The sequence below is a fragment of the Equus caballus genome, chromosome 20 (assembly GCF_041296265.1).
Source record: "Equus caballus isolate H_3958 breed thoroughbred chromosome 20, TB-T2T, whole genome shotgun sequence".
Classification (NCBI taxonomy): Eukaryota; Metazoa; Chordata; class Mammalia; order Perissodactyla; family Equidae; genus Equus; species Equus caballus.
In genome coordinates, this window is record NC_091703.1 from 43838164 (window position 1) to 43957257 (window position 119094).

General features: G+C 44.4%; 6 protein-coding genes and 1 long non-coding RNA gene across 63 annotated transcripts; 4 read left to right on the forward strand and 3 right to left on the reverse strand.

Annotated features, from left to right (window-relative positions):
* Window positions 1-1713: 1713 nt before the first annotated feature.
* On the reverse strand, window positions 1714-13645 carry UNC5CL (unc-5 family C-terminal like). Of its 7 annotated transcripts, none has more exons than XM_070244527.1 (11): window positions 13506-13645; window positions 13237-13314; window positions 13033-13090; window positions 8967-9411; window positions 8163-8463; window positions 7241-7503; window positions 6465-6566; window positions 6133-6200; window positions 5181-5281; window positions 4913-5026; window positions 1714-4252 (listed from the first exon to the last, which is right to left on the reverse strand). In XM_070244527.1, the coding sequence occupies exons 4-11, from the start codon at window positions 9349-9351 to the stop codon at window positions 4201-4203; spliced, it is 1386 nt and encodes a 461-aa protein (XP_070100628.1). In that variant the 5' UTR covers window positions 9352-9411; window positions 13033-13090; window positions 13237-13314; window positions 13506-13645; the 3' UTR covers window positions 1714-4200. The 7 variants fall into 7 exon arrangements, with proteins under 7 accessions (XP_070100628.1, XP_023480660.1, XP_023480665.1 ...); XM_023624892.2 differs by having other exon boundaries at window positions 1714-3500; window positions 13503-13645; XM_023624897.2 differs by lacking the exon at window positions 13506-13645 and having other exon boundaries at window positions 1714-3500; window positions 13038-13090; window positions 13237-13290.
* A 1456-nt stretch (window positions 13646-15101) lies between these two features.
* On the forward strand, window positions 15102-18779 carry TSPO2 (translocator protein 2). 4 transcript variants are annotated; one of them, XM_070244552.1, is made up of 5 exons: window positions 15102-15164; window positions 16395-16587; window positions 16950-17091; window positions 17333-17559; window positions 18490-18779. In XM_070244552.1, exons 2-4 carry the CDS (start codon window positions 16415-16417, stop codon window positions 17531-17533), a joined length of 516 nt encoding a protein of 171 aa, XP_070100653.1. In that variant the 5' UTR covers window positions 15102-15164; window positions 16395-16414; the 3' UTR covers window positions 17534-17559; window positions 18490-18779. The 4 variants fall into 4 exon arrangements, with proteins under 4 accessions (XP_070100653.1, XP_070100652.1, XP_070100651.1 ...); XM_070244551.1 differs by lacking the exon at window positions 18490-18779 and having other exon boundaries at window positions 17333-17771; XM_070244550.1 differs by lacking the exon at window positions 15102-15164 and having other exon boundaries at window positions 16317-16587; window positions 18490-18619.
* Window positions 15614-22347, reverse strand: LOC138919516 (uncharacterized). Its single transcript, XR_011429729.1, has 2 exons — window positions 22100-22347; window positions 15614-16051 (listed from the first exon to the last, which is right to left on the reverse strand). It is a non-coding gene; the product is annotated as an uncharacterized lncRNA (long non-coding RNA).
* A 3919-nt stretch (window positions 22348-26266) lies between these two features.
* APOBEC2 (apolipoprotein B mRNA editing enzyme catalytic subunit 2) lies at window positions 26267-37760 on the forward strand. Its single transcript, XM_001500838.5, has 3 exons — window positions 26267-27077; window positions 34335-34898; window positions 37307-37760. The coding sequence occupies exons 1-2, from the start codon at window positions 26947-26949 to the stop codon at window positions 34876-34878; spliced, it is 675 nt and encodes a 224-aa protein (XP_001500888.1). The 5' UTR covers window positions 26267-26946; the 3' UTR covers window positions 34879-34898; window positions 37307-37760.
* A 2165-nt stretch (window positions 37761-39925) lies between these two features.
* OARD1 (O-acyl-ADP-ribose deacylase 1) lies at window positions 39926-47506 on the reverse strand. Of its 3 annotated transcripts, none has more exons than XM_070244553.1 (6): window positions 46825-47506; window positions 44595-44674; window positions 44092-44236; window positions 43090-43148; window positions 41954-42066; window positions 39926-40576 (listed from the first exon to the last, which is right to left on the reverse strand). In XM_070244553.1, exons 2-6 carry the CDS (start codon window positions 44631-44633, stop codon window positions 40474-40476), a joined length of 459 nt encoding a protein of 152 aa, XP_070100654.1. In that variant the 5' UTR covers window positions 44634-44674; window positions 46825-47506; the 3' UTR covers window positions 39926-40473. The 3 variants fall into 3 exon arrangements, with proteins under 3 accessions (XP_070100654.1, XP_001500911.1, XP_005603937.1); XM_001500861.6 differs by lacking the exon at window positions 46825-47506 and adding an exon at window positions 45276-45579; XM_005603880.4 differs by lacking the exon at window positions 46825-47506 and adding an exon at window positions 45176-45416.
* On the forward strand, window positions 45879-79710 carry NFYA (nuclear transcription factor Y subunit alpha). 31 transcript variants are annotated; one of them, XM_014734403.3, is made up of 10 exons: window positions 45879-46030; window positions 53091-53238; window positions 54808-54888; window positions 57722-57868; window positions 69712-69843; window positions 70064-70169; window positions 71516-71682; window positions 72788-72961; window positions 73761-73862; window positions 77094-79710. In XM_014734403.3, exons 2-10 carry the CDS (start codon window positions 53164-53166, stop codon window positions 77145-77147), a joined length of 1038 nt encoding a protein of 345 aa, XP_014589889.1. In that variant the 5' UTR covers window positions 45879-46030; window positions 53091-53163; the 3' UTR covers window positions 77148-79710. The 31 variants fall into 31 exon arrangements, with proteins under 31 accessions (XP_014589889.1, XP_005603942.1, XP_001500938.1 ...); XM_005603885.4 differs by having other exon boundaries at window positions 45882-46030; window positions 54808-54891; XM_001500888.5 differs by having other exon boundaries at window positions 45891-46030; window positions 54805-54891.
* A 967-nt stretch (window positions 79711-80677) lies between these two features.
* On the forward strand, window positions 80678-117804 carry LOC100066125 (adenylate cyclase type 10). Of its 16 annotated transcripts, none has more exons than XM_005603881.4 (32): window positions 80678-80881; window positions 82388-82492; window positions 85340-85378; window positions 86120-86263; window positions 88047-88252; window positions 88522-88612; window positions 88702-88790; window positions 89398-89589; window positions 90288-90409; window positions 94712-94788; window positions 94892-95081; window positions 95534-95589; window positions 96333-96486; window positions 96649-96838; window positions 97921-98007; window positions 99198-99469; window positions 100003-100139; window positions 100817-100945; window positions 103169-103438; window positions 104267-104596; window positions 106772-106835; window positions 108041-108260; window positions 108625-108750; window positions 111329-111501; window positions 112159-112315; window positions 114295-114499; window positions 114588-114684; window positions 115149-115267; window positions 115530-115647; window positions 116091-116289; window positions 116817-117030; window positions 117562-117804. In XM_005603881.4, the coding sequence occupies exons 1-32, from the start codon at window positions 80725-80727 to the stop codon at window positions 117627-117629; spliced, it is 4797 nt and encodes a 1598-aa protein (XP_005603938.1). In that variant the 5' UTR covers window positions 80678-80724; the 3' UTR covers window positions 117630-117804. The 16 variants fall into 16 exon arrangements, 7 of the variants coding, with proteins under 7 accessions (XP_005603938.1, XP_005603940.1, XP_005603939.1 ...); XR_011429735.1 differs by having other exon boundaries at window positions 80681-80881; window positions 114295-114494; XR_011429737.1 differs by having other exon boundaries at window positions 80681-80881; window positions 100018-100139; window positions 114295-114494.
* The last annotated feature ends 1290 nt before the right edge of the window (window positions 117805-119094 follow it).

A 119094-nucleotide genomic window follows, 5' to 3' on the forward strand; every position in this document is an offset into this window, starting at 1 on the left:
TTTTCCAACAATTTAGCATTTTTTTTTAAAGATTTTATTTTTTTCCTTTTTCTCCCCAAAGCCCCCAGGTACATAGTTGTATATTCTTCGTTGTGGGTCCTTCTAGTTGTGGCACGTGGGACGCTGCCTCAGCGTGGTTTGATGAGCAGTGCCATGTCCGCGCCCAGGATTCGAACCAACGAAACGCTGGGCCGCCTGCAGCGGAGCGCACGAACTTAACCACTCGGCCACGGGGCCAGCCCCAATTTAGCATATTTTTGATACAAATCGAGACATGTTGTAATTACAAAATACACACCAGACTCCAAATACTTCATGAAAAAAAGAATGTGAAATATGCCACTAATAACTTTTATAATTGATTACATGTGGAAATGATAATACTCTGGATGTATTAGGTTTAAAAAAATATATTCTTGAAGTTGACTTCACCTGTTTCTTTTTACGTTTTTCGCTGTGACTACTAGAAAATGTAAATTAAACATGTGGCTTTCATTGTAGTTCTGTTGGGCAGCATGAATGTGGACATGGGCATGAATGTCACTCAGCAGGCAGAGGGGGTGCTGAGGACACAGGTTACCTCTCACCCTACAGACCTAGCCCCGAACTTTGCTGCTCATTTTCCGCCCACCTCCAAAGCCGACAGGAGGACGTTCAGGCATTGGCCTCTACAACATGCATGAGAGCAGAAGTCACAAATCTGGTGTTTTTAGGGATCAGGCAGGTAACCCACCAGGGAGAGGGCTGGAGGTAAGGCCACAAGCAGTGACCAATTGCTCTATTTAGCGGCAATACATAGAGAAAAATCCCCAAGTGGACGCCCCCTGGGGCACCAGTGTGCCATTTCCGCACAAGCCCATGGAATCAAAAGAAGGTCCTTGGAGAGCCTCAAACATGGCGACTTCATTCCACGGGTGACGAGACTGAAGCCAGAGAGGTTGAGAGCTGGGCTAAGTAGCACCAGAGCCAGGGCTGAGCGCTGAGTCTCCTAGCACCCCTGGGAACACGCCATCTGTAAGCTTCAGGGGCTGGCAAGTACAAGCCAACTGGGTTTGCTTCGAGAAAGGACGGAGCCACCCTACAGGGATCAGGCAGCCTGCCACCACCCCGAGATGTCCCAGCTGCCCTTTGCCGGCACTGAAGAACCAAGGTAGAGGCTGGAAAGGATTCTATCCAGAAACAGAGACCCCCATGGCTTCTATTCACAACTCCAGAAGACTTGAAACTCTTATGATGATTTGTTCCAGGGTAGGGAGGAACACAAAATAAAGATGCATTTGGCTGGAGTGGAGAGCAAGGAAGAGACCGTGGGAGAAAAAGGGAAAACTGTACTAGACTCCAGGAGAGAAAGAGGTTCTGAGTCAAGGGAAGGGAGAGACGGCCACAGCACCAACCTGGAGTGGCGGCAGCCCCTGGTGGGGTGGGAGGACTAATGAGAAGGGTGGGAGAGGATGGATGAGGCTGGGATGGAAGAGGGAGGAGGTGGAGGGCTCCCACCCCCACCTGCGCCGAAGGCTTGCTCCTAACAGAAAGGGGAGTGAAGCAGCTCTCTGATTTACCACGCTGGGCTCGAACAGTTCTCATACTGGAAGCACAATCTACAAAACACTTCCCCTCCAACCCCCCCCATAGGTAAAACTTTCCCAAAAAAACCATTTGTATCCACATCTAAATTTCTCAATCTGAGCAAAATACAGTTACTAACAAAGAAAGGCAATTTTCATAGTTTATTATACAATATTGTTCATCATAGAAAAAGCTTTAATATTTTTAATTAAATACAGAATCAAATTGTTAGGGTTGCCAGAGAGATTGTTTGCCTGCCCTTGAAAAAATTAACAGCACCTGTTTGCAAACAAAAGTGCGGCTGGAAGTGAGTCAAATCCTTTGTTCTCTTTTCAGGACCCATACTGTTGATCTCTTTTCTATACAATGTCTAACACACAGTAGGTGCTGAACAAATATTTGTTGACCGAATGGGGTGTTCTTTAATCCCTAGCCTTTATTTCCTGACCCTAAACTGGATCTTGATCCATAGGGAAAAATCCCCACCCACTCATTCTTAGGGTGGCCCAGGCTCTTTCAGTAGCCTTTGATACATAACATTGGCTTAGAGACACTTTCCTGAGGGTTTCAGAGAAAGAAAGAAACACACAAAGGCAGACACAGTAAGTAGATAGAGACAAAAAGATGCCAGGACACAGAGAAACAGAGAGACACACGGATTTAGCGATGGTGTGACTGCAGGAGATAGGGACAGCAAAACAAAGTGAGAAAGACTTAAAACTCACACAGTCTGAGATAAAGAGTGGAAAAACTTGGGCAAGAATGATAATCTTGAAGTTTCTTTTCAGCTTTGATGTTTTATGACAGAGATTATGGCTGAGAGAGAGGAAGACAAAGCGAGGACGGGAGGATAAGGAGACAAAGGCAGGCAGAGGAGACAGGTGCACAGCCAGGTCTGACTGCCCATCTTTAGATCTGGCCTTGAACCTTTGTCCTACTTGCACCTCACACCCACCGGGCGTGGCTCCTTCACACCTCAGCACTCCATGCCACTCCTGATCCCTCCTGTGGGTCCAGTCACCACGTCCCCCACCCCACCTGAAGACCTCCAAACCACCCTTTGCATGTCCCAATCCTTTTTCCAACATCCTCCATGAAGCTTTCTCTCTGCTCCAGCCCATGCTCAGCTCCATCCCTTCTCAACTCCTAAAGCACGGACAGTTCATACCACACCGACACCCCTAAGCACAGGTATGTGCTGTTTCCGAGTTCACTCTCAGCCCACATGAGGGCATCTTGACTCGAACAAGAGAACTGTGGGCTTGTCAAGGCTCCAAACCCTCTCTCATATATTCCAGGATTCCCCACTATACCCAGTCCAACACCAGGTATCACTAAGTGCTCAGTGAATACTTGTGAACTGACCAGTCCCCAAGGAGTGCCAACAGGGCAACCTAACAGTCCACTGGTCTATCAAGTAGCTTCTGTAGGCTGGTCATGCTGGACCATCTCCTGGGCTCCTGCGCCCCCTGCCGGCCAGGAGGGGATCTGCATGCAGGACAAAGTAGGTCGCAAGGGTGGTCCTGACCCGGGGAGGCTGGAAATCCGGCCTCAGGTGGCCCAAGGCACCATCCGAAGGTTCTGGTGAGGTCGGCGGGCACAGCCAGGAATGGCTGCTGTGTTCTTCCTGGAGGTCGGGACACACCCACCGCCTCCCCGCGCCCAGAGTGCTGCAGACAGCGCCCCACCCTGTCCCGCCCCAGTGGGGCGCTCAGAGCCTCTCATCCAGCTCCAAGCCCGGGTTCTCCCAGGCACCCCCACGGACCTGGGCTGGGCTGCTGCTCTGCGTCCCACTCAGGTATCTCTGAACGGCAGAGGCGCAGTCCAGCCGCTCCATGACGGTCATGATGCAGTGCAGCTCCTGCAGGCTGCCGTTCTGCTCCTCAAACAGCTCCAGGACGGCTGCGGCAGGGCTGGGCTGGCAGGACATGAACCTGGCCGGGGGAGAGGAGAGGAGAGAGGCGGGAGACCACTCCAGCGAGATCCACCCACCCACCCCAGCTCGGGGCCTCATCCTGCTCTTGCCTGCCTTCCAGGGGTCACAGGGTCGGGGGAGGGCCTGGGACTTTGAAACCCGAGATTGCCCTGACTCAAAGGCTACTCCTCTCAGGCCTCAGTTTCCTTCTCTTACACCCAGGGCTCAGATGAGAGGACCTCTAAGGTTGCTTCCAGCTCTGATGTTCTGTCATTGCCTTCTCTACCTACCCTACTCCAACCATACTCTCCCCTCCTCCTCCCTCTCCCAGGCCACAACATCCCGCCTACCACTAAGGAAACAGCTGTTCTAAACCTGGGCTTTAACCAGACCCTCTCCTGCTCAAAAACCTTCCAGAGTCTCTACTGCCTGCTAACCAAGTCCACTCTCCTGACTCCAGCTCATCCACCACTTGGCCTTGCCCTGTTTTTCTCTGACCTTTTCCCCCTGCTCCCATCCAGAACCTTCCTTCCGCATACCTATCCCTTTCCCATCTTGCCCACACCACACCCACAACTGCCTCTGCTACTCTCCCAAACAGAAAGGCTGACCCCACTTTCCCACCACCTCCTCCCCGAGGCCCTATGTAATTCCCACATCCCAGGTGGAAGAGACCATTCTGTACCCCCAGCTCACGTCATAGCTCCCACAAGTCTTTATTATTCTTGCTTCAGCTCTTTTGTGTCTCTGTTTCCAACTTGCTGCGCAACACTGGATGTATACAATAAGGAACAAGGAACGCCTGCCTTTATTTTGTTCTTTGTATCCCTGACTACAGTGCAAGCTCCTGGGTGCTGGGACCATGTCTCATTCATCTCATACCCCAGTTCTTAGCATAGTTTTCCAGGACACGCTAGGTACTTGATAAATGTTTAATAACCGAGCGATTTTAAAATCTACCCTGTTATCAGCTGGGTCCAGCCCTAGTCCCATTTCCTGGGTGGAGTCTTCCCTAACCATTGCGCTTACTGTCTGGTTCTAGGGTTTAGCTCGGAATTGTTGCTAACGTTTATTGAATTAACACGTGCCAGGAACTCAGCTACACGCTTTACACACATCATCTTACAGTCTGCCACTCTACCCCTCAGGGCACACCACGTCAAGCACGCCATATGTACCCAATGACTCGCATGTTAACTGATTCACTTGTAAATATTTATCGAGCACCTACTATGAGCCAGGCATCAGTCTAGGTACCGGGAAAACAGTGATAAACAGAAGGAGCTGCCCTTTTATGGGAAATAGGGTGGGGAGTAGCCATTCTCTGACTTTTAAGTTGCTCCCCTGTCTGTGGTCCAGTCTCCAAGGTGTCCTGAGAACCCCCCACCCCGGTGCCCCGTCCTCTCCTATCCGCAGACCTCGCCCCCTTACCGGATTTTCATGCCGCAGAGGCCCAGGTGGGAGGCCAGTCGACGCCAGTCATTGCCCGTGATGCTGTTTGGCTCCAACAACATCCGCAGCTGCTCAAAGAGCTCTGGGGGCAGCCTGAGGCAGGGAGAAAATGGTGTTGTCAGAGGGGCAGGTCAAAGAGACCCAGTCTGGTTCCACACACACCCCAAATGCTGTACATGCCCTGTAGGCACTGGGGCACGAACCCCAAACATCCCCCAGGGAACAGCTCAAGCAACCCCTACCTCACCTATTGCATGGGGGTGGCTGGGAGATGGGGGGTGGTGCTGCCCAGGATTCCTCCTCTGATGCCTGGAATCTGAGGATTTCCGTGTACTTGGTCTCCAAGCCCTGAGCCAACAGAGGGTCAGGGAACACACTTAGGGATCAGAAGACATCCCCCGAGCAAGAAGCTGGGGAACCTACCTCCACTCCTTCAGTCCCCCAGAGCCACTTTGCCAGCAGACACCTCCACCCCTCCCATCGCCCCTACTCTCTGTTCTCCTGACCCCAGAATCTTCAGCCTTAAGTTTGCCTGGTGAGCTCTTTGGGACCTGGGACATGATACCAAACAGGTTGCATCCTAAGACACCAGGAGAAGTCCTGGGGTGAGGGGGCGTCCTGGGGCAGGGGGGGGCCATCTAAAAACAGACGCTAAACTCAGCATACGCGTCCCTTCCCTCCATTTCTCCTTTCCTCGGTTTCTCTTCCCCAAGCGACACCCTGAGGGGCATCTGCCTCCTCTCCTCTAAGGTGCCACCATGTTTCCTCAGAGATACTCAACCCCAATTCTTCACATCTTCCCTTGGGAGCGTGGGCTATCTAACTCCCATCCCACCTACTCAAGACCCCCTTCCTGGGCACTCTCCACACTAAAGATACACAACATCATCGCTCAGATGTGGACAGTCAGCCTAGAAAGAAAGCATTGCTCTTTGATGCCCAAGTCCCTCTGGGCTGGGAGAGGGGGTTAATAGGGTTTGGTTCTTTTACTCTTCTTCTGGATTCATCCATGGATAGGCAGGAGAGAGTCAGGGATGGAAGGTAACTTGGAGGCCAGGTGGTCTAAGCCCCTGGAAGAATTTCACCTTCACCTGCTTGATTGTGATTAGGGTCATACTTACTGGACACCAGACCCTTTGCCCAATTTGCCCAAGACTCCCCCAGGCCCCGCCTTCTTCTGCCCCTCCTCTCCAACTCACGTCCTGGAAGGTGTGCATGGTGACGATGATCTCATTGGTTAGTGCTGAGCAGTACTTGCTCTTATCGGCTACAAGGAGAAGAGAACATGGCAAGTGAGAGAGGGAAAAGCCTGGCATAAGAGAGTGGGAGAAGTGAAACGACTCTACAACAAGGCTTTGGAAAGCTGAAGAAGCTGGGCAGGGCACTCCTCCTTTCTCTCTACAAAGATCTGTTGTGGCTCCTCGCCGTTAAGAGGAGGTCTGCATGCATGGCAGAATGAGGAGCTGCAGAGCCCCAGGGTGACGAGGAGAGGAGGAGAGGGCAGGCGGTGGACTCGGGGCTCCTGGACTACCTGTTTTTCTCCGGAAGCAGAAGGAACGGAAGGGGCACTTTCCATGCCAGATGTGGAGATGCGGAACCAGCTGGCAACTGCTGTCATCCACATTTTCCCAACCTGGGAGGGGGCAGAAAGCCAAGGGCCTCAGAGAGTAGGACCTTCTATGAGTGTTTAAAGAGGCCTCCTCTGTGGCAGGTGCCGAGCAGGGTGCTATGGGTGAGGTCGAGGAGAGAGCCAAGGCAGGAGTGTGTCTCATGTGGATGGGGTCCCCAGAACCTGGACAGGGGACCTCACGAGCGGTCTTCCTTCTGCCACCACATACAGACCTCTCCTCCCCCCTCCACCACTCCCAGAAGCAGCCATGCTCATGTGCCCAGTCCAAAACCACACGATGGGAATCTAGGCCCCATTGGCAATTCCAGCAGCCCAGGCCACAAAGGAAAGCGGGCAGAGAAGACTAGGAGGACCCCTCAACACCAGCTCCATCCAGGAGGGACGATAAAACCCCGGCCCCTCCCTCCCTGCTCCTGGGGGTGCACTGCCACTCCTCCCCCCTGCCCCCTCGTATCACCCTGTCCTGCCGGGGAGGGGCCAGGGCAGAATGGGCCACAGGAGGAGGAAGTGGGCAGAGCCTGGGGGCTCCCGGAGGCAGCAGCAGAAGCCAGAGGGTCCCCTTGAAGCTGCTGCCTGCCCAGGAGTCTCAGAAGGAAACTTGAGATTCCCAGATTTCCACCCCCGGGACGGCCCAGACCCCTACTCCGGCGGGGCTCCCCACTGCCCAGCCCCCTCACCCTTGGAGATGTAGCTGAGCTTCAGGTACTGGTCCCCTCGGGCCCCCGTGAAGTCGAAGAGCTGGCAGGGCCCGCGCAGGCACCCGCCGTGGGGCTGCTCGTTGGTGATGGCCCAGCGCAGGGCGCAGGGCGTGTTGTTGAGAAAGTAGACGCGCACCTGCAGGTGCGACTGGCCCGGCTCCAGCGGCGAGCAGAACACGGCCAGCTGCAGCCATTTGCGGGCTTCCCGGCCCATACGCGCCTCCGCCACGCAGGTGAAGAGGCTGCGGAGGGAGACGGTGGCACGAGCTAGCACGGGAGGGCTGGGACCCAGCTCATCTGCCACCCGGCTCCTGCCACCGCAGGGACCGCTGGGGGGGCCTCCAAGGAGCCGAGGAGAGCAGTGCAGGGCGTGTATAGGGAGGAACTGAGGGGGAGGGGTGGAATGGTAGGTGGACAAAAAGTGAGTCATGTCACAGTGACCATCGCCAAGTAGGGAGAAGAGCTAGCAAGTGTCCTCAGGCATGAGAGAGCGCGAAGGTGAGCTCAGGGCCATCATGCTTGGGAGGGGTCCCACACACTGCTCTGGTCAGTGGGTGGCCAGGAGACTGAGAGGCAGAAGGGCCTAAGATCCTACAAAGACAGAGCTAAGGACAGACATGAGATGGGATGCCGTCTCGGAGAACTGGAGGGGACAACCTGCTCTAGATAGTTTGGAGACAGTCCTGAACAGAGATCACGGCAGGATACACTGTCCTGGACAAGGTTGGAGTGAGACAAGCTGCCACAGACACTAGGACACAAGGACCAGGAAAGGACACAGAAGGATAAGGGATTTGCAGGCCACCTGGGACTGATAAAGGGGCAGTTCCATACAGAGAGATGAGGATGAGGCAGACAGAGAGAAGAGGCGGGAAGGACAGGCAGACGGGCTCGTGCCTACCTGAAGTGGGAGATGTGGATGCGACACTCATCCTGGGAGGTGTATGCCCCCGGCTGCCCCAGGGGCCTCCAGTCCTTGGCATCGAGCAGGGCTGTGTCACTGCTGTAGGCGCGGGCATGGCTGCGCTGCTGGGCACAGTGTTTGAAGGTGAGGATGCAGGGCTTCAGAAATGAGGCCCCATGAGGGCCACATGCCACCACAGGGCTCACCAGCCCCTGGGCTCTAGACAATGACGGGGCATCCGACAGGTCCCACACCAGGATCAGTGACACCTGCTCCTGGCGGCCCACAGCCACAGCACCTGGGGAGAAGGAGCACCAAGATGGGCCTGGCGGGCCGGCACAGCCCTGCCGCAAGAGAGGCCAGGCCAGAGTGGGAGGGGTGGTGGGGCAGGAGCCAAGGAGAGAGGGGGCCTAGCAGGGCACACGGTGGGCAGAGTGGAAGGAGAGCAAGACCACTGTGAGCTGATTTGTGGTGTCACCCCCCTTCCCTCCAGGGCTTCTGCTGGCCCATGCAGGGCCTGTGTGGATTTGCAAAAAGTGCTCTTCCTCCAGAAACTTTCCTTTCCTTTATTGTCATAACATACTGTTCATTAGAACAAGGCACTTTACTTCCACCTGCCAGGAAGTTGTCATAAAAATAAGCAATATATCCATCTTCGGAGTCAATAAAGTCATCCTAAAAATATAAACAATTTTCAAAAGAATGAAGATGTCTATGCATGATGCTCCCTGAAATGTGGTGCCCTTGTACAATGCACAACCTGAACAATTGTATGTGGAGAAGGGAGCCGGGCGCTGTTACCTGGTGGGATGAACAGGGAGATGCCCATGTCCTGGAGAATCAGGCAGTCTCCGTGGTAATCCACCTCTTTAGCCGAAAACACCAACAGCTTGTGCATCACCTGACGGATGACGGTCTGGCCTTCTGTGGGCCTCTGCAGTTCCTGGTAGAAGGCATCTTTCTCTGAGGATGTGGCTGGTGGGCACTGCCCTGGGGACTCATATTCTGGTAGGGGATCAGCATGGGACACTGGCCCCTCTTGGCTATCCGGCTTCCAGCAGGTCTGCAGCAGCCAGCGAGGACAGTGCCATCGAAGGCACTGGACCAGGAGGAGGACACTCGCCACCGGGACCCCCACCAGCAGTAGGAATTGGGCAGGTTGGAAGGAACTCTCATGGGAGCACATCTGCCTGGTCAGTGGATGATGCCAGCTCCTCCGTGCCGCGTGCCAGCCAAGGCCGAGGGCCTGGGGGAAAAGAGGGTCAGTGCCAAGCGAAGCCTTTCAATGTCATGCAGGCCAAGTCTTGGCTTCCAAGCGGCTGCAATGACGGAGTGAATTGTCTTCATTCCAGCGCACCCCACGCTCCCCAGTCAGATCAATTCCTCTAACAGAACCTCCCCCACCCCTCACTCAAGAACCTGCCATGGTTCCCCATGAACTAGCACATCAAATTAAACTCCCTTGAGGCAGAAAGAGCTTGGGTTTGGAGTTAGACGATGTGAGTTCAAATGCTACCTTGGTCACTGTGGTTGAGTGAGCTTGTCATATTGCTTAATATGCCTCAGTTTCCTCATCTGTCAAAATACCTACATGTGCTGATATAGAAAATTCTTTAAGTGGAAAAGCAAGTCACAGAGAGCTAGACATCTTCTGATCCCATTAATGTAAATAACAAAACTATATACAAGTATAGATATATATATATGAGTGTATATATGTAAATATAGAGAAAGTCTGGAGCAGTGCTATGCGATAGAAATACAATGTGAGCCACATATGTAATTTTAAATTTCCTAGTGGCCACATTAAAAAAGTAAAAAGAAACAGGAGAAATCAATTTTAATAATATAATTTATTTAACTTATATTCACAATATCATTTTGACAGATAATTGACATACTATTAATGAGATATTCTACATTTTTTTCCACACTAAGTCTTTGAAATCCGTGTATATTTTACACTCACGGCACCTTGCTATTGGGACTTGCTCTATTTCGAGTGCTCAGGAGCCACAAGCGCTAGTGATCCCTGTCTTGGACAGTGCAGGTCTGGAAAGATATACCCCAAATTATTCCCATTGGTCATTACTCAAAGGAGAAATTGAGAGGAGGGAAGGGATGAATAAGGACTTTCCATTTTCTTAAACCCTTTTTGCTGCATTCTTTGGATTTTTCTCACTGAGTACGTATTTCACGTTAATTTTGCAATCCTTTTTAGAAGCGATTAAAAGCAAAAAAAAAAAAAATTACCTCAGAGTGACTGTGAGGACGGCATGAGATCATGTGAAAAGCATTTGTAGATGATGAAACACTGTCCAAATATGTTTGTTTATTTATGCCCCTCCTTTTGCCAAAAAGGTCAGAAGGTAGCCCACTGAGATATGTGAAATACAACAGTAACAAAAGTTAAAAGTGGAAGTGAGTGAGAAAGAAAAACAAAGGTGGGGGCCTCCAGGGAGGCTGGAGTGAGCAGGGCGAAAGCACACGCTGGCTGCCTGCTCACCTGTTCACGGCCGGAGCCTCAGCTCAGGGCTGGGCCTCCCAGCGGCCTCCCTGAGCAGGTGCCAGCTCTTCCTGAGGCCCTCCAGAATCCACTGCCTCCCCTCCTGCTTTCTCTCTTCCTCCCTTAATTGCCAACACCCCACACTCTCCTCACCCCTCATTAATTCTAGCCTCTGGCTTTTGCTCCTGCTGTCCTCTGGTTCACCCTTCACCTGCTCTCCCCACCTGCCTCATCTCACCACCTGGACCCCCTCCCGCTCCATAGCACCTCCCGCTGGCTCACCAGCGCCTGACCGTCTCGCCCGTTGGAAATCTCTGACGCCCTTCCCACCATCCTGAGTAACTCTTAACCATGTGCTATCCTCCATGGTTTTCCCACTCAGATGAACACTTCCTGAGCACCAGCTGCGTACCAGGTACTGTGGGAAGTTCAGTCCTGCCAAAGATGACGTCTTATTCAGCTCTCAAGGAGCTTCTGGGGGAATGGGATGCATTCACTCCACAGCTGAGTTCTGGGAGGCACAACATCCTCCTTTAAGGTCCTTTGGGCTCCCCATGGTTGATTCATTAGGGTCTGCACTAGAAAAGCTTCTGGCATCCATTTCTCTTACCCCCTTCTCTCAAACCACCCAGCTGGAGCTGAGGCCTCGCCCAGCTCTTCCCTGCCCCCTTCCTTTTCCCGGGGCCCACGAAACCTAAGCCCCGCTCCTAGCTCCTCCCAGACAGAGCAGGAACTCCTCTGTATCTTCAGGATTGAGGGCTGGGGCAGGATGTGTTTCCTCCGCATCCTCATTGAAAACGTAGACAGGAGGGGAAAGTGTGGCATTGTTCCTTTGCCCTAAAATCCAGCCACAGCCCGTGCAGCAGCTGCTTCAGCCAGGCCTCTTGCGGGGCACGCGAGTGAGGCAGGGGAACTGGCGATGCCCCACATCTGGTGGAGTCGGGGTTGGAGCAGCAAGCTTCCCTTTGCGTCCCATCCATTCCTTTAGGTTCTTCCACATTAAAGATAATTGGAATTATAACTGTAATAATAATAACTAACATTTATGGAGCTTCTCTGTGCCACTGACTCAAAGCATGCTATGTGGCCTGTCTCCCTTGAGCCTCACAACAGCCTTATGAGCGGGGTGTTATTTTTATCTACATTTCACAGATGAGGAAGGCAAGTTTTCTGCCCACACTGAGGACAGATGGGAGATTATTAAACTACTTCCCTTCTGAAGGCAGAAGGGAAGGATGAGCAGGGGTGATAAGGACTTCCAGAAACACTCCCTCTCTCTCCCTGCCCCTTCTTTTTCCCTAAGTCTCTTCCTTTCCACCCCAGATGAAATGAAGTTGGAAGAGAAAGAAATAAAAATAAAGTAAAAATAAATAGAAGGAACTAAAGGCATGTCGTTAGTTCCACGGTGAGTGACGCCCCCACCTTCTGCCCACCATGGCACCAGCAGTAGGGGATGGACCAGCTACTGTGAGAGGGGACCTACTCTGTTTCTACAGCAACAACCTTCCCAGGGCCTCCAAAACCCGGGGTCCAAATCCCCTCCACCCCATTAGGCGGTGCAGCAGAGTCCCCTTGCCCAGCCCCCCAACCTGGAGCAGTTGGTATGTCTGCTCCCCAAAGTCCCCTGGGCCTCTTACGAGGATCCCTTTCATTACCTGGCCTGGAGCAGGTTAACTCCTCCCCCTGCTCAGCCCCCCGTTTTCCCAGGCTGACAGCTCTCCAGGCTGTCACTCCATCCCCCCCTGGCCCCAGGAGCAGGGAGGGTCCCGAAGCCACAGCACAGCAACCACCTCAATGTGAACTGGAGCTTCCCAACCCCAAGCCTGGCTCCTTATTACCCATGCCTCCAGTCTGTCTTGCCCTAGACCCCAGGTCATCCTGGGAGCACTTCCCCAAGATGAGGGTCCTCTGGAATGCTGCCATTACCTGTCCCTAGGAAGTTGCCTCCGCCAACAGACAGATCCAGGCTCTTGCTGCAAGGCTCTGCTCATATCCTTAGAGGAAACTCTCAACCTTTCTCCCATGTCACTGGTTCTCACCATGTCTACTGAACCCCTGATACATCTCCAGTTATTAAGAGACATAAAAGTACCAGACTGGATAAATTCAATCCCAAGTCATGGGCAGCATTCATCAGCATAGTATACATTTCCACAGTGCAGAGACTCGTCTCCCTGGTCCTCACACCCACTGGACAACGGCCCTCCCCCAAGCCCCTTTTTCCCCTCCTCCTCCAGCAGAGGGTCTCCACACTCTGGCAAGCCCTGCTGAGCTGACCTGCCTCCTCCTTGAGCCCCAGGTGACCCCTGCAATAATTGCAATAATGCCCACCCTACCCCAGCTGCCCCAGGGGGTGCTCACCTTACCGTGGAGGTGTTCCTAGAGGCTGCTGGCTTGTCCAGGAACAGTAGTTCCTTCCCTGAGGAACGGAGAGGTCAGCCAGACCTCGTCGCCAGGCCAGCAGACAAGAGGAGGTGGGCGGAGCATCCGGACAGGAGTGGCCTGGTGCTTCCCGGCAGAGTCCTGCCTCCCAACCGCCCTAAAGAGGGGTGAGGGAGTCTGTACCTGTCTGTTGACAAAGTCCAGCCAAGGTGGGGGAGTAGCTGAAGATTCCAGAAGTCAAATGGACTTGCCAGTCTAGGTCTGGAAGGGAGGGGTCAGAGAGGGAGACAACCTGAATGCAGGTGCAGCCCCAGGGTACAGGTGAAGCCCCTCCCTACAATGCCCTCTGCTGGTGAGTGGCCGCCCCCAGCCAGAGGCTATTGAAATGGCAGAAGGGAAGAGGAGGGAGCCCTAAGGAGAGCTTCTCAAACTATAATGTGCACACGAACCACCTGATGGATCTTGTTAAAACGTGGGTTCTAGTCCCGTCGGTCTGGGGAGGGGCCTGACATTCTGCATCTCGAAGAAGCTCCCAGGTGATGCCAATGTGGCCGGTCCAGGGAGCTTAGAGGATCTCTCGCTCCACCCCTTCCTGCACAGAGATGACAGAGGAGGCGCTGAGAGGGTTAAAGACTCTCAAGTTGAGGCAACATGGGGCATGGCGTGTACACACATCTGCTCCCTACTCAGTGCTCTTTCCACTGCCCACACTCAGAGGTGGCAGGGACACTGCCACCTGGGGGAGAGCTGAACTTCAGGCCCTTTGCCAGCCCGAGTTCTTCCTTAGAAACTCTGCCTAGGAAAGATGCTGCCACCAGAAGAAAAGCTTCCTGTGAAGAGGGATTTTTTTCCCCAGCTGTTTGCTGCTGTATCCGCAGCTCCTTGCACAGCGTGATCCATAGTCGGTGTTCAGTACAGACTTGTTGAATGAATGAGCAGACCAGTTGAGAGAAAAGAGGATGCATTTTGGGTCCAGACTGCCAACACCAAACCCTGGTGACCCACCCCTTGGCTATGGAATCTTAGGCGAGTTCCTCACCCCTCTGTGCCTCCCTGCCCTTGTCTGTCAAAGGCAGATAATAATATCTACCTGTGAGGGGTAATCACTGTCATTATTGAGCTAATAAATGTAAGGCGCTCACCACAACATGGGTGCTCCTAAGTGGTAACTATTATCACGTGATCTGGCCTCCTGCAGCTGAGGAACCACAGTGAACTCGCTCAGCGCCCCACGGCCCCAGTTACCATGGCCCATAGAAAATTAGTAACTGCCACTGCTTTCATCCCAGTTAATGATTCTCTAGCCTTTTGTCCCTGACTGCAACCCCCTCCCAGAACTCTGCTGCCTCCCCCGGGGTGGAAGCGAGAGGATGGGATAAACACCTGCCAGGGGCAGCCAGGTTGCCACAGTGGAGAGATGTGCAAAGGAATGGCAGAGAGCAGCCAACCTGAGAAGACCTCGTGCCCAGAGGATGAGCAAGGAAGAGGTGCTCAGAACTTGGAGAGGGAACGTGGGGGGAGGTGTCCGTCTTTGCTGGAGAAAGCTCTGAGTCACACAAGAGGCTGCCCTCTCCTCTGAGTCATAAAGTTCTAGGGGTTTGTGAAAGCTTCGTCAAGCTCAAGTTCCAAGCCAGGAAGGGCCATGCCAACTAGCAGGCTATGAGCAGGGGCTGTGTGCACGTATCATGAACTCATTTCCAAAGCTGGTCCTTGCCTCACTTGGGGACAATCCCAGCTGCAGGAAAGTTCTGGGGAAATCTGAAGCTCCCCAACACCCCTGTGGATACAAATCTGGTTCACGGGTTGCAGAGACTACAGGCATCAGTAGCCGTGCAGCCTGGGGCTAAGCTGTCTCAGGAGACCCAGGTCTCACAGTGCCAAAACGTCAGCTGTTCCATCAGGGGCCCAAGGTCTAGCAGACCAGGGGACCCCTGCTGAGAGGGACCCCTCAGAGCCATGCAAGTAACAACCTGGACTCCCCAGCCAATGTCACCACCCTTGTCATTGGAGAAAGGCTGGGAGCTCCACCCTTCCCACTGTCCCCCACCCTCCTCTGCCTTCCACACTTTGTATATCATCGGGGACCCAGTCCGGGAGGTGTGCTGCCTGAGGTAAGGGGACACAGGCCTGGGAATAAGGGGGCAGTGGGAGTTGTGGAGTACAGGAGAAAAGAGGATGGGGTGAGGAGGGGGACCTCCCACACTGGACAGAAAAGTAGAAAACACAGAGAGGGAGACAGGAAGGCAGAAGATGGACAAATGGATAGGAAGGAGCAGAAGAACATGAATGGAAAGATGCACAGGCAGGCAGGCTGGTCAGCCCTGTGCCTGGAACCTCCAGGACATGGTCAGGGGCCCTGGACAGGAAAGGATGGAGTGGGCAGTCACTCCAGGACACTGAGAATAACCACATTTTTTTTTTTTTTACTTCCAATCCTGTCACTCATGGGGAGGAGGCTGAAATATCACGTGCAAATGAGAAGAGTGACATTGGGTGGGGATCTCAGTTAGAGGAGGGTCTGTGCATCATCCCACAAATGAATGACACACAAAGCAACACGTAAATGAGCATGGCAACTTTTTAATCAAAAACCAGGCAGTTGTTTCCTTGAGAAGTGAGGCCACAAGAAATCTAGGTGCTTGTGTTTGAGGCCCTGACCCTCTGGAAGTGGAGAGATGGAGGGGGAAGCTCCCCCAGCCCCTGTGATAAACAGGAGCTAAGTCTTCAGAGAAAGGAACCCACAGTGTCACTCGGCTGGGTTTGAAGTGGGACAGGAGCTGGGGCTGGGAGGGCCCATGGAGTCTGCCAGTCTGGTGTAGTGAGATAAGCCCGGGGCAGATGGGTTGGCCCATCCTTGACTAGAGAAGACCCCCAGGGATCTCTGGCTCCTGCCTTCAGAACATGGTCCTTCTAGGTTGGTTGTGTCAGCTTGGTTGAGTTCAGTCTAAGACACTGTCCCCGCCGAGGGCCTCCTCTGGGTCTGGCCAAGTGCCGCCTACTGTGGGAAACAGAGAAGACCGGTCACATCTGGACCCGAACTCCAGGAGTCAGATACTTGTTGGGGGAGGGGAGCCCTTCGCTCCAAAGTAGTTATCAATAGCGGACAGTCTCCTCCAAGTGCCAAATGAGTGGTGTGGAGGAAATAAGTGCACAGAAGCCAGAAAAAGGGGCAAGGTGGTGTGGGCTCAGAGGAGCAGGAAGGAGCTGGCCCAAGGAGGGGGATGGCCTCTGTGACTAGACCTCTGAGGGGCGCAGGCCAGGGAATAGTGTTGGGAGGAGGTGAGGACAGACGGTGACACACAGGGAAAGCCTCACCATTAGCATGTTCTCTGCCTCCCCAGATTCTGCCCCCTGGAGGAGGATGAGGCCTCAAGGGGCCATCCTTGTGGCCCTTCCCCAGGTGGGGCTCATTGTGGTCTGGCTGCTCGCCCATCATCAGATGTCTGGTTGGTGTGACAGCCCGAGGAAGCTCTCCTGGTGCCCGTCCTACAAAGTCTTGTTGCTTGTGTGGACAACTATCTACTCCGTCAAGGGGTGAGCACCCGTTTCTCACGCCTGCTGGGGTGCGAACAGTCCCCCTGAAGTACTGTGGCACGCTGGACTCAAAAGGAACGGCACCCCATCTTGCCTCTTAGGGAGGGTCCCCTCTGCGCCTGCCTTGGATGCCAGACAGCCGTCCTCTTCCACCCTCCCCAAGTCTCCTCGCCCCCACCTCACCGTGCCGAACTCCTCCTGCCACCTCCCTGCTGACCTTCGAATGATGCCTAGACCCACTTGCCCCCATTTCGGCTCACAAGGGTTCCCTCTTAGTAACAAGAGTCCTTATGCCAGAGGGCTTCCTCCACTTGCTATGGAACGCCCTCTCTCTGAGTGTTTCTGCCACCATCTCTCTTCAGGTATGCCTCCTACCTGGTGTGGAAGGACCTGGGAGGGGGCTTCAGGCAGCCCCTGGCTCTGCCTCTCGGCCTCTATGCTGCGCAGCTCACCCTCAGCTGGACCGTCCTGACTCTCTTTTTTGTAGCCCACACCCCTGGTCTGGTAAGGCGCACAGGGCTCGGCAGTGGGAGTAGCAGAGGGAAGGTGAGACCAGCAGGCCCCCAGAAGCAGATAACACAGCAGATCAACCAGGCGCAGGCAGGGAGCGGGTGGGCAGATGTCTCTGAGCCCCTGTGGAATGCACAGAGCCCCGGGAACTTGGCTCGCTGGGTCCCAAGCGCTGCAGAAAGGTCCAGCGCTGGTTCTCAGGGCAGCATGCCTGAACGCCCCGCGCTCTGCCCAGGCCCTCCTGCTCCTGCTGCTGCTCTACGGGCTGGTGGTGAGCACAGCGCTGATCTGGCACCCCGTCAACAAGCTGGCCGCCCTGCTCCTGCTGCCCTACCTGGCCTGGCTCACCGTGACCGCGTCCATTGCCTACCGCCTGTGGAGGGAAAGCCTTTGTCCAGAGCACCAGCCTCAGCCCACGGGGGAGAAGAGCCACTGAGAGGCGGGAGGCTGGCCTCCCCTGTGGTAGGGATGGACGAGCTTCCAGGCCGGCTGTAGGGCTGGGGCAGGGAGGGCGGAGGAGGGGCAGGTGGCCAGGAACTGATGAGTCCTTGTAGGTGGCACATCTCAATGTGGCCACTGTCCTGGGAGCTCTGCTGCCAGTTTTCATTAGGTTTCAGAGAAATGGGAAAGAGGGAGGAAACTTATTTTGCACTTAATATAAATTATTAAACCCTGTATCAGTAAATATTTAGTAATATCAATTAGCAAAATCCTGTTACTGACTTAAAGGGTGTGATGTGGAGTGTATGTTGATGATGTGATGTGCAGGGTTGCAGAGCAGGGAGAGAAGTGTCCGTCCGTGTATGCGCGTGTGCACTCATGGATGAATGTGTGAACGCATGTGCGGGGAGGGTGGGCACAGCATCTCCACTCCACTCACATACTCTCCCTAAACTGGCCAAAAAATTTAAGACTTACATTTTTAATTACCTGAAAAACAAAATATGTTGAAAAGTTACATAAAAGCCAAACAGAAAAGAAGATAAAAAAAGAAAAGAAGATAAAGATAAAGTAAAAAAATCTTATAATGTCAAGTTTATATATTATGTATTATACCTGTTATATTAATTTATATATAATATATAGTATGGTTATATGATGCATTATATTATACATTACATATGTCATACAAAGACCTTATGAGATTATCTCTAAGTAAGATAATAGATCATTTTTTATTTTTGTTTCCATATCCTCATACTTTCAGTTTTTTACATCAATTAATTACTATTATAATAAAAAAAAAACTTGGAAAAAAAGAGATGTCAGCCTCGGGGTGGTGAGGAGTGAATTCAGTAGGAGCTGCGTGTCCAGGCTTCTCTCTTGCTTCTCTCCTTCTAAACCTTCTCATGGCTGTTTTGTTTTCATCTCTTCCCTCCTCTTATTTCAAAGCCATGATGGTAGCAAGGAGTGACTGTCCCTGGGGCTGCCTCTCCAAATCCTGGACAAAGCCTGCTGGAAGACCCAGACGCCTTGCGGTAGGGGGTCTCCCCCTACTGCATGATGGGATCACAGAGGGAGCTTTTAAAACTGTTGACCAGCCTCTCTAAGGACGGGCCTGGGCATCAGTGTTTTTAAAACTCCTCAGGGCCTCCTCATGGGCAGCCCCCTGAGAACCCCCTGAGAGCCTGCTGAGTGTGTACCAGAGCCATTTGGGAGCTCATTAAAAATGCATATTCCTCAACCCCGCCCAAGACCTATGAATCAGAAGCTTTGGGGTGGGCTCCAGGCGTCTTTAGATTTAACAAGACGCCAGCACTTTTGTCAGCTGCTCACTAAAATCTGAGCGCTCTAGGCACGGATGGTCTCTCAGGGTCCTTTTCGCTTTGATGACCTATGGTGCTGTAAGCTGAGTTCTGGGGCTGGAACTAACTATGCCCTCTCAGGTGGGAGTAAGGACCACACGGTGGCGGGGGCAAGAAGCAGCTTCAGGACACTACAAAGGAGACTGGCTCTTTCTGGAGCTCATCAAGCGGGAGCAAGCAGGTGGGTCTGCATCCTCCCCTCGTCCTAAGGGCGCGCTCTGCCCAGCGAGGCAGGCAGGCACCTGCGCTCCTGGAGGGCACACACAGTGTCCCACCCACCTGTGTATCCCCACCCACTGCACACAGCAGGGCACAGTAGGTGTTCACACATCTTTGCCGATTGATTGACTGAATAAATGAACACATTGTCCCATTGAAAGAAAATGATGACCAGCATCCCACCAACACCTGCACCCTCCTCTGGACCAACTGAAAAAACCTCTCTTCAGGAGAAGGAAGGGCATTAGTAGTTTTTGAAACTTCTCAGGTGGTTCTAATGTGCAGCCAGATTGAGAACAGCAGCCGTAGGGCAGTGCTTCCCAAAGCGTGGCCCGTGACCTCCTGGGGCACTTGTCGAAGGCCTGGACTCCAGGCCTGCTCCAGGCCCACGGGATCAGCTCATCTAGGGGCATGAGAGCCATGGGGTGCAGTGGCTTGCAGTTCTGGCCCTGGAGACAGACCAACCTGGGCATGGATCCTTTCGTTTATTAATTGCTAACTGGGTGCAACTTACATCACTGTCTGTGCTTCATTTTCCTCATCTGTAAAATGGGGACCTCATAGAATTGTTGGGAGGAATAAATGAGTAAAAAGGAGTCTGGCACAGAAGAAGTGCTTAAGAAATGTTAGCTGTTGTAGGAGGGGAGCCCTGGAGCAGCCTGTTCAAGAAGCAGGCAGGGTCCGAGTCACACTACAGTCAGAGCCCCGCCCTGCTCCAAGACCCCACAGTTCTTCCCAAACTCCTGAAGAGCCAGGAGAGCAGGGGCCTCCCTCCAGGTCTGTGGGCTAGCCTGACCAGCGCCACATGCACACAATGACTGGCTCTTTATCTTATATATTCATGTGGATTTTGTCTTCACCTCAATCAAATTATTAAAGGCTGCTTTTGGTTGAATGTATAACACCATTTATACATGTAACTGTTTTAAACGTATAAACATAACCCATAAATACTGACTAAGGATGGGCTTGGCAGCACACTGCACGGGTTCTTATCCCGGCTGCACTATCGCTGTGTGACCTTGGGCAAGTGAACACTCCAGAAGTATCTGTCATTATCATCATCATCTCATAAGGGCATTATAAATACTTTCTACCAATCTTATTCACCTTGCCAACTAATTCTAGAAGTTAAACTGACCCTCCAAGATGCACCGTGCCTGTCGTGTGACTTTGACCTCCCCAGGTGAACTGATGCCACAACCCAGGGGTCCAGATGCCTCTAGTTTTGGGTACTTGACCCTAGAAGGAAGCTTGATTTGGGCAGTGCCCCAAGCCCTGGAATAGCATGACCGTCTGACATGGCCTGAGCCAAACCAAAGGGCTTCCTGGCTTTGTGCAGAAACAGCCGGAAAGGGCAGGATCCCAACCCTAAACTCTCATCCTCTGACCCCAAAATCATCCTTAAAATCCTCCTCTGCACCGGCTCCCTGGTCCCTGGACGGGAGCCTCTAATCCTGCCGTCTCCCCACCTGCCTGGGCCTCTTGGCCTTCCTCTGCCCCACCTCCTAGTCCTGAGCACACACTGCCTTCCGCTCTTGTTACCCAGGGTTGTGCCTAAATAGAGTCGGAGCTGCCTCCTGTCTTTGCCAGATATATCTCAGGATTCCACCATCCAAATCGCGGGTGTGCTTCTCTGCCCTTGGGCAGTGGTGTCTGGACACGATCTGCTCAGTGGGTCGGGGGAGAGAAAAGCTCTTCTCAGACTGTGCAGATCTCCCACCCAATGTCTGGAGAGGTGGGGAGTGGTGCCAGGTAAACAGCAACCCCAGGAGGCAGGATGTGTCGTTCTGCTGTATCCCAGTCCCTCCTCCTTCCTTTGCCAGTGTCTGCAGAATGGAGACATACAGGGGGACACGACAGGGCGGACAGATAGGGGTTTGGCCAGTGGATGAGGGCTAGTCGGCTGGCTGGGGCCGGGGAGCAGAGTGCAGGAAGTGTTTTCTCTGTGCATCTGTGGCCCCTCCTCCCTCTGGGCAGGGAGAGGTGAGGCCCCAGTGGAAGCCTACGACCCTTCTGCTTTAAGGATTTATTGCTGATCCTAATTAGTGGTGCATAAGTTACCCGTCCAAACAGAGCCTGGCTTTGATCGGAACCCCTCAGATCTGGACCTCCTTCTTTTATCCTCGGGGAGAGTCCACCAAGGGCCCTTCCCCCTCCCTAGCTTTCAAGGACCTTTCACCCACTTAGGCTCCCTCTTCCAGCGTCCAGGCCAGGAAAAGCCCTCTTTGTCACACCAGGAGCCTCAATCGTGTCTATTCAGCATCATTCGTCCTTCTAGCGTCCATATCGTCAAGGTCCCCCAGCCCAGCCAGACATTATCTGCTCCAGGGAGGACCAGAAAAGCTCCTATCCCCTCCACTGCCCCACCCAGCCCATTTCTCATTCGAAGGGCTAGAATTCTCCTCTCAAAAGTTGATTGTTAAGTTTATCACTTTCTCCCAGTAGGTTCTCTGGCCCTGCAAACACCCCTTCAAAAAGAAACGCTATTAGTCACCTAAAATCTCTGAGGTTTAGTTTCCATATCTTTCAAGTGAAGTCATGAACATTCATCTTGTTTGATTGTCATAATACAATAATGAATGTAAGGGGCCTAGCACATTCTCATTTACTGGTAACTATAATTGTTAGTTTAGCCATTAGTTTGTTTATATTACTAGTGCCTCTTGTGAGACAAGGCAATATAGCAAGTGAAAAAATCAAACCCTTGTACACATTTCAAAAAATCTGTGACTCTCTTAGGATAGCCTATGTATGTAAGTATGAACCTAGATACTCTATAGCCATTATTTAACTAAAGGTACTTTTCTTGGAATTTTTCCCTGTGCTTTGCAATATCTGTATTGTCATGCCATTACCAGAAATATCAGAAAACTCCATGAAAAAACAAAATATAATAGCGGTTAAGTGATGATAAAAATAAATTTTAGTTCATGCAGGTAAAAAACAAAAAAGAAAAAAGAAACACTATTAGTCACCTTAATGTGCCTGATTCTTATCGGATCATTTTCCTCAAAGACTCAAGTGTGCCAGCTGCGGGAGCTGGGCGGCACCAGGAGTGGCCGCTGGAACAGAGGACCGCAGCCACCAGGACTAAAGTCCGAGGTGTCACCATTTTCCCCGGGGCAGCATGCAAGTCGAGCATTGCGTCCCGCACAGGAGAGGACTGAAACCCCTGGCCTGCCCTGTGATTCTGGTGCCTTCTCCGATACCAGTCTCAGACTCTGGGAGGCCCCCAGCCCCCACCCCCCACCCAGCCAAGGCTCTGGACACCCCCGTGTTTATGTCAACAGAGCGGTTGCTGGAGGGTGCAGGCTCTCGCCCGCCAGGGGGTGTCTGGTGCCCGTGGCCTGTTGTTTGTGTACCTCGTCTCGGTAGTGACCGGGGGTGGGGACACCCAGGCTGGGTCTCTGGGGCAACGGGCTGTTGGGGTCCCAGCTGTTCCTGCACGTAAAGCGCCCACTCCATCGACGTGCTCCCGAGGTGTCTTCTTTCACAGAGCGAGAATTTAAACCTTCCCCTGGTGAGGTTTCTATTTTCCGCCAGCCCCCCTCCTGGCCTCTCCACTCCTTCCCAGGGAGGGCAGCTCGGCATCCGGCCATGCCTGACCCTGTCCCCTCCTCCTCAGCCACCTTCTACAAACCTCCGAATGTTTTCTGAAATGACCATGGGAAATGGGACAGGGAGAGGCAGGCTGCAGTGTGTCCTGGGCCTAACCCAGCTCTGTCCAGCCACTGCCGCTTGACAGAAGGTGGCTGTGGCCTGCAGAGACAAATTGAGAGAATGCCCTTTGTGGTTTTTGTCCCCACTCACCAGATGGCTGGTGCCTCTATTCCTAAACACACACACACACCCTCATAGACCAGTTGCTTCCAGAGCTCCATCTCCTTGCAAGAACTTCTCCTCTAGTCCCCTTCTCTCCCCTCCTCCCTCAGAGCCTGGCCTCAGGGGTGCTGGCAGCAGTAGGGATTAGACGGTAAAGAGGTTGGAGCATGACTCTGGAAGCACACAGCTCTGCTCTCATTAGCTGTGTGACCTTGGGCAAGTCACTTAACCTCTCTAGTCTCAATTTCCTCACCAATAGAATAAGGATAATAGTACCCCCACATTCTTGTGAGCAGTAAGTTAATTTACACGAACTTGCTCGAGCAGCGTCAGGCCCCCAGTAAGGGCTGTGCTAGTGTCAACTCTCAATGAATTCCAGGCAGCATAACACATGGAGCTTGGAGGCTCATAGACCTGGGTTCAAATCCCAGCACCCCACTGACTCCTTGTGTGACCTTGAACTAAATACCTTATTTCCCATTTTCATCCTTTGCAGGAGGGGCGTACTGATAGAAACTTACCCAGACGTGTTACCATGGGGAACACCTGCCCTAAAAAGAGGAGAGTGGCAGCTGCAGGGGGAGGAGTCAGGCTCCCCACACCTGATCCCTCAGATTAGCTGCTGCACTCTGGGGCCTGCCAGGGAAACTGGTCTGACTTGGAAAGGAGAGCCAGGGACCAAGCAGGAATTCAGGCCCCCAGGAGGTGCCATAAATAGCCAGAGCAGTCAGAGGGCCTCCGGGGATGGGGGGCCAGCAGGGGGAGGCTGGAAAGGAGCAGTGGAAAAGGAAGCTGTCAATCATTAGTCCAGGGGAAGGCCCAAGGCACTCTCCCAAGTGTCAAAGGAAAAACTAGACGGGGTGGAGGGAGTGAGGAGTCACCTCTTCAAAGAGGACCAGCCTGGGACCACCTCTGCACCATCTCCCAACATGACTCAGAGTCCGAAAATGTTCACTGCACTGTTCATTTCCACCCAGCGGGTCTGCGGGAGCCAGCCCTGCTTCCTCATTCTCATCCCTCTGACCAACCTGGAATAGAGAGCAATAGCTTGGCCTGTGTCACAGGTGGGAAACTGAGGCCCAGAGATGCTAAGTGATTTGGCCAAGATCATACAGTGAGTGAAGGGTTGAGATGGGGATATGAACATAGATTTTTTCCCCCTCCCAATGCAGGGTTATAGACAGCCAAAATATAAGAAGCTTCCTCAAGATGGAAGCCTTTCCTGTGGGAGAAGAGTGAATTAAAAGGATCCTCCTCCTTGCTTCTCCCCACCCCCGCAGACATTTTAGTTTTCTTCAGCTGACCCAAGCACGTCACTTTAGCTGTGACCGGAAGCGGGAGAGGGACACGGTGATAACGTGTTAGAGATGTATTCATCAGAGCTGGCCGGGTGCAGCCCTGGAAATAAGGCCGACGTAGGCTCAGAAGACCTGGACTCAAATCCTCGCGTGACCTTGTGCACAGCGCTTCGCCTTGCTGAGCCACAGGTCCCTTACTTGGAAAAGGCGGCCAGTGTGAGATTGGTGTGAGGACTGACTGAGATAACGCACGCTCGAGTGCCTGAGGAATGCCCCAAAGGTCATAAAGACTGGGAGTCCCGGGGCAGGCAGCACCGCACTCATCTCTGTGTTCTTGCCTGGCACATAGGAGCCCTCGACAAACGTTGATCAAACAAAAGCATGACGTGAACTCTTTGCATTTAAATGCCGTGTGTTTGTGTGACGATGATAATAATAATACTGTCTGTTTGCTGCAGATCAGCTATCGCTGCCTTTTCTGTGTGGACACAGGCACTACTACCACCACCCTGTGTTACACCCCTGGAAAAATGCCTGAAGAAAACAATCTCTGGATAAGCATGCTCTTAGTAATACGCCCAATGGATAGGGTGACCATATAGTGTATTGTCTACACTAGGACACTTTGGGCAGTGAAAGGGGCGCTAGTAGTAATTTGGCCTGGACAGTAGGTATAAACTAAGACTGTCCCAGGTGAATCAAAATGCTTGGGCGTCTTACTCACGGGGCCCCGTGCTGCTCAGAACTCTCTGGAGGAGAGAGCCCCAAACCCGCCAAACCCTCTGACTCCTACCCTCTAGTCAGACCCGGAAGGGGAACCCTGCCTCCTCACCGCCCCACCCAACGCCACTGGGAGCTGTGTTCAGGCCAGGTCCCCAGTGTTCTTAGCTTCCTTGCTTTCAACCTGTAGGTGACTCTGACCCCACCCTTCCATTGCCCTGAGAATGTTCTAGAGTGTTTGCACTGCCCCAAACTTGAAAACTTGTGGCTCCTGCTAAGCCATCATGGGAACTGGAAAAATCATCTGGCCATCTTTCGATGCTGTTCCAGCTCAAGGATTTTTCTAGGGGCACCAGTCATCTCTCATTAGGTTCAACAGGCTTCTAACTGGCCCCTCTGCTTCTGTTCTTTCCCACTTTTAGACTATTCTCAACAAAGCAGCATAGGTGATCCCGTAAAAATATAAATTGGACCATGTGTCTCATCTGTTCAAGGACAGTGGCTTCCCATATCACTCAGAGAAAAAGCCAAGGTCCTTGTAATGCCCATGAGGCCCCCACCTATTTAGCACTTGTTTATCGCTCTAGTCACACAGGTATCCTTGCTCGTTCCTCACATAGACCAGGGATGCCCCCACCTCAGGGCCTTTGCACCTACTCTTCCTCTTCTTGGAACACCTTCCCCTTAGATAGCCACATGATTATTTCCCTCATCTCCTTCAGATCTTCTCCCAATTGTCACATTTTCAAAGTCCTTCCCCAGCCACCCTAATAAAAACATAACCCCATCCCTTGCCACGCTGTCCACTTTCCCTGCCTTTTCCCCTTAGCACTTAGCACCACCAAACATACCACATATATTTCTTATCCTGTTAGTTGTTCAACTCTCCCAAGCTCTGTGAGGCAGGGGTTTTCATTTGTTTTGTTCTTTGCCATTTCCCCAGTACCTGCAACAGCACCTGGCATATATCAGATGCTCAATAAATGTTTGTTGAATGAATAAAGGACTGACTGAGAGGCAACATAGCATGGTGGTTGAATGTTTGGCCTCTTGAGTAAAAAGGCCTGGGTTTTAATCCTGGCTCTGCCTCTTAGGGGCCTATGACCTTAAGCAAAGCCCTGAACCTTCCATGAGTCTCAGTTTCCTTTCGTGTAACATGAGGATAACACACATTGTCCCCCAGGGCTGGTGAGAGCATTAAGTCCAATTCCACATGTAAACCACTAAACCCACTGCCTGGCCTATTTCCAAAACTCAAAGCTTAGTAAATGACAGCATTGTTGCCATTGGAGGCTCCCAGTCGATTTGACACGGCATTATGTGTCTGTAACAGGCAGATCGGCGTCCGCTCCCTTTGAGGAACAACTCCCAGTTTCTTTCTAGATCAGCAGTTCTGACCTGGGCCATCCCAGGACCCTCCCCTCCTGATCCCAAGTTTCCCCCACCAAACTGGCCTAGGTCTCCTTGCTGCCACCACCCGCTTCCAGCACAAGCCTCGTCCTGCTTAAACCTCTGAGAGGATGGCCGCCCTGGGCCCCTTCCACAACCCCCCAGTGGAGTTGGGAAAGTTGAGTGGGAAACAAAGGGGAGGATATAAGATGAGGGAGGGGGAGAATATGAATATTGTGTGAGCTGGGGGGGAGGGAGAGCAGGCCAAGATATCCCCATCTGCCAGCTTCCTGTCTTTGCCTACTGATAAATAGGGGATACTAATGGCCAGATTTTCCATTCCCCTCAGCCCGCACCCACCCGTCACTCAATTAAAAAAAGATAGAGAGAGAGAGGACGGGGGGAGGGGCAGGAGGGCTCTGGTTATAAAGCCTGGGGCCCGGGGGTGAGCACAGTCAGCCTGGCCTGCCCGGTCCCCTTCCGTCATCCCCGGGCAGATTTAGCTGCTGACAGCTGCTTGGGATTCTGCTGCCAGCCCCTGGCCCCAACATCCACCTCTCCTTTCTCAGTGACTCCTGAGCCACAGCCTCTCCATGGCCCAGAAAGAAGAGTCCCCTGAGGCCGCTGCGCCCACCTCCCAGAACGGCGAGGATCTGGAGGACCTGGACGACCCTGAGAAGCTGAAGGAACTGATCGAGCTGCCACCCTTCGAGATCGTCACAGGGTGAGAGCCGGGTGTGGGCCGGGGTCCTCCTGCCTGGAAGAGTGTGCTGGGGTGGGGCAGGCTGGGGAACTAGGAGGGCAGCAGCAGGGGTCACGGTCACAATCCTGCAGCCTCGAGAGTGCACAGGTGTGCAGGGTAGGGGCTGCAGGGGACCCGCAGCCTATCTCTTGGTTTCTCGGGGTGACACCCTGGACCCTCTAATCAAGGGAGGTAGGAGGAGCTCCATGGAGCTCAGAGCCTGAACCACCCCCCCACAGGCCTCCTGGTATTGGGACGTCAGCTGCCTTTCTGAGTAGAAGCTGTTTAGTCCCAGGGAGTTTGCTAAGAAGGTAGGATGACACTGATGCATTTAAATATGGCCCCAGTCAAAGGACCTTCCCCCTCAGCTCTCCTCTCTGCTTCTGCGTGGGCCTCTCCTCTGTCTCTATGTCTCACTCTTTCTTGAGAGCTTCTGTCTGGAGTAGAAGATCCTGAGACAGGGGACACAGATCCCTCCTTTCCCACGGCGGAGTGAGAAGCAATGTTTTTCTTGTTGAATCTTTTCTGCATCTCCACAGGGCCTGTCCACCTCCACCCCCACCCCCAGGGAAACAGAGAAGTTACAGTGCAGGTAACACAGGCCAGGGCCAGGAGCTTCTGGACAGAGAAGGGGTTCCAACACCCTCAGCCACAGCCCGGAGGAGCCAGGACCCAGAGCGAAGGGTCTAGAGGCTCCAAAGAGGGGGGTACAAACAGGGGCCCTCTGTCTTGTCCAGATTATGTCATCTGTGGGCATGAAGCCAAGTAGCTTTCCTCCTCTTCCCTCTCTGTCCCCTGAGCAGAAGACCCTGCTAAGTTCCTGAGCAAAGAATAAGACGGGGATACGTGGGGCCACATTTCCTTCTGGAGCCCCAAGTTTCTCTTCCTGGGAGTCTCCAACAATGAGACAGGCAGAGTAGGGGCCACACCAGCAGAAACTTCCAGAAGAATGGAGGCGCGATGTCAAGGGGCAGAAGGAGCCCTGGGTGGCAATTTGGACTGCTGTTCAAGCTTGGCAAGGGGTTTTCCAGTCCCAGCCTGTTTTTTCATTTGTAACATGACGAAGTGACACTAGTTGATTCCTAAGATCCCTTGCAGCTCAGATACTTTAGGATTTCTAAGAGAACCTAAGAGAAAATGCATCCTAGTTCCTGAGGCAAGAGTTCAGGTAAGAGGCCCTGGCCCAAAGAGCTAATGCCACTTTTTTCAAAGGACTGAAGGAGCAGCAGGGCACAGATTAATATAGGCAGAGGGAGAGTGTAGGCCGCCAGGTGAGGAAAGTCCTCGATTCCTTTTCTGACACCTAAGCGTGCTGGTCCAGGCTGCCCTTGGTCACACACACAGGCACGTGCACACACTCCACTCTGTGTCGTGATCTCCCCAGCACAGGGCAGGCCAGGTCCAGAACAGAGTTAGACTGTGGCTGTTGAGTTGAACAGGCCTTGGGGTCTCAGGGTGGTGGGTTTGAAAGGATAAAACCCCTGATGTCACTTAAATTTGTCCAGGGCTTTCTCACTACAGCATACTTTCACACAATGCTAGGAGAGGGAGACACATTATTGCCACACGACAGATGGGGAAGCTAAGTGACTCAATCAAGGAGATTGAGTGACTTGTTCAAGGCCACAGAACCACTAAGTGGCAAGTCTTCTGACTCCAGCCAAGCGTCCTTTCCACTGGTCCCTTATTCACTCTGGGTCCCAGGTTTCCCATGCAGAGCTCCACCCATCTCCATCTATGAGGTAGCGAGGCTCAGAGGCTTCCATTGCCCAAGGCTGAGAAATGAGGCACAGCGCGCAGCTTCCTGGGTGCTCTGAGAGCCGCTCTGGAGGGAGGTGGAGCCCTGAGTGTTTCCCGGCCACAAGTAACAGCTGTGGAGCTCTATCTCCTGGGCCCCTCCGGGTAAACAGACGGCTTAAAATAGCCCAGAGGTGCAGCAGTGTCTGTGCAGGGACAGGATGAGGGAAGAGCTTTCCTCCCCTTCTCTCTACTGATGCCCCGGAGGCAAAGGGGTCAGCTCCTCTCCCAGCTGGACCCTCCCGGGGGATGGGTCTATCCCCACCACTCCTTCAGTTTGGGCCACAAACTACCAGAAGAGCTAGCAGCTTTCCAGGACACAGTGTGAGGCAAGGAGGGAGTCAGGCAATAATAAGGAGAGAGACGCCCTGCTTGTTGTGATTCTGGTTTGAATAGGGCACTCAGGATAGAGAACAGACCTAAGAACGTTAACAAAATAATGCAGTGGAAAGTGCTAGAAAAAGGTCTAAAACTGAGGTGGTGTGCCCAAGTCAGCTCATGCTGGCTGAGTCGATTGTGTGCATCTCTTCCCAGCCCTGCATTCAGCGACTTCATGTTGGTTTCTTGAAATCTCCGTAGTGGGAGTGTTTACAGAAATCAACACAAGTTAGAAACCAGGGCTTTCTTCTTTCAGAAAGCTGGATGTTAAAACCAGCACATCGCTGAAAGAGAGAACCCTCTGAAAACAAGAGGAAGAGTAGAGAAGGTTTGGTAGTGCTTAAGACCAAGCTCTGTGGGGTGAGGTGTGAGGCCGGGAGAAGGCACCATCCATCACTACTAGGTTTAATTTCTTGAGCGTCGACCACTGCCCCAAACCTGAGAGGCTGATCACTCTTTCAGATGAGGAAACCAAGCCTCAGAGGGATGAGTAATTTGCCCAAAGTTAGTGGATGGAGTAGGGCGTGACCCCCAGGACTGTCTGACTCCAAATCACCACACTGTGTCTAAAAAAGCCATAAAGAGGAGTCTTTTTATATTCAACAAATATTTACTGAAGAGGGATAGTTTATTCACTGCCCGTTCTCCCCACTAGTATTTAACCTCCACGAGGACAGGGACTTTGCCTTTTAACTGCTTTATCTCTAGCGCCAAGAACAGTACCAGCTTCTAATAGGTACTCAAGAAATATTTGTTGAAGAACTGAACGAACTGATGAGGGAGCGTGTTGGGCTCTCCACCAGGCCTCGGATGGGGAGTTAAGGGGGGAGGGCCTCTTGAGGAGGGGCGTTCGGGATGTGTGGAGGGCCAGGAGCGCCAGGCTTAAAGGACCTTTGCTGGTCCCTGCTTCCTCTGAACCAGCAGCCACAGGAAAGCTCTGGGCACCAGAATCGTCGTCTCCTCATCCCTCCACCCCCGTGATGAGTGACTGCAGCTCTGCCTGGCAGGACCCCTCGATGAGTGTTTGTCTTTGTCTCTGGTGTGTTGTGTGTGCTTGTGCGTAAAGCTAAACCTGCTATCACGTTATCTCGGTTATCACGGAACAGAGATAAGTGGCACAGGCAGTGATTCTCCTTTCACCCACTTCTTTAGCTCCCAGTAGTTTACTTCAGCCACGTGAAGAACAGAGAAGAGGCAGGGTTCAGGGGAGAAGGGATGGGCAAGGAGTGAGGGACCTTCGACACCACTGTTAATGCCACAACCCCCTCACTCCTTGCCCTGGACCCTGGAGCGTGCTGGGGAGGAGTGCTCCATAAAGAATAGAAAACAGCCACTGACTCTGGCCACCTGGCCTCCACGGAGCGTTGTTGGAAGGTGTGAAGATGGTGCTTCCCAGGGAGAAGGGGTGGGCTCAGGGCTGGCCGCCAGCAGACTCCCTTCCAGAACTGCAAATCTGGAGCAAGCACTCAGCTCCAGGAAGTCTGGCTGATAGAACTCTCTGCTTATCCACACTCCTCCTTCTGGCTATGCCCACTCCTTAGCATCCACTTTGAAAGTGGTCTGAAAAAGGGAAAAGGAAGCTGAAACGGGCAATTCTGCCTCTTTCAAGCAGGTCATGAAAGGCCTAGAGAAGAAAGCTGGATCAGTCAACACTCAGTTCCCTGTGAGAAGATGTCCCATTCCATGGATTATTTTGGAGCAAATGTTTAATCTTAGATCAGCTTCTACTGTCCTCCAGTTGGCTTCCTTTCACTGTATAGACGTATGCTTAGGAAATGCAAATGTTTCTTAATGTGAACAGGAGAAAAATACATATATGATCACATTTACTCACCTCCCTTCTCCCTCCATCAAGCAGACCATCCTCTCAACTTTTAGATTTAGGATTCTTGGTTTCCTGCCAAGGGAATTGCGATGCCCAGCAGCCTGGTTCTAAGCAGATGAAGTGTGAATGACCTTGTTTGCAAAAAGTACAGGAATTGGTGCTTAAAGAGGTGCTGTCTAAGGCTAGGGGGAGGGAGTAGGAATAATGCTGTTGGTTTCTGTGCCTGTAGAAGTGACTGAGTCCAGGTGAAGAAATCTACCATTGGTATCTCTCTCCTGATCACCACTGCAACACACACACACACACACACACATTCCACTTTAGCAGTAAAATATCTGCTGGAGTTGAGAGTAAAGGGCTACAATATAAGTAAATATGTTACTCAGGTATATCATGCTACTAGAAAAAAAAAAAAAAGATGATGTGATTATCCAGGATATTAATGTCACTATTTCCTTCCTTCCACTAGTGGTCATAACAGTGTTGACTGACTTTGTGATTCTGTAATATCACCAGAGATGGCCATGTTGTCTAGCTCCCTGGAGAAATTTCAGACTTCTACCACCTCTGTTCTCCTGGTTTCCCCCCAGGGCATGACTGTTTCAGCCTGTGGGAGTCCCAGAGAACCTCAATCAACCTTTACGCTCCTTCTAGAAAACCAAGAAGCCCATTGAGAAGCCAAGTAAGCTCAGTCTCTGAGCAAGCCCAAACGGAAGACTGGGAGCCTAGACCTTCCGTGACTTCCCTTTGCCCCTTGAAAGCACTTCCCTTTCCGAGGCACGTAGTCCAGAGGCCCTGCCAAGGGATGGAGCAGACCTTGGGGCTGCTGGCTGGAGGGGTTGGAAACTGATATTTATAGGGAGGTCAACTTTCTTTCTCTCCCTTGGGTTTCAGGTTTCTCTGGGTCCTCTCCTCTTGCCTAGGAAAGAGGAGGAGGGAAAAACATCAGAGCTTAAGAGGGGCTGAGAGAAGCAGCCGTCTCAGACCATCCAGCCAACTTGTGATTGCATGCTGGGCCAAATTCATACTCTTGGCTGGGCGGTACTTGGCAAGGTTGAAGCAATACTTTTGGAGGTTCCAGAAGGAAATCTGAGGGACCACATGGGCAGCTCTGGCTGAAGCCCCCAAGCCAACCAAGTAGCCATGAATACTTCCAAGGGTTCCACCTGAGAATCTATCATACAGGTAGCTCTGGATTGGACTTGGGGAGGGGGATGGTCTGGCCAAAGGTCTTAAAGAGCAAAATAGGGTTTGGGCAAGAAGGGTAAGCTCTGTGCTTCTCAGGAGGCAAAAGCCACTTCAGGAGGTGAAGGTGCATTTAGCAACTGGGCAGAGTTCAGGAGTGGTCTGGTGGGGTGAGTTTTACTGGGCAGAGCTCACTATACGTGAATTCCCGGCAGGAGTGAAAGAGGAGAAGGGAGTCATCAGGCCATCCATTCTCCCAGAATGTTAAGTAAATAATAAACACATCCAACCAGGGACAGAGGGACTTAGAGAGCTAAATATAGTACCCAAAGGAATCCCAGGGCTGGGTCCTCAAACACATCCGTCTCCACAGTGGAAACTGAACTTGACAGCAAGGAGCATGGAAAGTTGGGTGGAAAAAACGTGGTGCTGGAGCGAGCAGAGCACTGCAGGGAGACAGCTCAAGTTTCCTCGACTCTCTGGCACCTGCTGCTTAGCCCTAAGGAGCCCAGGCCCTGGGACACCAGGGATTCCCCTGCAGCCCAGGGAGTTGGGTGACCTCTCTGGGGAGAGGGGAGGGGTGTAGAGAAGCGACAGCAGAGTTAATGGTTGCCATAGGGCATCTTCTGGGGCAGCCACGGAGATTACATTTTTAAAAAGAAAACATTCAGCCTCTGCAGCTGGTACTCAGCCCCTCCTCTCCTTCTGACATAGTCAATCTCTCCTGTGACAGCCTCCTCATTCTTCTTGGCCTTCAAACCTTCACATATCTTCCCTATTTTAGAAAAACACACACGTCCACATAAAGATAAAAACAACCTTCAACTGTGATGCCCTCCCTAGCACCTCTTCTTTTTTCTCTTCTTCTTATTACTACCAAGCTTTCCCAAAACCTGGCCTTTTTCTGCTGCTTTCGTTTCTTAATTATCCACCTCCCCTTTGAAGCCACTGGGCATATTCATCACCAAGTCTGGTGTCCTCAGACACCAAGGGGGCTTTCTAAATTTTAGGCTTTTCCCCAGCTTCACTCTATCTGCTTAAGCCACTGTTCCGGGCACATCATTTTATTGTGCCTTTCTTTACTTAAGAACATGTAACAATTCTCTCTTACCTCCTGAATCAAGGAGAACCTTTATCATACGTCCTCCACTCTACCTGACTACTAGAAGTCTCAGCTATCTTATCGACATCTTCTCTGTCTAGCTACAATCTAGCTGCTAGATTACAAGCATCTGGAGGGCAAAGGCCAAGTCTTTTACAATTTTGAAATGACTCAATACTATATACAAGCTAAATCATATCAAGATGCCCTTAGACAGTCTGACCTCAAAGATAAAGTTTCTTGGATAGTGATGTAACAACCCTTCTTTCAACTTGAGGGAAAAGACAGACCTGAGAAAAAGTCACCAGGAGAGCATGGGACTGCAAGTTGTAGACCATTCCATACCTAAGATGCAATGTACATGAGTGACAAGGAGGAAAAATGAAAGCATCAAATGTTTTGCAAAATCTTGGTCTTGCTGTCATGAGAAATTTTACAAGCTTGCTACTTGGTAAAATTACTATTTGCACAGTGCTTTTCAAACCTGGCCACATATTAGAATCATCTGGAGAGCTTTTGAAAAAAATGCTGATGCCTGCCCCCACCCCACATGTTCTGATTTAATTGGTTTGGTGTTGGGTGCAGGCATTGACGTGTGTGGAGTCTCTAGGTGTTTCTAACGTATAGCCGGGTTAAAGATTGACTGATTTAGAAATGTAGGAGTGTGTTGTGTGCTGGGAGTGATGGTGGAGTGTTTGGAGACCCTTCCCAATGGGGTGACCAGAATGCACACCTCACTCGAAATTCTCTCCTTTCCTCCAGATAAACCCTTCTGGATTCTTTCATGACTTTTTGTCACTGGTGTTAGCGTAGGCAAGGCCCATTTTAATAGTAAGCATGAATATAGCTCTGAGGTACTGATCTTGGAGAGCTACCTCCTCCAGGCTGGTCGTAGAAACAAGAACTCATCATTCTCCCTTCTTCCCTGTCCCTTTGTCTCCTTGACCCACAGGGAGCGGCTCCCTGTCAACTTCTTCAAGTTTCAGTTCCGGAATGTGGAGTACAGTTCTGGGAGGAACAAGACCTTCCTCTGCTACGTGGTTGAGGCGCAGAGCAAGGGAGGCCAAGTGCAGGCGTCCCGGGGCTACCTAGAGGACGAGCACGCCGCTGCCCACGCGGAGGAAGCCTTCTTCAACACCATCATGCCGGCCTTTGACCCGGCCCTGCGGTACAACGTCACCTGGTACGTGTCCTCCAGCCCTTGCGCGGCCTGCGCTGACCGCATTATCAAAACCCTCAGCAAGACCAAGAATCTGCGCCTGCTCATTCTGGTGGGGCGACTCTTCATGTGGGAGGAGCCCGAGATCCAGGCGGCTCTGAAGAAGCTGAAGGAGGCCGGCTGCAGACTGCGCATCATGAAGCCCCAGGACTTCGAGTACGTCTGGCAGAATTTTGTGGAGCAAGAAGAGGGCGAATCCAAGACCTTTGAGCCCTGGGAGGACATTCAGGAGAACTTCCTGTACTACGAGGAGAAGCTGGCGGACATCCTCAAATAGGCGACCGGGCTCAGCCTCACGTGAGTCATGCATGGCACCATCGCTCCACTAACTGTCGGCTTGGGTGGAAGGCTTGAGGTCAGGTGGAACGAGCAGTATGTTTGATTTTCCTCTGGAAGGATTTCATTTCTCTGCTTTGGGTTCATTGTAAAAACATTTCAGTAGATCCCGTCTCCTCTTCTCTTTCCTTTAAATCGTTCTCCCTAAATCCTTTTCCCTCCTACCCTTTTATGTCAAACTAACTTTCCCCATGACTTGGAATGCTCAAGGATGACAGATATCTGAAAGCTCTGATGACACAGTGACTGTCCATAGGAGGATTTAGATGGTGCAAGGACCTGTTCCCAAACAACCTCAGAGAAGATAGTTCAATCCCCCGGGCATGCCCCCATGTACATGCGTCTGGACTTTCTAAGCCCTGGACACCTCCTAGATGCCCTGCTCCCACCATTTGTAATCTTATCATTCCATTTTTCTCAAAAGCAGATTTTTCATTTCTTCAGGAGCACTTTTTTTCATTTTTGGTACTCTGGAAATTCCCAAAATAGATTTGTATTCAACATTTTTTTTGGCGAGAGCAGCTTTCATCTTTTCAAACAAGTGGTTCCACTTTGAGGGAGATCAATAATTGCTGTGTGAATGTGCAATGCAAGAACATTTTTCTTATGTTGAGAAGACCTCAGCAGAACTCACAGAAGGCTGAATGTGGGAATGGGGATAATACAGCAACAAGTTCTTCTATGCAGGAATGTTTAAAGGGTTAAAACAATGTTTATACATTAGGTGGCAGCTAAGAAGTAGCCACCTACAGATATCAGGAGGTGATCGGAGAACAGGAAGTAAAGATTAGCTATTTAAGCAAATAATTAGGACACAATTAAGGCCAATTTGGCCTCTTGCTGAGGGTAAATTAGACTCTTACAGAAACAGACCAATTACCCTCAGGAAAGAGGGTAAAGGATCCTTCACCATCCTTTTTTGAATTTGGTCTGATCTAGTTTGCTCCCACAGAAATGCTATGACAAAGTCCCTTTACAAGGGCTCAGTTACTGATCAAAATCCTCCAGCAACAGAGAGAGGGTCTCCATCACCCTCTTATCCAGCTCTAATTCTGGAACAACTCACATATTAATAAAACACGAATGCAGCCAGCTTCCATGAAGATATTCCATTGATTTTTGGTGCCTCTTACTCTTAATACTCAAGAGAAGATGTCACTTCATAGACACGTTTCGGCAACATCGATGTTCCAGATCTTGACGGTGGCAGGCGTTTGCTATTGGGCATGCACACAGGGGGCCTGATGATTCTTAAGCTGAGCATTCGCCAATCTGCGAACTCACAATTTTCAGCCATTCCTTACAAAGAGTAGGACCCACTGACTGAATTCAGTGAGACAATGGTTGGTACTCCCTTCACATAAAAGAAGACACCACTCTGCGTGGTGATGAGTAGTAATAAAAACAGATTTCTAAGGGTGACCTCTGGAAATACAGAATTAACTTTTAAATTTTTTGACGATTTTGTCAATGTAGGTACTATCACTGTAATTATAAACTCTACATAGACTCTATAGGATGATGACTGCTAGCTTAATTTTAACTCCAGTACGCTTTCTTCTTAAACATATTTCACAGTCGGGGGCCACTTCTTCTAGCTGCCTAACTAGCAAGTCCTCAGGGATCTGTGTGTGTTGTTTATTTTTCATAAAGTCAAATAACTAGGTAGCTGAATTTGCTATAAAAATCAAGCATTTCAAGAGGGATTAAAAAGAGCTTTTAATTTTGGCTAATGAGGGCTGTATCTTATACTAATCTAAACAGAAGTAAAAGATAAATCTGTGAGGGGAAAAATCCATTTCTAAGTCAAATTATTTTAAAATAAAATCTTATTGGACATGTGCCACATTATAAGCCTCCTTCCATTAGTGTACATAATTGTATTATCTGGACACATGAACATGCGTCCATGTACTGAGTTGCTCATGCTCCTGAAGGGAAAGGTCAAAATGTACCAAGTTAAAAAAAAAAAAATGTTGGCATGAAGTAGAGTTATAATCTAAAAGCCAAAAAGAACAATTCTTCTTAATTAAAATACTCCCAAGAGATGGGCATTGGTTAAAGAAAACTTGCCTCACATTTCTTCTTCCATCTTTTAAAAATGACAGAACAGGATTTAACCTTCCCAACTGTTCTCTTAACTCAAGAGAACAGTTAAAGCAGATCTCTTCTGGGGCTTTCTGTGTGAACCACACCAAAAAATGAAACAAATCCAATTCTGGGTAAACTAGAAAGCACAGGAGACTACAGAGGAGAAATTCAGGGACTTGTTGAGCAAGGCACACAGAAACCTTAGCTCAAAAAGAAAACTCGTCATTGTTTGGGGCCAGTGGGGCTCTCGGTAACATGCTTTCTGTTCTCTCACTAAGGTCTGCCTGCTGCCACCAAGAGACAGCAGTGACATGTATGGCCATCCGGGACATGTCTGACTTCCTAACACCACTTGGAGCTGGACAACATTTGACACCAACCAATCCTACTGCGCAAGGCCTCTGAGGACTCAAAATACACTCCTCATATACACTCCTCATGCTGTAAATCACTTAAGCCATGCCTCTCTCTCTCTCTAAGGCTGCTCTCGGGAAAGAGGAAAGTGAGCTGCAAGAGGAGAAATGGCGACCATATATGGGCACTGGGCATCGTGGGGCTGAAGGTCCCAATTCTGCCCCAAATGGGCTGCTTAAGGTAAAGAGCCTCAGACTGAAGGTCTGCCAAATCTTTGAAAAATGTCCAAAAACACATTTTATGTTAAGTTGGTTTTGTTTTTTTTTAAGAAAGAAAAACAGCAACATTAATAAAAGAAGTGGTGTGGTTTTTGTGTGACCAGGTCTTTTGAGGAACTTGCACATTTACAAGCTATTATGGACAGTGAGCAAATCCCAGGAATAGGGATGTCCCAGGCTATAAACCACGCCATGACTTTGTATGGTGAGGCTTAACCCAGGACTTCTCTAGGCGACACAGGATACCAGCTCTCCCATGCAGACTTCCCACCCTGGTTTTGACCTTCGTAAAATATTTTCTTCTGACATTACTTTTGAATTTCTTTTCCCTTCTCTGAAAACAAGAACTGTGACTGAGGGTGAAACAAAAGGCATGGGAAATCTGCTTATAAGGTATCGATGTCCTAATTGCCTATTAATAGGCAATTAGCTTCTTTTTTTACTGAGGAAGATTTACCCTGAGCTAACATCTATTGCCAATCCTCTTCTTTTTTTGCTGGGGAAGATTAGCTCCGAGCTAACATCTGTGCCAATCTTCCTCCATTTTTTTGTATGTGTGATGCCTCCACAGTGTGGCTGGTGAGTGGAGTAGGTCTACGCCCGGGATCCAAACCCACAAACCCAGGCTGCTGAAGCACAGCACAGGGAACTTTAACCACTCGGCCACAGGGCCCGGCCCACAATTAGCTTCTAGATTAGAGAGGAGACAGTGGGAAGCAGGATTGCAACGTTCAGATACACAGAATGTAAGAGTAGTCAGTACGTGCTACTCAGTGATGGCAGGATGACATCAAAAGCCCCATTTCTTAAAAGGTCTGTTGGAGTCTTATATAGAGGCAAAACTTCACATGTGAATTTCTGGGGTGTTTGCCAAATGCTAACCAGGTTTCCAGGAATAATGTGTTCATTCTGATTATCAGGCAATGCCTCCTTTCCCCAGGCTTTAAGTGTGATAAGTCATCGGAATTTGACCCCAAGACTATCTGCAAATGACAAACCACTTTATCACATCCCTGCCCAGTCCCAGAGTTCCACTTACAGCCAGTCCTCCAGGAGACGGGGTTTTGTTAAAGGAATCATCAAGGCTCATATTCTATGAAAAAAAATTAACCCTTAACCCGTTTAATGTAGAAGCTTAGAAAACCAGTGTTTTGAGCCAAGTGTTAAGATTTATTTGCATACTTAAGCAAAATACTTGAATTCTAAGTTTCCTTATCACCCCACTCTTATTTTCAGTTTTACACAGACTTTCTCTCCTTTTCTTCCTTTCAACTTTACTGTATGGGTGGGGACAGAAGCAAAGCTCCAGGAAAAGCCTTAGCCTAAAAGCTTGACAAAGAACTTGCCCCTACACTGCCCCTTCTCCAGCAACATGGAGAATTTCTGTTCCACGGATACACAAAAGTACAATAATTTTGGAAACTGCTGCCTCATATCAGGCTGAAATGTGATAAGAACCCAAGTCTAAAGTACAAAGATTCTATTTAACAAGTGTTTTCCTGGTGTTTCAACAAGCCCCTTCTAAAATATTCTTTTATACGTGGGAAAGCAGCAAGTCCTGTGACAGACCTAGATTCACTCTAGGGAGAAAATCAATAGTAGGTCTGGCTATTTTAACTCAACACCACAGTAAGGGGAAAAAAACCTCCACTAGCTTTCCCAATGCCTCTTACACTGAACCACTGGCTAAATCCAGGACCCTTATGCTCCCACCATGAAAACATGAGTGGACAAAGTGCTGCTCGGAGCTTAGGAGGAAAAGGAGACTAATATTTACCATTCTTGATCCCAGCTGGCTGCACATCAGAATCTTCTGGAGTGTAAAAACACAAAGAAACCTGGCCATCGCCCAGCTCCTTCTACTACCAGATTAGATTTTTTTTGGAGGAAGTACGCTTTCTTTTTCTATGATTCATATGGATTTTATTGTGAACCACTGATTTATTGAGTCATTACTCTGCACTAAGCACTTTGCCAGGCATTGCACATATTACATACTATTGAATTTGTTTCATGATTGAATTCAGACAGACTCAGTCACAGAAACTATGTGGTAGACAGAAGGGAGGAAGAGTTCACCGTGAGATTATAAAAACCTGCCTTTCCAGTATATTAACCCACAGCTCTTATCCATTCTTATTATTTCTCACCTAGCTGTTCTTTCCACTGGACCCTCTGTCTAACTCTTACAAATTAAGTGACAGGTAAATCCTTCCATCGCCCAAGTCCAGAACAACACAACACAGACACGTGCACAAAACCTCATTGGGCCCCAAGAAAAAGATATTTATTTTTCCATTTTTGTCACCACAAATTCCTTGTTAACAACGTAAAACTCGTTTTTGTAATTTAAACAAAACCCATAATGCTCTCCTGGGATGAATTTGATGACATACGACATTACCAAATGCACAAATGACAAACAATGCAAAATTAACTGAACTATTCATCCTTCCTGAAATTTCTCTTAAACACCAGAGGAGTAGAATCAATGCTGCCACCTAGTGGCAAGCCAAACAAATCAGGTAGCATTCTGAAGCAAAACGGGAGTCAGGCCCAACAGCATGTTTCCCTGCCTATTATCAGGCCATCCACTCCTCACCTTCCTGCAGAAAAAAAAAAAATCAGAGCAACATTTCCCAACCGATCCCTCCTTCAGAGTCCCAGAACCATGGGAATACAGCAACCCGAGTCTGGCCTGTGACACAGACTACTTCACACAAAACTTTCCCCTGACCATGCTAAGGTCAGTTTGCCCAGTCCTAGCAGGGATGACACAGGAGAACGTGGACACATCCAAAATGCTCCTCTGTTCAGAGTGTGTACACGTTAATTCTGATGTCTGTTGCCTCAAACACCTCCTCAATCATCGCGGATACATTTTCCCATTGCAAACGATCAAGACCACACCCAATCCTGAAAAAGACAAAACATCTCCATTGGTTGTGATGAAGGCATCTAGGAAATCGCTCCTTCCCTCTTCTTCAGGCTACAGCTACCCATAGCATAAACACCAACTATCTGGCCTCACACCCACAGGCAGCCACGGTGGGAGTCTGGAAGTAAATTCCTGTTGTGTCACCCAAGGCTGTTCCTAGACAGCTCTATCATCCTATAGCTATCACTTCTCTTTTGCCTAATAAGGTACCACTTTCCAATTATTTCAGCTACATTTAAAAACGTATACCTGCCGTGACATGAGACTCACTATCCCTCTATATCTACTGATGAATACTAGCTGTGGGTGGATGGGAAAAGGTTGGTGTTTTTAAAATACACTTACGATAACGGAATGTTAAGGAAGATAAAAGAGAGAAGAGGGATAAAGGACAGGATCTCTGCAAAAAGAAGTCAAGATGGAATGCCGAGAAACGCCACGCTGATTCCAATTTGGGTCTTTGCAACATCCTGGTGAGAAGCTGCAATCAGCCCACAAAACTCTACTACCTGGCACCTTGTTTTTATTGACCCTCAACATCCCTAGAGAAAAAAGAAAGGCTCAAAATTGCTAATTTCATACAATGTGATAATTAGATCCCCCAGAAAATTGTTATTAAAAAAGAAAAGTTTTTGATACATAAGCCATGAATATATTAAAGACCAGTGTACGATGAGGGAGCCTGTAGCCACACTCATAAGTAACTTGGGGCTCAGAATAAACTGGCATGCATGGTCAGCACTAACTCAAAACTAGAGAGGAGAAGCAGTGACTGCAAGCCTGTTTCCTGGAAAGGAAGCAAAGGGGATACTGAACCCCCAACGTCATTCCCTTAAGTTCCCAACAGCTAGGGTCTTAGATGTTACATCAAGGACATATCCTCGGGCTACAACCCACACTGACCACAGACAAGCATGCAATTTAAAGTACAGTGATAATTCGCAACTTTCTTCACAAAGGACTAACAGGTTTGGGACCCTGAAGTGGCCCAGCGGGAAATCACAATTTCTCGGTCTTGGCTCTTTAGCTTCTACTGCCTTAGGAAGAGAGGCTACGCTTCAGACAGAGGATGCCCTGGATTCAACCAACATGACTGAACGATGGTTCCTCCCTACTAAGCAGGCTGAGGCAGGCATGTGTTTTCATCACCCTGATTCATTCAACCCAGGCTAAGAAATGGGTGTGCCTTGGCCCAAGGCCTGACAACTGGTTCATTGGTGATTTTTAAAAGTTTTGAAATCTGCCCACCTTTAAGTCTATATTCCCGGTTAAGCTTTTACGTCATTTGTCTTTGTGTAAGACAGTAAACCCCACCAATCAATTAAGTCTTCACTTAGGGCAGTGGATTTCCTTGCCTGGGCATGGAGAGGTCAGTGACTCCATTCTTCAGACAATGGGACTTCATAGCCTCTAAACTCTTCTGTAAGTTTTCATAAGTTGGTTTGTGCGAAGCCCTTTTCTTTGTAATCTGAGTACAAAGAACAAATTCAAACTTCCATTAGTCCAAAATGATAGCCCAAGAGAAGCCATCACACTCTCCCAACATCCTGACAATTACGTATATTTTTACAGAATAGTCTAGAGCAAGGATGACAAATGTCACACTGTCCCTTCCAGTTATGGGAGGCCCTCAGGAAAATCGACTATATAGGGCCTGAGAAAACCAGACACTGCCATGTAATACTCTTATCCTTCTCCCAAGAAGCCCAGGAGATTAGCAGGCTGTGCCTATCATCTATGGTTTTTAAGCAAGGTGGGTGAAAGTCTTTGTGCCACTTCCAAGAGATAAGCTGCATATCTGTAAGAACCCATACAACCTGAAAATTTCCTGTTAAGTCTATTTATTTAGAAACTGTGCTTGCTTGCTTTTTGTTTCTCTAGAAAAGAACAGAGAAACTGGTAGCATTCCAAACAAGAAGTCACGTTGGTCTTAAGGACAGCATTCAAAGGGGCTAGAACATGTCCCCACTCAGCATGCTGTCCAAATTAGGCTTATAGTGAACTGGCCGTAAGCCACCCAGCACCAACACCAAGAAGCTACACTCTTTCTGGGGCTGAAGACCATTTGGACGGTGGGAAAATCCCACACTGAGGCAGCGGGCAGGAAAGGAGCTAAGGATTACCCGGCACTGCATTTGATGGGGAAGAATGAGGGAAGAACCCCTCTGGACAAGCTGTCTCTTGAGACACTATTATTTCTCTCTTGCCACGATTAGGAAGGAATTCAAGTACGGAAAGCATCCCTAATTTCTGCACGTCTTAGAACACAGGCCTTCGGTGGGCATCACAGTACTCTTTCCCATGGAGCTGGGATGCAGCCTCGTGCTCCTTTCTAACCCAGAGCTCCAAACAGCCACCACCAGTGGATGGAGATCAGAAGCGTTTTGACATCCTTGGTTGACTAGAATGGAACAGCACGATCAACACAACTGCAGTGCGGCCCATCTGTTCACCAATCCTTAGAACGCGCTGAGAATTGGCCCCGTCTTACCAAGTAATATATATATCGCCCATCTCTCTTCAGAACAGCCACTTCTCCAGATTTCTTTTCTAAGAAAAACAGTTATTTAATAGTAGAAAGAAAAAAGAAAACCAAAACACTGGTCTCCATTCTTAGATTTTAAAAAAATCTTTACTGTCTCCTGAGAACACTTCGCCCCAGCAACCTTCCTAAATACTGTATTCCTGAACTACCAGCTTTCTTAAGCACGTTTTCCTCATACCCCATCTTTTGTCCTGCCTCTATTTTCAAATACATCTTTATTTGTTCACTAAAAAAACTAACGTCTATTGCCTTGAAATGTTTTAGAATGTACAGCATTTTTTACTTGCCAAAGGTGTGTTCATTTGAAAATGATCTTTCTGGAACATAGATGTATAAAAAAGTTCCCAATTAAAGAGTTTTCAATCAAGAGAAGGTGTCATGTCTACAAATAACTACAATAGAAAGCAGCAAGAAATTGCTTTTTTAAAGGCTGGGCTCAGAATCACCGGTGGAGACTGACTCAGTAAGCCTGGACTGTGTTCTGAGCAACTGTTTCAGAAGCTCCACGTGCGATGTGAATAGCATCTCTGGTTTCAAACTATCAGTAGAAAAGTGATGGGACGAGCCTGTAGAGAAGAGAAGGTTTCCAAACTCCTCTTTGAAGAACAAGTACAACGCAGATAAAGAGAGAGTCTTGAATGCTAAGCTAACACCTGTGGACTTTGCTAAGCGCTTCAGGTTTCAGAGAAGTGGAGTAATATTATCAGGACAGTTTTATGACAGAGGTGGAAGAGATTAAGAACTTTTACAAGAATTCAGATTTGGTGTGTTAAGGACCCAAACTAGAGACCATCTTTGTAGAGGAAACAGTCTGTAGAGTTAAAAGTCCTAAGTGGTCAGGAACCCCTTCTTTGCACGTATATTATCTTATTTAATAATTAAAGTACAACAGGAGACCAAGAGATGCTCTAGCCAGGGCGCAGGAGTTAAGCTGTTTCCACAACTCACGTTGACTTATGAGCTCCTGCACTCCTCCAAATTTCTTCTTGAAGAGGACAGCGATCCCAGCGCCCATTCGACAATCCTCACTGATACAGTGGGCTAAAGAGTCTGTTTTGGGGCATGCAAAAAGGTCTCCTTTCACGTAAGTGATCTAAAACGTGCAAAAGGGAACAAAACGTTTTATTAGATACAGAAAAATACTAAGCTGTTTCTTTCACTTTGCTTTACTGTGTCCCCCACCACTACCCCGCCCCTGCCCCTCCTTAAGATTTAAAGCCAAATCCTCGGAATTTACTTTAAGGAGTTAACTACCACGAATTAAAGCATGTGTAAAAGGAAAGAGATGGACGGTCTCTGCCTAGGATTGTATTAGCCTTTCCGAAGTAAATCAGCTAGAGAGAGGGGGAAAAAAGGCAATTCAATTATTGGTTTAATTAAAAAGTGTTTATGCTTTTGACCTCAATTATTCTGAATTTCAGTTCACCAATAAGTTAACAGTCGTTACGCACTCTGCTTCCTTCAGGATCTTCATTAGGGCTGCCGGCCATGATACGGAGTCGCTATTTCCAGATCGTAAGGGTATCTTCAGCTACGAGAAGGGAAAAGGAAGTAAAGATGCTCAGGCAGCCTATATATACTCTATTCAGATTGCCCTGACCACACACATTCATCATTTTCCCAACGTTCATCGCTGAAGGCGAGTTCGTTCGGCCTCTAGGAAGGCAACACTCTCCGGGGCAAGGAAGAGGGAGGAAGCCCGGCTCGGCTCTCGCGCTCTCCGGGGCGGCCCGCGGCACCGGCGCGGGGCCGGACGGTCCAGGGACACGCCTCCTTCCTCGTCTCTCCCGCCCGAGCCAGGCGGATTTAGGGCGATCGCCTATTCCCTGCACCCCGCCAAAGTATTTCCCCAGGGGGTCTGGCCTAGAAGCAAAAAAGAAGAACTTGGCCACAGTCCCCTTAAGTCACCACGAGGGATGCACGGGCCAGGGGGACCGTCCAGCCCAGCGAGCCGCAGGCAGGGGACCGGGAGGGCTCGCCCCCTCCTTCCTGTGGGGGGAGCCTAGGCAGCCTCCCATTCTCCGTCTCCTACCCCAGGGCGGGTCAACGAGGGCGTGGAGCCTGTCCTGGAGTCCCGTGGAAGGGAGCGGGAGGCTCGCCCAAAGCCCCAACGTCCCGCGGTTACCCTTCACCTGGAAAGGAGTCGGCCGTTGGGAGTCCCGCCCCGCGGGGAAGGGCTCCGGATCCGTCCCTGGTAGGTGGGGAGCGGCGGACGAGCCCAGACACGGAACCAATCCCGCCACAGCCTTTAATTGCACGCGCCTAAGATGGCCGCCCACCACCCGGGAGCGGGGCGGAAACGAGCCCCTCTAGCTAGCTAGCCGAACCCGCACTCTTTGGTGGTGGCCGCCGAACTTCCGGCGGTAAATACCGCGGAGTCTCCCGCCGCAGCCCGGACATGCGTAACGACATAGCTGACCGCGAGGCGGGCAGAACGGCGCTTGCGCGTTAGCCCCAGGGGTGTGTCTCCAGCGGCCGCATAGAAGGGGGTGGGCAGTTGGCAAAGGAGGTAGTTAGCGCCTGCGTAGTACTATGTTCAGGGCGGTGTTTGAGTTGAAGGGTCTGGCGCTTCTAGAAGGCGCCTGCGTATTCCTTTGGCCTGAGGTGGTGTCAAATCAGAGAAATGGGCGTGGCCTCAGGGGACGCCTGCGCAGTGCTCCTCCTGCTGGGTGTGGGGCGAGCCCCGAGTTGGGGCGAGGGGGCGTGGTCTCAGAGGCGCCTGCGCGGAGGCGGTTGGAGGGAGGCCCGATTCCCCTTTGTTCGGGTTCGCCATTTTGCGAGGCAGCGGCAGTGGCGGCGGCAGCGGCGGCTGGAGCCTCTGATTGGGTTTCGGGGTCCGGTACTGGAGCCAATCAGCGCGGGCAGCGAACCGGGGGAGCGAGGCACGGTGAGTGTAAGGAGCCAATATCCAGCGGCCCAGAGCCGGCCCCAGCGCCCCGATTGGCGGGTCTTGCTGACCACTCAGGAGAGGCCCAGGCGCCCGTCGAGCCCGGGGAGTCGAGCTGAGCCTCGCCGAGCGGGGCGGCCGGTGGCCCCGGCCCGGAGGCTGCGAGCGGCCCGGGGCACTCCCGGCCGAGGCCTGCAGGGGGCCGCCCCGTGCGGGGATGGTGCCCTCGAGGGCAGGCATCTCGGGGTCCAGACTCCTGCGGGGTGCCTGTGCCAGTTGGGGCAGCGTCCTCGTCCGCCCGACCCTTAGGCCCCGGGTCTCAGGCCCCAGGCTCGGGGTGGCGGGCTTGCTTGCCGGGAACGCCCCTGCGCTCCGGTAACACACGTGCCCGGGGCCTCAGCCGTTTCCTCCCGGTCTCCGGCCTCACACTTAGGCTCGCCCCTGCACCTTCCCTGCTCGGGCCCTCGGGCCGGGAAGTCTCCCCCGCGGGGCCCGCGCCCCCAGCCCTCCGTGAGCGACGGGTGGGTCCGTCTGCAGCCCGCCGGGGTCGGGCGGGAGGCCTGGGAGGATGCGCGCCGCGGCTGCAGGGCCCCAGGTGCGGCGGGCGAGGGGGGCCCCGGGCGCTCCGCCGGCCCCCGGGCGGGGGAGGGAGCCGTTCGTGCGCCCACTCCCCTGCCCCGCCGCCCCTCCTCCCGCGCTCTCGGCCCGGGTCCCCGGCCCCGCGCCGTTACCACCCCCTTTTGGCTCGTCATTTCCTCTCCTCCCCGCCCCGCTCCCGGGCCAGCACCGCACACCTCCGTCCTGGAGTCCAACCCAGCGCTCTCCCTCTTTTGCCTGGGCTGTACGGCCCGGCCATTCGGTGCCTGGAACCTCGTCCTCGAAGACTGTTAGCCCTGCGCATTCCTTTTCCCGAAGGCTGCACAAGTTGCTTTTCATCTTAGTCTCATCTGCTGCTCGTCTTGTGAACCTTCCCGTCCTTGGGAATGTACTGTTCTTTCACCTCTCTGTCTCTTTGCACGTGTCAGGCTTGCCTCGTTAGCTCAGTCCGCAGCCATCTCTTGGTTAATTTTTTTCGAATGTACTTTCTAATCCCACGTTAACGTTTTCTCGGCAGATGTTTATAGGAACTTAGTGTTGTGGGGTATTCATTAGGGTGGAAGGAAATCTCCATTGACACCCACGTCTCCAGCGGTTAGTATGGAGCAGGCACAGATCTGCGTCCAGGGGAGGAAGTAGGTAGAGGTAGGTAAGAACCTTCCCAGCCTGGTGGAGATTGACAGGCGAACGACTGATTAATTCCTGACTGCTAGCGCAGTAACGGCCAAGTCCACTCCTGTGAAGGACTGATGTGTGCGCTACCAACAGCCTCCGGCGAAGGCTCAACATCACCACACTTTTGTTTGGCCTTGAATCTTGATGGGATTTTTGTACAGGACAGAATGGAAAAGCATTGCTGACAGAGAAAAGAGCGTATATGCAGAGGCACCAAGTCGTGCTGTGCCTTTAAGAGGGAAAATAGGATAGGGCAGTGGGCCATAGTGGTGAGAGTTTAGGCTGCAAAGCCGAGTTGGTAAAAGCATTTGTATATCTTGATAAGGAATTTCTCAGAACCACTTATTTTTGTGGAGATTCAGAAGAAATCTAGAAGTTTCTTTCAAAGATTGGAAAAATGAGTTTCTGACTTGTGGGGTCTGCCCCATAACAGTGGCTGACTTCTTTTGGGGAAGAAAGGAAGATTTTTCCCCCAGGACTTTATAAGTTTTGACTCAAGTGAAGCACCTAGTGCAGTTGCTGGCTTCGGTATATGGTGCCCGTTTTTCTAATCACATTTACTAAGCTCCTGCAACTGGTAGGTTTCAGAAAACTAGTTCAGTGCTTTCTACTCCTAAAATTTTGGAGACAGTTTTTGTTTTCGCTTTTAATGATTTAAAATTCATTTCATTCTTACATTATCCACATTAAAGACAGAACAGCATGTCTTAGATATTTTTTAGAACACCTAGATTTGTCTATGGAATGCATGTTTTAACCTTGGTATTTAAAAACGGGTATGTCTGGTCACTTAAACCGCCAAACACTGTCGCTAGACTTCTTTCTAAAGGGTTATTGGAGTCTGGTCACTTTTTTGCTAAACACCTAGAGCCTCAATCTGTCTGCAGAAGAACTTCTTTGCCTGGAGTTTTGAGAGACAGTAGTCTAGCGTCTGGTTTTCTCTTGACATGGGGCCTTTTAGTCTGCTGTTCCTATGCCGAAATTTTACTATCCTTGTTGTTATGCGCTCTCTTCATTTGGAGTACTCGACCCCCTCCCACTTCATCGCACAGATGGTATAAACCATTCTCATGCTTAAGACTAGGTCACATGCCACGTTTTCCTAAAGCCTTCCTTGATTTTTCTGTCCCCAGCTGGAAGAAATCTCTGTCCTCACAAAGGCATCTCTGTTCTCCAAACTCTCATATTCCCTTTCTCTCTTAGAGTTCTAGTACATTTTTACTCCTTTACTAAACTTAAAGACTCTTTGAAGTCAGAATCTTTTTTTTTATTTCTAAAACCTCCAGGAAAGTGTCTGGCACGTCGTTAGTGGAGAGAGGGAGCAAGTTAGGAACTCCAATCCAGAAACGTCTCAGACAGTAGGGAAACCGGACATACTCTGTGCTCTAGTCTTTTATCAAACACAGATCAGGACCCATTTGCTGAGTTGTGAAATCCGTTTAGTGGGCCAATGCTGGTAATTTTTTGTAATGGAATAGAAAATATCAGAGTGCATGTTACAGAAAGATAAGTATTTGTGAAGCTTTTGTTTCAGTTACTTTTATATTATGTGTGTAGTGATTTGTGACACGAAATGTGTTTCTTAAATGTGAATCATGGTCAATAAAGTTTGAAAGCTACTGTTCTAGTCTTTACCTGGTAGTGTTACCGAGCAGTGGGATCGCTCTGCTCACCGCGATCTGAGCCAATCAGTCACAAGTTAGGGATCAAGAAAGGAAGTTTTAATTCGATTAGCTGCTATAATCGAGAATATGGCAGACTGATGTCTCAAAAACAACCATCTTCAAAAATTACAGAATCTTGAGGCAGGTAGATAGGGAAAATGGGCAGGAAGCAGGGGGTTTCCTTCAGGCATGATGGACTCCAGGGTCTTTGATTGTTCCCTTCTTCTGTCAGCTGGGACGGATGCCTTGTAGGTGTGTTTCCCACCTGTGCTCATCCTGTTCCTGGAGAGAAACTCATAGAACAAAGTTTTAATTTATCAAGCTATCGGGGAGTACATATGTAAGCAGAGGCCATAAGTCTGGAGAAGATGTGAATTTTTTAGAGTAGTGCAGAGCAGCGAGTAGTCACATGGAGGAGGGGCTGGGGCCATTTAGAGTAACAAGATGGCCCCACTTGCTCAGTTAGAGTAGTGATTGTCAAATCCAGTAATTTCGAGGAGGTTTTCACATGTGTATGCTTGAGTTTCTGGAAGTTTTAGCTTTAAAATGTGTGTAGGGCCATATAGAATGGGTTCCTAGTGGTTAGCTGCGTTTCACATTCTGCACCTTGAGTTGGAGGGGAAGGGAATTTTCATGCTAGCCAGAACACATACTTTGTCTCTTTGAGAAAAAACATTCAAAACTTAGAGTTAGGAGCAAGAGCTAGGCAGACTAAATCTGGCTAACTTAATTTTGTCAGAATCTTGGGCAGAGAAGCACTTGAGGAAATAGTGGATTGTATTGCAGTTCTGCTACCTGATGCTCACAGTAGTGGGAAGATAGAGATTCACGAAGCTAATTGTATACCTCGCTCAACATTAGCAGTCTGTATCGTGCTCCAAGCTGAACAACTCCCTGGTTCATGTGAGAATTGCTATTAGATTTGAAGCTGCTTCCTTTTTTTACCCTTCAAACTATAGTGGATTTGAATATTTTAAAATTGGAGCATTTGTATTACCAGGATGAACTAGTTAAGAAAATCTGCATGACAATATATTTATTAGTCATTCCCATGTAAATGACATTTATTTACATTTCCAGATGTAAATTTCTGGAAATTAGTGGTCAAGGAAATAATCTCCTGCAGGCGGGGTTTTGGGGTGGAGGAGATGTTGAAATATTGAGGACTTTCCTTCATGATCCTTATTTGTTAAATCAACTTTATTGAGATGTAGTTTACATACAAGGGTAATCATTTTAAGTGTACATTTTAATGGATTTTGAGATATTTATACACTTACACAACCACTACCACAATGAAAATAAACATTTTCATCACCCCAGAAAGTTTAATGCTCTATTCCAATCAACTTCTCAGTTTCCCCTCTCCCCTCTTTTCCGGTTCCAGGGAACTGCTCATCTGCTTTCTGCCTCTAGATTACTGTTGTCTTTTCAGGGTTTCGCATAAATGGAATCCCATACACTTGTATCATGATCTTTAATTCTTTAGTTTGATTATTTTAAAAACATAAGTGTTGTATGCACTACAGTTAGAGACAAAATAGAGTTTAGGGAAGACCATGTACTTCTCTGACAGAGCCACTTTGTCTGGCTGAAAAACCCACTTTCTATACTGTTTCCAGAATCCTTCAGGAGCCGACTCAGCCAACAATTGAGAAGAGACTGGTGTAAAAATCAGAAAGCCAGTTTGTCAGTATGCAATGAGAAATAACTATCAAGTTTACTTGTGTTGCTGATCATATTTGCTCCCTTTGGCTAATTTATATGAAAATCCTAATTATAGTTAGATACTCGCTTGGTTGCTTGGTGAACATTCCGTTACAGCGAGGGTAGTGAGTTGAAGAACTGTATGGCCTCAGGTCATTGTGCTGTGATGTCACTTACTTATGGCTCTTTTACACTACATATGTTTTGGTTATGAGTAATAGGCTTGATTAATTTTTATTATTATTTTTCTCCCCAACATTTTAGTATAAGAATTTTCAAACATAAAGTTGAAAGAATTTTACAATAAATACTTGTATACTCATCACCTAGAGTCTACCATTAACTTTGCACCATGCTTGTCTTATCAGATATCTGTCCATCTCTCCAGCCATTCATCCATCAATCCGTCTTATTTTTTGATGCATTTCAAAGTGAATTTTAGGCATCAATACACTTCCTAAATACTTGGACATGCACTTGAATATATTTTGATCCCTTTCACACCATACTGGGACACCTTACAAGCGATTAATCTCATCCACCTTGTTGGATGTATGGAAAGTGGTGCATTGTTTGCTGCTGTAATGTGCAGCTCTTTTAGCTCACGTAACTTTATCATTTAAATTTTAGAATTTATGAAGGCCTGGAGAAAAATTGGGGGCAGAGATTGCTTTACATTTTGTTTGTATGTACCTATACCTTCCCCACCTTTGGTAATTTATGTAATTTTACATTTTTTAATCAAGTCTGTCTTTTAAGGTTCTCATTGCTTCAGTTTATCTAATTGTATCCTTATTTCAAAAAGGAATCTTCAGCTGTAAAAAGCGTATGAGAAGGGTAAATTTAGACATTGACTGAATATTTGATGACAGTAAGGACTTACTCATTTTTTAATGTTTGAAATGATATTGTAGAGACACGGTATCATTGTGATAAATGATAAAGACCAAAGTGTCTTTACTCTTTAGAGATAGAAGCTCAAGTACTTATGGATTTTTGGAATAATAGGGTCTTGGATTTGCTTCTAAATAATCCAGGGGTAGGTAGAAAGTGGATGAGATATATGTGAAACAAGATCGACCATGAACTGAGAATTGTTGAAGTTGGGTGATGGCTATGGTGGTTCATTAAAATGTTCTCACTACTTTTGTATGTATTTGAAAATTGCCATAATAAAAAGTTAAAATTAGGGGCTGGCCTGGTGGTGCAGTGGTTAAGTTCACACGTTCTGCTTCAGTGGCCTGGGGTTCACTGGTTCGGATCCTGGGTACGGACCTATGCACCGCTTGTCAAGTCATGCTGTGGCAGGCATCCCACATATAAAGTAGAGGAAGATGGGCACAGATGTTAGCTTAGGGCCAGTCTTCCTCAGCAAAAAGAGGAGGATTGGCAGCAGATGTTAGCTCAAGGCTAATTGTAAAAAAAAAAAAAGGTAAAATTATACAGTAAAGGGTGGGATATTATTAGGCATTCAAATTCAAGAATGGGGAAGACTTAAGTTCCTTTTAGAAAAATTATAGCCTTAATATATCATGTAAAATTTTTCCTTATGGCTTGTCTATAAATAATCATTTTTACCATTAGTATAATTCCTTTTTATTCCTTGCTCTGGATTAAAATGTAAACCTAAACCCTCACCATGGCTTGCTTTCTTAACTCTATTTAATGGAGGGTTTTTTTTTTGTTTTTTTTTTTTTTGCTTTTTCTCCCCGAATCCCCCAGTACTTAGTTGTATATTCTAGTTGTAGGTCCTTCTGGTTGTGGCATGTGGGACGCCGCCTCAACATGGCCCGATGAGTGGTGCCATGTCCGCGCCCAGGATCCGAACCCAGAAAGCCCTGGGCCGCCAGTGTGGAGCGTGCAAACTTAACCACTTGGCCATGGGGCTGGCCCCCCAATGGAGATTTTGATAAGCAAAATGTTTGACTTCAGGTCTAGATAATATATTTAGTAAATCATAAATCTTGAAGTTTTAAATTGCTTACCGTATGTAGTGGACTAGAGAACGTGTTTGGTATGACCAGCAGTAAATGTGTGTTATAAATTAAAGAGACAGTTTATTCTCTGAAATACACGTGCAGACTTGAAAATCCTATTAATTAGGCTTTGTAACAAAGTGATATTGTAGCTTAATGAGTATTTCTAACGTGCAAGTGTGTTTCTAATAGTATTGAAAGGGAAGGTTGCTGATAAGAAATGACTAAAAATATTTTTAGAACATGCAATAGCATTGTGATATTGTTGTCATGATTGTGCCATGTAATACTAGTTCAAAATGATACTGAATGTAAACATTTTCTATTCACTTCCTCTGCTTTCTTGAAAATCAAGTACAGCTATCAGTTATCAAGGTTAATCATCTGGCAGGGCCTTTGTTGACAATCTCACTTTAGTTTTCCTCCCTGACTTTCTAATAGGGGTGCATCTCGAAATCTTCTCAGATCTCCAGAGTGAAACTCACTGTGGACGAGATTCTACCTTGGAGGGACCATGGAGCAGTATACAGCGAACAGCAATAGTTCAACAGAGCAGATTGTTGTACAGGCTGGACAGATTCAGCAGCAGGTATGATTTCAGCCTCTTTAAACATTACGTTAGCGGAGTGGTAACAGCACCACTCTACTGGGGAATCGTTTGAGAGGCACCACGTCTTACAAAGAACGGGTCTGATGACTTGTGCCGAAGTACTTGTTGAAGATTGGATTTGTTGTGGTTTCTCTCATGTTCTGTGTGTTCTGAACTCTATCTAGTCCACGACCACTTAGAATTTGCTCTTCATGGGAGCATGGTTAATAGTGAATTGTCCCTCTTATCTTATTGAAAGTCAAAACACCTACTCTGTTTTCACCTGGAAATTTGGAGTTTTTCTCTTTTCTGGATTCAATTTGGTTGTTTCTCTTCTTGATTAAGCTAGCTTGTGATCTAGTAAGGCTTTGGCCACAATAAACAGACCAGGATAGCTTCCAAGAAATCCTCTGTTCCCTGATTTGATCCACCACAGTGCTTACTCTGAAAAGCTCTGGTTTAACTTGAGGGTAATATTCATGTTGACAGGCACTCTTAATGGATAAGCGCGTATTAGAAAGGAATTCCCTGCTGCTGGTTTATTCTTAATTAAGATAGGTTGGTTTCCTGAGTTATACACAGATTACATTTTCTGATGTTCTCTGCCTGGCTTTATTTTAGTAAAACTTCACTTATTTTTTTCCCTAGAAGAAAAGAAATTTATTATGCATCAATCTGACCTTAGGCCAAGGTTGGGAATGTTTTGTTTCCAAAACGGAATTTACATAATGTAGAAAAGTAGTTAGTAGGGAGGGCAAAGGAAGTTTGGATGCCAGGTTGTTCCTAGCTAATAATCAAAGGAAGGAGCTACTCTTGAGTAAACGAGATCAATGACTTAAATTCCTTTGCTAACTTTTCCTTCCACGCAGCTGCCGCGGCTCTGGCAGCTCCCTTCAGCTGCCTTAGAAGAGAGGACTCCACAAGGGCCCATTCACCAGTGCCCTGCTGGGTGGTCTTGTCTGTCAGAACTTAACATTAGAAGATAGAAAAATTAGGTTGAATCTCTGAAAACGTTGCTTCTAAAGTAGTCTAGTTGAGTAGAAGTAATCTTAGATTTGAGGTAGAAGCGCAGTGACCTCATGAAGATGATTTTGGTTCACAGTGATTGCTTGTTCTTTCTTTCTGCTGATTGCATTAAGTCCCAGAAATTCTTCGTTGTAGCTTCAAGGCTGTTAAAACCTGATAACTTTGTTCTTGTGAACTCATTTGAGGAAACAAAAAGAACATTAAAATAACTGTATAAGCAGAAGGATCAAATGCCTATTTCTGGAGAGTTGGACTGCGTTAAAAATTTTTGTGTTAATGATGACAACTATTTTGATGTTTTTTGAGTCATAGAAATGTTTTGAGTTCCACCTGGGGACAAAGGGCTAATATCTTTAGTCCTACTACCTTCAACAAAACAGCTTCAGTATAGGGAGTCGGTACAGGTTGAAAGTCCTGTGTAGGGTGGGACTGTTGAAAGAAGACTCCCTCCCTGTCCCACAAGAGGTAAGGTGATCTCATGTCTTGAACTATACATTTCCTTCCTGACACATTTCAAGCTCTTCCTGTTCCTGTTCTCAGCAGCAGGGTGGTGTCACTGCTGTCCAGTTGCAGACTGAGGCCCAGGTGGCATCCGCCTCAGGCCAGCAAGTCCAGACCCTCCAGGTAGTGGTGCCCTCTCTGATTCTCTGTAAGCACTGCATGAACTTCTCCTCTCCTCATGTCTGGTGCTGTTTGTAGTAGGATCTCAAGGAGGAATGGCAAAGTCAGTTGCATGTCTTTGATGCTGCTAACTTGTCTTTGAGGCTTATAAGCTGCCAGTTTCTAATGTTTCATGACAAGTTGTATAGTGACCCCAGAATCAATTTTCTGAAAGCTTCATTTGGCTCGTGTGTTTCTTTGGGAGTGCCTGGGGAAGAAATGGTATGAGTGACAGGAAGAAATTCTTACAAGTGGCATTAGAACCTTTTTAGAGCTCAAACTCTGTAATCAGATTGCATGGTAAAATTTCATAAATTTGTATTATAATGAATAAAATATATGCACGTTAACTAGGCTAGATTGTGTTTTATTTTTATTAAAAAGGCAGCTCAGCTGCAAAATAGTCATTGTCCTTGGCAAAGTTTATCTAATCTCTGAATCTGTCAGTCTCTTAACTGCTGCCTTTTCACTACCTTTTCCTTGGAAATCCGTGACCTGTTTTATTACTAAATCTGCAAAGATTACCCCATACCTCTTGGTTGGACAGAGGTGGGATATGCCTTCTCTAAGCCTTAGGTGTTATAGTAACCATAGGAATTCTTAGTTAACTAATGCAGTTCCCTAACATTATGTATCGTGAGCTTAAACAGCCTAAATTAGGGTTGTGTTTTGGCCAGTTCCTATATAAAAATAGGAGTAGGAACATTAGTCTTTTCTCTGTCTATACGTTACTTTGACTCAAATGACCATATTTTTGAGAACTTGGCAAGATTTGAGTGCCTTTTTCTCCTTCCATTGAATGGAAAGGACTCAAAGTAGGACGTAGAATGTAGAATTGGCATCTCACTTTATTACTAGTGCTCTAAGCATCCTGCAGTTAACTACCCTTTATTATAATCATTTCACTTCACCCTTTCAGCTCCACCCCTACACCTGCCACCCATAGTGTTTGATGATGTTATAAAGCAAATTCTGAAGATAAATTAGGCTGAAAGAAGCTGAGCCTGTAGGTACTCCCAAACCATATTCAAATCTCAGAGTTCAATAGTTTGTTATTCATGTTTTACATGCTTGCTTCATCTTATTGGTATGTAAAACAGTATTGTCATTAACCACTTGTGGAATGGGAATGTAACATGCTCTTAACTGTATGGCTTCTTGTCTGATGCATGTGTCCTTGTGATCATTCATATGTTATAAACACAGTGGGCTCCTTAGAGTCTCAGATGGCTTATTACGTGCACATACAGCATGTCAGTGAGGGGAGAAGTTAAGATGATGGATAGCCAGAAAATTATTAATAGTTGTGCCTTAAAACTTATGTTTCCCACTTAGGGAGATTTTATTTAAAAGAAATAGAAACACTTTATGGAAATAATGGAAACGTTTCCTCTAGGGGTCTCATTATTTTGGAGAATTTTAAAATAGTTCTTTCAGTTATTCATGCAATAAAGATTCTAAAAAATCTTTCCTGATAGAGTACATGCCAGCGTTGGTGTAGCAAACGGAATTTGATTTGGGATGGGCATGTAAGGAAAGGAGAAAGCGTGAGAAAGGGAGATTGTACAGTCCTTAAAAGTAAAGTGGAATTTCTCAATGAACAGTTTAACAAAGCCTAGGATTTGAATATTCCTGAAGATTCTGATAGATTGGTGTTGGTGGTGAAAGGAGGGAGTCTTAATATCTAATATGCTCATCTAGGACATACTGATCTTTTATTTTAACTAATTACCATTATTTGAAGATATTTTCTCTGTCATTAAAAATGAATATTTTAGTCATAAAAATATTCTTTTGTTCTGTTACAAATAATTCCCCAAAACAAAGATAGAATCTGAAAGTGAAAGTTTCAGATTTGTAGCTGTTCTGTTGAACATTCCATTTCGCTTCTAAAGTGGCTTGGGTTTTTGCTTCCAGAAAGCATTCTGTTAGCTAAATATTTTTGTATTGCGACTCAAGGTGTTACAGAGTACTTACAATGTCCTGGCTTTTAGAGTATTCTGTTTACTCATAGTAGCTTGAAAGTTGGGAGTTTTTTGGTACAGTTGAGTGCTCTGTGTAATTTCCATATTTGTCATTGCTTCTGTTAAATTTAAAATAATTGTACAGATATTGCAGGGTCCAGTATGAGGAATTACTCTATGGAGATTGCAAACTGACCAGAAAATATTTCTAGGTGTTTTTACTAGTGGGCTCTTTAAACAACCATGAGACTAGAATTCCCAGTGTAAGGTGAAGAGGCTAAAAGATGTACATTTCATTTATGCTTGAGAGACTGGAGTGAAAGGGTCTTCTACATAAGCTTCCAGAGCTATTTGCTGCCCAGCCTCCTGGAGTCCTTGCTGAGTACAGTTTGATTTACTCCTTCCAGGTTATTTAGAATTTGCGCTCAACCACCGTCACCTATCCCTCTCATGCCTCTTCTCCAGCCCTCACTAGAGCTCATTCCTGGATATTGATCTAAAAAGGCAAATAGCCTTGATGTTTTGATTAAATGCTTCTCATGGATATCGCCTGTATTTGGTGATAAATGCCTTATATATATTGAGACTTCCCAAAGACTCTGGGTATACGCCATTGTATCTGACCTTAAAGTATTCAACAGGCATTTAGTTAAAGATATCAGAGATATTCGAAGAAGATAACTTGAGGACAAGGACTCTAGACTTATTTTCTTAGGGTCTCTCCTACCTTTTCCCCTTCTAGCGAGGCAGCATAATACTTCCAGTGATTGTCTTTTGGTAAAAACACGTTATGTATTATGTTATTTCATTGTTCTTATTTTATTTCATTCTAGGTCCAGGGGCAGCCATTAATGGTACAGGTCAGTGGAGGCCAGTTAATCACATCAACTGGCCAACCCATCATGGTCCAGGCTGTCCCTGGTGGACAAGGTCAAACCATCATGCAAGTACCTGTATCTGGGACACAGGGTTTGCAGCAGGTGAGTAGTATTAAAAAAAAAAAATGTTTAGACAGAATATCAGAACAGAGATTTTAAAGAATAGTTTGTCACAAACTGTTTGACAATTGATATTGCATTTAATTGCTTCCTGCCCTCTATTTGCATTTAGTTGATATTCCACCTTTGTAGTACCAGTGATATAAAGCAGAACTGTACAGAAATTGGACATCTCTGGTAAGGACTGAGATACTAGGCAAGATCTTGAAACAATGTAAAGATTATATATAGAGATGAAAATCTGTTTCATAGAAGTATTTCATTAGTGTGACCTTGGGTGGCACTTTTAGGCACAGGGGAAGGGAATTTACAATCTGCTTTGGAGATTGTTGTTTTTGGTCAGAAATGTCATCCTTTTCATTTCTTTCTGTGTCATTTATAATTTGAATTATCTAGCAAGTGATGAAAAAGAAAATATTTGAGTCCAAACCCATCGCACACACCTAAAAGCTATACTTTAGAGTAAAATTTGTAACCTGAAATACTTTATTTTAAAAGAACTGAAAATAAATAAATGATATTTCCCTGAGGAAGTTAGGACAAGAACAAAATGAACAAAAAGTATGTTAAAATTAATGAAGTAGAAAACTAATAAAAATGTAGATAGGGTAAATAAAAGCTGATTCTTGAAACAGACCAGTAAAGTAGGTAGATAAATCTACTAGAAAGACTGATTCAGAAACATAAAACAAAGGTAAACAAGACAAAGATGTAGAAGAGATTAAAAGTATGTACAACTCTTTGGCATCAAATTTTAGGATTAGAGGGATAAATTGGCAAAAACTTAATTGAGTGATTATATCCAGTGCTAGAATGGGTCTGGAGAAAAGGAAACACTCATTAATTTCGGTAATTGCAGATTCTGAAGTCATTTTGGAAAGCCATCTCACTATTGAGTACATAAACCTTCAATCTACCTGGCTCATTTCTGAGACTCTCTCCTATAGGAAGAAAAGCATCAATACATAGGGAGAAATGTACAGAGACATTTATTGCAGGACTGTACTAACAAAAAAATATTTTGTAACCTGAATGTCTATTAATAAGAAAAGAATAAGGAAATGGTTGAATAAGTCATACTATATTCATGTATGGAGTATTATGTCATTGATGGAAAGGGTGAACAGTAACCATGGGGGCGGTTAATGGTGAAAAATAAATTGCAGAAAAATATGTAAAGTGTGATTCCCTCTTCATAATTAATAGCCAAACCCCCATGGGTATATGTTTATGAGCATGGAAATCGGGATGAGAAAGAACTATTAACTTTTTACTATGTATGTATATTTTGTTTTAAGAGTTAGAATGATCACATGAATGTCTTAGTTTTTCAGGAAGAATTTAATATCAGTTGAAATAAATCAGCCATATCATACTGTTTGATAAATCAAATTTTTAATTCTTGCTTATTCCCTTGTGATTTTTATGAGTACTTTTTGAGCACAATTGTGCCGTGCATGTACTTTCTTTTTGCTTTTCTTTTTTTAAAATTTAACTTATTTCCACATGATTTTATTATTTTTAATTCCTACATAATCATCAATTTGATGAATCAGAATTTACACTTTACAAAGTGTATTTAGGGTTGTGTTGGTTTTGTTTTGTTTTTTTGCTTTTATAGGTAAGATTACTTAATGTATTTGAGTGTGGTAGCTTTATTTTTCAGTTGAGTTAATTCTTAGGGTAATTTCTTTGGACTAGAGTGATTGCTTGAGCAAAAGGTAAGAGCATTTTTAAGGCTCTTGGCATATTTTTGCCAAGATGGAGTTGTAGTTAGGATTAAAAATAGTTTCCACAGTTCTCCATGCATAAATGTATGAGGCTTTAAATACATTTTCAGTGTGTGCTCTCTTCACTTCCACACTGCTATTCCATTTCTGCCCATCCTCTCATTGCCTCCTCTCCAGCCCCCCTTGCCACGCCTTCCTCTCCACTCTCAGTGGGCTATAGTGCTAGGAACAGTGTGCTGTGACTGTGGTGACGTGACTTTCATTCCCTGGTTTGCCATTAAACAAGCTTTCTGATCTTGGCTAAGTCGTTTAATTGGTAGTTTTCTCATCCACAAACCCAGTTTATATCAGGTGATTTATAGGGTTTGTTCCAGCTCTAAATTCTGTGATTTTATGGAGGTTTCTTTGTTTGGCTTTAAGAGAGTTTGAAACGGTTATTTTATTCCCTCCTTTCCAAGTAGCACTGTAACTAATCAAACCATCCTGGTAAAACTATTTTTTGTCAACATACATAACAAAGCCTCTAGGTAAGATTCCATAGCCTCCCTTAGCATGCTGAAATTTCAACCCCTTTTTGTAAGAGTTGGCTTCTCATTAGTGTTTTTTGAATAACTATTTCATTTAGAACAGTACTTGTTCACCTTTTTTGAGTTGCATTCCCTGTTTTAGAATTCCAGTGAAACCTATGCCCTCTTCTTAGAAAAGGTGCAGATGTCCAGATATGTGCAAAATCTTGCATACAATTTTAGGTTAAGATCCTTGGTTTAATATAGATAGTGGAACTGGATTAGAGAGTGCAGGCATAAATACAAGAGTATTGGAAGTTGATCTATAACAAATATAATATAAAATATCAGTGAAGAAATGGTTTAAGAATGATAAAGAAAATTGATCTCTACCTTTTTACTATATACAAAAATACTTGCTAGATAGATTAAAGATCTAAATGTAAAAAACCATACTTGGAAACTTTTAGATTCTCTTTATAGAATTTTCTTTATGCAGTGGGGTAGAGAAGGATTTCTTAAAGACATAAAAAGCAAATTTATTTGACTACTTTAAAATAAAAACTTGTATACATCAAAATGTGTCATAAATGAAGTTTTGTAAAAGACAAGATGCAGACTTGGAGAGATATTTTTAACACACATAACTGGGTTTGTATCCAGAATACAGAAGGGACTTTTATATGTTGGTGTGAAAATAACAGTCCAGTAGAAAAATGGGCAAAGAATATGTATAGATGGAAGAGGAAACCCTAATGACCAGTAATAGGTATTCCTTGCTATCCAGAACACAAAAAGAAAATGGATTCAGATCAGCAAGTAAATTTACTTATTTCTTCATTTACCAACACTTTCTAAGTACCAAACCTTTCTAACTATGAGCTTAGTATTTGGAAAAAGTAGTTAAGAAGACTGAGGCAGAGGATGCAGGGGAAGATTGTGGATGAGGAATCCCCAGGAGTCTGTCTCCCCACTTAGACAACAATTGCACTGGCAGAATCTGATGTAACTGTTTTGGAACTCTAGAATCTATTGAAGGCTTGCAACTTCTGCGAGAAAGCTTGTATGTGAAATTGAGGTCAGTTTCAGTCATTTTCAATGGGTAGCGCAGTAGCAGCTACCCAGCTCCTGGGTAGGCAGCTGTGCAGTGGTTCCTGGAACAGCTTGCACATAGCTTATAGGGACTGGGGTGGGCAAAATGAACCCTGTCCTCCAAATATCAGAGATCACTGATTGCTGCTTCTGATCACAGAGATGTAGACAGAGGTGGGCAGCCACCATTGTTGCACTTCCCCCGTTACTGTAAGCTCCTCCACCTCCAACTAAAGTGACTTCCAGAGCATTTAAAAGGCCAGTACCCTTCCCCCTCCCCCAGCCCACTTTCTATCTTTTTCTCTTTTTCCTCTTTTGGGAGCCAGATACTAAAGACAAGGATGTTCAAAAGCAACTGCATATATGGGGAAAATTAGAAAGTGACTGTACATGTCCAGGGAAAGGTGTGGGCTCTGAAAAGACCTGAGAAGATACTAAGTTTATACCTCAGGCTGATTCTTGGTACAGAGACAGCCTACAACAATTAGAACAATAACCAAAAAAGAGAAAATCCTGGGAAGGAGGAGAATCTGATTTCCACAGTTACCACATTATTTGATTCAAATGTCTAGTTTTCAACCAAATATCACAAGGCATAACAAAGAAACAGGGAAGTACAGCCCATTCAAAGGAAAAATTAATCAACAGAAACTGTCCTTGAAAAAGACAGATATACTAGACAAGCACTTTAAGATAACTGTCCTAAAGAAACATGCTCAAAGAACTAAAGGAAATTGTGGAAAAAGTCAAGAAAGCAATGTACAAACAAAGTGGAAATACCTATAAAGAGATAGGAAACCAAAACGAAATTCCACAGCCGGAAAGTACAATAACTGCCTAGAAGGATTCAAAGGCAGACAAATTTGAGCACACAGAAGGAGGAATCAGCAAGCTTGAAGATAAGACAATGGAAATTATGGAAACTGAGGAACAGAAAGTAAAAAGACTAAATAAAAGTGAACAGAGCCTAATGGACCTGTGGGACACCATCAAGTGATCACCATGTGCATTTGTGGGAGTCCCATAAGAAGAAAGAGAGAAAGGGGCAGAGAGAATATTTGAAGAAATAATGGCTGAAAACTTCCCAAATTTGATGACAGACATGAATATAAACATCCAAGAAGCTCAACAAACTGCAGGTAAAATGAACTCAAAGAGACCCACACCGGGAAACATTATAATCACACTTTCAGAAGCCAGAACTAAACAGAGAATCTTGAAAGCAGCAAGAGAGAAGCAACTTGTCACCTACAACAGATCCTTAATGTCAGCAGATTGCTCACCAGAAAGCTTTGGAGGCCAGAAGGCAGTGGGCTGATATATTCAAGATGCTTATAGAAAATAATTGTCAACCAAGAATCCGATATTCACCAAAAATGTCCTTCAAGAGTGAGGGAGAGATTAAGAGATTCCCAGACAAACAAAAGCTAAGAGAGGCTATTATGACTAGATCTGCCCTGAGAGAAATGCTGGAGGGAGTCCCTCTGAGTGAGATAAAAGGACACTAGATGGTAACTTGAAGCCATCTGAAGGCATAAAAATCTCAAAAGGTAAACGCATGGGCAATCATAAAACTAGTGTTATTGTAAACAATGGTTTTTAACTCCACTTTTTTTATACATGATTTAAGAGACTAATATTTTTTTTAATTATTAGTCTAAAAGCTAGTAATATTGGAATGTTGACTTGTAACTCTACATGTTGTTTTGTATACAATATTAAAGACACTAAGACATCTGAAAGAATTATTTATGTTTGGGGACACATAATGTATAAAGATGTAATTTTGTGACAACAACAACCAAAAAGAGTGAGGACGAAGCTATAAAGGAGCAGAGGTTTTGTATATCATTGAAGTTAGGCTGGTATAAATTCAAATTAGAGTGTTACAACTTTAGGATGTTAAATGTAATCTTAATGATAATCACTAACAAAATAGCTATAGAATAATCACAAAAGGAAATGAAAAAGTAATTTAAACACTTTCAGTACCAAAAAATCAACTAAACACAAAGAGATGTAGTAATGCAGGAAATGAGGGGCAAAAGAGCTGTAAAGCATAATAGAAAACAAATAGAAAAATGTCAGAAGTAAGTCCTTCCTTATCAGTAATTACTTTAATAGATTAAATGGGTTAAAACTCTCCTATCAAAAGACAGAGATTGACAAAAAGGATGAAAACATATGATCCACCTATTTGCTGTCTACAAAAGACTCACTTTAGATCCAAAGACACAAACATTGAAAGGGAAAGGATAGGGACTGGCCTGGTGGCGCAGTGGTTAAGTTTGCACATTCCCCTTCTCGGTGGCCCAGGGTTCGCCAGTTCAGATCCCAGGTGCAGACATGGCACCGCTTGGCACGCCATGCTGTGGTAGGCGTCCCACATATAAAGTAGAGGAGGATGGGCACGGATGTTAGCTCAGGGCCAGGCTTCCTCAGCACAAAGAGAGCAGGGGTGGCTGTACTGGTATCTGACAAAAGAGACTTTAAATCAAAAAGGCTTACAAGAGACAAAGAAGGACATTATGTATTAATAAAAGGTTCAATACAACAAGAAGATACACAGTTATAAACTTTTATCACCTAATAACAGACCAGCAAAATATATAAAGCAAAAACTGATGAAATTGAAGGGAGAAATAGCTCTACAACAGTAGTTGCAGACTTCAGTACCCCCCCTCAATAAATGGACAGAAGTAAGGAAGTAGAGGGCTTAAACAGCACAATAGACCAGTTAAATATGACACAGGTGTACAGAATACTCAACCTAACAACAGCGTACGTTTTCTTCCCAAGTGCACATGGCACATTTTCCAGGATAAGACCATATGTTTAGGTACAAATTAAGTCCCGATAGACTTTAAAAGATAGATGTCATATAAAGTATCTTCTCTGACCACAATGGGATGAAGTTAGAAATCAACAACAGGAATGAAACTGGAAAGTTCACAAACTTGTGGAAATTAAACAACACATTCTTAAATAACCAGTGGATCAAAGAAGAAATCACAAGAGAAATTTAAAAATACCTATAGATGAATTAAAACGTAAACAACCTACCAGAACTTATGGGATGCTGCATAAATAGTGTTAAGGGGGAAATTTATATCTCTGAAGGCTTTTACATTAAAAAACAAGAGAGACTGCAAATCAACAACCTAACTTTACAACTTGAAGAATTAGAAAAGGAACCTACTAAACCCAAAGCTAGCTGAAGGAAGGAAGTAATAAAAATTAGAGAAGAGACAAATAGAAAAACAATAGAGAAAAAGTCAGAGAAACTGAAAGTTGGTCTTTGAAAAGAGCAACAAAATTGACAAACCCTTAGCTACATGGACTAAGAAAAAAAGAGAAGACTCAAATTACTAAAATGAGAAATGAAAATGGGGACATTACTACTGATCCTACAGAAATAAAAAAAGATTATGAGAGTATTTTGAACAACTGTATATCAACAAATTGGATAACCTAAATGAGTGGACACATTCCAAGAAACACAAAACCTCCCAGGAAGAAATAGAAGATCTGAATAGACCTGTAACTACGAGGGAGATTGAATCAGTAATCAAATAAAAGCCCTCATGGTTTCCCTTGTCAGTTTTATCAAACGTTTAAAGAACTAATGCCAGTCTTTCTCAAACTTTTCCCAAAAATTAAAGAGGGAGCACTTCCTAACTCATTCTCTGAGGCCAGCATTACCCTGATACCAAAGCAAGGCAAAGATACTACAAGAAAAAAAAACTAGACAAAAAACTACTACAATATCCTTTAAGGACATTGATGTAAAAATCCTCAACAAAATACTAGCAAACTGAGTTCAGACTATATATTAAAAAGATTATACCCCATGATCAAGTGGGATTTACTCCTGGACTACAAGGATTGTTCAACATACAAAAATCAGTCTACCGTGTAATACACTGCATTAACAAAATGAAGGAGGGAAACCACATGATTATCTGAATTGATGCAGAAAAAGCATCTGGCAAAATTTAATACCATTTCATGATAAAAACACTCAGCAAACTAGGAGTAGAGGGGAACTGCCTCAACATAGTAAAAGCTGTTTATGAAGAACCTGCAACAAACATCATACTCAATGGTGAAAGATTGAAAGTGTTTCCTCTAACATCAGAAACATGGCAAGGATGTCTGCTTCTACCACTTCTATTCAAGATAGTACTGGAAGTTCAAGCCAGAGCAGTTAGGCAAGAATGAGAAATAATAAGCGTCCAAATTGGAAAGGAAGAAGTAAAATTATATCTGTTCACAGATGGTATGATCTTAAATGTAGAAAATCCTAAGGATTCCACAAGAAAACCTTTTAGAACTAATAAATGAATTCAGCAAATTGGGAGGATACAAAAGTCAACAAAAAATCAGTTGCATTTCTCTACATTAACCACAATCTGAAAAGGAAATTTAGAAAATTCCATTTATAATAGCCTCAAAAAGAATTAAATATTCAGAAATTAACCAAGTTGGTGAAAGACCGGTATAATAAAAACTACAAAACCTTACTGAGAGAAACTAAAGACATAAGTAAGTAGAAACACATCCCATGTTCGTTGGTTGGTAAACTTTATATTGTTAATATGTCAATACTGTGCACTGTTGGTGGGAATGTAAATTGGTGCAGCCGCTATGGACAACAGTATGGAGGTTCCTCAAAAATTTAAAAATAGGACTGCTGTATCATTCAGCAATTCCACTTCTGGGTATTTATACAAAGAAAATGAAAACTCTAATTGGAAAAGATATGTGCACCCCCCTGTTTATTGTGGCATTGTAAATAATGTTTCCAACACATGGAAACAACCTAAATGTCCATCGATGGATGAATGGATAAAGAAAATGTGGCTTGTGTGCATGCACACACACACACAGTGGAATGTTATTCAGCCATAAAAAAAATGAAATCTTGCCATTTGTGACAACATGGGATGGACCTGAGGGTACTATGCTGAGTGAAATAAGTCGGAAAAAGATAAATACCAAATGATCTAATTTATATGTGGACTCTAAAACAAAAACCAAGCTCACAGAAAATAGATTGGTGGTTGCTCAAGGAGCGGGGTGGTGGGTGAAATGGGTGAGGGGGGTCAAAAGTTACAAATTTCCAGTTGTAAAAGGAATAAGTCATGGGAATGTAACGTAAAGCATGGTAACTGTAGTTAATCATACTGTATTGTATATTTTGAAAGTAGCTAGAAGAGTGGATCTTGAAAGTTATCACAGAAAGAGTTCTCATCACAAGAAAAAAAATTTGTAACTGTGGATAGTGACAGATGTTAACTAGACTTACTGTGGCGATCATTTTGCAATATATACAAATATTGAATCATTATGTTGTATACGTGGAACTAATATAGTGTTATGTCAGTTATACCTCAATTTTAAAAAGAAGTACTACCCAAAGCCCACATGCAAAGGAATGAAATCGGATCCTTATCTAACACCATATACAAAAATTAACTGAATGGATTGAGGCTTAAATGTAAGACCTAAAACTATAAAAGTCTTAGAAGAAAACATAGGGCAAAAGCTTCACAACATTGGATTTGGCAGTGATTTCTTGTATATGACACCTAAAGGCACAGACAACAAAAGAAAAAGATAGGTAAATTGGACTTCATGAAAATTTAAAAATTTTGTGCATCAAAAGATACTATCAACAGAGTAAAGGCAACCCACACAATGGGAGAAATATTTGCTAGTCATGTATCTGATATAGAGTTAATATCAAAAATAATAGAGAACTTCTGAAATTGAGCAACAAAAAGCAAACAACCCAATTTAAAAAAATGGGTAAAGGACTTAAACAGATTATTTCCCCAAAGATGATGTACAAATGGCCAATAAGTAAATGAAAAGATGCTCAGCGTTGCTAATCATCAGGGAAGTGCAAATCAGAACTATAATAGAGATACCACTTCACACCCATTAGGATGGCTACTAACAAAAAGACAGAAAATAACAAATGTTGGAGAGGATGTGGAGAAGTTGGAACCTTCTGCACTGTTGGTGGGAATGTAAAATTGTGCAGCTACTGTGGAAAACAATATGGTAGTTCCTCAAAAAATTAAAATCAAAATTACCTTATGATCTAGCAGTTCCACTCTGGGTATACACAAGAGAATTGAAAACAGGATCTCGAAGAGAGATTTCTACACCTGTGTTTATAGCAGAATTAGTCACAATAGCTAAAACTTGGAAGCAACCTGACAGATATGTGGATACACATACAATGGAATATAATTCAGCCTTTAAAAGGAAGGGAATCCTGACCTATGCTACAACATTGATGAACCTTGAGGACATTATGCTAAATGAAATAAGCTAGTTACAAAAAGACATACTATGTGATTCCACTTATATAAGGTAGGCAGAGTAATCAAAATCAGAGACAGTGGGTAGACTTATGGTTGCCAGGGGCTGGAGAGGGTAGCGAATGGGGGAGTACTGTTCAAAGGCTATGGAGTTTCAGTTTCACAAGATGAAGAGAGTTATGGAGATGGATATTGGTGATGGTTGTACAACATTATGAATGTATTTAATACCACTGAACTGAACACTTAAAAATGGTTAACATGCTAAATTTTGTGTTGTGTATTTTACCACAATTTAAAAAAAAAGACTTAGGCAAACTATCCCCTAACAAAGGAGGATCCATGAGTGTCTCTGAGACATGGAACACGCTGGCCTGATTCCTGCGCTTCCATCAGCAGGCCTTTTTCCTATCACCTGGTAAGCTCCGTGGTAACGTCCTCTTCTCTTCAGACCAGTGGCTTCCCAGGTTGAAATCATGGGTGGAAAGCAACCTGGCTATAGAAATCCATCTCTGTGAGAGTACCCTCTCTGCTTCCAAACGCCCTGTTCTGTTGAAACAATGCCCAGATCAAAATTGTCTCGTGATGAAATGAATGAATGACTGATTAAAGAGCTATTGAGGGAGGTGTCAGGGAAAACTGTTTAGTAGCTGTGTATTTGAGAGTGTACTTGTATATAAAATAATAGCAATTTTGAACTGTGGGACGTTCCTATAAAAGCTGTCTCTTTTGATCTTAAAAAACGTGTCCAGTAGCTGTTGTATGAAAAAAGAGAATTCTGTATACCCAGCAGTTAGTGTTGTTGCAGTTTTTTTAATTACAGAAGATTTCTAAGAAATTTTTCTGAAGTTTCTTGTTAGGTTTATGATGGTCCTCCTAATAGCCATAGCTGTTAAACGAGAGAAAAGAAAGAAAATAGATTTGGAAAGCACAGGATCACTCTCTGTTCAAAATTACTGTCTGAGGTTTAGCTGTCTAGACCCAGGAACCAAAAAGAAAATGCAAATTAAATCAACAAAAGACTAGGAAACATTAATGACAGTACTGGGTTTTGGTGAGGATGTTGGAAAACCTATGGGGAATATCATTTGACACATTGTATTAGTTATCTGTTGCTGCATAACAAATTACCCCAAAAGTTAATGGCTTAAAACAATAAACATTTCCTCGGGGGTCCGGAATCCTGGCACAGCATGGCTAAAGAATGTGACTCAGTTCTCCCTTGACGCCATTGTGGGCTGCAGTCAATGCAAGATTCTTTGGGGGAGGATCTATTTCCAAGCTCACTTTCATGGCTCTTGGTGGGCCTTAGGTCCTTGCTGACTCTTGGCTGGAGACATCAGTTCCTTGCCATGTGGGCTTCTCCATGGGGTGGCTCACAACATGGTAGCTGTCTTCTCTCAGAGGGAGTGAGAGAGGGTGAGAAGTTGACAAGATGGAAGTTATGGTTTTAGTTATAATGATTACCTATTAGATAGGAAGAGAATGTTAAATGAAGCAAATGGGGCAGAAAGTTAATTTGTTAAATCTAAATGGTGACTGCAGGGGTGTCTAATATGATAGTTTCAACTTTTCTGTATGTTTTAAGGATCCCATATATACATATTTATAGAATCCCAGCTTAGAAAAATTAGAAATAACTTAATTTTTTCAATACTTTAATATAGAAAAGTTCAAGCATAGACAAAAACAGAGAATGATATGATGAATCCCCATAACTCAGCTTCAACAGTTATCGGCACATTATCAGTCTTCTTTATAGTTTCATCTGTATTCCCCTACTCTGTCAAGGATTGTCTTGAATATATATTATATCATTTCATCAGTAAAAAACACTTGAGTGTATTTTTAAATGAACATGCTTTTAAAAATAGATAACTATGCCAGCACTATCTTTTAAAAAACTGACATTGATTCCTTAATACCATCCAATATCCAGATATTGTATGCTCATATTATTAGTGGTCAAATTATTTAGTGGTCATAATTCCTCCATTGTTTCATAAATGGAAAACAAGTTATCTCTAATTCATAATAGAATTTCTGTCTTTTTTCCTCATTAGAGCATCTCCTGCTTTCTAGAGGAATTTTGCAACTAACAGTCCAGAGCCAAAAGAGACCAGTGTCAGCAGGGTACTAACCTTTCTCTGTGCTCTCTCCCCCAGATACAGTTGGTCCCACCTGGACAGATCCAGATCCAGGGTGGGCAGGCTGTGCAGGTGCAGGGCCAGCAGGGCCAGACCCAGCAGATCATCATCCAGCAGCCCCAGACAGCTGTCACCGCTGGCCAGACCCAGGTAACCCACTACCTCTGTCCACACACACACACACACACAACACAACACAACACAACTGACTTGGAAGGGTCGGACAGCTGAGCCAAATATTTCACATGTGGTAGAAATGGGGAAGAAAGCCATGAAAAATGTTTTTTTTTTAAAAAAACCTACATGGTCTTGTTCTTTGTGGTGTCTTTGGAATCTGTTAAGTTTTTTTGTCATGATATATTTCCTGCAGACACAGCAGCAGATTGCTGTTCAGGGGCAGCAAGTGGCACAGACTGCTGAAGGGCAGACCATTGTCTATCAGCCAGTTAATGCAGACGGGACCATTCTCCAGCAAGGTAAGTGTGCCCGTTCGTTTCTGTGGGACTTGGGGGCATCTTTTTCATCTCTTGGGCAAATGACTGCTTTAGAAATTTTGCAGTCACCTCTATATGACATATTTTTGAACAACAAAAAAGATTTCTTCTAAGTCTTCGTTGATGGTTCCTTGTCACCAGTACATGATCAACTTTGATTCTATCTGTAGGAGTTCCTACTGTGGTGGTTAAAAGACTAGTGCTAGGGATTATAAAGATTTTAATCCTTTCTGGGAAGAAATGTTTCTAAATAGAAGATTGGAAATATGGGAGTGAGTTTATTGCTAAAAGGAGAAATAGATCAGAAGTCAAGTTGGCATTTGGAGTGTTGTTGCTGCTTATGTTTTTTTCCTGAGCCACTTCATTATTTATTATCACTATCATCATAAAAAGACTTATTACATGCCTACTATGTATGTAGCAGTTTGCTAAGAAAGAAGTGTTTTCTTCTCAGAGAGCCTCTGGTATAACAAGGGAGACACGTGTGAACAAATAAATACAGTGCAGACCCCTTATAGAGGTATGTTCTAGGAATAGATCTCGCATAAACAAGGGAGAGAGGAGATCTGTTTAGCTTGGGCGGAGAATGGACTTCAGAGAGGAGGAGATGGCTCAAACTGAACTTGAGAGCTTTTGCAAGCATTTGTCAGTTAAATCTAGAAAGGACATCTCAGTTAGTTTCCCTGACTAAAGTTTTGGCTTGTGGTGAAAATTCAGCAGTATACACGATGCGGTGAGTGCAGTAACTATGCTCTCACATGACTCAGGAGAGGGCCTGAAGTGGATTGAGCCCTGGCAGGAGCTCAAACAGAGAGCGGTAAACAAAGCCTCAAGTGCTGCTGTTGATAGTTTGGGGACTCGGGATGCTTGATTTAGTTTTAAGTTTTAGTCCTGAAGCTGGCTGACTCATTGTCAGTTTGGGATAAACAAATTATAAGTTTATAAAGTCTCCATCCCGAAGCAGGGTGTTCATAGGTAGAGGAACAGTGGGTATAGTCATAGTCAGACTGATCCATAGAAGGGGAGGACTCCGAATTTTCTCACCACCCGTTGAAAACTGTCACTGGATTGCCGAGGGAAGTCCATTTCAAGGATAGATTTATTCAGAACTGGAACCCGGACAGTGAATGGAATTTCAAAGATTGTGATTACTTGAATTATATGCAGCAAACCAGACAGAGAGTGGGAGAGTGCTTTTTCTCCCCTTGTGCTGTTTAGTATGTTTTTCCAGGGTGAATGAGTGTGTGCCCGATGGAAGAGGGACTAACTGTGTTCCCTTCTTTCTGTATACCTGTGTTTTGTTTGTTTTATATTTTATTTTCTTAAAGTTACAGTCCCTGTTTCAGGCATGATCACCATCCCAGCAGCCAGTTTGGCAGGAGCACAGATTGTTCAGACAGGAGCCAACACCAACACAACCAGCAGTGGGCAAGGGACTGTCACTGTGACACTACCAGTGGCAGGCAATGTGGTCAATTCAGGAGGGATGGTCATGGTAAGAAAATTGATTCTTCACTTCAGTGTTCTTATCTGTAATTTATTTTTCCATATATCTCTTTGTCTTTGAAAATTTCTTAAACTTGCAATTTGATATCTCTCATTATAAATAGTGACTTCATGGGATTGAGATTGATCCTTAGGGCACTGACAGAGATCTACTTTTACAATAAACATTACAACGAACCATAGTTCATTCTAAGCACCTACTATGTGCCAGGGACTATTCTAGGTGCTGGAGATACAGCAGAGGATAAACAGACATAAATATGTGCTTTTACGTGATCTTACTTAGAATTCAAATAACAAAGGGAGGGATAGACTAATCTTTGGGAAATGGAAAATATGTTACCCACAGTGAATGAAAGAAAAAATAAGCTAAAAATCAGAAAGATTGTAATCAATAGAGAAACGAAAAAATGTGTGATATAAATATGTAGGGATGATAGGGAAGGAGAGTTGAGTGGTGTGAGTGAAAGTCAAAATTGGATGTCCGTATACAGTACCTAAGATGGATGAAGGAAGAATGAGTAGTAGAAGCTTCTGCAGAGGTGGAGGAAGCTCCCAAAAGAAACAACATAGCCGTTCATAGTTGTTAGAGTTGGGAAGGGAGAGGGGCACAGGAACCTGTTGTTTCCTTGTACATTTAGTACCGCGCTTTGTTTTTGTTTGTTTAGAAAAATTAGGATTGAATTATATAGTAAGTTAACTATTTGATTAAATTATTTGTGCGACTATAGGCATTTGGAATCACTTGGTCAATCTGTACCTATCTCTGTACTGTTTTACTGTCTTATGATTACTGTTCCTGACCATTAGATGGCAGCAGACATTCCTAGAAAATGGAGCTGTGGCTGGACAAGAATTTGGACATGGTTGTGTCGTTTCTCAGAGTGGCTTCTGGGACCCCTATGACATAATCATCTGGAATGTTTGTTTGAAATGCACACCTACAGTGTAAATTAACTAAATGCCCTGTAAAAGTTAACTCTTTGTAGCATTCAAAATAAAATAGATTAACAGGGACCAAGAAACTGTTTCCTATGTCAGACTTCATTGCCACTATTTCATATTTCATATGCTCTGATGTTCTCTTCACACAGATGGTGCCTGGTGCTGGGTCTGTGCCAGCTATCCAAAGAATCCCTCTGCCTGGGGCAGAGATGCTTGAAGAAGAGCCTCTCTATGTGAATGCCAAGCAGTACCACCGCATACTTAAGAGGAGACAAGCCCGGGCTAAACTAGAGGCAGAAGGGAAAATTCCAAAGGAAAGAAGGGTGTGTATAAACACAGCGGGAAGGATATAGGAAGAGAAGGGCAGGGTTCTGCTTTTGAAGTTACTTTTTATTTATATGGTTTGTTTCCTTAAGTACCTTGCAAAGAATTGAAGTTATATAGCTGCTAATCTTTTGTAAAAGTAAGCATTTGTTATTGCTATATGCAGCTGCAACTACACTAACAAAAAAATAACAGTGGCTTAAATAAGATTTCCTTTTTCTCTTTTTTTTTTTTTTTTTTTTACATAAAAGGAATTCAGAGATTATTTGGCCTGGGCTAGTAGCACATTTCCACAATCCTCAGCACTCATTCTCCTCCTGTCTTACTATTGTAATTTTCTTCGAATGCTATTATAGTCCATATGGCTGCTTGAGCTCCAGCGTAGAAACAAAGGGAACCTCTGCTTTAACGAAACTTTCAAGAGGTTCCAAACACCTCGTTAGCTAAAATTGAATTATGTGGCCACACTTAACCTGGAAATAAGGCTAGGAAGTGCATTTTATTTACAGAACAACCATTTAGCCAACTAAAATTTCGTCTGTTATTAAAGGGAAGGAGAGGCTGTATATTGAGAGGTAGGTAGTGATCTCTGCTATACCTTCAGGGAATCTTTTTTTATTTATTATTCATTTAGCATTCACATTCTTATGATTAGCTGCTATCTAGTGTTTTCTCCATAACTCAAGGTCATAATTACCCCTGGTGGCTTTGATCACAGTTTTCCCAAACTTGTGAGGATGGAATTTGTGCATTAGATAACTGTCTAGTTACCTAGTAGTTTTATTTCTCTTCTTTTAGAAATACCTGCATGAGTCTCGGCACCGTCATGCCATGGCACGGAAGCGTGGTGAAGGTGGACGATTTTTCTCTCCAAAGGAGAAGGATAGTCCCCACATGCAGGTGAGAAGACTTGTACCTTTCATTCTTCTCTTTATTGCCTTGTATTTTCTTGGGTGGAAGCCTTCACCTAAGGCTTGCTATTTTCACACTAGGGACCAATCACATTCTCTGAAATGTGTGACATTGTGTCTCTTAGATTCCCTTTCATCTTACAAGCACTAAAGGTCTTTAATACAGTGGCCGTTTTTCTCTTCCTGATGTTTGCCAGTTCATTCCTATTAATTCTTTGAAATTCTCGCTTTTCTTGATCTTCAAAGAACACATTTTATTGTCTCTTAGTATAATATTAGCAGCAGCAGCTAACACTAACTGCTGTGTGCTGGCCATTATGTTAGCACTTTTATAAGCTTTTTTTTTTCATTGAATCTTTACAGCAGCCTCAAGCCCCATGAGTTAAGATTTATTGTTTCCATTTTACAGTTGAATCTGAGGTTTAGAGAGGTTAAGTAGTCTGCCTAAGGTAGAATACTTAATAAAATGGTGCAACTGAAATTCAAACCCAGGCAGTATAATTCCAGAACTTACTCTAACTACTATATTACTGTGGTTCTTAGGACATACAATTCCACTGATTGTATCTTGTCGGCATTTCTGAATCAATATATCCAAAATAAAACTTGGTTTTTATTTTATTTTTTTATACATAGACCATTCATTTATCGCAACAAGTGACATGCCCATCCACCCAGTTATTAAAGCTGGAATTGTTCAATTCCTGAAGAAATCCTCTTGGTTTTACCTCTAAAATATAATCTGAATCAGTTTACATTTTTCCCTCCCAACTGCTGTCAGCCTGGTCTAATCCTCTCTTCTTTTGCTTCACTTAATCTAACAGCTGTCTACTGGTCTCCCTTCTTTCATTCTTGTGCCCCTCTCATCCATTCCCCACATCTTTGTGTAATCTTTTAAAAATGTATATCATGGCATATCACCATCCTGCTTTAACCCCTTCCACCCGCACCCTTTCTCATTTGCACTTAGACTAAAATCCAAATTGTTTACCATGGCCAGCAAGGTTCCACATGGTCTAGCTCCTGTCACCCTCTTGTTTCATTTCCTCCTCCTTGGTCTTTATGCTCTTGCTATACTGTTCATTGGTTTGTCTTCTGCCATAGGACCTTTGTCTTTAAAATAGCCAATCTGTAAAGCTTTTCACTCCATCTTTTTTGCGTAGCTATCTCCTTATCTTTTAGGTCTTGGTTTAAATCTGAGAAGCCGGATCTAGAGTAGGTCTCTTCTACCCCATTATTTTCTCCCATCTTCCTTTTCTTTTGAGTGCAATAATAATTGAATTGTTTTATTTGTGTAATTGTGCAGTATTTCTCTCCTTCACTAGACCCTAAGCTTTGTAGACAGTAGAGGATTGTTTTGTTTTCCATTGTATTTATTGGACTTAATGTAATGCCAGTCCAGAGCAAGCACTCGGTAAATGTTTGTTGAATTAATGTATTCCTTCCATTTACTGGTAGTTTATTCTGTGTGACCATTACATTCCACCTGAACTGTTGCCAAGTCGATCTTTATGAGATAATGCTTTTTTTGGAGGAAGATTAGCCCTGAGTTAACATCCACCGCCAGTCCTCCTCTTTTTGCTGAGGAAGTTTGGCCCTGAGCCAATATCCGTGTCCATCTTCCTCTACTTTATATGTGGGATGCCTGCCACAGCATGGCCCAATAGTGGTGCATAGGTCCACACCCGGGGATCTGAACACGTGAAGCCTGGGTTGCCGAAGCAGAGCGCATGAGCTTAACTGCTGTGCCACCAGACCAGCCCCTATAATGCTTTTTCAATCACATCAGTCCCCTGCTCAAAGAGGCGTGCTAGTTCCTCATCTCTTACTGTCTAAGCACCTTTGCCTCATCACGCGTCTCAACAGTCAGAGTAGATTTCCTCACACGTGAGCACTAACTCCTCCTTTAATGCTATTCCTCCTTGTAGTCTGAGAACCCTTCCTTTCTCATTATTCTCATATTCCTCATTATCCATGCAGTGTATAGATGTAGAGTGCCATCTATGGGCATTGTGCCAGGAACTCCTAATTCTGTGTGCTAATGATAGCCCTATGTCTAGTTACTTAGCCTCTTTTAGCCTCAGTTTCTTCACTTGTAAAGTGAGGTGCTATTGATACTTCACAGGAATGCTGTAGGGATTTCATGCAGTAAGCCACATTAGGTACCTACTTAGCACAGTACCTAGTACCTAGTGAGAGCTCAGTAAATGCTGGTTATTGTCTTTGCTCATTGATTAAGACCCAGCTCCCAGGGCCGGCCCGGTGGCACAGTGGTTAAGTGCACACGTTCCACTTCAGCAGCCCGGGGTTCGCCAGTTGGGTACGGACATGGCACCACTTGGCAAGCCATGCTGTGGGAGGTGTCCCACATATAAAGTGGAGGAAGATGGGCATGGATGTTAGCTCAGAGCCAGTCTTCCTCAGCAGAAAGAGGAGGATTGGCAGCAGTTAGCTCAGGGCTAATCTTCCTCAAAAAAAAAAAAAAAAGACCCAGCTCCCCTCCTGCCACCTCCAGAAATCTTTCAGCTTTTTCTTTTGGATCACACCATTTGAGGCTTCATGGCCTGGTGTGGAGGCACTGAAGGAGTTTATTGTGGAGTGTTGTAAAAAGCTTCCGAGGACTGATCCTAGTCTTTACTCTGCAGATTTTAAGTGACAGGCAGCAGGGGAGTTTATTGAAAAGATTAAATGGGAGCCAAGAGATTTAGCAGTTAGTCCTTGCTGGGCTCCTGACTAACTTTTTTAACTCTAATCCAGGCAAATCACTTTACCCACTATACTTCAGGTTTCTCTACAAAATGAATGCATTAAAGTAAATAAATTCCAGTGCCCTTTCCAGCCCTGCTAAGTGCTCAGTATTTTAAATATGATCAGAAAATAATACCACACAATATAGCCTGACATAGTTCTCTGGGTCTTTTTCTTAGCCACCTAGGGACCCTTAAACCTTAAGGTAGAGCACATTACAGGTTCTTAGGAGAGAGATACACTGTCAACTGTGGAGTGCCAAGCCAGACTTGGAATCTTTTGACGAATGAGGTTTATTGTCTCTTCTTCCGTAATGGAGCTGCACTTCAATCCTTTTATGCAGACTTTGATGCATTACAGGCCTTTGGTTTACTTAGCAAAGTTGTGTGTATTCCCTTGGTGATAAGTAGTGAGAAGTCCCTGTTGCTTTTGCAAAGGACGTTAATCATTATTATGCTTTCTTTGTCTCTAGGATCCAAACCAAGCAGATGAAGAAGCAATGACACAAATCATCCGAGTGTCCTAACCCCAGGCCATGTGATGGAGCTGATCAAGGTCATGTTCCTCACCACTGTTCCAGGAGATTGATCAACTCTTCCGATGGGACACTGATGATCACATTCTGCCCTTTTCTACAGGACAGAAACCACTTAAGTTTTTAATAAGTGGCTCAGTATTATAATTGCAGCAATGTCTGGCAAACTGAAGTTGCAAGCCTTTGTCTCACCCTTTCAGTCAGGACCTATTTCTGACTGTTGATGACAATGACATTTCATGGATTGGGATGATGCAAGGGAGCGATGCCAGCCTAGCAGTACCACACACAGCACTTATGTTGACTGGTGAAGCCAGCCAGCCATCTCAGCAGGGGAGAACAACCTCCTCGACCTAAACTGCAATCAGGGAAGCCGCAGCCCACTCCTTCCCGAGGAATCTAAGCAGCATCCATCCCTCTGAAGGGAGGTCTCAGGCTGAGGAACTGAATGGACACTTTGTATTCAGAGATGGCTTCCAGGCAAGGAAGTTCCCTCTCACAATATGGAAACAATAAATTCTCTGAGATACTTTCATCTAATCTGTGGTAATGAGAAGAATCTCTGTCTGCCCAGATGATAGGTTGGTATTTTTGGACTCCGGCCAAGAAAAGCTAACCCTGGGGATAGAATGATAAAAGACTCAAGCACTAAAAATTTAAATTGCTCAGTCTTGTTTTTAGCTTGACAAGTTGTGGTCTGCTTGTCCATCTGTTGACAGGTCATCTGGACCATAGTTCTTGCTGTGGCTACTTTTAAGACAATGTAGAGGGTGTTGAACCTTGAAACTGCCTTTCCTGAGTAGAGAACAAAACTATACAACAATTTCTATGCTGAAGTGCTGAGGACATTTGTAGTAACTCCTAAAGAGAGCTAAACTAGAAAGCTTCAGTCATAGGCTTTGTGACAGCATTTGGGCAATAGAAGGGTTCATATGTGTTTCAGTCTAGAAGAAGAGAGAGAGTGACATACATACCCATGTGTTGTCATATAGCATGATTCTCCAGTGGACGGATGCCTGGGATGGATCATTAAGAAAAAGAGAATAATTTACATTTATACTATAACCTTTAAACAAGCATGGAAAGGGAGAAGCCTGAGATTTGGTCCTCGACAATTTCTGGAAAGCACTGTTCATTCACGCTATCTTGGACATATTCCAAGTTACTGGCTAGAAGCTGAGGAGGATGTTGGCTTCATCTTGCAGCGCTTTGTGCTGGCCCCAGAGAGTAAACTTTCTCATTCTTCCCATGGCAGCTGATTCTTTGGTGCCAGTTTCCATTTGTTTCCCCTTTTCTCCACAGGCCTTGTGCAGAAGGCTTTTCACATTGCATCCATGTTCTGGGATAAATTGCAGACTGGAAATAGAGATGCCTGCAGGGTCAGGAACTGGGCCACAGTTCCCAGAATGGGTTGTGCCTCAGAAATCTCTCTCTTTTCTAGATGTTAAACCTGGGAAAACTAAGATGATATTTTGGAGGAGTTGCTGCCTTCTCTGGAAACAAAGAAGGAAAACCTAATTCTTCTGAAGAACATTTGCGTTTCATTTAAATACCAAGAGAAAAGATTGGCTCTTTCTTTGATTTCATTCTAATTGTATTAAGAGGGAAAAGAAATTAAACCTTCTAAAAAAAAACATCACAAAGGGAAATCATTGTAATGTTAGAAATAGAGGGACAGAGCTGTGTAAGGAAGTGAAGTGTCTCCTGAGTCTCTGGAATCTAGTCGTCTGTCTTGGCTTCCAGATGTCAGGAGGGGCTGACTCTTTGATAGGCTCACTAGAAACTTCTGGCTCTTTGCATGAGTTTCAGATATTAGTTTTATTCAGTAAGCCCCAAATTTTTCAGATGATAGATTACTAAAAACAATAAGGAATTTATATCGCTTGTTTCGTTCAGAAGTCTTTAAGATGCAGAGTTCAGAAAGAAATCCTCAGACCTAATTTCTAATACTTAAGCCAACAACAGTTCTAAAATGTTATTTATTTGTGTCTGTAAGTTTGTACATAGTATTACCAACCTCATATTGTTGATTTTTTTTTTATCAGTTTTGAGTTTTGTTTTGTTTGAAATGATATGCTTCAGTTGTCGTTTTGTCATTGCATTTCAGATAGCTTATGGCCCTTTTAGCACACCATAATACACAAAGTGAGTGGTTGAGGTTTGGAATTTTTCTTTATTTTTACCAGTTCTTTTATTCATTTGTCATTGTGACTGTAAGTGATGACTTCACAGATGCAGAAAGAGTGAATGGATGAGTGAATAATTGGTTTAATGCATCGTTTTTTCACTTCTTGAGTGCTTTTTTTTTGCAGGATAATTGTAAATGTATATATTTTAATTGCACTGATACATGGAACATGTCAGTGTCTTATACCACTGGACCAACACAGCATTTTCTGGCTATTGGGTGCCTGATGATAATGTTTTGATTTTCCTTTGGGACTCAACTATGTAGAAGGCTTTTCCCCCAGCAGTAGGGGGAGTACAAAGTGATCGATCATTGATGTCATTGCAATTACTATTTTTTAAAATAAATTTATAAAAACACTAAAAAGTGATTTGGATATTGAGGAGTCTAGAATCCCCTGGGTTCTAGGTTGTGTTTATAATGTTGAAATTGTGATCTCTGTGGACAGTGTCACACTTGCAATGTCCAGGTGTCTCTTTTCCTTCCCTTTTGGCCCTCCCACCCTGCTGAGGAGATCTTTTCTGTCATCTATGGGCTGATCACATATCTGGTCTTACTGGAAGTGTTAATCAGAATGCGATGAAGTAATTCCATGAGTAAAATAGCCCTTTAAACAGCATTAATTTATTAGGTATTGTAGAACTAAAGAATAGTAAAGATGAAATTTTTAGATTTTGTTTTTATTTTTGCAGGAAAACAAAACAAAGATACTTCTCTGTTAAAAATGCACAGCATGCTCATCCTGTTAGTGCTTTGTGTGCTCCACAAATCTGAGCAATAGGCTGGCAGCCTCAAATGGGCCATTATCACACAAAAAGTCAGGGAACCAGAAGCTAAAAGAAAAACAGTCCCGGGGAGCACTCACATGAGGCACTCAGTAAACCTGTCCTGGCATACAATAGAAATAGAAGAAACCCCCTAACAATTAAGGAAAAGGCCTGTTATATAGCTTTAATCTAATGGTGTTAAATTTAAAAGTCATTCTGAGTTTGCTTAAGTCTGATGCCAATGGAACTTGACCTAAGTTTCTACTCCAGTGATATGAGGAAAAGACCACCCTGTTGATATTTATCTCGGATGGTCTGTTTTAAATAGAAGCATCTTCACCTCCATGTTTCAAGGAGATTGAAAACGTCGGCTTTCTCTTCCGAACTCGCTGCCCTGCCCCGCCTTCCGCCCCTCCCCCCTGGAAGCCCGAGCCAGGGCGCAGGCAGTGGGAAGCGGGTGGGGCGGGGCTCGCGGTCCCTTTCGATTGGCGCTCCCCAAGGAGGCCCGCAATGATTGGTTGCTGGGAGGGGCCTTCAAGGGCCGGCGTTGCGGATTGGCTGCTACGCGAGAAACCCTGTTCCCAATAGCTCGGCGGCCAAGCCCGCCGCCGCCATGGCGACCAGCGAGCAGGTGGCGGCGCCGCCTCTGTGGCCCGTAGAGGCCCGGTTGGCGGCGCTGCTTCCCGACTTGCTGGTCTTCAGGAAGCCCAGGGGGTCGGAACCCGAGCTCGCCACGGCCCAGGGCGTCCTCCTCGGTGTCCACGTGACGGGTGAGGGGAGGCGCGTCGCTCTCCGGGCTTGCCTGAGGGCGGCCGTTGGCCTCAGCTCGGGGAGGCGGGGCGGTCGCCGGGCGAGCAAGGCGCGGTGTAACTGTGCGCCGCCGCCGCCGCTCGTCTTCAGAACCGGAGGACGCCTTTCGGCGCGATCCGGCGAGCCCTCCTTGAGGCCGCTTCAGAAATGATGGAAGTGGGACTCAGAAAGGGGAAAGCACTTCTCCTGGGCTGCACGGCGGGCCCTGAACGCAGGCTCCTCCCAGACCGAGCCTTTGCCGTTAGGCATTCTGCCTCGTCCAGTGATTTCATTCTCTCAATGAAGCCGCTCTTTGGGTCTATAATTATGTGTCCGCCATCGTTGTAGGAGTTAGAGGTTTAGCAGCTACTTTGAGAGACGTTAGTTTAACAGCCGTCCGTGTGTCAGGGCTGGGAGATGGGCGACGCAGGGGCCGGTCCTCAGGGTGCTCTCCGTACAGCTGTAACCCGTTCCCCTTGCCAGGGCTTTCTCTGTCCCGATTCCTGTGGTTTCCCTTGGCCAGAGGAGCCGTCAGAGGGTTTGGTGGGGAAGGGGTAGCTGGCTTCAGATGGAGAGGGCGCCTGTGGGTGAATCTTCACCATCTGGAAGCATGGCGAGGGTGGCCCTCCGGATCCCCAGGGGCAGCAGCAGCCAGCCTGGCGCCGCTACTGTCTACCGACTGGAGTGCCCCTTACTGCGAGGAGATGCTTCCAAGACCCCCAGTGGATGCCTGAAACTGCAGATAGCACCAAACCCTATATCTACTATATTTTTTCCTGTACAAACATAGCAGTGATAAAGTTTAACTTATAAATTAGGCACAGTAAGAGATTAGCAATAACTAATAATAAAATAGGACAATTATAACAATATGCTGTAATACCAGTTACCGTAGATGTAGATCTTAACCTCAACGCACGATTTTTTCCTTTCCTTATGTCAGGAACTTTCACCTTTTCACTTGAAGGAAGCGCTTTAGGGCTTCTCTTTGCATATGCAAATTGCCAGCATCACTAATCTTGCACTTTGGGGCCATTATTAAGTAAAATAAGGGTTACTTGAACACAAGCACTGGGATAGCACAACAGTAGATGTGATAACTCAGAGGGCTTCTAAGCGACTAATAGGCGGGTAGCCCATAAGCAAGGAAAGGACGGACAAAGGGATGGTTCACATCCTGGTGGGATGGAGCAGGAAGGCAAATTTCATCAGGCTACTCAGAATGGTGCCCAATTTAAAACATGAATTGTTTATTTCTGGAGTTTTCCACTTAATATTTTTGAACTGCAGTTAAATGTGGGTAACTGAAACCATGGAAAGAAAGGCTATGGATGTGGGGGGACTTCTGTAACAGCATGTTAAAAGATAATGAAATCACTCATCTCAAAGAGGTCTGCTTCCTTTACACTGCCCTGTTGGGTGGAGGGAATAGGACCTAAAAGTTTAGGATTTGCAGCTAACATAGTAATTTTTGCTTTGTTTGTCAGGGTTTACAGCATTGATGGACAGGTTCAGCCTGACCTGCAAGTCGGAACGTGACATGGACAAACTGGCCCACATCTTCAGTTATTACATTAGTGACATCGTGGAGCGTGAGTGACCATTGTAGTGGAGCAAGGAGGTGTAGTGCCGGGCTCCTGAGGGTTTGTAACAGAAGGCGGCCTGGGGTACTTTAAAAGGGTAAATCAAAGGGTCATTCCGTTAGTGGTGCTCATCTTTCATTTCTTCAGGTTGCCGCTGACAAGCTGGATCTTTGCCCGTATCTGCCGTTCTTCTCAGTCTCACATCTCGTAGACTTGGTGTTCAGAAAGGGGGAAAAAAGCTAATTCTAATTCTTACTTTGCGTGTTTGCATTTTATTTTAAAATAAAGAATTCCTCAGGTTGTCTCTTCTAACAATAATGTAATATGCCTCATGTGTATATCAGATATAATTTACAAAACATCTTCCCTTTCTATTAGTGCATTTTGATCCTGTGAGGTGGGAATGAGTGTTTTCTTTATTTTCTGCCAAGTATTAAGTTTGTCGATATTTGCCTAATGTGGAAAAAAACACCCTCCTTATTTGTGCAGTAAACATGTTTTGAGTACCTACTCTGTGACATGCACTGTAATAGGTGCAGGGGGTGCCAAAACCTATTCGTGAGGAGCTTTCAGTCTGGTTAGGCCTACTCAACAGAAATTACTCTGGCCCTATGCCCTTTAGTGCTTGTGTAATATTCCCTTCCTTTACTGGCAGGGCCACATACAGTTAGGTCCATCATTCTGAGATTCACCAGAATAAATACTTTGTGGCATCTCCTTTAGGAATTTGATTATTTGACTCACCTCTTACCCCAGAGGAACAAGTATAAAAGATATTTCAATTTTTCTCAACAAGTTTAGATGAAAAGGGGAGACAGAAATTATGTATTATGTGTGTGTTGTAACATCAGGAACTGATGGGTACTGAAATACAGGGGAAAATAGGACACAGTACCTGCCCTCATGGAGTTTCCATTTTAGTGAGAGAAACAGATAATAAGTAAACAACTAATTATAGATTATAGATTCTGTAAAGGAAATAAATAGGGTGTAATGGTAAAAAAATAATGTAAAGTAGTTTCTGTATTAGATAGGGTGGTCATAGGAGGGTCCTCTGAGAAGGTGTGGTTTAAGCTGAGACATAAAGGATGAAAGGAACACCTTGTGAAGAGCTAGGGGTAAGCATTTCAGGCAAAAGAATGCCAAGTACTAAGGTTCTGAGATGGGAGAAAGCTTATCGTGTTCTAGGAACTGAGAAGGCCAGTGTGGCTAGAGCATAGCTAGCAGTGGGAGAGTGGCTTGAGGTGAGGTTGGAGATAGATCATCAAGCTCTGGAGTTTGGATTATATATTTTCGTACAAATGGAAACTTTTGAAAGGTTCTAGCAGGGAAGTGATGTGATCTGATTTCCATTTTTTAAAGCTCATTTTGGCTGCCTCATGGAGATTGGATTATAGAGCACTGATGGAGAGTAGGTAGTAAGAATGGAAGCTGGAAGAGTCAGTTGGAGCAGTTGTGGAGAGATGATGGAGATTCTGTCTAGGGTAGTAGTTCTCAACCTTGGCTGCAAATTAGATAACCACTTTGGGAGTTTTTAAAAATCCTGCTGTCTAGTCTTCACCCCAGACCAATTAAATCAGAATATGTTGGGGTAGGCCCAGGAATAAGGATTTTTAAAAGTTTCACAGGCAATTCCAATGTGCAGGCAAGGTTGAAACCATTGATCTAGAGATACTGCAGTAAAGCTATATGGAAATGGATTGATTTGAAATCTCTTTTGCAGGTTCAACAGACAGGATTTGCTGATGAATTGGATTTCAGTGGGAAGTGGTGACAAAAGGGACTCTCAGTTTTTTGGCTTTCATAACTGAATTGATGGTGATGTCACTGAGATGAGAAAGACTGGGCCTTGAGAAAGAAAACCAGGGGTTCTGTTTTGAATATGTTCAGTTTGGGATGTCAGTAAGTCATTCAAATGGAGAAATGAAGTTAGGAGCTATGATTGAGCCTGGAACTCAGAGAAGTCTCTGTTAGAGATAAAAATCTGAGTTGATGGCATAAAGATGGTAATTAAAGTTAAGAACTGATTGTGTCCACGTGGGGACAGTGTAAATAAAGACAAAGAGCCTAAGACTGAGGCTTGAGCAACTCCAGGGGAGGATTATGATTAGGGAGAAAAAACCTACAAAAGAGATTGTAACGTGGCCAGTGAGGTAGGATGTTGTGGTGTTCCAGAAGCCAAAGGGGAAGTAGTGTATCTAGAAGAAGAGGGCCACGGTTTGGTGAGTTGAAAATGAAAGGTGTCAAGTACAATAAAGTAAGAAAAATATTGAACTTAGCAAGATGAATGCTGTTGATGATCTTGATAATGTTAGTGAAATGGTAGAGATGGAAGTCACATTGGAGTAAGCAGAGAAGAGAATGGTAGAGAAAAAATTTCACAGTGAATAGGATGTGAGGAGAAAATTGTATATAGCTGATTCTTTTGAGAATTTTTTTTGCCTTGAATGTAACAGAAAAATGGAGGTAATGGGGAAAAAGGTAGAGTCAAGAATAGGTGGGTTAATTTTGTAGTTTGTTTTTTAAGATATTGATGGGAATGACCCAGAAGAGAGAGGATAAGGGAGGGAGTGAAGTTGTTGAGAGGGTGAGGGGAGCTAAGATCCAGAGCACAGATAGGAGGATGGCTTTGAAGAGAACAGGAGTACTTCTTCCATTCTAGAGAAGGGTATAGGTACAGACAGATTTAGGGAGAAGCTAGGAGGAAGGAAGAGGAAGCCTGAGCCTTGGAGTGAACAAATAGACCAGAAAAGATATGAAGAAAAACCCAGTAGTAGGCCATTCTATGATTCTGCCATGATCTTGTATATATCTGATTTTGACTCATTTTCTTCTCTCCCCTTTACTTGATTTCAGATGTGCTCTGTTTTGGAGGGGATATCCTAAATATCACAGGTATTTTTCAGTTTTTCTGAAAATTTAAAGGACTGTAGGTAAGGAAGACTATATTTAGGTGGAGTTTGGCGTATTTTTTATTCAGCATTGTTTGGTTATTTAATATGTACTGGGCTCTGGGGAAACAAAGATGGGGAAGACACAATCTCTGCCTCAAAGGATCTCCCAGTCTAATGGAAAAGCCTTGCCCATAGTAAGCTCGCATGAGCTTTACATTTTGTTTAGATTGAATGACAGGAAAATAAGTGCTTATAAAGCATTCTTGAGAAAACTAATGAGACACTTGATCATTAACAGCAGAAGCTAAGTGTAAGATAGGGAGGAGTCAAGAGTCTCCTATCTGAAGAACTCTGAGGATCTTTCACAGCTATATGCCGCAGCGTCAGCCTATCTTTTTGTTTAGTCTTAATTAAACCAGCCATAAAATTAGATTTGAATGTGAACCTACATTTTGTGAGCATCCTTGCTAGTACTTCTCCCCTTCTGTTAGTATTCTGGTGGAGGGGAAGATTACCAAAAATATCCTTAAACCTTAGGAACATTTCAGCTTCTACGTAGTTATTTTTTTATATGCTGAATGGTTTCAAGGATCTATGGTGTATTTGAACCTAGCTTAATGTATAGGGCCAGGAAAATTTGCCTGACACTTTGCACGGTGTCTTCTGCATCACTGAGGGCTTTGCCCTGGTCCAAGTGAGTCCAGGTATTTGACCTCTGTTGGCCTATCTTGTGTCTCTGCAGGGAATGTGCTCCTGGCACTCTGGACAGTGGAACAGAATCAACTGAGTGACATCATTACTCTGGTGGCAAAATGTAGTCTGGAGATACAGGAGAAATTTGGGATCTACCATACCAAAGAAGGCCAGGACCTGCAGCTAAAGATAGGTAGTAGCTACTAAAAGAGTGATTCAATTGAAAAAGAAAAACACTATAAAAAATTCAAAAGATAAGTGACAAACTGGGAAAAATACTTGCAACTCATCATATAGACACATAGACAAAGGGTGAATTTTGCTAATATTAGAAAGAGCACCTAGAAATTAAGAAAAGACTGATATTCCAAGAGAAAAATGGGTGAAGAACATGAATAAATAGTACGTGGACAAAGAAATACATCTCTTTTAACATGTGAAAAGATGGCCACCTCCATAATAAGAAAAATGTCTATTGAAAGTTACGTTGAGATCGTTTCTCACCTATAGATAGGCAAAAGTTCAGATGCTGAACACACTGTTGGTGAGGCTGTGAGTTACGAATAAGCCTTCCTGGGAAATTCAGCCTGCAGACAGACCTGTCCAGAAAAAAGCCCAGTATATGTATAATTGGACAGAGGAGAAGGGGGACAGAAAAAAATTCTTTGAAGAAATAATGGCAGAACATTTTCTAAATTTGATAAAAACTAAAAATCTGTAGCTCCAAGAAGTTCAATAAGCCTAAGCACAAGAAAAATGAAGAAAACTATACCAAGGCATATCATAAGCAGATTACCTAAAACCAGTGATAAAGAAAACATCTTAAAAGCAGCCAGAAGGAAAAAAAAAAAAAGATATTATATACAAAGAAACAAAGATAAAGATGAAAGCAGATTTCTTGTTGGAAACATTGCAAACTAGAAAACAGCAGAACAGCTTTAATGTAAGAGATTAAAAATCCCTGTCAACCTAGACTCCTATACCCAGTGAAAATACCTTCAAAAAAGAGAGGTGAAAGAAAGATTTTTTCAGACATATAAAAGCTGAACTAATGCATCTCCAGCAAACCCACACTATGAGAAATGTTAAAGGAAGTTCTTCCAACAGGCAATAATGAGTGTTGACAAGGACATGGAGAAATCAGAACCCTCATACATTGCTGGTGGGAATGTAAACTGGTAGAACCACTTTGGAAAAAAGATTAGCAATTTCTTAAAAAGTTAAACATACGTCTACCATATGGCCCAGCCCTTCTACTCTTAGGTATTTACCCAAGAGAAGTGAATGCATATGTCCGTAAAAAGACTTGTACACAGATGTTCATAGCAGCTTTATTTGTAATAGCCAAAAGTGACAACCACCACATAGCAGAGCTCGAGGAACCTACAACTAGAGTATACAACTATGTACGGGGGGACTTTGGGGAGAAGAAGAAGAAGAAAAAAAAAGAAGATTGGCAAAAGATGTTAGGTCAGGGCCAACCTTTAAAAAAAACAAAAAGAAAGAAATCCCCCAGGGTAAGAAAAACTGGAGGTACAATAAAAGTGTATAACAAAGCCCATGGCTGGTAAAATACTGATGGTCTATGCACTCAGCCCTGGTTACATGTGAGGAGGGATGGTGTGATCACCATGGCAGTAATTTCTGAGCGTAACCATTTGATTTCTACCATTAGGACCTAGCTGTCCATTAGAATAGCAATTTAGAGATAGGATTCTTGGAGGCCTACAATCTCTTGTTTCTTCCCCCATACAACCCAGGCTTGTTTGAATGTCTGTGTCTAGGTGTGTTTAAGACAGAAGGAAATCTGGGGCAAAAGACTATTTTTGAAGGTGAGCTCAGGTAATCTGCAACTGTGGACAGTAAGAAGACTGGCATGATGCATCGAGCAATGTGAGGATTCCAGACCCCACCCTTTGCAGAGTTTTCCAGTTGAGTTTGGCTGTGCATCACTTGTCTTCTTTTTCTCTGGACAGGTCTGTCTGCAGGTCGGATTTCCCAGGTTATTGTTGGAGATGAGCAGCGACAGTACCTCTTGGTGATTGGGCGAGATGTAGACGATGTCCAGTTAGCTCAGCGTTTTGCTCAGGCAAATGAGATTGTCTTGTCCTGGAACTGTTGGAAGCTCTGTGAGCAGTATATGTTTGAAGTGGAAATCATGAGGGAGGATGAAGCTGTGAAGGTAGGAGGCTGGTCCCATCCGTTGCACATCCTGTAAAGGCCTTCCTACTACACAGGGCAGTGCTCTGGTGGTATTAACATATTGCCTGACCAAACCAACAACCATTGGAACTCGATTTTGGAGGGAGGCAGGGGATATTCTCCCAGGAAGATAGACGAGGCAGAAAAGTAAGGCTGGAAAGATAAATAATAAACAACCTCAGCCTCTCTGTTAAGGAAGGCAATCCAGTTGGAGGGTGGGCACAGAATTGAGCGCTTTCCTTTCTATAGTTAAGAGATATGCGGATCATTGACCCATTTGATTTTGATGAGCATTTTGACAAGTGCCTCGATTATCTGCCACATTACCGGACAAGTGCTGGTAAGTTACTTTGTCCTTTCTACCCAAGCCCAAAATTATAAAGATTAATTTTCCACATGGCTGGAGATACTTTGTTTTCCTTTTCTCAGACACTCTAAGAACTGCCCTGGAGTTGGATCCAGACTCCGCACTTGAGCAAACCCTGCGGAAGCACATCATGAAAAACCTTTTGAAGAAGGTTATTTCCTACTTCTTGAGTCATTGTGTAGATTGTGTGTGTGTTTGTGTAAACAGGCATACATTTATAGTGTCTACCTTTTTGTGTTGATCCAGTTCATCTCTGGCTCCCCATTGTAATACCAGCTGCTTTCCCCATCTACACCAACTACTGTGATGACATGTCTTATAACTTTAGATTTCTCAGTCCTAGAAAGTAGAAGCCACGTTTATTTTTCAGTTTTTCTCTCAAGAAGCTAGTACACTCTTAACAGAGTATAGAGTATATGCTTGGTAAGTATGTATTGATTGATTGTGTATGTATGAATCTATGTGAATCCCTTAGTAAGTCATATAATGACTAATAGAATTGGACATATCAAACTAACTCTTAGAGAGAAAATATAAAAGCCTGGCAAATTTCATCAATAAATTAGATTTAAAGTCAAACAGTTTTAATTTCAAGTATACTGGTGTGTATATCTTCTATCCCTCTCGAACCTGAATTCTAGGTTTTTGACATCTGTAAGTTATTTGCTTATACTCACCATGCAATATAGAATTAAAATGCCTAAACATGATCCTGGGAGTTGAAGACACAGGCAAGGTAACTCACTGTGTCTTTGTAGATTGATGAAGGCCAACCTATGGAGTATATATCTGAATTCCGTACCGTGACTATGGTTTTGGTCAGCCTAGAGTTCCACAAGACAGCATGGATGTTGCATTTGTGTCATCTTATCCAGGAGGCTGCCTTATACATCTCAACAGTCATAGAGAAGGGGGGCGGCCAGCTGAGCCGGATCTTTATGTTTGAGAAGGTAAGTACAAGGGAACTTGACCCATCAGCATTAAAGGTGAGTGAGGAATAATAGTCTTGTATGACCAGTTTATCTCTCACATAACACAGGCATAAGTCAGATTTCCTGCTATTAATTTTGTAATAAGCTATATTAAATTAAAACGTCAACTAATAGTAGTTAAGGAATTGGATGTCCTAGTTAATTTAATTTTCAGGGTATCTGAGAGTTACTTTCCATATCCTTTTTGATTCTATTCCTGTTGAAAAATCCTTGTGAAAGCATGAAGAATGTTTTTCTGGCTCTATTAGTAAACTAAATGTAAACAGATCTTTCTCAGATAATTGAGGAGCTTGAAAAAGAACAGTATCATAATGCTTGACATTATAGGTGAAAAAAACGTGGGTAGATAGACTTAGCTCAAGGTGTACACTACAAATTGAATTTTTGAAAAGTTCTTGACATTAATTTTTCTTGTGTTTTAAATTTCAGTTTTTGAACAGTTAGTTAAATTAAGATTTTATTTCTTTTTTCTTAATCATCTCCATGTTGATGTGGCCCAGAGTGTCCATTTCATGAATCTTGTAGAAGCCTACATTCCTAACAGAAGACCTGTCAGGAAAGGGTCTGGCTTCATTCAGGGGAGTTGGTTCAGTTGAGGCAAGCCATATTCCTTCCCCAGGTAAACGTCTCTTTTCTTTCCTTGTCATCTGTCCCAGGGCTGCATGTTTCTCTGTGTTTTTGGCCTTCCTGGGGATAAGAAGCCAGATGAGTGTGCACATGCCCTAAAGAGCTCCTTCAGCATCTTCAGCTTCTGCTGGGAGAATCTTGCTGAGACCAAGTGAGGAGGAAGGTGGGGCAGAGAGGAGCTTCTCAGGCCCCAGGGGGCTCTTCAGGCAGGGTAGGAGGCAGTAGCAAGTAGCAGGGATTGAGGGCGTCCACAATCTGCCTACAGGGGAGAGAATGTGCCAAGTCAGAAAACAAGATCTATTAAGAAGTCACTAGGTACAGAACTATGTACTAGGTACCCAGAGAAAATAAAGATGTTTCCATCCATTGGGGTGGGAGAGGGGGAAGAATAGAATACACATGGCAAGATCAAGAACACTGCAAAGGAACTAGCAAATGTGTAAATTAATATAACACAAATAATACATCTGTATGTGGATGGAATGCCGAACAAAGTCTGCCTGTCTACAGGGAGGAGAAGTGTGGGAAGAGAGGTTGTAGGGCAATTACCTAGAAAGGAAAGGACCTATAAATGATGAATAGATTTGAAAAAGTTATTTCTAATGTTAACATCAAGTCGAAGATTTGTTTGCTTGGTATACTTATTCAAGATGAATAAAAATTATGTCACACATTTATATAGTGCTTTCACATTTATAGGATACTTTAGTATATGCCACCAGTGTGAACACTTTTATCCCTCTTTTACACATGAAGAAACTAAGGCCACAGAAGAGAATTTACTAGCATATAACAGAGCTGGTAATGAAGCCCAGACCTTCTGTCCTCAAATTTTGTGTTTTCATTACTCCACAGCTGCCTCTTATAAAATGCAGATAGTCCCCAAAAGAGATAATATATATTATTAACATGATACCGTTGTAGACACATACTCATGGAATCTTAGTACTGAAAAGGACTTTAGAGATTATCTGATCCAACTCCTTCTTTTACAGATAAGAAAGGTGCTACAGTTGCTTCATAGATACTTAGACTCTTAGCCCAAGGCAGATATGTATTGGCACTTCTTTCAGGCTTGGTAGGATCTGCAGATACTCCTACAGCCTACTTCCCAGTCTTATCTCTAGTATGGTGTGCTGGGCCATCCCTTCCAGTGCTGGTCTCTTCCGCTCTTGAATTTTGCGTTGACCTTTGGCCTTCAGAGGCTATCTTACAATGCCTTTAAGGATGCCTTCTATGACTCTAAGGCCATAACTTGGTCTTTTCAGTCTTACTCTAGAATATAGTAGATGTTAAGAGCTAGATAGGATCTTAGAGTTCATCTAATCTGACCTCCTTAATTTCAGGAGACTGAGATCCAGAGGTTATGTTGGTAAGCCAAATAGCTTGACGATGTCAGAGCCTAAAAGCTAGTTTCCAGGTCAGTGTTTTTTTCCTTAAAGGTAATTACTAATGCAGTAATTTCCCAAAGTATGTGTGGTAGAGCATTAGTCCCTAATAATTCATGAAGAAAAGATTTTTGTGGCCAAATTTGTTTGGGAAGTGATATAAACTATATTTCCTTCTTGGAGGTTCACAATATACATTAACATCAAAGGTTCTGAGTAGTCCTACAGTAAAGAAAATTGTTACATTTTGTTTTACTCAACATTTCCCAAATTCACTTCATCATGAAACACTTTCCTCCAGAAATACCTATAAACATCCAGAAAAATAAATGTTCTGAGGAGCATATTTTGGGAAATGCTGCACTAACCGGATGCTGAAGTTTGCCTTCTTCAGCCATAATTCACATGTAGAGACATAGTCTCATTGGTGCCTGTGTTCAGGAGCAGATAATATTGCTCATGCCTCTCTGTATCACATCAGCCTGACCCAGACCCAAACCACACCCTGTGCCTCCTTTTTCAATGAACCTCTTCACCTTGTCTTCTAAGTTCCCCTTTCTCATCTGAGAAATACTTTCAGTTTTCAGCTCATGTACAGAAGAAAAATCATTCTCTGAGTCCATCGATTGATCATGCTTTTCTGGTTTGTGACTAAATCTCCAGGATATTTTTAAGACTCAGGGAGTGCAGTCTCAGAATCTCATCATTATAGTTTTTTCAGGACCAGAAATACTTTGTTTATTTATATATATTTAATAAAGAATATATTCTTCATCAATGAAGAAAAACTTTTAAAAAAGGAAGGAACCTGGACTGCCAAGAAGAGCAAGGGGGAATTATAAAGTACAATAGAAAGAATTAAGAAACAACCAAGTGAGAAAAGTATTATTTGTTTCATTGTCACAGTCTTGTTAGCAGTTGAGTTTCTCACATGCATGAAAGGACTCATTCAGCAAGCATTCATGGAACACAGTTATGAGTCAGACACTGTGCTAGACCACTCCTCAGCTCAGTAAACAGCTGACTTTAATACAATGAGATTTAAGTGCAGGAATCAAATCCTGGCTACCTGCTCACAACTTCACAGTGCTATGGGAAGAAGTAGTTCTTTCCATGGTACCAGAGAATTGTTGACTATAGACATGAGTTTTGAGCCAGGTTGAAAACGAAAGGAGTTCAGTAGGTGGATAAAGTAAGAAAGGGCATTTTAGGCAAAGGAAGCACCGTGAAACATTAGAAGAGTTTTAGTCTTGTTCTTGGTGTGGCAGCAGAACCAACTGCCTGGTTCTGTCTTGGTTATCTCTTATTCATCCTGGGCAATGGGCCCATTGAATGAATGGTAAGAGTCCTCAATCCTGTCCTTAAAGGAAGGCAGGAGAATTTTGATGCCCAGGAGACAGTAATGTTAGGATTATTGTCACTTTTCATGCTTTCTGTGAAAAACTGAAAATTGTTTATTTGTAGAATTAACTTGAAACTAATTATGCCTTATCACACCCTCTTTCTCCAACCACATCTTGTTATCTGTCACATGAAATTTTCACGTCAGTCAAGTAAATCTGCTTATTCTCTGTTATGTATGAATTGTTCATTCCCACCTTTGAGCCTTTGCCTCACCTGGAGCAGTATATGCCCTCTCTTTAAATAATTCACGTTCCCAGTACTTTTCCATCCCTGGCCTAGGTAGGGTCATTTCTCCTTTCACCTCTCCCTACTCCAAACACCTATGCTCTAGCCATCTTGAACTAATTAGTTTTGCACACACACACCAGGCTTCTCAAAGTCTACGCCTTTTCCCACTGGACAGAATGCTGTTTCCGCACTTTGGCAGTACTTCAACTTTCAAGATCCAATCAAATGTCCTCTCCTTTATGAATATTCTTTCTACTCTCCAGTATGAGTGAGTGCATCCCTTCTGTTTGCTCTGTTAATTTGCTATACTGATCTCTAATATGTAGTATTTGTTTTGCTGACTTATAAATATGTCTCTTCACCTTCTTCAAACTCTACCACCCTCCTCCTCAGACTGAACTTCTTCAGGGAATGGTATTTTAAACATCTAGTGCGGTACTAGTGCTATACATACTTCTCAGTCTTGCTAAATGAATGAATGTACGCATTCATGAATGAATGAAAAAAATGTTACTCATTTAAAAAAATTTATCCAAAGACTAATTTGCTTCAGGATGCCTTCCGTCAGCCTGATATTCTGATTATTCCTTTACTCTGACATTCTAGCATTATTTGGTCTGTTAACCCTGTATCAACATCTGTTGATCTACTTTTCATTTTTGAGTTTTATGTGAGGCAGCATGGTATAGTGGAAATAACGTTGGTCTAGGAGTCAGGAGGCCTGGATTCTCATTCTGACTCTAGTAATGATTTTTGCTGTATAACTCTGGGAAATTTAATTAATTCCTGCGGTTTCTTTTGTCAAATGGGGTAAAAATATTTGCCCTACATACCTCACGTTTGCTGTTCATTATCCTTCAAACGATCAGATGAGGTAATCAATTTGATAGTACTTCAACAAGCATATATAAAGTATCTGACAGATACAGGGTATTTTTAATCTTTTTTACTAATAATAACTCCCCAACTAAAAGTCCTGGAGTAAGGGGATCATTTTTTCACTTTTGCTTGTCTCCCTAATATTCAATACTTTGTACCCATCATGTGATGTAGATTGACAGTAGCCTCTGGCCTTTTCCATTCTGAGCTCTAAAACTAGACTTTTGGGGGGCTGGCCCCATGGCCGAGTGGTTAAGTTCGCGCGCTCCGCTGCAGGCGGCCCAGTGTTTCCTTGGTTCGAATCCTGGGCGCCGACATGGCACTGCTCATCAAACCACGCTGAGGCAGCGTCCCACATGCCACAACTAGAAGGACCCACAACGAAGAATATACAACTACGTACCGGGGGGCTTTGGGGAGAAAAAGGAAAAAGTAAAATCTTAAAAAAAAAAACAAAAAAACTAGACTTTTGGATCTAAGGAGTGGCAGATCTGGTGCCCGACTTGGAGACTTCTGACTGTGTATTTACCCACTGTTGCTTTTCTGATCCCCAGGCTTGTTTCCATCAGTATCACCAATGGACCAGTATTCTGTGGCATGGTTGGGGCAGTAGCAAGACATGAATATACAGGTAGAATAGGACATTGAACTGTTAACTCTGTGACTTAGTGGGTGAAGGTGGAAGAAGTGGTCCAAAAATTCTCCATCCTTTTGTTTCTGTCTCCCTGACACAGTTATTGGCCCAAAAGTCAGCCTTGTGGCCAGAATGATAACTGCTTATCCAGGTTTGGTGTCCTGTGATGAGGTAACATATCTAAGATCCATGCTACCTGCTTACAACTTCAAGAAACTCCCAGAGAAAATGATGAAAAACATCTCCAACCCAGGGAAGATGTATGAATACCTGGGCCATAGAAGATGTATGTGAGTGTCATTGTGTGATAATTCATCCCCATTTCTTTTACAGCATCAGGGCGTAGGAATAATCAGTGTTTGATTGTATGAAATTAGAAACATGTAGTAAGAGGAGGGTTTAGTGTCTGAGATCTTTAGCTCTCAGCTAGTTCTTTAGTAAACTTCTTGCTATCAAACAGGAAGAGAATAGCAATCAGTCACTAATCTAGATATTCTTTTTCTTTGTGCACTTCACAATTTATTTACTTCCCTGGGCCTGGAACAATCAAAAGTACTTCTCCTCTCCAACCTCCCCCAAAATTTTAGCTTTTTTAAAACTCTTTTATACAGAACTCTGTATCTCTTCAGTTATCTGAAAGTACTTGCTTTATGAGGACAACTTTTCCTCTATTTGGATATATATTATCTATCTATGCTAATCTATTTTTAATAGACACATTTCCCTTTGTCTTTTTTCCCAGAATGTTTGGGAAGAGACATTTGGCCAGAGAGAGAAATAAAAATCACCTTTTGTTAGGTGAGTTTTCTTTTCTACCTTAAATCATATTTTTTCAGCTGTAGATGGTTAAATTTGATTTTAAAAAAACCAAAATGGAAGAGTAAATGCTTCTAAGCTTCTATTAAAAAACAGAAAGCAGCCTTCTTAGTGAATTTATATTAGTTTTGAAGACGACTTGCCATTGCTTTTCCATGTTGAATGTTCAAATTTCAAGTAGAGTCCTATCACTTTTCCTGAGAAGTACCACCATTTAGTAAGAATCTTTGTAAGTCAGAGTTCAGCTATTGAGATTTGACCAGCTTCTTGTGGATCATCTTTAGAGGGAAATTCCTCATCCTTACATAGTGAAAATGGCCTCAAGACTGTTGCCACCCACACTATATATTCCCTATCTTTATATTTATCTGTATCTATTAGTCCATTATCTTTACATAGCAGTGACAGACTTTGAAGACTAAATTGTTATTATGAAAATTTTTACAAAAAGCTAAGAAGATACAGTAGCCCCCAGGTCCATGCGGTACCTAATTGTTCTGAATGGTATTACCTAGGCTGTAGAGTAAGCCCCAAGCCCAGTATACATCTCTGTATAGTCCAGAGTTGATTTTCTGGAAAGAGATGTGAAATCTCATCGAAGAATGGGATTCTGCCAAGGATCCGGGTGAAAAAGCCATTCTGAGACTTACCTTTGCAAATTAATTCAAATAAATAGTGTCTACTAAAAAACACAGGAGTATTAGGTGCTCCTTGTCTCTCTACAGACCGGGAGAAAGAACTGGAAGCCTTCCAAATGGCCCAGCAGAGATGTTTGCACCAGAAGAAAGGACAAGCAGTTCTGTATGAAGGTGGAAAAGGCTATGGAAAAAGTCAGCTGTTAGCTGAAATAAACTTCCTGGCCCAGAAGGAAGGGTACAGGTAAAGACTCTTGCTTTCTGACTTAGGAGTCTACTTCTCTTGGGGCTCCTTTACCTTATTGGTGAGATTCTTGTATCATTAGATTCGGTATCCTTTGGCTAGTGGAGTGAGTGACCCTCTGTGCGTCAGGGGACTCCCAGTGACTATAGTAACGTTCACCAGGGTATTGCCATTGAAGCTGAAGGAAGCAGATTCCACACAGTGCTTCTATGCCGTCCAGACCCTCATGGCCATCTTCTTCGAGATTGATACATGCCCAGCCTATTACCGGCAAGAGTGCCTACACAAACAGCTCCAGGGGATGGTGCAGGAACCACTTCATTGCCTGTTTAATGACCTCTTCTTTGTGAAGGTAATGAAGGTAGTGGGTTTTTTAATTGGATTACTGATGGTGTTTTTGGCAGATAGTTGGACCTTGAATCATCTTCTAATCTAATACACTTAGGCCATATAGATAGTCTAAGAACATATAGTTAGCAATGACAGAGCTGAAATTTGAAATCCCTTTGGCACCAAAACCCAGGCTTTCTCCTTTTTGGGGAGAGTGGATTCTAGGACTGACTTTTACACTTTCTAGTCTTATGTCCTGGAACAAATCACTTAGCCTCTCTGAGCATCAATTTTTTCACCTGTGAAATGACAATTATAGTACTTTATATGGTTTTAGCATGAATTTTAGAGGAGATAGTATATAAGAGATTGCGTTGTAAAAGTGAAAGTGCTGAATCTATCCAGCACTGCCTGAATCTATCTCAAAAGCTTCCAGTAGTTTAGGATTTATATGGTACCCAATAGCGAGCAGGCTGAGATTCTCTGGTCCACAATTCCATTTATTCATCCTCCATCACTTCTCCTAATCTACCCAGCCTGCCAGGCATTGCATTTAATGGAAAATAGAGAAATGGAAAATTTGTCCAATCCCTCAGCATAGCCCTGTTTTAAGACATGCCTTCCCCTGGGCTCTGGCCTTTGCCAAAGTGGTTAAGGAGTAACCTCACTTTGGCTCTCAGGACCATGGTAGCTCATGTGCCTCACCCTAGTACAGGAAACAATGTTAGGAGATGTCCATTGCAGTTCTTTCTGATGAGTCTCAAGCACACATTCATCCTGGTGTACGTGGCATAACTAGGCTACCGCAGCTGTCCTAAGTGACAGTACCAAGCCTGACCTGTTACTTTACTCCTTGGTCATGACCCCGTAAGGGTTTGCCAGAGTCTAATATGGAAAGGAGCTATCTCTAATGGTCAGTGGACTTTCAGTCTCCCCTGTGAACTATATATTGATGTTGGATTGGCATTTGTAACCTTGTGCCCAATCCTATAGAAACCCATTCTCACTCGAAATAGAATCACTTGCTATTTCCTCTGGAGAACCTATGTATTTTTATTAGGCTGTTGTTTTGAATGCTAATACATGAATAATTTTCCTGGTCAGTTTCCCTTATCCTTCGAAGTTTCACACATGGATGACCTGGCCAGACAAAAGAAAGTTAAAGCATGTTTTTTTCAAGTACTTCAGAAGGTGGGTACTTTTGCTACATACCATTTACTCTTAGTATGTGGAGATGCTTTATGCTGTTTTTAAGCTGTCAACATCACACCTTGACTTAGGTATTTCTTGTCCTGCCTCTTGTTGATATCTTCATTGTTTGTATCTATCTTTAACCTTGAATCCATCCTACAACACCACATACAAGAAAAAGCCTTTGCCCTTTACTGATCCTGTTTCTTAATGAAATTTTAGTAACGTAATTTAAAACAGTGGTTTCTAAATGCAGGTAGATAGCTATTTTACCTACTATTTATTAAAAATACAGATACTCAGGCCCCCTCCCAGGATTATGGAATCAAAAATCTGTGTGAGCAGAAACTGATATAGCCATTCTGGAAAGCAATCTAGAAATAAGTAGTCAAATTTTAATAACACGCATCCTCTAGACCCAGCAGTTCCACTCCTGGATATATATCCCAGGGAGTGTGTTCACTGCAGTGTTTGTTTGTGGAGGCTAAGGAAGTGCTGGCATGAACTCATGGATGAACACTATGAAGTATAATGCAGAAGTTAGTCCTGAATATAAAGAGAGAGGAATAATGAGATCTGTAATACGGTAGCATTTACATAAAAACAATTTACTTGATAAAACAATGATGCATGTTTTATAAGAACACAATACAAACAAAAGGTTAAATGATAAATACATTAGAATGGTTACCTGCAGCAGTGGAAGTAGAATAGGACTGGGGAATGTGGATAAAAGTGAACACATATTTTTAAAGTCTACATGAGTGGGTCCTGGTACTTGGTGGTTTCAGCAAGTACTGCCAGGTGATTCTGATGTGCAGCCTGGTTTTGAAATCACTGGTTTAAAGTATTGTGAATTCCCACACACTTTGAAGCCTTTGCCCAAATGAAATATTTGAAAGCTTCAAGTTTGATCTGGAGAACATGTTGAGGCTTATTTCATTTTTCATTAGAGTATTTTCTTGTCCAAAGAAACTTGGTATATTTCTTTAGGAATTAGATATACAGGCCATATTTTGTATTTATAAAGTAGAATATTACTTGGACTTAGGAAACATTTTACTCCGAAAACCCCAGCCCGTGTTGACATTTTATTTAAGTTGTTGATGGGAAATTCATGGTAGACTTGAAAATCAGGTGACTTCATTTCTAATCAGAGGTTGTCATTGTTTCTTTGCTGTTATTTCCAGGCAGTGAGGGAAACACCACTGATTTTCCTCATTGATGAGGCCCAATATATGGATGCAGCTTCCTGGGAGTTTTGGGGAACGTTGCTCTCCAGTGTGCCCATCATCATGGTGATGACATTGACCCTTCCCTTCACCCTGTGTGGCTGGGCCCAGCACTTCCTGCAGAGCCCTCAGGCTGTCCTTGTGCCCATTTCGAAGTTGGCAGCGACCTCACTGTTGAGAATGGCATGTTGGGAACTGGGTGTGGTGAGCATCCCCCAAGAGCTGCAGATGTGAGTGGCTAGGACTAGCTGGGTGCTTCATTAAGGGAGGAGCCAGTGCCATAATATAAGTGAGAAGGCTCAGGTCTCACTTACCGAGTTGGGGGAGAGAATGGCGTTAGTAACCATGGTGAGGCCCAAGACTAGGTTTAAGGGTAGACAGTCTCCTCATAAACCAGAAAGGGGCTATGTCACTGGGCTATCCACCCAAGTTTTCACAGGACAGTTAGGACTTAATGAATCAGTTATATGTGGTCAGGCCAGTTTCTGCCAGGCCCTTTAACAAGGGGATGTTAGTTCCTTTTAACATCAGTAGAAGCAAAATGGTTAAGAAAGGAAAGTTACTGCCAAAATAACATTTCAAAGCCAATCAGAAAATATGTTTTTTTACATTTCTCTTCTCCTGCTTCCCTCTGTTAGTATGTATCAGCAAGAACTGACTTTTAACAAAAAGAAAAAATATTCCTCAGTATGAAATACTCTTATGCTTGGCTCTCTTCAAGTCGACTTCTTTACTTGGTAGTCCCCTACTTACCTCTCTACAGCTACCTTCTCCACAGGTGCTTTGGAAACCCCCTCTACTGTGAGGTCCTTTGCCAGGACCTTCTCTCTAAGGACATATTGCTGTTTCATGACCTACAAAAGGAAGAGGAGGAGAACAGCAAGTGGGAGAGCCTCTCAGGTAAGCTTAGCTTCCCAGGGTTTTACCCTGGTCCAGCTGCTGAGGTTCATTCTTCAGCATGGCATCACTTGGCCCTCATGAGGCACATGCCTATTCCCTGCTGACATTATAGGCACGATGAGGCCTTCCTGGCTAAGCACACTATACAAATAATACACAACTATAGTGAAAACCTAAATACCTGCCTCACATAACTTAAATTGAGTCAATCAGTCTACCATAGTTCCTTTCTGAGCAGCCCAGGAGGTAGGGATAGGAAAATAGGATTTATAAACATGAGAGTCCAACAAAGAATTCCATATTACTGATGAGGATGACCTGAGGATCTGGTTGAGGGGTGGGAGAAGGGAGGAGGGTGGGAAAGGAGGAAAAACGTAGAAGTATGTATAAATCCAGAAAGGTATCCTAGAGCTGTGATGTAATAGAAGCAAGGGCTATTGGAAGGTAAACAGGAAGAGTGAGCATGTTGGATACCATATAGTACAGAAAATGTTGTTAGTTTCTAAGAGAAAATTAGAGAACAGGCAGGGTGGGTGGGGTAAACCACTTTAAACATGAGATGTTCCATTCATCTTCATCCTTTTAGTTTCTTGACTAAATTCTTGTATTTTTGTGCCTTTAAAACTAAAGTCACTGAACATAGCATTTTCCTGATTCAAAATGTTCTTTTTCTACAGCCACTGCTATGAAATCCACAATGTACAGTATTTCTCCTGCCACCTCTGAAGAAGACCAGGAACTTTATGTCTGCACAGTCAAGGATGATGTGAACTTGGATACAGTGCTTCTCCCACCATTGTTAAAAGGCAGGTCCCTTAAAGACCTCAAGTGAATTAATTACAGATGTCATTACACTTAGTAATTTGCTGGGTGATTGAGTATAGATCTCTCATTATCATGCTAGCTTCATTTTCTTCTAAGAAAGAAATCTGCCTTCCAGAAATAAGTTCTGGTACCTCCCAAAGAGCCCTTTAGAGACTTGTAATGCTACTTGAGTAATGTTCTCTTTGAGGCTGACTGATGACCTGGAAAAGTGTTCTAGTTATTTAATAAAAATTTTGTCCAGAGTTTCCCTTTGTACATATTCCTGTGCTGAAGGAGACGGTAAGGAAGGGAGATAATGTTGCTGAGATTTAAGAAAATCCATGATGCTAGAGAAGAGACAGGAGTTTAATAAAAAGAGTACAAAGTAAGTTTATAATGGCTAAAGGGAGAGAGAATAAAGAAACCATCAGAATTGGGTAGGCATAATTAGGTAGGGGATATTTTTCTTTTTAGAGATCAGGAATTCTTTTTTTAATGTTCTATTCAAGTGTTTGGTGGGCAGGGTACTATATCAAAGCCCTCTTGAGGGATATGATGATGAATAAGCACACCTTCAAATCAAGTGTGGTCTTGTTGAGAATATAAGACATGCATATGAAATAACAGTACAGAACACTTTGGTAGTTAAGAGTCAGCTCCCCGCAGTCAGAAAAATCTGGGTACCATTGGCTCCTCCACTTAATGGCTCTGAAACCGTACGTAAACTTATCTAAGCCTTAATCTTTCATCACTCAAATGAGGATAATGATGGTCCTTACCTCTCTGGAGTTAGTTGAGGATTAAATTGGTACATAATAAATATTCCATGAATGTTAGCTATTGTAAGCTTTTCACTCTGGAGGTTTTAGGTTTATCTAGACAGTTGATACTCCTATAACTATGATAGGCTACACTTGGCATTGGCTTTACTGACTTAGAAGCATATGGGTTAGGAAACACAGCATGCCAGCAGAACAGCAGCTGGTAACCAGCAGTTTTCACTACTATTCTCTGGAGGCTAAAGGAATGGCTTAGATGTGATGGAATGATACCATGATGGTACTTAGAAGCCCCATCTCCCAACTAGCAACTGGTATCTCTTATAACAACCCCATAGACATAGTTTCCAAGCCCTGCAAGGGAGGTAAACTGTTACAAGCATTACTACACCCAAGGAAGCCCAAAGCTGTGGCTTACCACCAGGTATTTATAGTTCATTCAAGTTTTCCTAGTCCGAATTCAAATTCTAATTAGGGATCATTCTTAGCATAAACAATGTTACCTGGTAATTTGGCTGACATTCTTATTTTATCAGGATCCTGGGAAACAGAAAGTTAACCCAAGGTCAGCACTATCATCAGGGAAGGCAAAAAGAATTTGTTCACTCATAAAGCTAAAATGAATAGCTCAGTCAGCAATCCTTGGTCTAAAGGAAGAGGCCAAAGCTAGACTGTGAAAGGCCATGTAAGTTATAAAAGTATTTAAGAAGGGGACTGACATGACTATATTTGTACTTTAGATATATAATTCTACCACTAGTTAATATGTTATTGAGATAAGAATGAGAGGATATTCAAAACAAGGTATTATAGTGATCAGGTGAAAATGACTGCTTATGCTAGAATTGCTTAGGAGGAAACATATTCAAGAACATTTAGAAGGAGGATGAGTAGGCAACCAGTTGGTTGTGAGGGAAAGGAAAAGGTTTAGAATTACTCCGGGATTTTGGGCTTGGTGACTTACTAGTTCAATATTGACTGCTTTAATGAATGGGTCAGAATATGGAGAGATTTACTAAAAAATGGAATTAATTAAGATCTTTACAATTATTAGAGATTTGGGACCAGGAAGCCTGGCCTCCGTGTTTAGCTAAAAGTAAGAAGAAAAGGGTCTGGGTACTTAGTAGTCATGAAGATGGGAAGGATTGTTAGTATAGCTGAGTGATTCAGAGCATGGCTTTGGGTCTAGCAACAAAAGGTTTTGGTGACCATGGGGAGAACAGTTTCAGTGGTATGGTGAAAACCTGATTGTTGTTGGTTGAACCATGAATGGAGAATGAAGACAAATGAGGGCATGGAGTTTAAGAGGTTTGGCTGAGTGGAAAAGGGATGGACAAAAAGCAAGCCTTTTTTTTTTTTTCTTTAAATGAACAGATTATCAACACAGTGTATCCTATGTTTGTAGAAAGCTTGTTCATTGCTGATTTTTTTTTTTTTTTTTTGCAGAAATAGCAGTAAACCAACTGGATCAGTTAAGCCCAGAGGAACAGTTGCTGGTTAAGTGTGCTGCAGTCGTTGGTCACTCCATCCACGTAGATCTGCTGCAGCACCTCCTGCCTGGCTGGGATGAAAATAAGCTGCTTCAGGTGCTGAGGGCTCTTGTGGATATGCACGTGCTCCGTTGGCTCACCCAGAGCCAGGAGCTTCCTGCTGAGCCAATTTTAGAGCCTTCCTCTATTGAGATTATTAAACAAACCAAAGAGAAGGAAAAGTCAGGTAAGGAAGAGCTCCTCCTTTGTTCTCAGGCCTGAGCAGAGAGCCTTGGGTGGGAGTAGCTGTATATCAAGGGCCAGTCTCTTAAAGCCTATGGCTGAAAAATGGGGAAAAAATTATTATTTTAATCATGAAGGAGCCATGGTTATAGTGAATGAATAGCCTATATTTTTCAGAATTGTCTTAATTTCAAGAATTCTAGTTCCTTGTTAACCCCATGTGTTAAGTATTTGTGTTTTGATTTTTGGTTCAAAAATATTGCCATAATCTTTTATTGGCTTCTGGGTATAAATAATAAGCAAAAAAGGATAAACTTCCTATTTTTAGAAAATCGCAAGGAAGATAAATACATGTGGTATTGAAACATACATGAGCAAAGCAAGATATACATTAAATAGCTTGCAATCTCAAATTCTCCACATGAAAGAAAAATTGTGGCATAGACTACCCAAAACACATGTAATGCACAAATAATTTCTCTTTGATTTTGAAGTGTGTTTGGGCCTTATTTTTGAACAGAGCATTTCTGATGATTTGACATTTATAACAATTTGTAGTAAAAAGTTCAATTAGGAGGAACAACTAAGAAATCTATTCAGTGTACTTCTATACCACTGATCATTTCTTCCCTGTTGTACTTTGTGCTAGATGTGGTCAATATCACTCTGATTGGTGTAAAATTCTTTATACAAAGGAGGCAGTAATACCAAATGGAATTTGTAAATAAATAAAATTTTCTTAAAAACTAGCAGCATATGCTTGGGAGTTTGCTACATGGTAGCATAAAAAAACTTTAAGGGAGACTTTCACCTAGATTTTCCTATGTTTCAGATCCTGGCTTTCCCCTCAGGCTACAAAAGGAACTCTCCCTACCTCAGACTGAGTTGCTAGAATTTGGAGTGCCTCTATTAAGGGAAGCTGCTTGGGAGCTGTGGCCCAAAGCACAACAGATAGCCCTGCACCTTGAATGTGCCTGCTTTCTCCAAGATTTGGCCTGCCGCTGTGGGAGCTGTCATGGGGGGGACTTTGTCTCCTTCCACCGTTTTGTCATCTGTCCTACTAAAAGCTCCAGTGGGACCTCCCGGTTCTGTAGTTACAAAGATACTGGCTCAGTACTAACACAAGTGATCACAGAGAAATTGCAGCTGCCTTCTCCCCAAGGTAAACCCAGGGGGCAGAGGGAGGACATGTGGGCAGCACTTCACTTCTCTTTCTTCATAGACTTGGAGCTCTTCATCCAAAGGTGAAATCAGATTAAGGGAGAAAAATAAGTGGAAAGCCATTTATCCCTAAAGTATCAGAAATGAAAAAAATGCAATCTCAGAGTTAAAAGGAACTTTAGAGATCATACTTGCTTTGGTTGGCAATCTTGGGCAAGTTACTTAACCTCAATTAATTGAGGAAAATAATACCAACTTTATAGAGTTGTAAAGATTAATGAGTTAAAATGTATAATGTGCTTTGAATAGTGCCAGGTACATGGTTAGTGCTCAATTCATTTGAGTTATTTTTTAATTATTATTATAATTATTCAGCTCAGTACATATATATGGAGCTTTTCTGTGTATCAGATGTTGCAACTAGGAGTTAAGCATACAAAAATGAATAAGCCTTGGTACCTGAAATTAACAGGTTTTTGGTGTGATACAGACATATAAATAGAGAATCCCAATATGGCATGGTAAAGGCAATGAAAATAGCATGCATAGGGTTTGGGGTATCTACAGAAGGGTCATTAGTCCAGCCTGAGGAATGAGTAGGAGAGGACTCCCTTGAAGGAGAATGCCAGAAGTGAGACTTGACGGATAAGTAGGAGTTAGCTACTTGAAGAAGCTTGGAATAGTGGACAGATGTTACCCGAAGCCTGTATCCCTTCTACCACATCCCAGGTAAGAGTTCACCCTCTTTGTTTTAACATCTTCCGTTAGCTTACCTTGCAAGATAGTCCATTTCATTGTCAAGAGCTGTTAGAAATCTTCTTTCATCAAGGTGAAATCTACTTTCTTGTGACTTCACCCATTTTTCGTTGTGCCTTCTTTCATATTTGAAGACAGCTGTCAAGACCCAACCAAATCTTCTCTTTTTCTACTTTGATAGGAGAGAAGTTGGTGTTGGGTCGGGGCGAGGGATACTGGAGAGATAGTGAATTGTTGATAGTAAAGGACTAAAGTGAAGGAATTGATCTGTGATCCCAATACCATCTCTAGGTGTAACATTCTGATAACCCTGTGAAGGTGGACCAGTGACTTGGAGAAATTGGTCATTGACTGATGCACTCTATAGGCATTTGAGCTTTTGTACTTTTGGAAGGTGAAGAGAAAAATAACAGTGAATGTCCTGGTCTGGTATTGTGAAGAAATTACGCTATCATTCATATTTCCTATGTGGCCTTTTGCTTTTGAGAGATCACTGTCAGCTTTAGATTAGACAGTGTGGTCAATATACACGAGAGGCTCAAGACCGTCCTCACACAGCTGAACCCCTGAGGAGGCTTCCCAGACCCAAGGCCTCAGTGCATGGCCACGCAGAACTGCACAAATCTGGAGGCTGCTGTTCACTCCGGCTGTGATGTGATGCCCCTGGGAACTGTACATTGCAGTAATGCTGCCAAACTCCACTTTCCTTAGTTAGCTTAGCCTTACTTTACCTTACCGTTTTTGATCATTAACAAATCAGAGAGCCTGTCCTTTTACTTAACACAAATCCTCCCTATAACAGTTCTCTTAGACTCCTCTTCACTCCCACCACCATGCTTTTAAGCCCTAAGAGGTACCATCTCCACATCATTCCCAATCTTTGCTTTTTGATCTGTAAGAAGGCAGCTGCAGAGGAGAGTCTTATCTGGAGGATAAAGGCTATTCAAGGCCAACTAGGTAAAGCTGAAAACCTCTGCTGGCCACTGTCACTCTAGTGCACTGTGGCATCTTGTGCCCTCACGATTTTCTTCACTAGGATTTAGGCTCTGTGGTTCACTCTCATCTGTCATAAACCTGATCCAAATGTATTCAGGGATTTGTACTGTTAGAAGTAGCCATCAAACCAAATGAACACTTTCTGTATTCATTTCTTTAGTGAAGAGAATTAGAAACTGGTTTGGGTGGTTTGAGAAGGAAAGGAGTTACTATTTGAATCACAAAAAGTTGCCATTAAGGAATTTGCAATCTACCATCCTAATTTTGTGTGTAGGCTGATATTAACCTAAACTTGTCATTTTTTAATGGGGGAGGCAATTAGGTCATGAACTAAGCTGCAGAAGAAAGGTAATCAGGAATTTAAAATGTCCTCAGTTAATACAAACATGGATAATTAAAGATAATCATATTTTTCTACCTACAGATAGTTTTCAGTTCCAGACAAAACCATCCAGAAGTCAGGAGGTCTTCACAAGTGAACACTGCAGGTAGATGGAGATGCTGAGAGTGGGCATGGAGGGGGCCAGAAAGTGAGACACAGATGACCATTAAACTGGGGCATTCACCTCACCTGCAGACCAGGAAGCCATCTGACCACCCAAGAGTAGTGACTCTTATACTCAGCCCAAAATTCAGGTTAACAGAGATTTGGAAAGGCAATTTTTTATTCTTTGTAGGGAAATTATTTCTTAGTGGTTAAGAAAAACTTTATTTAGTAGCTGTCAAATGCATTGTACACATAGCAGATCTTTTCAGCTATAAATTTGCCTTCTCAATTATTTTTGACCTCAGAAGATATTAAAGCGAATTTACATTTCCTAACCATGTACCTCCTGGCTTTCTAATGCCCATCCCATCAATTTTAAATGTCCCTACCTTGAGTCTACCAGCCACGCTACAGATTCCTATCTCATTTATCCAGCCTGATTTCCTACAGTTTTCAAAGAAAAATCTGTATTTGACATGAATCACCTCCACAATCACCTGTGTGTCTTTGCTTATACAATTCTCCATTTTATAAATACTAAGTGGCCTCCACATCCTTCCACTTATCAGAATGTTTATCATCCTTCAAAGCCCTCCTCAAGTTCCACTTTTTTCAGTCGGTCTATCTCACAGAGATCTGACCTCTTGAATTCATGTTGCCTGTGGACAGTGCACTGGTCTAGTAGTCAGAGAGGTGAGCTCTATTTCTGGTTCTACTCAGTAGCTGTGAGGTCATATATAAGTCACTTAAGCATCTCTGAGCCTCAATTTCCTCATCTGTAAAAGGTAATTTTTGCCTGCCTGAATGACAGGGTTAGGATAAGATGGTGGTGTTTGTGTAAAGTAATATTCGGATGTGCTGTGACAAAGTTCAAATATGCTAATAGATAAATGTATTATTACTTACTGCTTTGTATCATTTTTATGTTTTTATTCAACTCATTGTTAGTTTACTCTTCAGGTGTGGTTGTTTCCCTATTTAGTTTGTGACGTACTTAGATTCTTTAGGTTTTTAAAATCCCTAATAGGGCTTTGCCATTATAGATCAAGTCCCTGACTTTCAAAAACTTACGGAGTGATGGAGGAGAAGGATAGACATAGAATTAATGAATTATAAAGGAAAGCTTCCTGGAAAAAGTGGCTTTGAGACCTGACAAGAGTGGCTACTTTGTAGCCACGCTCAGTTCTTCATCTTCTCTCCACAAAGAACTGAGGAAGAGTTCCTGGATCAAGTAAACAGGAAGCTGGCTCAGGGCAGCCCCGAGAAGGATGTATTGACCATGAAGCCCTGTCACTGTGAGGAAATCCTGAAATTGGTGCTGTCACCCCTCACCCAGCACTGCCTGATCATCGGAGAAACCACTTGTGCATTTTATTACCTGCTGGAGGCTGCCGCTGCCTCCTTGGACCTGTCAGACAATTACATGGTGAGCAAGCTCTGCCCTCTGCCCCTGAGCTGAGCCCTTTTACTTGGGGAATTTGGTTGGGATTTCTTACTATCAAGTAACCTGGAGTGAAAAGTGGAGGAAAGTAGGAGAGGGAAAGGAGCTGGAAGGGGTGTAGGAGAAAACATGAAATGGGAGTGTGGTAGTGTCAGAGCGCCGCCCACTGCTGGCCCTGCCCCTGCCTCCCACGCGCAGTCCGGCTCCCCGTTTCTAACTTCAGATCCAACCCTCATTCACATTCAGATCCTGACCCTCGTCACAAGCTTACTCCAGACTTTGCCCTTATCGCACCCCTAGCATCACCCAAATCCTAATCCCATTTCTCCGCCCCTCATCTTGTTTGGAGGCCTTCTTTTATCTGAGGAAGGCAAGCAGTCTTCTGGGCCAACGCTCAGCATTCTCATTTTTGAAAAAGCACAAGGTGAAGATCTGTCAGTTTGAGGAGGCCGCTTTCTGCTCTCTTCGGTCAGAGGTGAGGACAGGCGGTGACCTTGAAATTTGAGTTATTGCTCCTTGAGGGTTACCCCATTATTTCTTTTAAAATCTCTTCATTTTTTGTGTGAGATTATAGGTGTGATAATGTGATAAAAGGTTATCAAATTCAAAACATAATACTATACAATAGTAGAAAGTGAAAGAGCACCAGCTAATCCCATGCCACCCCAACAGAGTTAATAATTTGGTGCAGATTTCACTAGCCATACACACATAGTCATAGCATTATTGTTTTCTCTTATTCTTAAAATAGAATCTTAGTCTATGTTCTCTTTCTTCTGCAGCTGACTTTTATTTTTATTTATTTATTTTTTTTTTTGAGGAAGATTAGCCCTGAGCTAACTACTGCCAGTCCTCCTCTTTTTCGCTGAGGAAGCCTGGCCCTGAGCTAACATCCGTGCCAATCTTCCTCTACTTTATATGTGGGACGCCTACCACAGCATGGTGTGCCAAATGGTGCCATGTCCGTACCCGGGATCCGAACCGGTGAACCCCGGGCCGCCGAGAAGCAGAACGTGAAAACTTAACCGCTGCGCCACTGGGCCAGCTCCTTATTCTTAATAGTACAGATTGAACATATTTGCATATTGATGTACTTCCAGTCACAGTTACAGCTGCCAAGTACTCCATTGTATGCATATATCAAAGTTCACTTAATCATTCCCTTCTTCATGTGCATGTAGGTTATCTCTAATTTTTGGTTATTATAATATTGCTACAATGAATATTCTTGTAAATATCTCTTTCTTTCCTTGTCAGAGTATTTCTGTCAGAGAAATTTCCAGAGGTGGAAATGCTAAGACAGAAGATATGAATGATTTCACACTTAATAAATATATTGCCAGATTGTCCACCAAAAATATTCTATCAATTCAAGTTTTTCCATTTCTTCACATTCTTACCATCAGATATTATCAGTCATTTTTAAACTTGTTAATCCATAAATGAAAGTTACATTGTATTTTAATGTGTATTTCTTAATTAATAAGGTACATTATTTTCATATGTTTGTTGGTCATTTATTTTTCTGTGAATTGCCTATTCATGTCCTTTTCTCATTTGAGTATATATAAACTAATTTCAGGAGGGTGGGGGGGTGGGCAAAATGGGTGAAGGTGGTCAAAAGGTACAAACTTCCATTTATAAGATAAATAAGTCCTGGAGATGCAATGTACAGCATGGTGACCATAGTTAAAAATACTGTATTGTATATTTGAAAGATGCTAAGAGAGTAGATCTTAAAAGTTCTCATCTCAACAAAAAACCCCTGTAACTATGTGTGGTGACGGATATTAACTAAACTTATTGTGATCCTTTTGCAATATATACACGTTGAATCATTATGTTGTATACCTAAAACTTAAACAGTGCTATGTATCAAATATATCTCAATAAAGCTAGGGGGAAAGAAGGAACATACAGTTGAAAGTCTCCCCCACACCATCCATCACTCAGCCATTGTGTCCCCTCCCCAGAGTTATGTATCCTTCTATATTCTACTAGAGGAGCTCAGCATACATAAATGTGTATAGTCTCCCCCTTCCTTTTTTATACACAAACAGGAGCTCTCTATACTCCATTCTACATCTTGCTTTTTAAAATAATAATAATAATATACCTTGTAGATCATTCTATATCATTTATAACAAATTTCCTCAGGGAATGAGATTTGTATAACAAATAGAAACTCTGGGGAAAGCATGCCATGACATTCATTTCAAAGGCATATAACTTATTTATTGTGTATCAGTAACTCAGGACAGCTCAGCAACTTCTCCCAGCCTTATTACTATTAAATCCAACAGAACAAAATGTGTTGGAGTAATTATCAACTTATAAATAATGATTCTCTAATATCATGGGGAATGTTTTGTTAGAGCTGCAACCTAATGTGTATAATGCCTTTGAATGCCAAAGAAAATATTTGAGTTGTCCACAGTGTTGTGTTATTTGTGTTTCAACCAAGAGGTCTTTGGAGCAAAGTTAAATAATTATTTCTTTCCTTTTGTAAGAAGTTATTGTGCAGTCTTCCCAAGATTCTTCTGGAATCACCATAGACTTTATTACTTTCTTGGAGGGTTTAGCCTTAGAATGTGAAGGTATGATAACTTCAAGGTAGTTCCCCAGCTCCTACTCCCGCATGCACTATGGTGGTGCAACCTATTTAGGAAGAGAGATACGGAATTTGGTAACATTCCAGATGCTTTCTGTTCCATCTGAAGCATCTGAATCTCTGCCCAAATGACAATCCCATCTCACTCTAGCAGCATCACTTTCTAAATCACAGCCTTCTTCTACTGCTCGCTGACAAATGCATGGGAAATGACAAAGGAGGGTACTTTCTCTGTAATCCTATTTTCTCTCTCCCTTACTTGCTCAGGCCCTACTGGTGCTTGTTAGTGTTGCCAGGCTCTGCTCCACCTCAGCCCACTCTAGCACCTCAGTGGCCCCAAGAACACCTCCCAAAATAAAAGAGCTGGTGTGCTATATCTAGAACCTTGTCCATAGTACTCTTCCCACATTTACATTACTGTTTCTCATTTTCCCATCTCCAGGTCTGTTTCAACATGGGACAGATCACCTTGGCCAAAAAATTGGCTAGGCAAGCCCTTCGACTGCTGAAAAGGAATTTTCCTTGTACCTGGTTTGGTGTCCTTTTCCAAACATTCCTGGAAAAATATTGGCATTCCTGTTCCCTGAGCCAACCTCCAAACAACCCTAGTGAGAAGTGAGAAGCCTGGCTAAGTTGCCCTGGTCTACTTTAGGGCCATAGAGAACTAAACTAGGACCCAGCCTGGAGTTTTGCCTATATTGACCTAAGACTCCTCTTTTCAAGCAAATAACAGATAGTTCTAGTTCTTCCACCTTACTCTCCCAGCCAGTTAAACGTAGGAGAATGTAGCAGAGGACTTCTTTTGTTTCTGGAGTGTGATGTTACCCTGTCTCTTTCAAATAAAGACACAATGTGTATAAACACACACATATGTATGTGTGTATATGTATATGTATCTAGGTAGCAATTTAATATTATTTCTCTGAGATATATATTTATATATATTATTTAATAATTATATATTATTTATATATATAAAATATTAAATTGCTACCTAGTTTTTGAGCTGTAATAATTTGCGGGAAATTCATTCAACCAAAATAGCAATTCAAAGAATGAATCTTTTTAAAAAACCTCTTGAACGTTTCCTGGTCAAGAGGGATGAATTAAAAAGGCCTGTGGGGTTAGAAGTAGTGGGATTCCAGGAACATTTCTGAGTTGGCAAGTCTGTAGATGGCCCCATGATGAGTAGACTTGGATTTCCTGTGGGGAGGGGCAGTTGGGTACTGGTGAAGAATAAGGGTATGCTAACCACCCTGTGCTTCACGACAGTAAGAAAAAGTTGGCCATCCTGCAGCAGCGGGTACACTGCCTCTCCCTGCTCTGGCAGCTCTATAACCTGGAGGCCACAGCCAGCAGCCGCAGGTTTGCATGCCTGGCCACTCTTATGCAGAAGAATTCAGCTGAGGAGTTTGCAAATGAAGCCCAGGTAAGCAAGTCCTGGCTTTACCTCTGGGCCTCACTCGGAAATGTAGAATGCGAGGGAGAGAGACCCTGCCTAGTTCCTGGTTTTAGCATGGTTCCAAAATAAACCAGATTTAAGGGACACCACTGATCGTGTGTGTGAACAGAGTTTCTTAATTTGAGGTTTATAAATGGGTTTCCAGGTGTGAGGCTAACTGAGCACTCCTTGAACTGAATCTAGCATTTTGTGTGCATGGTCAAAAGAGCATTTGGGCGCTAATGGGAGGTAGGGAAGGGGTCATTGCTTTCATCAGATTCTCAAAGAAGTCCATAATCTAAAAAAGGATTAGAATTGCTGACTTAGGAAAAAAGAAGGAAGGGAAAGAATGTGTCTTCCTAATTGTACTGTCCATCTCTCTCTCTCTCTTTTATCCATTTGTTCAACAAATACTTGATGAACACCTATTATGTGTCAGGCACTGATTTGGTTCCAGGGAAACAGATAATAGATAAGTGAACTATCTAGTCTGTTAGGTGATGATTAATGCAATGGAGAAAAATGAAGCGGAGGCAGGGGACATGGGGTTCTGGGGGCTGGGAGGTGCAGGTTTAAACAAGGGGGGTCAGGGAAAGCTTCACTGAGCAGGTGACATTTGGGCAAGTATCTGAAGGAGGCAAAAAAGTAAGCCTCATGGCTATCTGGGAGAAGTGTTCAGGCAGAGGGCACAGAGAATGCACAAAGCGTGCCCTCTGTGTTTGAGGAACAGTGAGGAGGCCAGTGTGGCTGGAGGGGAGGAGAGAGGAGTCAGAGAGTCTAGGGAGGTGTGGGTGGCAGATAGTGCAGGCCTCGTAGGCCATGGTAGGGGTTTTGACTTTTATTCTAAAAAAGATGGGAAGTCATTGGTGGGTGCTGAGAAGAAGAGTAACCGGGTCTACTTCTATTTTAATAAGATCATTCTGGCTGCTGTATTGAGAATAAACTGAAAGGGGCAAGAGAGGAAGCAGGGAGACCAGTTAGGAGGCTATTGCCATAATACAGGCAAGAGATGGTTGGCTTGGACTGTGGTGGCAGACGAAGTGGGGAGGAGTGTCTTCTGTCAAAAGAGAGCCAGTAGGATTCACTCATGGATGAGTTGTGGGATGTGAGAGAAAGAAGAGAGCCAAGGATAATCCCAAGATTTGCAACCTGGACTTCTAGAGGGATAGAGATGCTCTTAATCAGCTTGCAGAAGTCTGCAGAAGGAACAGGTTTGGAGAAAGATTGGGAGCCAGGTTTTGGACATGTTTGATTTAAGATACCTATTAGACATCAAGCTGGAAATGTTGAGTAGGCAGTTGAATGTACCGTATGGGGTCCACAGGAGAGGTATGGGCTGGAAATAGAATGTGGGAGTCATCAGTGTATAGGTGGCATTTAAAGCCATGAAACTGGTGAGATCACCAAGGGGATGAGAAAAGGTCCAAGGACTGAGTTAACAGCTCCAGTGTTAAGAGGTCAGGGTCATAGGAGAAACCAGGAAAAGAAACTGAGAAGTTGCCAGAGAGACAGGAGGAAATCCAAGAGATGTGGTGTGTCATAGTCACCTGGTGAAGACAGAGTTTCAAGAAGAAAGTCATCAACTATGTCAGAGGTGCACATGGTTATAAGAGAGATCTAGGCAGCACTTTTCTAAGGAGCAAGAATCAGAGGCCTTAGAGAAAACACAGAAGAGATTTGGTCAATGTTTTGAAGGGGAAAGTCTTGGGTTGGAGAAAAAGAAGAGCAGCAGGTGGAGAAAGTGGTTTGTTTAAAGAACAGGCAGTGAGAATGGTCAAATTAGAAGTGTCGGGGCGAGAAGGGGCATGTTTTCATAGCCAGAGAGGAGACGAGAGGTAAGGACACCAGGAGTCCTGACTGAGTGAGCAGCAAGGTACCAGAGTGGGCACTTAGGCAGGAGGGGACACTGTGGAAATGTGGCGTGAATGTACAGTTGGAATATTCTTCCCCGTGTTTTTGCCCCGCAGGTTGTCTCTGCCTACGTGGCCCTCTCCCAGTTCTCCCAGAACATGGGTGACAGGGAGAAGTGGCTGCACTGTGAGCAGATGGCCATTCAGAAAAGCAGCCTGTGTTGGTTCTCCAGGGAGGGGTTGTTGGCCACAGCCCAGCTCATGCAGGCCTTGGCCTACACCAAGCTCTGCCTCGGCCATCTTGACTTCTCCATCAAGTTGGGTAATGGCACTCGGGGCTGTGGGCCCAGGGCTTTTAGAGAGGCCAGGTTCACAGCTAGACCTCACACAATACTCTTTAACCTCCTTAGGTTTTCAAGCTCATGAGATATGCAGACACCTCAAGAAACCAGCTCTAGAGAATCTGGTTCTCTCAGTTCTCTTCAGATCTGCTTTTCTGAAGAAGAAGTATTAAGATCATTTTCTTTCATTTTTATTTGTTGCCTAAGAGGGGAGGGTATGATTTCCCGGAGAAATTTGGAGTGGTGAGGGAGATGCTGTTCCATTTCCACAGGCAGAGCTGTCTCTTCTCTAGTCACGCCAGGAAGCATTGTCTTAAGTGTGGAGGGGAGGTCAGGAGTGGAAATACAGTGTCTGAGCTGCTACATATTCCTGTTTTGTTTTCTTTTTTTCATTTTTCTCTAGAGAGGTAGGGACTTTCAGTAGCTCAAGACCCTGGAAACTGTCTCAGAGGCATTTTCCCACTTCGTTTCCTAAGAGATAAGTCTGAACCCAGGCCCAGATGCTCTCTATAGAGCTGTGGAGAGGAGATCTAGGGGCTGTTAGGCTGCTTTGATGGCGTAAGATCCCCCCCTCTCCTGCACCATCCTTCCTACTCCCTCGCTGGTCCCAGTAGCTCTGTCTTTTGGCAGATTTGATCTGTGTGTCCATGTGCTGGAGAGTCAGTGGGCGCTCATTTCCCGGGGTCATGATGTCCTTGGCCTGGCCTGCTTCTATTCTGCTTGCTTAGATCTGCTGCTCTATGGAAAAGGTAAATCCTGCGCAGGGCTCTGCTGCACTCCTAAGGTATTCAGACTTCAGGTGGGGCCCCAGATTTGGAACACAGGCGATCATGAAACTGTCCCTCGGGCATGGTCTCTGCTTCTAGCCCCCGGCCTTAAAGTCTAGGAACCATGTTGTGATTCAGGGGTGTCCGCCTCTCAGGTATTGTCTCCTCCCCTGTACCACACACCTTCTGTACCAGTTCCTACATGGACAACTCATGCTAGCCTGGTTACCCTCTTTGTCCACAGGATTGCTGTGTCGTCCTTTTGGGGAGTGTCTGCGTTTCATTCAACACTATGAGCACAGCTGCGTTCTAACCTCGCAGAGCAATGTCATGCTGGGGGTCCACTCCTCTCTGGCCATGTGGTAATATGGGGTACCAGAATCTTACTCAGGAACTGTGGGCAAGGGTAGAAATTTAAGGACACCATGAAGTCATTTAAGCAATCGCCGTTTACCCCTCCAGGCAGGACTATTCCACATCTCTAACCCACCTCTAAAGACCATTCACCTCCCGTTCCCCCCATCTTATCGGAAGGGTTCTTCTTGTCCTGTAACAGGTTTGGGCCTGTATGTTGAGGGTCAGGTTTAGGGTTATATTGAAATGCTGGATGACCCACGGCAAGGCTGAAGATCATTGGTCTGCTTTTAAGTCTCCTTGCATGTGAGTTAGTAGCCTTGGCCACTTTCCAGCATCACAATTCTGACTGTCCAGGAGGTCTTAGAACCATAGAGAAATGATGGTTCTGTGAAAAGCCATGGTTGGTAAGCAGGGGACAGAGCTGAGAGCTGCGATTCTTTCCCTCCAGGTTTGCCCAGGGCTCGCAGTGGAACCTATTTGAGCACCACTTCTCCAAGGCTCGCCAGTTGGTGAAAAGAACCAATGCCTCACTGTTTGGTTCACACGGCTTTGTTCGATTCCTGGAGTGCCACGTGCTCATGTTACAGAAAATGCCAGAGGGTGTCTTCATGCGTATTCCCCCAGAGACTCATAGCCACACCCTTAAGGTGCCTGCTTCTCCACTGTCCTTCAGCTAATGCCTAAGTTACAGTTTGGCCCCGTGGCACTCTTTCTGCCACCTGCGTCTCTCCCTTACTCTTCTCCTTGCTGCCTCTGTCTCTTTTTACTCCTTGAACCTTTTTCTCTCCACCTAGAAAGTCTTTCCACCTACCTCCTGTGCCCTCCCAGATATTCTTGGATGTAGGTCAGGACTGGATTCCTTAGCTTTCTGCCTCTCCGCAGCTACTACCCAATACCATTAAAATGTTGACATTTAGTCCTTCTCAATGGACCCACTCTGGCTCAGTCTGTAATTTGACACATCTCCCTACAGCCCTGTCTTCTGAGTCTAAGACATTCCAGTTCCTCTGTATCTCAAACCAGCTTTCTGAGCCCCTTTGCCATCAGTAGCTCCTCCCTGTTCCCCCAGCCCTGAGTGAGTATGCTGAGTGGGGACTGCTGTAAGTTCTGGTGGAGTGGAGCGGAGGGAAGAGAGTACTAACCCCTGGGGTAATGGACCCTCCTTTCCTTTCAGTACTTTAAGGAGTTCTTCTCTCGATGTGTGACCTGCCCTGTCTATCACCAGTGGGTCTCTGAGCTTAAAGCCTCTGTAATGAGATATGGAAAGAGAGAATCCATGTCCATGACCAACATCATAGGACCTTTTGACACCTGCTTCACCAGGATTTGGATAGAGGGAGACGTCCTGGAGGAAGACATCTCCTTTGAAGGAAATTTAGGAATACAGAGTAAGCAGTCTTTCCTGGAACCCTTGTCTGAGAACAGTCTCAGAATCTTACTCACAAGCAGTTGAAGGCTGCACCTCCAAAGTAGGGAGGCGCAACCCTTCAAAGTAAGGACACACAGGTATATGGACTTAGTCCTTGCTCCAGAGGTAATTATCATCCTCTCACTAGTGCTAGATCCAGCCTAGACAGACAAGGATCCCTTATATTGTTAAACAGCATAACAGCCTTTTCCCAGCTCTTTGTTTCAGTATCTATAATCCTTAGGTGTAGAAAGTTCCTCCTTGGTCCCAGCTTCAACAATAAGATTGTTCCCTTGGAGTGGCTGGATGGTCACTAAAGGAGAAAGAAGGCCCTAGATATCACAATGTAATGTCTGTGAAGGTAAATGTTAGGATGTGGGCAAGAAAAAGAGAGGAAAGAATATAGCTCCTTGCCTCAGGGCTCAGCAAATCTCCTTTTTCAGGGCCATGAGTTAAATTTGTAATTTGTAATTCTTTGTGTTTGTGATATTCTTTACGTTCCTGCGTTCAGGATTTGACAGAGTGGCTGATGTCAAGGAGAATAAGGATGAAGAAGAAATTCAAGAATGTATATGTTAAAACAACAACAAAAAATCATCTGAAGGGATCATGATTCTCTTATTGTATAGAAGACAAAGAAAATGCCCCAAGTTCTCCTTTTTAAGATACTGTATAGTGTACATATTAACTATGCTAGCCTTTTACAGTCACCACTGTCTATATCTTTGTCAAAATAAAAGCCTGTGTTTCTGAAGCGTGAGACTTAGATCTTTCTTAACTCCCAAGTCATTAGCACAACTGTGGAGAAATGAGAACCAGAGGTGGACCAGAGGCCCGGGAAGCTTTGAGGTGAATGGATCCCATCTTAAGTAAGGTGGGATCCATCAGCAGACGGAAACTCAGCCCTAATGACGAGGTTGTCGATACTTAAGGCAGGCCGCAGTGCAAGTGCTTTGGTGTGGCCCTCTTTGGGCACAGGTGTGGTAATGGGCTCCGAAGAAGTCAGAGTGTCTTTTGAGAGCTACAGAGGGCTGTGGGAATTGTTTCTCCTTTGCACTGTGTGATTTGGGCATTCCCACGTGAATTCCCACATGAATTTCCATGTGTCTAAGTGCCAGAGAGTATATGACTCCAGCTCTCTTCTTTTTGTTCTCCCTTTTTGGAGCTGCCATCTTTGGCCTTTATCTGTTTGATAGTCTTTCTTCCACAGAGCATAATCTTCCCATGGATTTTACACTTTACAACTCAGTTATCTGGCATTCGTAGTCAGTTAGCTAATGTTATGATAGCCACCATTTAGTGTTCACTTCCTCTGTGCCAGGCACTAAGTGCTTAAAATGCAGTCTTTAAATCCTTATATTAACTCTGTGACACAAGTACAAAGTTATCCTGTATTAGAGATGAAGAAACTGAAGCTTAGAAAGGTTTTACCTCAAGAAACACAGCCACAAAATTGTGGAGCTGGGATTCTAACTTAAATTTGATTCCAGAGTTTATGGTCTTTACCACCAGGCTGCACAGGCTTTCATGGGACCCAGCCTCTAGTAGGCTATCCTGTACCCAGGATGCTTCAACACTGGAAGGCCGGGCAGGGAGACGTTTGGGAAAAGGAGGCCTGTATTTGCCCTCTGCATCATCCCGTCTAGTCTGTACATTCCCTCCTCCCCTCCTCTCCCTCCTCTCGTTACCCTTCCTCCTCTCCCTCTACTGCCCGCTCCACCCCGTCCATTCCTCCGTCTCATACCCCCTCCTTCCTTTCTCCTCCTCACCCACCTACCCTGAGCTCTTCCTCCACCCCTCCTTTAAATATAGAGTAGTGGTCAGGAGCAAGGACTCTGGAGCCAGACAACCTGGGCTCAAATTCCAACTCTGCTGCTTACTAGCTGTGTTCTTTTGGGCATGTAATTTATCTTATTTATGCTTCAATTTCCTTTTCCGTAAATGAGGATAGAAATAGAACAAAAGAATGTCATTGTGAAGATTAAATAAATATAAAGCACTCAGAACAGTACCTAGCACAGAGGAAGCGCTCAGTAAATGTCAG

Bases quoted from the DNA above. Each gene is read 5' to 3' on its own strand.
- UNC5CL (XM_023624892.2), bottom strand. From the start codon at position 9,351: ATGTGCTCCCATGAGAGTTCCTTCCAACCTGCCCAATTCCTACTGCTG. The intron at 7,504-8,162 runs GTAGGCACGAGC...CTCCCTCCGCAG, and splicing joins ATCCACATCTCCCACTTCAG to CCTCTTCACCTGCGTGGCGG. The intron at 5,027-5,180 runs GTGAGGTAGGGG...TCCCTGCCTCAG, and splicing joins CAGCCACCCCCATGCAATAG to GCTGCCCCCAGAGCTCTTTG.
- TSPO2 (XM_070244550.1), top strand. From the start codon at position 16,376: ATGTTCTCTGCCTCCCCAGATTCTGCCCCCTGGAGGAGGATGAGGCCT. The intron at 16,588-16,949 runs GTGAGCACCCGT...ATCTCTCTTCAG, and splicing joins ACTATCTACTCCGTCAAGGG to GTATGCCTCCTACCTGGTGT. The intron at 17,092-17,332 runs GTAAGGCGCACA...CGCTCTGCCCAG, and splicing joins TAGCCCACACCCCTGGTCTG to GCCCTCCTGCTCCTGCTGCT.
- APOBEC2 (XM_001500838.5), top strand. From the start codon at position 26,947: ATGGCCCAGAAAGAAGAGTCCCCTGAGGCCGCTGCGCCCACCTCCCAG. The intron at 27,078-34,334 runs GTGAGAGCCGGG...CTTGACCCACAG, and splicing joins CCCTTCGAGATCGTCACAGG to GGAGCGGCTCCCTGTCAACT.
- OARD1 (XM_070244553.1), bottom strand. From the start codon at position 44,633: ATGGCCGGCAGCCCTAATGAAGATCCTGAAGGAAGCAGA. The intron at 42,067-43,089 runs GTAAGACGGGGC...CTTTGTACTCAG, and splicing joins GGCGATATATATATTACTTG to ATTACAAAGAAAAGGGCTTC. The intron at 40,577-41,953 runs GCAAGGAAATCC...TGTCTTTTTCAG, and splicing joins ACTGACCTCTCCATGCCCAG to GATTGGGTGTGGTCTTGATC.
- NFYA (XM_001500888.5), top strand. From the start codon at position 53,164: ATGGAGCAGTATACAGCGAACAGCAATAGTTCAACAGAGCAGATTGTT. The intron at 71,683-72,787 runs GTAAGAAAATTG...CTCTTCACACAG, and splicing joins ATTCAGGAGGGATGGTCATG to ATGGTGCCTGGTGCTGGGTC. The intron at 72,962-73,760 runs GTGTGTATAAAC...CTCTTCTTTTAG, and splicing joins AAATTCCAAAGGAAAGAAGG to AAATACCTGCATGAGTCTCG.
- LOC100066125 (XM_005603881.4), top strand. From the start codon at position 80,725: ATGGCGACCAGCGAGCAGGTGGCGGCGCCGCCTCTGTGGCCCGTAGAG. The intron at 114,500-114,587 runs GTAATGGCACTC...TAACCTCCTTAG, and splicing joins TGACTTCTCCATCAAGTTGG to GTTTTCAAGCTCATGAGATA. The intron at 114,685-115,148 runs GTATTAAGATCA...GTCTTTTGGCAG, and splicing joins TCTGCTTTTCTGAAGAAGAA to ATTTGATCTGTGTGTCCATG.